The sequence below is a fragment of the Lutra lutra genome, chromosome 4 (genome assembly GCF_902655055.1).
Source record: "Lutra lutra chromosome 4, mLutLut1.2, whole genome shotgun sequence".
NCBI classification, from domain to species: domain Eukaryota; kingdom Metazoa; phylum Chordata; class Mammalia; order Carnivora; family Mustelidae; genus Lutra; species Lutra lutra.
The window spans coordinates 171051741-171194736 of NC_062281.1; the positions used below are offsets into that span (position 1 = coordinate 171051741).

The following is a 142996-nucleotide window of genomic DNA, read 5'->3' on the forward strand; positions in this document are numbered from 1 at the left end:
TGTTTCCCTAAAAAAAAAAATCATCTAACGAAAAAGAACATAGTAATGCAGGAAATGAGGAACCAAAAAGCTAAGAGGCATGTAGAAAACAAATAGCACAATGACATAAGTAAGTCTCATTAGCAGTCATTACTTTAAATGTAAAGAGATGAAACTCCAATCAAAAGACAGAGCTTGGTAGAATGGATAAAAACACATGACTCAATGATATGGCATCTACAAGAGACTCAGTTGATATCCAAAGGCACAAACAGTTTGAAAGTGAAAGGATGGGAAATGGTTCCATGCATTGACATCCAAAATAGAGCAGGAGTGGCTATACTAATATCAGATAACATAGTATTTAAATAAAATAAGTTTGCAGGAGACACAGAAGGACATTATATGTTAGTAAATTGTTTAATGCAGTAGGAAGATATAATGATTACAGGCATAACTCATTTTAGTGCACTTTGCTTTTCTGCACTCGAGGATCCTGTGTTTCTACAGATTGAAGACTTGCAGTAACCCTGCATTGAGCAAGTCTATCAGTGATATTTGTTCCAAGCCCAGATGATAAATAGCATTTTTTTTAAGCAATAAAGTATTTTTTAAAAAGATTTATTTATTTATTTTAGAGAGAGAGTATGAACAGGAGGGCTAGAGGGTGAGGGAGAGAGCATCTCAAGCAAACTCTGCACTGAGCATGGAGCCCAATGTGGGGCTCGATCCTATGACCCTGAAATCATGACCTGAGTTGAAATCAAGAGTCTGACAGTTAACTGACTGAGCCACCAAGGCGCCCCTAAATATAACTTTAATATGCACTGGGAAACCAAAAAATTTGTTTGACTCACTTTGTTGTGATATTTGTTGTATTGTGGTGGTCTGGAACCTTAGCCACATTATCTCTGAGGTGTGCCTATAAAAACTTTTCACACATAGTGACAGACGATCAAAATATGTGAAGCAAAAAAGGATAGAATTGAAGGGAGAAATAGATCTACAATCATACTGGAGACTTCAATACTCCACTCTCAAGGAAATAGAAGGCTTAAATAACACAACACACCAACTGGATCCAACAGATGTATACAGAGCACTCTACCCACCAGAAGCATACAGATTCTTCTCAAGTTCATGTGCAACATTTTCCCGGACAGACCATATGTTAGGTCATACATTAAATCTCAATAGAGTTTAGGGGGCGCCTGCGTGGCTCAGCGGGTTAAAGCCTTTGCCTTTGGCTCAGGTCATGATCCCAGGGTCCTGGGATCGAGCCCCGCATCTGGCTCTCTGCTCAGCCGGGAGCCTGCTTCCTCCTCTCTCTCTCTCTGCCTGCCTCTCTGCCTACTTCTGGTCTCTGTCTGTCAAATAAATAAATAAATAAATAAAATCTTTAAAAAAAATCTCAATAGAGTTTAAAAGATAGATATCAACAAAGTATCTCTCTGACCACCATGAGATAAGGTGAACAAAAATTTTTTAAAAGAGTTTATTTATTTATTTGACAGACAAAGATCACAATCAGGCAGAGAGTGAGAGGGAAACAGGCTCCCTGCTGAGTGGAGAGTCGGATCGGGGCTTGATCCCAGGACCCCAGAATCATGACCTGAGCCAAAGGCAGAAGCTTTAATCCACCGAGCCATCCAGGCACCCCTGATAAGGTGAAAATTAAGAAAAAACTAAAACAAAAATCTCAGGATTGTTGAAATTAAATATATTTTTCAAATAATCAATGGCTCGAAGAAGAAATCACAAGGGAAATTAGAAAATACTGAGTTGAGTGAAAAAAATGCAATATGTTGAAACTTATGAGACAGCAAAAACAGTGCTAAGGGGAAAATTTATAGTTATAAATGCTTATTAAAAACAGGAAGGATCTCGGGATGCCTGAGTGTTTCAGTCAGTTAAGTGTCTGACTCTTGGTTTTGGTTCAGGTCATGGGTTGTGGGTTAGAGCCCTGCATCGGGCTTCTCGTTCAGCAGGGAGTCTGTTTGAAACCTACTCTCCCTCTGCCCCTCCCCCTGCTCATGCTCCCTCTCTCAACAATCTGTGTCTCTCTCTAAAAATAAATAAATAAATAAATAAATCTATCTATCTTTAAAAGAAAAGGCAGGAATGATCTTTCAAATCCACAACATAACTTTACAACTTAAGGAACTAGAAAAAGAAGAATGAACTAAACCCAAAGCAAGCAGAAGTAAGGGCACCATAAAGATTAAAGCAGCGATAAATGAAATAGAGAATAGAAAACAATAGAGAATATCAGTGAAACCAAGAGTTGTTTCTTTGAAAAGATTAACAAAAATGACAAATCTTTAGCTACATGGACTAAGAAAAAAAGAAAAATACTCAAATTACTAAAATCAGAAACAAAAGTGGGGGCATTCCTGCTGATTCTACAGAGATAAAAAAGGTTATTGAAGAGTACTATGGCCGGGGCACCTGGGTGGCTCAGTGAATTAAGCCTCTGCCTTCGGCTCAGGTCATGATCTCAGGGTCCTGGGATGGAGCCCTATATCGGGCTCTCTGCTCAGCAGGGAGCCTGCTTCCCCCTACTCTCTCTGCCTGCCTCTCTGCTTACTTGTGATTTCTCTTTCTGTCAAATAAATAAATGAAATCCTAAAAGAAAAAAGGGTACTATGAGCAAATGCATGTCAAAAAATTGGGTAGCCTAGATGAAATGGACAAATACCTAGAAACACAAAACCTACCAAGACTACATCATGAAGAAATAGAAAAATCTGGAATGTAACTATTACAGTAAGGAGATTGAATCAATAATCAAAAATCTCCCAATGAAGAAAGTCCTGGATGTGGTGGGTTCATTGAGGAATTCCACCAAAAATTACAGAATTAGTATTATTTCTGCTCAAACTCTTCCAAAAAATTTAAGACAGAACACTTCTTAACTCATTCTATGAGGCTAGAGTGACCCTGATATCAACTCAAAGACACTACAAGACAAGAAAATATCTCATATGCAAAAATTCTCAACAAAATACTAGCAAACAGTTTTCAGCACAGTATTAAAGGATTATACACCATGACCAAATGGAATTTATTCCTGAAATGCAAGGATTGTTCAACATATGAAAATTGTAATACTCAACATCAACACGATGAAGGGAAAATATCCACATAATCATCTCAATTGATGCATTTGACAAAATGCAACACCTTTTCATGATAAAAATACCCAACAAACTAGGAATAGAAGGGAACAACTTCAAGGTAATAAAAGCCATAATGAAAAAAACACAGCAAACATCATGCTCAATGATGGAATACTGAAAGTTTTCCTCTAAGACTAGGAACAAGGCAAGGATGCCTAATTTCACCAGTTCTCTTCAGTATAGTACTGGAAGTCTTAGAGCAATTAGGCAAGAAAAAGAAATAAAAAGGCAACCTAGAGAATGGGAGAAAATATTTGCAAATCATATGTCTGATAAGGGATTAATATTCAGAATATAAATAGAACTCCTAAAACTTAACTGCAAAAAACAAGCTGATTCAAAAGTTAGGAAAGGAGGGGGTGCCTGGTTTGCTCAGCTGGAAGAATGTGAGGCTCTTGATTTCGTTGTGGAGAGTTCAAGCCCCATGTTGGGTGTAGAGATTATTTAAATAAATAAGTGAAATTTAGGGGCGCCTGGGTGGCTCAGTGGGTTAAGCCTCTGCCTTCGGATCAGGTCATGATCTCAGGGTCCTGGGATCGAGCCCCACATCTGGCTCTCCGCTCAGCGGGGAACCTGCTTCCCCGTCTCTCTCTGCCTGCCTCTCTGCCTACTTGTGATCTCTGTCTGTCAAATAAATAAATAAAATCTTTAAAAAAAAATAAGTGAAATTAAAAAAAAAGAAAAAGAAACTTAGGAAAGGACTTGAATAGACATTTTTCCAAAGAACATATATGGATGGTTAGTAAGCACATGAAAAGATGCTCCACATCACTAATTCCTAGGGAAATGCAAATCAAAACTACAATGAGATACCACCCCACACCCGTTAGGATGGCTACTATCAAAAGACAATAATAGCAACAGAAAATAACAAGTATTGGCAAGGATGTGGTGAAATTGGAAGCTTTGTACACCATTGATGGGAATATGAAATGATACAGCTCCTGCAGAAGACAACGTGGAGGTTTCTCAAAAAATTAAAAAATAGAATGACCATATGATCCAGCAATTTCACTCTTGGATGTATAATCAGAAGAACTGAAAGCAGGGTCTTCAAAGGATAGTTGTACACTCATGTTCATGGCAGTGTTAGTCATAATAGCTAAAATATGGAGCGACCCATGTGTCCATCAACAGATGAAAGGATAAGCAAAATGTGGTCTATACATATATTATACATATGTAATCATGGACTATTATACAACCTTGAAAAGTAGGGAAATTTTTCAGTATGCTGCAACATGAGTAAAACTTGAGGATGTTATGCTAAGTGAAAGAAGCCAGTCACAAAAAGGCAAATACTGTGAGACTCTATTTAAATGAGGTACAAAGAATAGTCAAAATCCTAGAGACAGAAAGTGTAATGGTGGTTTCCAGGGACCATCCAGAAGGCAGAATAAGGACTTATTGTTTAATAGATATAGTGTTTCAGGGGCGCCTGGGTGGCTCAGTCGTTAAGTGTCTGCCTTCAGCTCAGGTCATGATCCCAGAGTCCCGGGATGGAGCCTGACATCGGGCTCCCCACTCAATGGGAAGCCTGCTTCTCCCTCACCCACTCCCCTTGCTTGTGTTTCCTCTCTCACTGTGTCTCTTTCTATCATATAAATAAATAAATAAATCATTAAAAAAATAGATATAGAGTTTCAGTTTTACAAGATGAAAAGAGTTCTAGGGATGTATAGTGGTGAAGGTTTCCCAGCAAAGTGAATATATTTAATATCTATGGTATGTACACTAAAAATGGTTAAGATGGCAAAGTTTATATTATGTGTATCTTATTATAAAAAAGGAAAAAAGTTTGTTGTTCAATGTGACTCTTGTTCCTGTACAATCTAGTTGAATGAAGTAATATTTACTTTTTGAAATTTTCTATGTAATTTCTTCTCTCACGATATTGCCCATTGTATTACTAATCTCATTTTGAACTCTGTATCAGAAGTGATTATTCATTTTGTCATTACTATTTTTTTTCCATCATACATGTTTGCCCATTCCATAATCAAATTTCAAAATCATCTCTACTATACCCAGAAAATATCTATTAATTTCTGGAAATAATAATAATTAATCGACATGTTAGTAACATATCAAAATATAATATTATTCTTTTAAGAATATCATGCCAACATTCTTTATCAACATTCATATTTGGTTTGTGCTATCAGTTGTTGCTCCTTTTTTCCTTTTTAAAAGATTTTATTTATTTATGTGACAGAGAGAGAGATCACAAGTAGGCAGAGAGGCAGGCAGAGAGAGAGGAGGAAGCAGGCTCCCCGCTGAGCAGAGATCCCCATGTGGGACTTGATCCCAGGACCCTGAGATCACGACCCGAGCGGAAGGCAGACGCCCAACTGACTGAGCCACCCAGGTGCCCCAGTTGCTCCTTCTTTAGTCTTTTTTCAGACATCTTATTAGATACAATTTCAACAGTTCTCAATCCAGAGTGACAGAGGTACCCATGTGTTTTTTAGTAAATTGTGTGTGTGTGTGTGTGTGTGTGTGGTGTGCAAAACTCTCCAAAACACAGAGACCAGAGATGGACTTATTTTCCTTCAATTTAAGGAGGATTCTATCTGAATCTGTGTTGTCTTTCCTAACATTTGGTCTGTCGCAAGAAATTTTAGGTGTCCCATATAGATAACAGTCCTCATTTCAAATATTTAGACCTATTGTCCCCATAAGTGGGAATAGCCAGCATTTACTGAGTGTTTCCTACAACTCAGGCACTGTTCCACACATTTTATATGTATTACTAGCAAGAACTCTATGAAAGTAGGTGTTGGTATTAACCCTATTTTAAGATGAGGAGACTAAGGATAGAGAGGCTAAACAAATTGCTTAAAACATTAAAGTATCTCAAGAATGTCAACACTCTGGCATTAAAATTTTCTCTCTTGAATCTAGGAGAAGCACAAAAACTCTTAGTATGGTTCCCAATTCTTATTTCAGAAAGTAAATCAAATCAATCTATCTCCAATATTTCCCTGGAGTTTTCCTACCATGGGTACACCTGAGTACTAGAGACAGTCTCCTGGGAGTCCCATGGGCATCTCCAACTCAATATGTTTAAAATCATATCAATAGTTTTCTCCTCCAGTCTTGATTTTCCTCCTGTGATTTTTATTTCAGGGAATGGCCCTGCTCAGTCATCTGAGTCATATCCTGGGGTGATCTCAGGCTCTTCCTTTCTTCTCCACGTCCTCCTTATTTAAACATATACTTTAGTGATGTTAATGCGCTGTTTCTTGATTAGGACTGGTTATAGGCATGTTTACTTTGTGACGTATTCATCAAGTGAACCACTTACAATTTCTGCATTGTATATAGGTATTACATATGTATGCACATTATCTATAACCCAGTTGCAATTCAATAGAATCATTTTATAAATTTAAAGATGTAATTTATTTAACATTTAATAAAGAAAAATTTACTTTTCTTTTTAGAGAGGGAGGAACAGAGGGAAAGGGACAGAGAGGATCCTAAGCAGGCTGCATGCCAAGGATGGAGCTAGACGCAGGTCTCGAATCCACAACCCTGAGATCATGACCTGAACTGAAACCAAGAGTCAGGCGCTTAACCGACTGAACCACCCAGGTGCCCCAAGAAAAATTTGCTTTTGAAAAATATCTTAAAAACTGCCCTAAAATGATATAAATGTCACCGAATGTCATGGTTGGGTATGAACTGGGGCTCAGGTGTTTCTGAGAAAGGTTGGGCAAATCCTAATCTCTTTGTAACCATTCACTTCTAGCTATTTACACAAGGCCTGAGGAGCCCTTTGGAGAGAAGCCCTGAATTCTTTTCAGAGATATACAAATATGGCCGATGGGAGACGTGACCCTAACAGAAGCCAGGTGATAGGGAAGGAGACTGGAAGCCACGGAGGGAAAACTCCCTATAAAAATGGAAAAGTTGTTGAGCACATACGTAAACCAACTCCAACAATAGGTCACAAGTACGGAGAGGAGTGCTGGTTCCAGGCAGAGCACAGTGGCTGAGATCGGAGATAATTCCAGACCAATGGCTCTAGTGGCAGGTGTGCATCCTGGGAAACATGAATTATGAGTTTGAATTGGAAGAGTTAGATCACTGATCTCTAAAACACCAGGGGGCTCCATCCACCTTGCTGTGGCTCCCCTGCTCTTCCCCTGAGCATTTCTCAGCAGAGTCTCTTTCTTACTTCCAAGGAGTGAAGACATGGACTTTCTGCCTTGAGTGGCAATGCAGTGTCTAAGTTTCATGAACTTCTGATTATAGCTGAATTCTAGCTTTGCCAGCATGTGGCACAGCCGAGTTCCTGCTCCACTGGTTCCCAGGGGTGATGGTGGAGATAGTATCCATAGGAAAGAGTTTCAGTAGAAGTATGACTGTTGTGGAGACATTAGGTCCTGAGGTTATGGAGTCCCTGCCTGGATGTCTGTGGCAGTAAGTGAAAGAAGGATAGGACTAACAGCACAAGCAATTTCACTGCAGGACCTCGCCAGCAGAGCATGACATAGAAAGAGCATTCTTTCTATTTCACAAGAGATAACTTTAATCTCAAGCAACAAGCCAAAGCAGCAGCATTTCAGCTCCACTCACAATGGCTCATGGCAATGATGGGAGCCAGTTGCCACTGTCGAGTGGCACTTCCAGGAATGACTGAGCCTTGAGTGTGCGGGTTTCTGGCTTGGCTCACCATGGGCTAAAGCTCCCACATTTTGTTTGCTTGCAGACATTCTGGGTTTTAATAAAGCTACCAGGATATAGTCATGAACGTTGATGGGTGACATTTGTATTCACCAACTGGCAAAAGCTGAGATTTCTGATTATCTTTGTGCATTACATATGTGTTTGCACGTGCATGTGTGTGTGTGCACGTGTGTGTATTAAATTTGGTCTATACCCACACTCTTGTTAGCGCGTTGTTTCTTAAAACAAATTTGATCATTTCAGTCTTGCTTACATAAAAACTCTTCACTGACTCCTTATTGCTTAGTAGTTCAGCTCCTCAGCGAGGGTCACTGGACCCTCCGTAATCTTGACTCTTGCTTGTATCATTAATCTTATCTCTTGTGTGTGTCCCTACGCAGTCTAATTAGCCTGAAACGTGGATTCCTACTTTCATTGAAGGTCTCTTATTTAAAGTTTTCTACAACTATATTGGAAGTTACATACTCTCTTTCTGTCCTTTTGTAGATTACTCTTGCAATTTTTAGGTATTTATTTATCCAGGTCTGAAGTTAATCTCCTTATCCTCCTTCTCCCAATTACAAGGACCTTCGACACTTGAACTCTACCTTTTCCTTTTCAGAGATATAGGTTACTGACGTATGTTGTTTTTTGTTTTTTTTTTTTAAATTTTATTTATTTATGTGACAGAGAGAGAGATCACAAGTAGGCAGAGAGGCAGGCGGAGAGAGAGACGGGGAAGCAGACTCCCCGCCAAGCAGAGAGCCTGATGAGGGGCTTGACCCCAGGACCCTGAGATCATGACCTGAGCCTAAGGCAGAGGCTTAACCCACTGAGCCACCCAGGCGCCCCCTGTCGTATGTCTTAATCCCATCTTTGAAAAACTCACCGGAGTTCGTTATTTTATAAAGTCATAGTTTCTTCATGTGTACCCACATATTTGCCATTTGCTTTGTTCTTTTTTTTTTAAGATTTTATTTATTTATTTGACAGACAGAGATCACAAGTAGGCAGAGAAGCAGACAGAGAGAGAGGAGGAAGCAGGCTCCCTGCTGAGCAGAGAGCTCGATGAGGGGCTCCATCCCAGGACACTGGGATCATGACCTGAGCTGAAGGCAGAGGCTTTAACCCACTGAGCCACCCAGGTGCCCCTGCGTTGTTCTTTATTACTTCTTGTATCCTAGACCTTCCATCTGAGATCACTTTTTACACATGGGATCATATTTTGTCTAAAGAACTTCCTTTATAATTTTATTTAGGGAGGGCGAGCTAATGGCAGTCTTTTGAATTCTTTCTTTTCTTTTTTGTCTCTTTATTTCACCACGATTCCTGAAAAGTCTTTTTAACTGTGCATAGATCTCTAGGCTGACTGCTCTGTTCCCTCGGCACATTGGACATACCATTCCACTGTCCTTGGGGTGTCTGTTGCCGCTTTGTGAAGTCAGTTGTCAGTTTATCTATTGTTTGTTTGAAGGCAAACTTTCTTTTCTTTGGCCGCTTTTAAATTCTTCTTTGTGTCCTTGATTTTGCAGTTTTCAAAAAAAGATTTTATTTATTTATTTGAAAGAGAGAATGAGACAATGAGTGGGGTGAGGGGGAGAGGGAAAGGGAGAAGCAGATTCCCCATTGAGCACGGAGTCTGACGCGGGACTCAATCCCAGGACCCTGAGATCATGACCTAAGCCCATAACTGACTGAATAACTATATTCAGGCTATAACTTGATTTTGCAGTTTTAACATGATGTCATAGATGTGGATTTATTTCTATTTATCCTATTTGAAATTTGTTGGGCATCTGTTGTTTATCTTCATCAATTCTGTAAAGTCATTGGCTGCTAGCTCTTCACATATTGCCTCTGTTCTATTGTATACCTCTTTTTGGGAGGCTTCTGACTTTATGTATGTTTGTCCATCTCACATTACCCTTCCTGTTTTGTGACCTCTCTCGGAGCTTTCTCTTTCTATAATCCCTTGCACATATATTCAACTCTTTCTGTTCACGGATTCTATTAGCACCTGCACCCAGTTGGCTGTAAAAACCCATTTATTGAGTTTCTAATTATAGTTATTATATTTTTCATTTCTAGAAGTTATACTTAGTTCCTTTTCTTATCTACTTGATCCTTCGTTAAAATTCCAGTTCTTTGCTCATATTTCAAAATTGTCTTTTATTTTTTAATGAGTCTGAAACACACAGAATTAGATGGATCTTAATTCTAGGTTCATGGTCACTCACTGTCATCATTGGACATAGGCCTCTTATTTTGTATATGAATGTATGTATGTATGTGTATATATTTATAAAAGAAGGTAATGAATGCTTGTAATTCCACCATGCAACCTAAAAACTAGAAGAGTTACCTATTTGCTTCTTCCCATCCTATAATTCTGCTTCCCCCTTCTGAAGTTTGTGATTATCATTCACTTTTTAAAAAATAGTTTTATCAAATATATTGTTCAGTTTGAATAGTTTCTGAATTTTGTGAAAAGAGTATTATGGCGGGTTGCCTGGGTGGCTCAGTCATTATGCGTCTGCTCAGGTCATGATCCCAGGGTCCTGGGATCCAGGCCCCCAGTGGGCTCCCTGCTCGGAGGGAAGCCTGCTTCTCCCTTTCCCACTCCCCCTGCTTGTGTTCCTTCTCTCGCTGTGTCTCTCTCAGTCAAATAAATAAATTAAATCTTTAAAAAAAAGAGTATTATGGCATATATAATCTTCTGGGACTTTAAAAAATATCTACATTATATAAACTAAGACTTCCATATTTTTGCGTACTCTATGTAATTTTCCATTGTGTGACTATTCCATGGTTATTTTATCCATTCTTCTCTTTGTGAGCATTTTGGTTGTTTCTATTTTTTTTTCTATTACCAACAATCATGCTATGAATATTCCTGTATCTACGTCTTGATAAACGAGCAGAAGTTTCCACCAGGCACATAACGAGGGGTGGAATGCTGGATTGTAGTAGTATGTGAGACAAATAGTTAGCCGGTACACATCAGTAGAGCTACTGGCTAGTATCCAGTCTGGTTGTCCAGGCATCTGCTCTGACTGGTCAGTATCCATGTGGTATTGGTTATGAATACTTAGAATATTATCCCTAAGGGTCTATGAAGGGCAAACGTCATGATCTAATGCCCACTTATTTTAAATGGTTATTCTAATTAATACTTCTACTAAAAATATATGATATCCTGTTGATCCACATGATCTCCAACATTTGGAATTGTCAGATATCTCAATTCTTGCCAACCGGATGGGTATGAATTGGTATCTCATTCCGGTCTTGATTTGCATTTTCTGTTTACTAGTAATTTCAAGCATCTCTTTGGCTCTATGCATTTCCTCTGAGAATTCCCTGCTCATATATCTTTCTCATGTATCTTACTCATATATCATGTACTTTTCTATTCGATTGTCTTTTTCTTATTGATTGGAAGGGGTTTATATGAAGACATTTAAAAATCCTTGGTGCCAATTCTTTGCCAGTTATTTATGTTATGAATATCTCTGCCCCCTTTGTATTTTTTCACCTTCTTTAAGATGATTTATGAAATAAAAAAGTAATCAAAAAATTAAAAAAAGATTATTTATGAATAGAAATTCTTCACTTTAATATAGTCAAATGTATCAATCTTTTCTAGATAGTGCTTTCTGTATGTCTTGCTTAAGAAAATCTTCCGGGGGTGCCTAGGTGGCTCAGTCAGCTGGGTGACTGACTCTTGATTACAGCACAGGCCATGATTTCCAGATCATGAGCCCAGCCTACACTGGGCTCCACACTGACTATGAAGCCTGCTTGGGATTCTCCCTCTCCTTCTCCCTCTGTTCCTCCCTGCTCCCCCCGCCCCAGCTTGTGCATACTTGTGAACATATGTGCACACTCTCTCTCTCTTTCTAAAAAAAAAAAAAATCTTCACAATCCAAGTTCAGAAAGATATTTACCTATATTTCTGTGAGTTGTTACATTGATTTTATGGGTCAACATGACTGGATCATGTGGTACTCAGGTATTTGGTTAAATATTACTTCTGGGTATGTCTGTGAAGGTGTTTCTGGATGAGATGAACATTTCAGTAAAGCAGATTGTCTTCCCCAATGTGAGTCGACCTCATCCAATACACTGAAGTCTGAACAGAATGAAAAGGCTGAATAAGAAAGAATGGTCTGGGGGCGCCTGGGTGGCTCAGTGGGTTAAGCCTCTGCCTTCAGCTCAGGTCGTGATCCCAGGGTCCTGGGATTGAGCCCCGCATCAGGCTCTCTGCTCCGCAGTGAGCCTGCCTCCACCTCTCTCTCTGCCTGCCTCTCTGCCTACCTGTGATCTCTGTCTGTCAAATAAATAAATAAAAACTTAAAAAAAAAAAGAAAGGTCTGTCTCTGCTTGTCTTCAAGCTAGGACGTGAGATTTTTGCCTTTGGACTTGGACTGCAGCTGGAACTTATGCCATCCACTCTCCTGGTTTTCAGACCTTTGGACTTGGACTAGAACTATACCATTAGTTCTCTTGGGTCTCCAATTTGCCTACAGTAGATCTTGGGACCGTTAGGTCTCCATAATTGCATGTGCCAATTACTTATAATAAATTTATATATATGTATATGCTTAATAAATATGTAAATTATATAATTATATATTCATAGATGGATATTTATATAACTCATAAACAAATTTATATTTGAATATTTAAAATATATTGAAATATATTTTGATATGTTGAATATATTTTTATATTATTTGAAAATCTTTTTGTTTTTAAGTAATCTCTACATCCAATGTGGGGCTTGAACTCACTACCCTGAGATCAAGAGTCTCATGCTCTACCAACTTAACCAGCTAGGTGTCCCATATATTTATATATCTTTAATAAATTTAGTAAATGCACTTTAAAATAAGAAAAAATATATATACATATAAAATATATATCTATATATCTACATATATCTATATATCTCCAATGGATTCTGTGTCTTTGGAGAACCCTGACTAATACAACTTCTATTAAGACATTTGAATTTGTTTGACATGTAAGTCTTTAATCTAACTGGAGTTGAATTTTGTGTATTAGGTAGAGTAGGGATCTAATTAATTACTTTTCTAAATAGATCATCAGGTCTTCTCCTTTTCCTACTTATCTGCTTTGCCACCTCTGTTATACATCTAAATGCTATCTAGAAATCTGTTTTGAACAGTCCGATCATTTTGTCTGTCTGAGCCAGCACCACATGGTCTTGATGTCATACCTTCTTAATAAGTCCTGGTATCTGATAGGGCAGATCACAGCTCTTTATTCTCTCCTTTAGCAGTGTTTAAAGTAATTAACTAGATCTCTTAGTACCCAGTTTGGAGCTTTTTTTTTTTTTTTTTTTTAAAGAGTATTTTCTTTCTTTCTTTTTTTTTTTTTAAAGATTTTATTTATTTATTTGACAGAGAGATCACAAGCAGGCAGAGAGGCAGGCAGAGAGAGAGGAGGAAGCAGGCTCCCTGCTGAGCAGAGAGCCCGATGCGGGGCTCGATCCCAGGACTCTGAGATCATGACCTGAGCCGAAGGCAGCGGCTTAACCCACTGAGCCACCCAGGCGCCCCCCCAGTTTGGAGCTTTTAATACATTTTAATATTAAAAGAACCCTGGATTCTTGGAAAAATGGTTATTTTTCATATCTGAATAGAAAATGTACAAAAGGAGTTGAAACACTTTCTAATAATAGAAAATGAGGAAATTACAAATATTTCTGGGATTGCAAATGACCCAGTAGCCAACTTGAACCTTGGTCAAAGATGGGGAAAATAAAGCATAAATATAATAACTTCAACAGATTAAAATACATCAAATGTGTTTAAATCCATCAGCATGTAATGACCTTAAAAAACCCTTTGGAATATGCTAATGAACCATTACTTTTATTTGGTTATCTTAACTTTGTATTGGGCTAAAAAAGACACAGTAAAATGCATCTTACATATATAGTTCTTAATATATACAATCTAAATGCATCATCTTAAGTGGATAGCTTGATAAAATTTACATTTATATGCATCTATGTAACTATCACTCAAAAGAAGGTAAAGAGTTATTCTTCTCAACTCCTAATATGTGTATGAATCAACTGATGATTTTCAAGTTCTGATTCAGTGGGACTACTGTGAGACCTTGGATCTTGCATTAAAAAAAAACATTTTATTTATTTATTTGAGGGAAAGAACACAAGAGAGAACAGAGAGCACAAGCAGGATCGGGGAGGCAGAGGGAGAGGAAGAAGCAGTCCCCTCCCTCCACATTGAGTGGGAAGCCCAATGCAGGGTTCGATTCCCGGACCCTGAGATCATGACCTGAGCTGAAGCAGATGCTCCACTGACGGAGTCACCCAGGTGCACACGAATCCTGCAATTTTAACAAGTGCCCAGGTGATGCCAATACTGCTGATCTGTGGACCACATGTGAGAAGTCAGGATATGAATTCTCCTAGTTGTAGTCTGTAGTAGTGGTAGTTTGTTTTTTGATGAATGATATTCATCTGTTAATAGAATTCATATTCTTACATTTATTGATTTATTTTCCACTGATGGTCATTTTTGTTTCCAGTCTTAGGACATTGTGAATTACACTGCCATGAACATTCTTGTACATGTATTTAGGTGGACATATACACTTATTTGGTTGGGAGTATATATCTAGGAGTAGAATTGCTGGGTCATAGGGTCTACATATATTTATCTTTAGTAGATGTTGTCAAACAGTTTTCCAAAATGGCTGTAACATTTCACTCTTCTCAGCAAGGTACCAGAATTCTTGTTGGTCCACATTGCACCAACAGTTGGTGTTGTTCTTGTTAAAGTATAGTCTTTCTGTTGAGTTTGTGGTGGTATCCAGTTGAGGTTTTTTTGGCTAGTGGGAGATCCTCTTTTAAAGTTCCCACTCAAGTTTTTTTTTCCCATTAAAATTTTTGGCTTTTTTGTTTTATATTGATTCATAGGGATTCTTCATATATTCTGGATTTGAGTTCTTAATTGAATACATGTATTGTAAATATCTTTTCCCAGTCTATGGTTTGTTTTATCACTATCTTTAAAGAACTTTTAATGAACATAAATTTAATTTTAACAAAATCTAATTTGTCAGTATTTTTTTCTTCAACCTTGGAAAGTTATGGTAAAATACACATAACATAAAAAGTACCATCTTCACCATTTTTTAAAAAAGATTTTATTTATTTATACAGACATCACAAGTAGGCAGAGAGGCAGAGAGAGAGAAGCGGGGGGGAAACAGGCTCCCCACTGAGCAGAGAGCCTGACGTGGCACTTGATCCCAGGACCCTGAGATCATGACCTGAGCCGAAAGCAGAGGCTTAACCCACTGAGCCACCCAGACACCTCCATCTTCACCATTTTTAAGTGTACAACCATTGGTGTTAAGTGCATTCATACTGTTGTGTAATCATCACTACCATCCATTTCCCGGACTCTTTTCCCCTTGTAAAACTGAAATTTCATACCCACTAAACAGCTACTTCCCACTCCCTTCTTCCCTCAGTTTCTGGTAATCACCATTCTACTTTCTGTCTCTATGATTTTGATTACTCTTAGTACCTCATGTAAGTGGAATCAGACACTTACATTTATGGAATAATACAGTGTTTGTCTTTCTATGACCAGCTTATTTCATTTAGCATAATGTTTTTCTTTGTCTCTTGTAAGGCTTTTTTTTTCTTTTAAAGATTTTATTTATTTGTTTGTGTGTGTGTGTGGGAGAGAGAGAGAGTGAGCGCAAGTAGGAGGAGCAGGAGACAGAGGCAGAAGCAGGCTCCCCACTGAGGAAGGAGCCCAATGTGGGACTCAATCCCAGGACCCTGGGATCATGAGCCAAAGGCAGACGCTCAACAAACTGAGCCACCCAGGATCCCCTCTTGTAATGTTTTTTGATTTAAAGTTCATTTTGTTTAATATTAGCATAGCCATTCCTGCTCTTATATTTACTGTATTCTCTTGTGTTTAGTTGTTTTTTGTAGTGAAATGCTTATATTCCTTTCTCACTTCCTATTGTGTATATTTTGGAGCTCTTTTCTTTGTGGTTACTATGGGGATTTCATTTAAAAATTAAAGTTATAGCACTCTAATTAGGATTTATACCAGCTTAACTTTAATGACACACAAAAAAGCTCTGTCACCACAATTTTGGTTGTTGACATCACAAAATTATATCTTGATATATGGTGTGTCCCCAAACAAGAACTAATAATTATTTTAAATGCATTAGTCTCCTAAATTATGTAGAAAACAAGACTTGAAGTTACAAACTAAAGTTACAGTAATACAAGCTTTTACACCAACATGTTTTTCTTGAAGTGTATTAGTCTCCAAAGTCATGTAGAAAACAAACAGAAAATGCAGTTACAAACCACTGTTGCAATAATACCAGCTTTTATGATTGCTCATGTTTTTACCTTTATTGAGATCTTTATTTCTCCACACAGCTTTGAGCTCCTATCTAGTGTCCTTTCATTTCAATCTGCAGGACTCCCTCAAGCATTTTTTTGTAGGGAAGGTCTAATGGTTAAAAACTTCCTCAGCTTTTGTTTATCTGGGAGTGTTTTAATTTCCTCCTCACTTTAATTTAATTTATTAAAAAACGTTTTTAAAAATTTATTTAGAGAGAGGGGGTGGAGGGACAGGGACAAGCAGGCTCTGTGCTGAGCATGGAGCCCACTACGGGGCTCAGTCTCATGACCCTGAGACCATGACCTGAACTGAAACCAAGAGTTGGACGTTTAATCAACTAAGTCACTCAGGCGCCCCTACCTCCTCACTTTTAAAAAACAGTTTTGCTAAGTGTAAGCCTTTTAACTGACAGTTTTTTAAAAAAGATTTTATTTATTTATTTGACAGACAGAGATCACAGGTAGGCAGAGAGGCAGGCAGAGAGAGGAGGAAGCAGGCTCCCTGCAGAGCAGAGAGCTGGATGCAGGATTCAATCCCAGGACCCTTGGATCATGACCCGAGCCAAAGGCAGAGGCTTTAACCCACTGAGCCACTCAGGCGCCCTGACAGTTTTTTTTTCTTTTAACACTTTTGATATATTGACCACTCTATTCTCGTTTCTGGAATTTCTGATAAGGAGTCTGCTTATGATCTTATTGAGGACCCCTTGGAATGTGACAGGTTACTTCTTTCTTGTGCCTTCAGAATTATTTCTTTTTGTCTTTTGGCAGTGTGAATATACTGTGTCTTAGTGTGGGTCTCTTTGAGTTCCTCTTAGATTCATTGAGCTTCTTGGATATTTATATTCATGCCTTTCACCAAATTTGGGAAGTTTTCAGCCAATATTTCTTCAAATATTCTCTCTGCTCTTTTCTCTTTTTTATCTCCTTCTATAACTCTCATAATATATATGTTGGTCCCTTTGATGGTATCCCACAGGTTCCTTAGACTCTGTTAAAATAGCTTTTCAGGTTTTCTCTTTATGATATTTCCATTTTGTTTGTACATCATTTTTTAAAAACTTTCTCCACATCTTTCTTTAGTTTTTTGAGCATCTTTAAAATAGTTGTTTTAAAGTCTTTGTCTAGTAGAGCTACCATTAGGACTTTTTCAGGGACAGTTTCTGTTGGTTTATTATTTTTCTTTGAATGAGTCATACTTTTCTGTTTCTTTGTATGCTTTGTGATATATTGTTGAAAACTTGACATTTGTATCTAATAATGTGGTAACTCTGGAAATCAGAGTTATCCCCTATCCCCAGGGTTTGCTCCTTCCTTCCTTCCTCTCCAGAGAGCATGCAAGTGGGGGCAGAGGGAGACAGAGAGAATCTTAAGCAGACTCCATGCTGAGCACAGAGCTCAATGGGGCTCAATCTCATAACCTCAATCTCAGGTCATGACCTGAGCCATAATCAAGAGTCAGACACCCAACCAACTGAGCCACCCAGCAGCACCCTCCCCCTTTTCTTTTTTCCTTTTTTTTTAAAATTTCTTTTCAGTGTAACAGTATTCATTGTTTTTTCCCCCTTTTCTTTAAACATAAATTGTTGTAAGCTGTTTCTGTGCAAAAGATCAACCTGAGGTGTAAACTTAAGGTCTTCTCAGCTGTGTCTCTTTCTGGACATGCACAGTGGTAGTCTAATTTCTCCTGTATATGTAGTTGCTTTTGAATAGCGTTAATATCTGGTTCCCAAAAAGGGAAAAGAGAAAAATGAAGGGCGAAAAAGGCTCTAGACACTTAAATCTCCTGGAAGTCACTTTAACCAGGGTGTAGGAGGATGTCTTGCAACAATGGGAAGAAACCCAACAACAATGGCCACCTCCTCTTTGTCTACATCCTGTTATTAGAAGTAACTTTCAGTGGTTGAACATAGATCCCTGATATTTGAAAAAAGGGTCCTTTTGGCACTTTGGCTTCTGCAAGATGCTCCAAGAACATATGTACAGCTGCCTGTCAGTTTTCTGGAGGTGGGGGATAGGCAAATGCTACTGTGCTAAAATTGCTGAATTTGACCAAAGTTAATAGCAATTCACTGTGAAAGTTTTTCATGGAAGCTGCAAACCTTTCAATAAACTCCAGAGTTCCAAAAATAGTTACATCAGAGAGATTCACCTATGCAATTGTTTCCTAGTTGAGGAGACAGGTTCTCTCTCTCTCTCTTTTTAAAGATTTTATTTATTTGAGAGAGAGAGATTGAGAGAAGGGGCAGACAGAGAAGCAGATTTCTCTGATGCAGGACTTGATCCCAGAACCCTGCGATCACGACCTGAGCTGAAGGCAGACGTTTAACCAACTGAGCCACCTAGGCACCTGAGGAAACAGATTCTTGGTGCTTTCTACTCCATCATCTTCCTAGAATCCTCTGTCAATATTTTATTATATGGTTATCATCTTTTTTATCCTGCTTAAGAAAGACTTTCCCACTCCAAGTTCATATAGATATTTGCTTATATTTTCACCCAGAAACTTTAATATTTTACCATTTGTATTTAGTTCTATAATCTATTTTGAATTGATTTTTTGTACTCAAGGTTTTTTTGGTTTTTTGTTTTTCATACTTTTTGAGGTCAAGGTTAATTTTTAACCAACTTTTGTTTTTCAAACTTAAAACTAAAGGAAACAAATCAACTGCTTTCTTGTTTTTCCTATATGAATATACATTAAGGTAATAAAATAATTGAAGAGAGAAGTTTCTCTTCACAGAAGTGTTGCAGCTAATAATTGAGGAGGGAATTAAATAATTAGTATACCACCATTTTGCAAACTTTAATTCATAGAAGAGAGACATCATAAAAGGAGAGATTTCCAGATATAGTACATCTACTGATGGAAATATACATTACCTATAAAGAATTGTTGCCCCTGAATTGAACTTGCATCTAATCAAACCTCTAGATCTACTTACTAAATTATAAAAAATATGGAGGATAGAGAAATGTGACAACTCTGCAAACAAAACCCACCAACTATAGGAAATTCTCAAGATAAACAATCTTCTTTCTGCAACAAATACATTTGCTGAAAAAAAAGAAGGAATCTGTAGATTAAAAAGAATTAAGTGACATCAATCAATTACAATGTATGAGAAAAATCAGAGATATTTGACTGCATATTTTACTAAATATTTGATTATATTTGATGAGTAAGGGATTATTGTTAAATTTTTAGGTATGATGATCATATTATATTTAACAAAAAAGGCTTGTATTTTAGAGATACATACTAAAATATTTGTTGAAAAGATACTATGTCTAGGACTTGCTTCAAAATAATACAAAGAGAGGGAAGAGTGGAAGATATAAATTAAACAAGATTGGTCAGGAATTTATTATAATTGAATTGGATAATTGAGTAGATAAAAGGGGGGTGTATTATATTATTCTTGCTTCTACATTTTTGGGGTGTGTGTGTGTATGTGTTTGAAATTTATCGTGATAAAAAGTTTAAAAAATTATGCCTCAGTCATTCTTGTTTGTTAACTTTTTCATATTGATTTTAGAACCAGCTTATCAAATTACATGGTTTTTTATTGAAATTGCATCAAATCGAGGGATCAATACAAAAAGAACTGACATCATTATAAAGTTATAATTTTTTAATTCATGAATGTGAATTATCTTTCCATTGATTAGGTTTTTTTAAATGACTTTCAGTAAACATTTATACTTTTATATATCTTAGATTTATTATTAAATATCTAACATCATGTAGATATTGTAAATGATGTGCTTTTGCAAATTACATGTTTTATTATTGTGCTAATGTAAAAACATGCAAGTGACTTTTTTATACTTATCTTCTATCCAGGCATCTTGCTAAATAGCGTTGAATCTAAAAATTTGTCTTTAGATTAAAAAAAAAAGATTTTATTTATTTATTTGACAGAGAGAGACACAGTGAGAGAGGGAACACAAGCAGGGGGAGTGTGAGGGAGAAGCAGGCTTCCCGCTGAAAAGGCAACCCAGTGTGGAGCTATCCCAGGACCCTGGCATCTCATGATGCTGAGCCAAAGGCAGATGCTTAACAACTGAGCCACCCAAGTGCCCTGTCTTTAGATTTTTTTGGTATTACCTAGGTAAACAGTTACGTCATCTGAGAATAATGTTAGTTTTATTTTCCCTCTTTAATCCTAGCATGCCTGTGCCTAACAAAGTGCCCTAAAATACATAAAGGAAATTTGATAGGGCTACAATAGATATGAAATAAACAAACCCACCCTCACACTGAGAGATTTCAATACATTGCCTTAGATCATTGATAAGTCAAGTAGATAAAAATCCACTATGTTGAAGACATGGACAATAAAATTGAATAGCAGAGACTTGACATAAACATAATTCTGCTTCTTATGATTAGTACAAAATATTCTCCAGAACTCTCTTATTATCTATTGTTGCACAAATTCAGTAGTGTTAAAAAAAAAAGCATTTAAAAAAATCTCAATGTCTGTGGGTCAGGAATTCAGAAGAAGATTGACTGGGTGGTTTTGGCTCAATATTTCTCATGAGATTCACAGAGATATTGTTAGTGACTGCAGTAATCTGATGGCTTAACTGAAGCAGGAGTATCTCCTTTCAAACTGATTCACCCAAATAATTAGTAAGCTGGTGTTAGTGGTTGGAAGAAGCCTCATTTCCTCATCATGTAAGTCTTTTCACAGGCTTACTGGAATATCTTCATGACATGACAGCTAGTTTCCCTTAGAGTGAGCAAATTCAGACAGCAAGGTGGAAGCTGCAAAGTGTTTTATGACTTAGCCTCAGAAGTCACATGCTATCATTTCTGCTATGTCCTATTGCTTGTACATATCAGCCTTATTATTCAATGTGGGAGGGGACTACCCAAGATATCTTGAGAGGGCCACCTTGAAAACTGATAACCATAAACACACGGATTTGATTTACAAACACTGATTATATATTAGCCACAGAGCAAGTTTCAACAAATTTCAAAGAATAAATATCGTACAGGCAAGGTTCTTTGATCACAATGCAATTAAATTAGAATTTAGTGACAAAAATATACACTAAATACTGCTATTTGTAAATGAAGAACACACTTTTTTTTTTTAAAGATTTTATTTATTTGTCAGAGAGAGAGAGGGAGAGAGAGCGAGCACAGGCAGACAGAATGGCAGGCAAAGGCAGAGGGAGAAGCAGCCTCCCTGATGAGCAAGGAGCCCGATGCAGGACTCGATCCCAGGATGCCGGGATCATGACCTGAGCCGAAGGCAGCTGCTCAACCAACTGAGCCACCCAGGCGTCCCAAAAAACACACTTTCAAGTAACTCATGTATCAAAGAAGAAATCATAATGGAAATTTTAAAATACTCAGAACTGAATGATAATAAAACATGTGAGATACAGTGAAAATAGTTCTTCAAGGATAACTTATAGCATTACATATTTACACTAAAAAAGAAGAAAAGCTGAAGATTAAGAAACTAAGTTTCTTGGTAAATTAAAGAATGAGTAAACCCAAAGGAAGTAGAAGTAAGTAGGTAAGAAAAATCAGAGCAGAAATCAAGAAATTAGAAAAGATTAGCAAAACTAACAAACTGAATCTTTACAGTGATTAAAATATGGATAAATCTCTGTCAAAGAGAATCACAAAAATACAGAATCACAAATAAATATTATAAGGTGGGCATAATTACAGGGGAAGCAGAGATTCAAATGATGAGAGAATTTTGTCAACAACTTTATGGGAATACATTTGAAAACCTAGACAAAATAGACATAGTATTAGAAAAAATAACTTATTAGAACTGACTCAAAAAGAAATAGAAAACCTGAAATAGTCCTTAAATAGTCCTGTTAAAGAAACAGAAACAATAGTAAAACAAAACAAAAAACTTCCATAAAGAAATCACTAGTTCCAGATGGTTTTGTAGATGTGTTTCACCAAACTTAGAAATATCAGATCATTCTAACCTTACATAAACTTTTTCAGAGAAAAGAAAAAAAGATAGTACTCTTCCAACTCATTCTATAAAGCTTAGCTACCAAATAACATAGATACCAAATCCTAATAACAAAAAATGAAAACATCAGACTTGTTTTATTCATTAACACAGATGCAACAATCCAAAACAAATATTACCTGATCAAATCCAATGATATATGTACAATAAATAACAAAATTCCTTGAGTAAGTTGAGTTTACTTCAGGAAACAAAATTTAAATATTGGGAAAATCTCTAAATGTTATTGATCACAACAGATTACAGGAGAAAAAAACATATGGTCATGTGAAAAGTTGCAGAAAAAGCCCTTGATAAAATTCAATGTCCATTTAATTAAAATTATATAAATTAGAACTAAAATTGAACTTTCTTTACTTGATCAAGAGATTTCTCCAAAAACTCTACAATAGATACCATCCTAAAGAAGAAATGTCAGAGCATTAAAATTAGAAACAAGGGCGCCTGGGTGGCTCAGTGGGTTAAAGCCTCTGCCTTCGGCTCGGGTCATGGTCCCAGGGTCCTGGGATTGAGCCCCACTTCGGGCTGTCTGCTCGGCAGGAAGTCTGCTCCCTCCTCTCTCTCTCTGCCTGCCTCTCTGCCTACTTGTGGTCTCTGTCAAATAAATAAATAAAATCTTTAAAAAAAAAAAGAGAGAGAGAGAGATGGTTGTTCTGATGGTCTCGTCAGGGAAAGCATGGCTCTCTTGCACCTTGTCTCTTGTCTCCAGCACACTATTCCAGGCTTATACCCATAGTGGAGGCAAGACTTCAAGAGAAAGACTAGAAGTTTGCAAGCTCTAAAGCTTAGGCTTAGAACTGGCACACCATGACATCCTCCCTATTCAACTGGCCAAAGCAAGTCACAAGTCAGATTCAAGGTGTGGAAAAATAGAGTCCATCTCTTGACGCAGGGAGTTCCAAGTCATATGGCAAAGGACATGGATTCAGGGAGAGGTGAACTGGTGTCATTTTTGTAACCAATGGATCACAGCTCCCAAGACCAAAGTTGGCTTCAGTGCTCTGCATACTTCTCTGATTCTGCCTTCACTTAGATTTTGGCTGGGGTGTTTTTTATTTTCTTGCCAGCTCACTGATGCATTTAAGAAGATTAAAACTTTTTTTTATCTACCATTTTTTAACACTTAACACTTTTCTGGTGGGAAGATCAGCTAAGCACCTAGTCCGCCATACTGCTTGAATGACAGGCAGTTTGATGAGTTCTTGTCTCTGCACCTGTGTGGTTCTCTCCCCTAATTCTCTCTCCCAACTTGGAAATCTCCAAGGCCTCCTTTATGCTTCTTTGCTTCTTTGACGGCCCCTCTTCACTGAGGCAGAGCTGACTGTTGCCTCTAGACTCCAAGTATTTTGTGCCCATCTCTATTAAGACATGGGATCCCTAACACAGCAATCATAATTTGTGAAGTTCAGGGCCCGTTGTTAAGAAATTATTAAGAATCTCAAGACAGTGACAGCACAGCATTAAACCAAGAGTGGGGCCTTTTTAAGTGTGGGCTTTTGTGTGACTACACAGCTCACACTCCTACGAAGCTGGTTCTGAAAGTAATTATTGGTTACATCTCCATCTCCTTATACATTACTGGATGGCTGTGAAAGAACACTGCCCAGGGTAAGCCTGTTTGATTAATCTTAATCAGTAAATGGTTGTTGAATTAACAAATGAGAACTAGACCATGTTCTCAATTCTAAAACACGTCAACCCTTGCTTGGGTAACAGTTTTAAGAGGAGAAATAGAAAACCGTATTAAATGTCCCTATCCATTGTAAGATGTGTTCCAATTTCAGAATAGTTAGCAAAACGTACATCTTGGAACTCAGAAAACATGTTGGTGCCTCTGGTGTCCTACCTGATGGCTGGTCTTACACTTCATGGAAAGCAAAATGGTTCTTTCAGTTCTAAAGCGGGTTCCTGGGACCAAGTTTCTACTTTATTTTCTGTCATAATGTGTTCTTGCCTGGTCCCTGGGCTGGAAATGGTCTGTAACCTTAGCTCATGATTGAAAATCCTTGCTGGAACCAGTCTTGTGGGCAGCAAGATAGGTAACCGTTCTGCCAGCCCCCCACACCGACTTCTAGATTTCCTTGGGAGAAGGGCTTCCCAAACTCCTTTATGTCATTTATGTCGTGGCATTTTTAAACATTTCTCTGGAGGAGGGGGATAGGGCTTAGCTCCCAGCTTTAACTCCTTTGAGTCTGTGACTTCTACTTTCCCTGCCTCAGTTTCCTCCTTTATACAAGGAAGAGATCCAGCAACCCCAAAGGGGTACAGGGAAAAGGGAGTTGTTGGGTGAATGTTGAATCATAACTACTTCAAAGGTTTGTTCCTGGAGAGGATGACAGTTGGTCTCCCAAGGCTCCCAAGCCCTCAATTCACCATCCCAAAGCTTTCAAGACCAGAAAAGGTGGAGGAAGAAAGAGGGCTTTAAGGATACACTCCTCTCCACCCCAACTTTCAGTGCCTGAGGCAATGTTCCCTCACACGCACCCTGGAATATCGGAATCCAAAACCAGCCCTTTCCCCTCCATTTTCAGCCCCTCCCCCTGCGGCTTCCCCAATGCGCCCCCCCCCTCACCATTACAGCATCGCTTTGGGCGCCAAGACGGATTCCAGCCAGGAACTGCTGCAGTCAGCTTTCCTCCGCCTCTCCTGGCTCCTGCAGCCTGTGTCCCGGCTCTGCAGCCTCGGGTTGTGCTTCGGACAGTCCCCTTTCCCTTGCCCACCAACCCCGCCCCCGCCATGGCACAACCCCTGGCTCAGGGCCTAGAGGTGGGCGGGCACAGTGGGTACGGGTGGGGGCCCCAGCAAAGCGGCAGGTATAGCGGGGTTCTCCCTCCACACTGGGAATGCCTGGGCTCTGCGGACTGTGGGTGGGGGACTCCTCCTGTCTGTGGCTCTGAGGCCCGGCACAGCGACCCACTCTGGCGGGGGCTGGGGCAGAGAAAGGGGGGTCCTTGAACCCAGGCCAGGAGCCGAAGTCGGGTAGCTGACCCGGAAAACCCGAAGAGTCTCCCAAGAGGATGTGTATGGGGCGCTGTGTGTGACATTCAGGGTGTGACTGTGCCTCGGTGGGCGCGAGCTAGTGCCTGTGAGGCTGTGCGACTGTCTCCCCAACCGCCCGCCGCTGGGCTTGGGTCCCTGTGCCCAGGTCCGGCTGTGCGTGGTCGTGACACCGTGCGCCTGTTCCTGGGTCCGGCGGACGCGGACCTGGTGGTCCCCGGGGAGGGGAGCTGGTTGGCACCCCGGAGCTGGGCCTCCCCAGCGCTATCGCTCTGCCCGGCGGGCGCTCCTAGGAGACCCCGGCGGCCGTCGGCCGGCTGCGACCTCGGCCCTACTGGGTCCGGTGCGGGGGCAGGGAGCTCGGTCCTCCTCCCTCTCCCGGGCTCCGGGCTCGGCAGCCCTGCGCGGGGGCGGGAGCGGGGGCGGAGCGCGCGGGCGGGATCCCCCCGCCTCCCCTTCCTGGTCCCCGGGAAATCCAGCCTCCGTGGCTTGGCCGCCTCCCGCTCCCGCGCCCGCTGCCGCTCGGCGCTCGCTCGGGGCTCCGCAGCCGGCGCGGCCCCTCCGCTGGGGGCTCCGCAGTGCCGGGCCCCGTCCCTGGCCGCCCGCCCGCCGCCGCAGCGCCCCCGGCCCGGGCCGCCGGCACCATGTAACCCGGCCGGAGCCCGAGCCGGGCCAGGTAAGCCGCGGGGAGGGGTGGGGACGGGGCCGCGCTCGCGGCGCCCTCTGCAGCGCCCCCCAGCCTCGGCCTGGATGAGGCCCCGGCGCCGCCCACGCCCCGGGCTCCCGCGGCCTCGGCTCCCGGCCCCGGGAGGGGGGGGGCTGGGCCTCCTCCGCCGCCCCCGCCCCCGCCCCGGCGGCCCGGGGCCTGACCCGGAGCACCCGCGGGGGGACCACGCGGAGCACCGACCGGCTCTCCGGGGTAGAGCCGCGGGGGCTGGCCAGCCCCGGCCCAGTTTTGGCCCGGGCTGGAGGCTCGGGTTTGGGAGGGAGTAGCCAGCCGGTTTGTGGGGGGAAGTGATGGTGCTGGGGAGATCCGGAGAGAAGTTTCCTTTGCAGGTGTGTGAGTGTGAGTGCGTGTCACTGTGCCTGTGATGAGTGTGTGAGTGTGTCACCGTGTGGGTCTCTGGGTGATTGTGTATGCCAGTGAGTGTATGCAGTGTGTGCGTGTGTCATTGTGGGTGAGTGTGTGCGTGTCAGTGGGTGTATGCAGTGTGAGTATGGAGTGTGTTACTGTGAATGTATCTGTAGACATGTGTGTGAATTAGTGTGTGTGTTGTCACCGTGTGTGCCTGTATATGTCTCTGAGTGTGTGTGTGTGTGTGTGTGTGTGTGTGAATAGGATGTGTGTGGGTCAGTGTGACTGTGAGTGGGTCCAGGTTATCTGTGGCCTCTGTGTGTGTGTGTTGGCTGTGTGAGAATGTATCTGAGCAGGGTCCACTCTGAATCACTGACACCTGGGCTTTGTCCCTCCTTCCCCCCAGGGGATTCCTGGTGGTGGTCTGGAGGCAAGGGACAGGGAGATCAGACTTTCTGAAGTCAGATCATCCCTCTTCCCCGGGGACTCCTCACCCCCAACTCAGGCAAGAGCTGCATTGATCTCCCCACCTTGATCCTCACCCTCACCTACCTCAGGGGTGGGGGGTACCCTCTGTGATGCTATTCCTGTGTGCTTCCTGCCTGCTGGGGCCCCTTGGTGGTAGTAGGGCCAGGGGTGAGCTGGAGTGTTTGTGCAGCTTCTTGGGGGCTAGGAACTTGTGTCATCCCAGTAATGTTCACCAAGGGCCCTTTAGTGCCAGTAGCTGAGGAGGCCAGGTGGAAGCTTCTGTCCTGTTGTTAGTCATCAGAGCAGGTGGCTGTCTCCCAGACTTCCAAGTCCTAAATTTCCAAGTTCTGGGTCATTTGTTCAGTCCCTGGGCTCCAGGTGGGCCTTGGCTAAAGCTCTTTGAAGTAATAATAGTAAGAAGACAATGCCCTTGTATCAGTCCATGGCTTTTGAAAAATACTCCACTCTCACCTCCTTCTTATCGCCCCAGTAGCCTCGGAAGCAAACAGGGTAAGGCATATGCAATTGCCAGTATTCAACTGTTTTTATTTTTTACCTACCAAAACAGCAATTTCATGTAGTTGAACTTAATATAACGCCAATTTACAGATGAGGATGTTGAGGGTCAAGAGGGAAATTGCATTTTTCATGATTTCACCCTGGCTCGTCAGTAAGACAGAAAGACTCCAACCCAGGTCTTTGGGTGATTCAGAGTTGGGCTGAGCCAAGGTTAAAGAGTGGTACTCCCTGGTATGTTCTCTCTGACCCTGGGGGCACTGATCTCCCACCTCCACCCAGCTTTTCCTGAGTGCTGGGGCTACTTCTGCACCCAGCTGCCAAGGCCTAAAAGGGAGAGAGGGGGAGAAGAGAGGAGGGAGGGAAGGGAGAGAGGCTTCGTGAGTTGGCAGTGAATCAGGGTCTAAAAAGGGAGCTGGGAGGGCTAGGGTGGCAGGTGTTTCTAAAAGGAACATGAACATAGGATGAACAGCGTCAGATAAAAACCCTGCAACCCCACCCCCACTGCCCCACTGATCTAGCAGGCAGTGCCCACTGCATTTTATGCCAGGGGGCTCATGTCCAAGGAGTGAGCTTGTATATAGAAGAGGAATCTTAGAATTGACTTGGCCTAATTCTTTAATTATAAAGTGAGGACACTGAAGCCCAGAGAAGGGAGGGGACTTGCCCAAGGTCACACAGCAAACTTGTGTGCTCCTGGCTAGTCTTAGCCCAGGAACTTTCCAACCCTCCATGTTACTTTCCATTCCTGGAACTCCCACCCCGCACCCCCGCCCCCATCCATGCCCATCAGAGCTGAGAAGAGGGGATTTGAGGAGAAGAATCAAAGACTCAATAAGCCTAAGGCTATAAATCCTTTAACCTGGGACCCTTTTTAAAGAGAGAGCTAGATGTTATTGGGGATGGGGATTCATAACCATACCCACCACTGACTAAGCCATGGGTTTGTCTTGATTTCTGCTGGTGAGGGGTTGGAGCTGCTAAAGGCCAGACTCCTAGCCTTTCTTCTGGGCAGTGCCTGCTTTCAGCTGCTGCCTGGCATCTCACATCATCTCTCTCCAGCTTTTGTTGGGGCTTGAGCTGGCTGAGCTCCATTTTCCTTCATCCCACCCAGTTTCTGATGCATTTTGCCTCTAGCTGGACTGACAATTCCTTATTTCATGGGATCCTGTTGGGTAGAGAAACTTCTGGAGCTTTTCTGGGTTTGGAAGGGTCTGTAATTGCCCTTAAACCCTTTCTAATTAAACTTCCAGGAGTCTAGGGTAAATGATGAGATAATTGTCCCCATTTTACAGATGGGAACACTGAAATTCAGAGAAGGGTCTTCTATCTGGTTTTTTCTCTTAATCCACTAAGATCAGTAGGAGAGGTTCTTGGAGTGAGGGGACGAAGGAGGCAAATGACAACAGAACCTTTTGTCTAGAGGGGCTTCTATAGGCTCTTTCTAGTGTATTATACATCTCCACAGTCAGGAAACCTTTCCAGAGTCTGATTTTATTCCCACTTGGTGGATTCAATGTGTTATCTCAGTGGGAGTTGGAAGAGCAGCTGTGTACCCTCCAGTATACAAGCATTATGTCTTGATTCCTTCTTTACCCACCTGCCCCCCCACCCCAGTCTGAAGACTGCTGGCTCAGCGGGCCTCCTGCTGTCTGGGGAGTCTGGGTTTGAGCTGGGGTGAGGCAGTGGCACCATCGTTATGGTAACGAGCTGCCAGCTCATTGTTGCTAATAACTTGTCAAGTCCCTGGGCTCAGATGCAGCATGCCCTCCCACCAGCCCTTCTCCCCATGTCACAGAAAGAAAAAGTGAGGCTGTGAGGGAGGGGCCGACAAATAAGGGTGTGTGGAGGGGGGAGTGGAAGGCCTTGTCCTTGGGTTACAGCTTGAGAGCTAGGGGTAGGTCCCTTGGGGGCTGATTTGCACATTTGATTACATAATTTTGTGTATGATTGCAGGGGCTGTTACGGTGAATACATCCAGAACATACTTGTATAGACTTGTACATACTAGCTGACATGTTCATGGGTTTTTACACAGCAACCCACATGTAAACATACTTCCAAGCACCAGAACATGCTTGTGCATGAATACTGCCTCTACCATCTGCACATAAGGCACCCAAGCAATCTGGGTTTGTGGGGGTGTCCAGGTATGTGGGTGGGGATCTGATCTTTTTCTGAGGCAGCTTCAAAGTGTCTTGTTAACAAAGGGACAGAATAGTACCAGGGTTCCTTCTTCCTTCCAGTCAAGAGCTCAGAATGGGAGTGGGCTGGGAATGATGTGAGGGGCTCAAGCATCTAGCTCCTGAAGGCCCCTGCCTCTATGTCCTTTGAGCTCAGGTATCCCCTGCTCCCCCTCCCGCCCCCCACTCTCTGTTCTTTCTCATCCTCTCCTCTTTCTATGTGTAAATATTAAAGAGCTGAGCCTGCAGGGCTAATGTAGACATGGGGAGAGAATGAAATTAAAAAGGATTCCCTTGCCCCCATCCCGACACCCCCACCCTCCAGTCCCCCGCTCCTGCCTCCTCCCCTTTCCCTTCTCCCCTCCCCTCAATCAGTGCTTCCACATGTCTCTCCTCCCCCCAGTCCAGATGGGAGCTGGCTCCTTCAGAAAGGGGGCTCAGATCAGGGTGTGGGGAGCTACCTTTCTCTGCCTCCCCCCACCACATCTGCCTACAGGGCTGGGAGCCCCCACGTGAGTATTTCTCTTACCTTTGGGGTGCTGGTTAAGAAGGAAAAGTGGTTTTTAGGACCAGCTGTGAGTGGCGTTGAGAGGCTCTGGGCTTAAAGGAGGTGGGTGGGGTCCTCTCTCTAGGCTCCCTCAGGGAAGCCTCGTGTCTGGGTTTCTTTTCTCTCTTTGGACACAGGGAAGGGAGCAACACCAGGTGCTCCGGTGGATGGGCGCGAATGTGGGACGGGCAGGGGAGAGGGGCTTCTGTTCTGAAGAACACCGGTGTGTGGTCGGGTAAATCTTTCTGGCATCCTGGGTTTCTGGCAGTGCTGTCAGGGCAGTGGCGCCAGGAGTGGCGCTGGGAGCTGTCCCGAGTGCTGAACGGGACACTGCAGGGATTTGCTCCTTCGGAACTGTCTTGGGTCTTGAATGGAGCTGCGTTGGGACCCGATGATGGAAATGTGATTAGGCAGTGCTGAGGGCTCACTAGAAAAAATTCTCCCAGATGACCCATTTTCCAAGGACGGAGTCCCTGGATGGAAAGATAGATTTTGGGATCCTCCTTCTGGCTTTAGGCCTCACAGTTAGTTATTAGTGGTATTTGAAAACAAACAAACAAAAAAACTCAAACAAAACTCTTTTCCTGTTTCAGTTCCCCCCTCTCCTTTCCCCAATCAGCTTTCTGTTAGTGTGGGGGTAGGAATGTGGCTGTAAGCTCTTTTCTCCTGGATAGTTTTTAGTGCAACAAGCTTAGGAGTATGGCCACCAGCTTTTCTCCTACTGGGTCCCACAAGTTCAGGCTCAAGGCAGTTCTGAATTAGGAGAGTTTAGGTTTTGCTATTTAGGCCTGGGGTAGATAGGGCTCAGGAGTTCAGGACAATTTGATTGACTTTGTGGCACCCCCTGCCCTCTGCCCAGCATACTTTGGAGTTGAGGACAAGGGACAGTGAAATATTCCGAAAGCCTGTCTCATTCTCTGCCCACCCAAGCCACAGCTCAGAGCAGCATTTGGGAGAGACTTTTGTTGGGGAGGATGATTTCCAAGCAAAGGATTCAAGGAGTGGGTGGGGTTGTTCAATGCCATGGAGCAGAGAAGGAGGAGGCTACTGGAGACAGGGCAATGGGAAAAGAGGAAGATCTGGGGAAGAACAAACCTTTCAAATTAGGGGATAGGGTCTAGGTTTCAATCTTCAGCTTCCTTGGAAATCTTTTCCCCACTAACCTAGCATCATCTTAATTTTGTGGATTCTAGTGCTTTGTCTTTGTAACTCTGAAGGGAATAGAGCAAGGAGATATTTCTCCCAGTCCCTTCCCTTGTCATCTCAGGGGGATGAGAGCCAAATGTCAGGATATGCAGATGAGACTGTGGGGAACAACAGGCAGGAAGGGTTGATGGCAGCTTCACCTCCCATCCCAAGAGCACAATCAAATATTCAAATGGGTTCCTTCTTGAGGGTAGAGCAGAGAGGGTTTCCAGATGATGCTGGGCAAAAATTGGGTGTGGCAGGGAGTTCAAGGAAAGGGGTAAGTGTCTGGGGACCCCAAACCAAGCCACTTCATTCTTTCCCAGATGTTTCCTTCTAGTTAATAAGGAGCCCATCACCCATCCTGTTTTTGATGTAACTCATGAAGAGATTCTTCTCTCCTCTAGCTGCTCGGGAGGAGCTGAGTTTTCCTATGCTGTGGGTGCTGGGAGGTGGTGGGTGTGGGTGTGGGTGCCTGTTTGGGGAGGGGAGGTGTTTGTGCTCCACTCAGCTCCCTTGGTTACATAACAGCTTTGATAAGACTTTACTTTGGAGCTGCTACTGCCTGAAGCAGTCACCCCTCCACCCCCACATGGAATACTGGATGTCCACCCCCCTCTCCCTGGCCCCTTGGAGAGTCCTGCTCTTCATGATCCAATGTTCCAGCAGCCACTTTCCTGCTGGGAGTTGTCTTCAGTTCCCTTCTCTGCTCCCTGCCCAGCTTCTGTCTTTTAAACCTTGCTTCTTTTGTTATCTTGAGCCAAGGTCATCACCTTTACATTTTTAAGCCTTATGGTCTGGTCTCTCTTTGACAGGGTCTTTGGGCTGGGATAGAAGGGGTACACTGGACCTCATAAAGTTGTCCTCTAGGGAAGAAGAGAGGCATCGCAGGAGGTTTTAGGGCCTAGAGATAATTTTCTGACTGTTCCCTCCTGTGCCCCTGTAACTGTTTTGGAGCTTGGGAGCAGTGGACTATACCCAGAGGTACTGGGAGGAAAAACTCTGGTCTTAATATTTTCTTTTGATTTCTCCTTGTTGGATTAAAGACTTGCAAATGTGTGTGGGGGGTGGGGGTTGCCTCTTGGGTGGAGAAGAAGTGCACTTATTCCAAAGTGCACCTGTTTCGTTGCTGCAGATGCCCCAGGTTGTCTGAGGAAATATTGGTTACTACAGGCGTGGGACAAGGGGATAACAGCCCATTTTTAGAATGACTTTTTTTTTTTCCTGAGAGTGGGTGGGAATGGGGTGTGTCCAGGAGTGGGGCATATCCTATTGATAGTAGGAACAACTTTCCAAATGGAGAAGTGGGAGCCTGGCAAGAAAAAGAGAAAGTGCAAACTTGCGATGCCGCTTGGAGAGAATATGGACTCCTGGCTTTGTGCGCAGGACAGAAACCAGGGGAGGGGCTGGATAGCTCTGCTATTCTGGTGCAGATGCATGTGTATTGCTGCCTGTGAGTGGGTCTGTGACTGTGCATATGTACACACATATGCATGAGTAAGCTGTGTGAATGTGTTCAGACATATTTATGATTTTGTGTAGAAGGTGGTCACATGTATACATATAACTTTATGTGTGCGTCCATGTATTTATGGGACTTTGGAGGCAATGGCTTAATTAAACCTGTGTGTGTGTGTGTGTGTGTGTGTGTGCATGCGTGTGTGTTGGGGTGCTCACCCAACAATGCATATATGTGAGTGTAAGTTTGCATGTGATCATGTCTGTGGGGACACATATGTGCACCCATGAATTAATAGCATGTGAATATATCTCCATAAGCTAGGTCACGTGAATTAATGTGGCAGAGAGAAAGAATGAGAGAGAGAGTGAGCGATTTGGGCTGAATATTGGAGCTGTCCAAAAGCTGTTTTCCCACACACTTGAATTTGATCCACTCTGATGCTTGTGGCTCTTCTCCAGAAAGCAGCCTCCTGAGGTGTCTCAAATTCTCATGTCACAGGGACCCAGCAGTTCCTCACTGCCATCCATGTGATGGGGATTTGCAGAGGAGAAACCCATCCAGGCCTTGGGGACAGTGCAGTGAGGGAACCCAACCCAAGGCTGATCAGATGCCATGGTACTGAGGAGTGTATGTAGGGAGAGGGCCTGGGAACTTAAATGTTAACATGATGACAAACACTTTAAGAATCAAGCAGAACAAGGGGGAGCTTCATGGGTGAAGGGAGCAGGGATATTAGAGAAGCCTAAATGTGCGTATGAGTCTCACACCTGGCAGGGCATGTGGTGATACATGTGTACAATGAATATTATTTGTCTAGGCTTTAATATGTTTATCTTGACATGAATGCACTTTCTAACATGTACACGCGTGAACGAATCCATAGGAATGTATATACCAACACAGGGCTTGTCTACAGGTCATGCAGGCTAACAAACATATACATATGAAGGGAGTGTGCCAAAATACGTAGGTATACGCTAATGCTGGCCTGATGGCAACTGGTGAGCGCACACCTGTGACCTCACTCACCCACTCACATGTTAACAACAGTCTGCAAATTGTCCCTTTTCTACCACCTGTGCCTCATCCAATGCCTCCATTCATTCAGCCAGTGTTTATTTTATGCCTGTGATCTGCTACATTGTGTGCTGGCCACTGGGGATGGTCCTCGACCTCAGGTAACTTATAATCTAGAGAAGGTATAAGACCTACAACCAAGTAAGGAGAGTGTTAAGGAAATTAGGAGGACATAAGTGTTCACCTGGGGGTGGTGGGGACCTATAGAGAGGTTGGTCAGTTCTGGAGCGGGGAAGCGAGGGGTTTGGTAAAGGATCCATGGGAAAGGAGGTCTTTGAGCCACAGCTTGAATTTGGAACAGGAGTCCCCCGGGTGGACAACTGCAGGAAAAGGTGTTTCAGTGACAGGAAATGGCCCAACTCCCACCGTTGTCGGCCCCTCCTCCACAGATTATCCCCTGCAAAAGCAGCCTGAGTACGATGAGGTCATGCCTTTCCAATGGCTTTTCATCTCAGAGGGAAATCCAGAATGTTTAGTGGGGCGTGAGGGACAGAAGTGCTGTGTGTGAAGTAGCCTCCGGTGACCTCCCCGATCTCAGGTACAGCCCCTGCAAGGGCTTCCTTTTGGTTCCAGAAAGATGGTAAGCACAGTCCCCCCTCAAGGCCATTGTACTCATTTTTGCCTCAGCTTGAATGTTCTTCCCCCAGGTAGCCATGTGATTTGCTCTCTCACTTTATTCGTCTTTGCTCAAAAGTCACTTTTTTTTTTTTTTTTGGAGAGGCCTCACCCACGGTCTTAGATATCCTCTTGTCTTTCTGTCCCCTCACCCCACTCCATTACTAAATATATTTGAGTCGAGCCCAAGGCTGATCAGATGCTGTGGTGCTCAGGGATGTATGTAGGGAATATAAGTCCTCTACAGTCTAATACACGTTCTGTACTAGAAAATGAACTTCTTCAGAATGGGGCTTTGTCCGTCGTGTTCACTGCTCTACTCCTGTGTCCAGAGGAGCGCATGGCTCCGCTCGTACTCAATACGTATTTGTTGAATCAACACTTTTTAGGTAGATGAGGCTAGCAGCCCACGAGGACAACAGGTGGGGTTGGACCAAGATGCGGGGCAGGGAGACCAGGGAGGAACCCTCTGATATAGCTTTGGTGAGAACTCAGGACGAGGGCCGCTTTCAAGTCAAATACTGGAGGTGGAGAAAAGGAGATGGAACGTGGGCACTCTTACGCACACGTGTGCACAAGTATGATTTTAGCCAGATCTGTTGTCTTAGCTGGAGGAGGCTAAGGAAGAAAGTAAAAATGTCTTTATGTGTGTGCAGTGTGTATGTCGGGAACACCCCAGGGCAAGCTGGACAGCCTCCAGCTAACCTTGGCTGACCACTCTCCCATCCTTTTGGATCTTGGCACCACCACCACCACACCTATGCCCACCCCTGCCAGCCAGGCGGCAGAGAGCTGCCATATAGGGGTCCCTCTGGTTCCATTTGGTCAGTGATACAGGGCTCCTGCCTTAGGGAACAACGTCCTGAACAGTGGGAGGGGTCTTAGGAAGACTTAGGTACACTGGGACAGAGGCATGCGGACCCCCAGAGGAGTGCTCAGAGCCCTTGAGCTCAGGCGTGGGCCAGACTTTCTGAGACCTGATGTGGAGGGAGGAAGGGCAGCCTGTTCAGACAGCATTTTCCCTCCTCTCTTCCTCTCCCTGCTCCATTAGGGGCCCTCACACCTGGTGGGGTGGGTGCCTTGGCCAAGTATGGGCTCAGGAGTGAGTGGCCCTCCCCAGGCTGTGATGTGAATTCAGGTGTGTGGGGGCACCCGCGGAAAAGGGAGACATTTCCAGAACACAGGCCCCGGGGTTTGGGGGTAAGGGAGGAATCTCTCTTAGAGTCTCAACTTTGGCCGTTATCCTCTCTCTCAAGAGACATGGGGACTCGCGCTCGCGTAGCACAGTGAGGGACTGAGGTTAGACCTCAGGCGGGGCCAATAGGCGGCTAGCGGGAAGGCACAGAGACTTGAGGCGCGGGGAAAGCTGGGAGGAGGGCCGGCTGAGAAAGGGAAGAAGTGGGAGTGGTGGGTCAGCCCCGCCCGGTGCGGCTCCCGGACCTGGGGTGGGGGCGGTGGGGGCCTTAAATCCTCTTTGAGGGTTCCTCCCCCAGACCTCCAGGCTTGCGCCGGCGTTGCCTCATTGCCCCAGAGGCCAGGGCTAGAGCTCCTCGCAGGTTTTAGGTGTCTGGGGGCCTTCTGCCGGTCTCCTCTCCATCTGGACCAGGGGCGGGGGCGCTGCCGCCGCTCCCCTCCCACCTGGGCTCGGAGCTTGGGGGTTGGGCCGGAGCTGCAGCCAGAGCCGCCCACCTGCCCGCGGTGTCATGGCAACAACTCTGCCCACGTGGACGAAGAGGAAAGGGAGAAGAGAGGAGAGAAGGTATCACAACAGACAGGAGGATGGGAGGAGGCTCCTCGGGGTCCTGCGTGCTGGAGCCCCCACCCTGCCAGTGGTCCGGTCCTAGCTGTTTTCACCCCAGGGCCCCCAGGGCAGGGTGGGGCTTGAGCTCCTGCCCTGGCCTCAGAGTGCGCATGTCCTTGGGAGTCCTGAGTAATGCTGATGACCTTGGCCTCCTGTGCTGGGGGCCTCCCCGGGCAGCGTCCTGGGGGAGATGGGGCTCTGGCATGTGCAGATCTCTCCTCTCCCCACCCTGCAAGTTGGGGATGGTGCCTGGGGCTGAGGGGATGAGAGCCCGACCTACTTCTCCATTTTCTCACTATTTTTCAAAAGGAAAATGACCCACTTTTCAGCCAATGGGACTGGGGCCTGCTCCCAGGCTGATTCCCTGAGCCCCCCTGCCCGGGCCTCTGCCCCATCCTCAGCCTATTAGCCACGTGCTGGACCCACTTCTGAAGGAAGCAGGTGCACCTGTGTGGAGGGGTCCTTCCCTGCCATATGCACCAGGGTGGGGAGGGGCCTGCTCTGAGTGAGGCAGGGGTGTGCCAGGGCTCTACTGAACCTATGTCAGCTCCACTTTGGGTGGACCCCATTGGCAGCCACAGTCCTGGGCAGTTTGAGAGTCCTGCCTGCCGTCTCCATACACTCTCAGGATGTATTTCCGGAGGGTCAGGAAGGCTCTGGGGAGGGCTAGAGGAGGGCCACTCTGTATTAGTGGATGACAGTATGCTCTTTTCTCAAGCGTGGACAGGAAAGGCCTGTGGCCCTTGAGAACCATGTCTGTCTGTCTCTCTGCCTGCCTGCTAGAGCTCCTCCGGGAGAACACTCCTAGAGGGTTCTGTCTATGCTTTTCTTCCTAAGCCCCTCCCCCTTTCTAGGATATTGGTCTGGGCCTCAGAACCCCCTCCCTCCCTCAACTATATTGGCCTGGGCTGGCTTGGGGGGTGATTAGGGATTTAATTATTTAGTTTCTCCAGCTCAATAGATTAATTCCATCCATCACAGGCAGGCTGAATCTTCTCCCCCTTTCATGGCTGCCTGGCCAAGCCCAGAGGGAGGGAGCATCATTCCTCACCTGGGCCTAGTACTGGATCTGGGAACGATGGATAACATTCTTGTTGGGGGAGGCTTTGGTGTATGACGTTGAGCAGATGTGGGTGCCTACGTGATGCGAAATGGGCATGTATATTTGTTGTATGGGGATAAACACTCGAATGAACAGGTATGCAAGGTTTGTATCTGGGCAGCTTCTGTGTGTACAAGCATCAACATCCATTGGATGAAAGTGCAGAACACGTGTGGGAACGTGTTCGTGTGTATCTTTGCATGTTACGTGGTGATGACTATACATATGACAAATGCCACGTGAGTTGTGTCGGATGATCTGCATGGCTTTGTAATCTGACATATGTTCAACTGTGAATAAGCGGCACATGCCGGTGTGCGAGGGAGGGACGGCAGGGATGGAGGTTTTCTGAGGCTGAGTGATGAGTCGGCACACCGGTGGTCCACTGGGGGGCCTCATCAAACCACGCTGGTCAGAGAGCCATGCTACTTTTGACCTGCCTGGGCTTGGTCTCTCCGTGGGTGAGAATGTTGGGCATGGTCTCAGACCGGATTCCCATCCCTCTTCCACTACCTTGGTGACCTTGGGCAATTTTCTTTGCATTTCTAAGCCTCAATGCCTCATCTGTAAAATGGAAGTAAAAATGGTAGCTCCTACAAAGGAGAGTTTGTGAGGGCAACACGAAGAAGTCCAACAAGAGTGCTTGACCCCATGCCTTTTTAGTTGTAGGCACTCAAAGAGCTGTACCTCGGACTCCAGAGTTGAAAGGCTCCAGGGGTTGTCTGTCTGAGATGTGGTCAGCGTTTGAGTTCATTCTATAGCATCCACCAAAGCAGCCCTCCCTCCAGCCTCTGCTTGCATGCCTCACTAGACAGGACATGCCCAGTTCTTCTGGAAGCCCACCACCCTGGAGCAGTTCTGCCTGCTGGGAGTTCTGGTTTATCCGCACACAGTCATTTCCCCCTGCCTTCTTCTGTTTCTCCTCTACTCCTGTGCCCCAGCTGAGGGTTACTCTTTCTTGATGGTGCAATCACAGATCCTGAACTTATTGAGCACCTACTGTATGCCAGCTCTTGCCCATGCCAAGACAGATCAGATGGATTTGGTTTTCAAGGAGCTCACAATCTGCAGACAGTGTTTTGCAGGTTAAAGTAGGTGTTGAAGTATGGACCTTAAGAGGAGATAGCAACTGCTGTGTCCTGGGATTGATGGCAGGGTGGAGGGGGTATTCACTCATAGGTAAGTTTTCTTGGAAGAACATCTCAGAGGGCAAATTGGGGAGGACAGGCCATCCATACAGAAGGCTCTCTTCTCTCCATGCTGTCTCCCCCTGTGGTCCTGGCTCCTGCTAAGCCCAGAAGTCCGGAGAGGAGAGCAGCGGCTAAGATAACCTGGAGGCTGGGACAGGATCAGGCAGAGCTGAGAGAAGTGGGAGGTGTTACCCCATGAACCTGGCAGCCTGCCAACCAACCAGCATTCATGGGGCCCTGCAGGGCCTAGCCCTGTGTGTGACCCCCCTGTAGGAGAGGCCCAGAGGAGGAGCCAGGCCCTGACATAGGCAGGCCTTGTCTAAGCTCACACAAATTGCCTACGGGATGGTGTGTTAACCCCAGAGGCAGACCTAAACTCTGGACTCCACCAGACAGTTGGGCCAGAGTGTAGGAAAGGCCATGGGCCTGCCTGAGAAGCTGCTGCCCAGGGGATCCTTGCCATGGCTTTGGGATCCTACCTGTTGTTCTCTGATGGCTCTGGCAGGAGGAAATCTGGAGGCCAGAGCAGCAGTGGCAGCCCAAATTTCATCAAACACATACAAATCACAGAAGGCTCTAGGGTGCCAAAGTCAGGAGAAGCCAACATATGGAAACCTATGTGTCCGTTGCCTTGGATAGATCAGCTTGTTTTCTTATTGCCACAATAAGGAGGTACATATCCCTGTACAGATGAGCCAACTGAGACTCAGATAAACAAGTTTTTCAGGGTCACGCAGGTAGGCTGCAATACAATAGTTGGAGACAGATGACTGTCTTTCCAATACCCAGCAATAGGGTCACTGGGCTTTCCCTTCCGGATCCCAGCCAGAGGAGACACCACCATCCCTGGCTGAAGGAATCAGTGGGGCCTGCAAATCAAGGGCCTCTAGTTGTCTCAGGTGCCACTACCTTGGGCCACCGGGGCTGCTGTGTTATCTTCAGCATGCTCGAGGTGCAGAGGGTCTTCAAAAGGAGCTCAGGCATGGGTGAAACATGAAACAAATGAGTGTTCAGAGCAACTTTTTTTTTTTTTAAAGATTTTATTTATTTATTTGTCAGAGTGAGCACAGGCAGACAGAGTGGCAGGCAGAGGCAGATGGAGAAGCAGGCTTCTGCTGAGCAAGGAGCCCGATGTGGGACTCGATCCCAGGACGCTGGGATCATGACCTGAGCCGAAGGCAGAGGCTTAACCTACTGAGCCACCCAGGCGTCCCATCAGAGCACCCATTTTTGATCCAAACCCAAGTCAGGCATGGCTATAGCCTCTGCCCAAGGCCATTTGAGAAATCCTCTTAGAGACCTTCCAGACCTCACACATTTTAGCGACCCTCCCCCCTCCATTGTTAATAGCACTGATGGACATTTTACGTACTATCTCAATCCTTGTGATGTCTTGATGAGAAGGGAACCCTTCTTGCTCCCATGTGGAACTTGAAGGACCTGAACTCAAGAGAGATGAAGGGCCTTTCCTTAAGCCCCATGTCTAGTAAGTTGTGGACCCAGGACAGGAACCCAAATAGTTAAACTTGAGACCTCTCTCACTCACTGCCCCTGACCAGGGTCCTATAGGAGTCTGGTCCTGGGAGTCCTGCTTTGCAGCTGTGGGCAGGGATGACTTCCCCAAGAAGACTTCTGGAGACCTTCAGGAGGGAGAACGTGGACATGACAAGAAAAGCTGGAGAATTGGTTCATTTGGCAGAAAGGGAAGAGCAGGCCAAAAGCAGTTGGCCATGGCTGCAATTAGGGAGCATGAGATGGTGTTGGGGGTCAGGCTGAATTGTGCCTCCTGGGGCCTTTGGCAGCCCTGGAGGAGGAGGAGGAAGCCTGAACTTTGCTTCTGGTATCTCTTGGCTATGTGGCCTCGGCTGGGAGAGATGCTGGGGCCCAGAGAGTCTGAATGAAGGGACCTACTTGGGGATGACTGGTAGACCCCAAACCCCGAGATTCCCTCCACAGAGTCTCATTCTTCTTTGTTGTGTGGGGAGAGTCATTTCTCCGACTCTTTCTTCCTCTTTCCCCCAAACGCCTTCCTTGAACTATGCAAAGGGGCACATCTAGAGAGACCCAGGTGCAGCTGGAAAACAAACGATCAGTATCTGTCCAGTCGAGAGGGGCTAGATAAGTAAGATGAGCAGGGCTGGGTTTGGAGGCTGGGTTTCTATTACCAAATCCTTCAGGGGCTTTCTAGAGCATTTAGAGGGAAAGGAGTAGAGGTCCATTCTGTGGGCTGTTGGGCTCACAGGAGACAAGTGGATGAGGGTGGCAAGTGAGACTTTCACTCCTGCAAATATAGACAAATTTAAAAAAATTATTTACTTGAGAGAGAGAGAGAGAGAGAGAGAGAGCGCATGCGCGTGCGCACAGGAGTGGGGGGAGGGTCAGAGGGAGAGAGAGAGTCCCAAGGAGACTCCCCTCTGGGTGTGAAGCCTGATGTGGGCCTTGATCCCCAGACCCGGAGATCAGGACCTGAGCCAAAATCAAGACCCGGCCACTTAACTGGCTAAGCCACCCTGGTGCCTTCAAAATAGATAATTTTTGAGCACTGATTAATGCCAGGCATTGTTTGAGACACGCAGAATCCTGTAGCACACGAGACAGACATAGGCCATGTCCTGGTGGGACTTATGTTGGACTATCAGCAGACATACTATAAACATGCAATAGATAAAGAAAATAATTTCAAAGAGGAGTAAGTGCTAGGAAGACAACGAAACAGGGTGATGTAGAGCATACCTGGGGGATGGGGTTCAGCTTCCGTTAGTGAGTGGTCAGGGAAGGCCTCTCTGAGCTGAGACCTGAAAGATGAGGCAGAGGAAGCCATGGGAATATCTGGGGCAGAGCGTTCCAGCAGAGGGAACATCAAGTGCAAAGCCCCCTGACGTGGGATTTTCAAAGAGATTGTAGGTAGTGCGGCTTATTCACAGACAGAGCACTGTCCAATGGGTCAGGAGATGGATTTAGACTTGGCTCTGTCTAAATGTCTCGAGTGTTTTGGAGCAGTAAGCCCATTTCCTGTAAAATTCCTACCTTAACCCCCCCAGGAAGAGTTGATGAAATAAAGTAATAAAAGGGAATGAAAAAGACCCCGAGCCTCCCTGCTTCTGTCCCTCCTGCCTTCTCCATCTTCTGGGGGCAGTAAGGGTAGAGGAGCTTCTTTCTGGGGTCTAAAGGCTGGGGTTGGGTACAAGACATACTGCATCTTCAGCAACAGGGCTGGTGGTGGGATTGAGAGAGGCCAGGGACAAGGGCACCAGCCCAGCTACAGGAGATCCGGCCAAAGGCAGCTGGGCCAAGCCAGGGCTGGAAGGGCTCAAGGGGGCTCAGGCAGAGCTGGATGCAGAAGGAGGCAGGCAGCCGGGGGAGGGGGGTGGGAGGAATGCCCGGCCATGTGAGGAGGATGGGCTACAGGTTCTCGGCTTTGTGTTAAGGCTCCCCAGCAGCTAGCCCTTTTATAGTGGACATAAAAGCCCCACCACATATGCTGCTGTCAGGATAGGGGGTGGTGGAGAACTGGACAGGGAAACTGAGGCAGAGTCCTGGCCATTCTGGTTGGCACAGGGAAAGGGGATGGGTAGCCAAAGCCTGAAACTTTGGGGTCCCTAGAGCACACATGGCTGATGGAGGAGGCCAGGCCTGCGGCAGCAGAATGATTTCTAGACTTCACTTGCTGCAAGTTCTGCTGTGCTGGAACTGGTATGGGAATGCTCTCACAGATTCCAGTGTGAGGGGACCGGATGGGGCTGATCCCCAGCAAGAGAGCCACTGCGCCCCTTTGCTGCCATCTGGACTATTGTGTCCAGCTTGTAGCTTGCCCGGACGCTTTGTGGGAAGGGCATAAATTGGTTAATATTCGATTTTTGGAATCTTTGTCTGCTTTGCCCAGGACATTGCCTTGTGTCAGCCTCTGAGACGTTGGCTGTTGCCATACACTCCTGGTTCCCTGGTGCGTAGGTGTGGACAGTCTTGACTAAGACTTGCCTTTTTCCCAGCAGAATACCTTTGGTCTTACATGGTTGTCCAAGAGAGATTAAGTGACCCACCCAAGGGTCACACTGTAAGCCAATGGAGAAGTAAAAAAATAAAAAATAAGAAAGCACAGATAACGAGAAGTCCTTTCATTAAGCATCCACCAGGTGCCCGGTATAGTACTAAGGGCTTTATGTGGTTTACCTGGTTAACCAGCACATTGTGGTTAATCACTTTCTGTTTTGTGTTTTTTTTTTTAATAAGTCTTTATTTATTTATTTGACAGACAGAGATCACAAGTATGCAGAGAGGCAGGCAGAGAGAGAGGGGGAAGCAGGCTCCCTGCTGAGCAGAGAGCCGGATTCGGGGCTTGATCCCAGGACCCTGAGATCATGACCTGAGCTGAAGGCAGAGGCTTTAACCCACTGAGCCGCCCAGGCGCCCACGTTAATTGCTTTCTGATAGCTCTAATATCACCACCATTTTACAGATGAAAAAATAGGCTAAGAGAGGAGAATCGCCTGCCCAGGTACACAGAGCTAGTAAGTGAGTGGAAAGGGACTTGAACCCAGACGGTCTGACCACAAAGGCAGCACCCATAACTGCTTTGATCCAGGCAGTTTGTGAGTTGCCAGAGTTTCAAGAAAAGAAAAGCACCTGAGTTGGCCGGACAGGGCCCTGGGGGAGAGAAGAGGAAAACACTCTGACTCTATCCTCTGCAGCCCTTTTCCTTCCTCCATGTTCCATTCTTTTTCTGGAAGGTAATTGCTTGGGGCAGTGACAGCCTCCTGGCGAATTACACAGCTGGTTTCCCAGTGAGATTTGTAACAACAACCCCGCCAGCCTGGCAGCCCCCAGCAAGTTCCGGTTTAAGAAACTAATTGCTGGATTGTGTAGTTGGTGCTAAATTGGGTAATTTCTTGGTGACGGCATGCGTGCCAGTTCTTCCATTCCCAGATAGATTCGAGCTGCATCAGAGAATTTGTCATACACGGCACCCTCCCAGACTCCTCCTTCCCAGCTAGCTTAGGCTGCTTCTCTGGGCCCAGAGGTTTACCATCTGGGCAGCTCTCTGTGTCCTGGTATGGTAGACAGATGCCTTGGTGCAGGAAAAAGGGGAAAATAGCACCAGCCCCTAGAGTTGTCATAGGGCTTTAGGGAGCTTCCTTTATTTTGTACTTATCTGACCTTGGACTCAGAACAGACTCAGCACTCCCTGCACAGGGGAGAAGGGGAAACCACACTCCGGTTAACTCTGGAAGGGTGTGGGTCTGGGCGAGGTTCTGTTTTTTGTTTTTTGTTTTTTTCCTTTTTTCTTCTTTTAACAGATTCACTGTCATTACTGTGTTTACTTCAGAATGGCGTTTAGTAAGGTTGGCTTCTCTGGGCTAGCAGCACAAGTCAGAGGAAAGCTAAAGCTTGGGGGCAGAGGAGACAGCACTGGGTTTGACTTTGGGCTTTGCCACCACCTCTAGGACCTGGGCCTCTCTCAGCCTCAGTTTCTTTTTCTGTAAAATGGAAGTTGGGGGGAGGTGATATTAAGTGTCTCTTGGAATAGTTGTGGGAGTTACATAAGATGCCGTAAGTGAAAGGCTTGAATTCACCCAACAAACGCCTGCCCTTGTGCCAAGCATTGTTCTAGGGGTTGGGGTGATGCGGTAAGATGGACGAAACCCCTGCACTTCCCCGGAGCTTCCATTCTAGTGGGAGAGGCGGACAATCTCCAAATCATGCCAAATGAAAATGGTAACAGTATAAGAGCTATACAGGGACCTTGTGCCTTGAGAGCAAACAGCAGGGAGATCTGACCTAGTCAGGGAGGCCAGAGAAAGCTGCCCCTGAGGAAGCAACAACGAGGCTGAGATCTGAAGGGTGTGTAGGAGTTAACAAGGCAGGGATGGGCCGGCAAAGCTTTCTGGGCGGGGGTGGGGGTGGGGGTGGGGGTGGGGGGTGGGGGGGTGGGGGGGGGTGGGTTGTGGGAACAGGTCCCTGATGGGAGGGATCATGGGACTGCAGAAAGACTGGCCTGGTTGGAGCAGAGGAAGCAAGGGGGAGCATGTGATGAGAGAGTTGTTGGAAACGTAGGAAGGGCCGGACCCTGCAGGCCTTGGTGGACAGGTTATGGCGTTTTATCTCAAGAACATCAATAAACCATTGATAAGTTTTAAACAGAGAAGTGACATGATCGGATTTCTGGGACCATTTGGATTGGAAGCAGAGTAGGAAAGGAAGCAGGGAGACTAGTTAGGAGCTTTTGCAGACGCTCGGGTAGGAGACGGTGTTCTGAGTTAATTGGATTAGTTAGCAGTGCTCTCTACTTACAAACACAGGAAATCTGGCCAGCAATGGTTTAAAGAGTTCATTCCTTACCACATTTAGGCCCAGAGGAAGGCAACTGCTTGTGTTGGTTCCAGGGCTCAGTGATTCCAGGACTAGCATTTCTGTGATTCTCTAGGCCTTTCTTCTCATGTTGGCAAGATAGCTGCCTTCGCTCCAGGCATCATGGTTGTATTCAAGCCTAGAAGAAAGGGGCGGAAGGATGGTATTAGCAGGCTCACCCCTTTATCATAAAGGCAACCTATTTCCCAGAAACCATCAGATTTTTATGTGTATGTGTGTGTGTGTGTGTGTGTGTGTGTGTGTGTACCATTAGCCAAAAGTGAATCGTGTGGCCTCCAGTTACTGGGGGTGTTGGGAAAGGGGAAAGAAGGTTGAAAATGAGTTTTAGCTAGTCATATAGTGGATAGAGCTAGTGGATATGGAAATAAGTGGGCAGATCTATTTTTAGGAAGCAAAATCCATAGGACTTGGTGATGGGTGGAATTCCGAGCCCATTCTTGCTTGTTTTGCCTCTCTATGGATTAGTAATAGGGAGGGAGCAGGAGAACGTGGCCGCAAAGCGTACCATATAGGAGGAAGACTATATAATTCAATCTACGTCAGTGAAATGTTTTCTTTAGAAAATCCATAACCTGGGTATCTCCTTCCCTCAGTAGTTTTTGTATTTGATTACAGTTTAGTATTTGGACATTGGGGGTTTTGGAAATCCAGAATAAAGTCTTCACATGAGAGATTATATTGTGTAATCTTTTAGAGTTTAAATTTTTTTTTTTAAAATTTATTTGACAGAGAGAGAGATCACAAGTAGACAGAAAGGCAGGCAGAGAGAAGGGAGAAGCAGGCCCCCTGCCGAGCAGAGAGCCCGATTCGGGGCTCGATCCCAGGATCCTGAGATCATGACCTGAGCTGAAGGCAGAGGCTTAACCCACTGAGCCACCCAGGCGCCCCTCTTTTAGAGTTTATAAAATGGCTTGATATACATTTTATTATTTGATATGAAGATCCTGGGAGAGAGATGAGCCGGCATCATTAAGTTACTTGTCTAGTGACACATGCCTTCTGGTGTCAGAACTTGCACTTTTTCCACCAGACAGTGCTGCCCTATAGGACATGGGTAAGGAAGGTGAGGATAACTCGTCTGGAGAGGAGCAATTACAGGGGCCTGTCTCCCCTGAGACTAGAGCCGGGAGAACATGGATTGATGCTAAGGAGACTGAAGTTTGATAAGATCTTGATGGCGGCTCAGAGGCTTGGCAGCGGCACCTGTGTGTGTGGGGGCGGGGACCATGGCAGGGGGAAGCCTGGGAATGTCGACCATTGGGAAGCTCCGAGTGAGACTCCAGGTCGATGTGACCACGAACAAAGCAAATGAGATGGTCTGGGCTTCTGCCAAAGTGGACTTTTGTGCTGTGAGTCTTGAACATGAGTTCTGCCTGGGGCAAGAGGAGGAGGACCATGATGTGGGTGAAGGACCAAGCTATCAAAATTTCTTTCCGGAGCAGGGAGATGCCTTCAAGAGCTTTTCCAGCAACTGCTTGTGAGGCCCTCTTGGTCTGAAGTTACCTCTGCTTCCCCAGAAAAGGCAAGTGGAGGAGAAGAACTGTTGTCTAGAGTCAGGCAGATGATGTCTCTGAGGTCACCTCTGGTTCCCTGCAGGCAAGGTAACCAACAGCTCCTTCAGTCCAGGCCACAGGGTGGGCCAGGGACAGGGTATGCCTCATCCTCTCCTCTATGGAAGATTTCCAGGACAGTCCACAATTCTCTTCATTGTCTCACATCCTTCAGGGTCAGGAAGTTCTTCCTGATGTCTGACTGTGTCTCTTCCACTACTATTAATCACGCTTGCAAAGCTAGCTCTTCTTCCTGACATCCTTGTGTCTAATAATGGCATCATTAGTCTTCCAGTCACGGCTGCTGCAAACTTCAGAGTCGTCTTCCTTCCTGACTCTCTCTCCCCCATTTCATCCCAGTATTTGCCAAACCCTAAGTGTCTGCTGGAACTCTCGCAGCCCACCCCTAAGAATTCCTTATTTGCCCACCTCTAATGCCTTTGTGCCTCCTGTTTCCTTCTCTGGGAATTCTCTCTCCCCCATCGCTTTATCTTTGGAATACACAGCCATCTTGTTCTCCATCCTGAACACATTCTTTCCTGGGAAGTCCTCCTCAATTTCCCTCTATTGGGTCTGGTCTTGTTTTCATCTGAACTAGTGTAATGTTTTGCTACCCTTTTCCAGTCCATTTATTCATCTACTTGGTGACGTTTATTAAGGACCTGCTCTAGACAAAGCCCTAAGTTAGGTGTTGGAGATTCGGAGATAATTAGGATATGGTTCCTACCCTGCAGAAGACCACATTCTTGCTGGGGAGACAGAAACTGAAACAGACAATTTCAGTGCAGTGTTATGGTTTCTTTCATGGGGGAGCCAAGGGTGTTATGAAAGCCCAATAGAGAGACATAACCCAGAATGAGAATACAGAAAGTCTTTGAGGGTAGGTGGGGCTTCATCCGAGGAAGGGTTAGCCAAGGGAAAGAGATGAGGGGAGTAGATGGAAGGAGATTCTAGGAGGAGGGTGCTGCTTGTGCAAAAATATAAGGACCTAAAATAACCCTGTCGTGTAGGATTGTTCCCTTGTTGGACTATAAGCCTCTCGATGACAGAGACCACACTTAGATCACCTCTATACACTTCTCACTCAGTCTTGCTTATGGTAGCTGCTCAACAAATTTTGTGGAATGGAATGGTATTTGAGGGCAATGAAAGAGAATTGCAGTGGCTCAGCACCACGGACAGATCACACAGACACCTGCTGTTGGAGGTAGTCCAACCTGTGAGCTCATTTGCATGTATTTGCATAATGAAGCCGACTTCATTTCCCTGGGGGTCCAAAGGCTCTGCATCATGGGGGATCCAATCAGTCCTGGTTTGGGGGGTTGGGAAGGGAAACTGTCAAGGCCAGAGACTGGTCCTCTGAGGACTCTAGGACAATCTCTTTCTTCCTTGGCTCACTGCCCTTTTCTTTTCCATCAGGCGCTGGTGATCCTGAGGCCTTCTGAAGTTAGGATTTTGTCTGGTGGTGGGGATCCTGACACTGAGGATGGGAAGCCCCGGATGGTGAGTGGTAGGAGTCTGGGAGATAGGGAGTAGATTGAGGTTCTCAAATCAGAATAACTTGGGGCATTCTGGAAGCAGCCTGACACAGTGGGTATGGAGAGGTGGTGGTGGGGAAGAAGGGAGGCCAGGTCTCAGAGGTGCTGCTGTCTGGAGTCTCTGAGGCTGTCATCCCCTCCTAGTCAGCAGATGGCCCAGGAGCCTGGTCTGGGATGAAGGAGGGCACCGTCTGCCAGCTCCTCAGTCCCTGTCCCTCCTGCTGACACCCCCCATGCTGTAGCTCCTGTCCTGGCAACTCTGCGGACCTGATTGGAGGCGGTTCTTGCTGAGAGTTGACCTCTCTGTCCTGTAGCCTTGGCAAGCCTGGGATGGCGGCCAGGGGCACTGGTTCCAAAGCTTTCTCTCCGTCACCTCCCTGTCCTGCCAGCCCACTGTTCCTGGGAGGAGGAACTCCTGAGTTCCAATCCCAGTGTACTGTTTAGATGCTGCTTTGGAAAGCCAATGTTCCTCCTCTTTGGGGTTTCTCCTCCCTTGGTGACCCCCCTACAGTGGAATGGGGGTGGCCGATGGGGGTAAAAGGCAGAAGGGGAACTTTCACTGGGGAACACTTGGAACCCTGAAGACGAAGAGGCAGTCATCTTAGGTTATTTCTTCCTGTCTCAGCCCTGGAGTTGGTGGGTGGGGGGTTGTGGGAGGGAGGAGAACGAGCCTGCAGCCAGATGGAAGGAACAGGGTGTGGAAGGAAGGGGAGGGGGTGGATACGTAGATGTGGGTCCAGTATTCTGTTTGGTTACTGCTGCTGGAGGCTGTGACCCTGGGGCCTGGCTCTTCACAGCAGTGGATATGGCTGGGATCGGGGCAGAGGTGTGACTCTGGATCAATTTGCCCAAAGCCAGCATGTTAAAAGCCAGTTCACCTAATGGCTGGTTTCTTTGGGGAGGAAAAAAAAATGTGTGTGTGTATGTGTGTATATATATATATCTGTATATGTGTATGTATATATGTATATATATATTATGTCTTTTTGGGTATCTTTTTATTTTTGGTAACCTAAGAATTTTTACAAACCCGTTTGGCTGAGGGCATTTTATCTTGTGAATAAGTACTTATCAAATTTGCAGCATTTGAGGAATGATGGCATTATTTTGTGTCCTTGTGAGTGTCTTTGTCTAGTATGACTGTTTTAAGGCATTTTAAGCTCATGTGGGGAAAGATAGTACAATTAATCACAATAAATTGGTATGCATTACCTAAAGGGATACCAGATATCTAAGAATGGAGTTTTAGGAGAAGTGACCTGTTCGGTCTGAATCTTTTTTCTCCTTATTTTCCCAGGAGGTTCCTGGGGCCTGGCCCCCAGCACTATGAAGAGCCCTTGCTGAGGCCATGAGGGGTTACCATGGCGACCGAGGTAGCCATCCCCGCCCAGCCCGCTTTGCCGACCAGCAGCATATGGACGTGGGCCCAGCTGCCAGGGCCCCGTACCTGCTGGGCTCCGGGGAGGCCTTCTCCACCGAGCCCCGCTTCTGTGCCCCGAGAGCTGGCCTGGGACACCTTTCTCCGGAAGGGCCCCTGAGCCTGAGTGAGGGGCCATCAGTAGGCCCCGAGGGAGGGCCTGGGGGGGCCGGGCTTGGGGGGGGTAGCAGCACCTTCCCCAGGATGTACCCTGGCCAGGGCCCCTTCGACACCTGTGAAGACTGTGTGGGCCACCCTCAGGGCAAGGGTGCCCCCCGCCTGCCTTCTACACTCCTGGACCAGTTTGAAAAGCAGTTGCCAGTTCAACAAGATGGCTTCCACACACTCCCATACCAGCGAGGTCCGGCAGGGGCCGGGCCCGGGCCAGGGCCAGCATCCAGCACTGCCCCGGAGGCCCGCAGCGAGAGCCCCAGCCGCATACGGCACCTGGTTCACTCTGTGCAGAAGCTCTTTGCCAAGTCCCACTCTTTGGAAGCCCCAGGGAAGCGGGACTATAACGGGCCCAAGGCTGAGGGAAGAGGTGGCTCTGGAGGAGACAGCTACCCTGGCCTGGGTTCTGGAGGCCCCCACACCTCCCACCACCACCATCACCACCACCACCACCACCACCACCAGTCCAGGCACGGCAAGAGGAGCAAGAGCAAGGACCGCAAGGGGGATGGGCGGCACCAGTCCAAGTCCGCTGGCTGGTGGAGCTCCGATGACAACTTGGACAGCGATAGTGGCTTCCTGGCGGGTGGGCGGCCCCCTGGGGAGCCTGGTGGTACCTTCTGCCTGGAGGCTCCAGACGGGTCCTACCGGGACTTGAGCTTCAAGGGGCGCTCAGGCGGGTCGGAAGGCCGCTGTCTTGCCTGCACTGGCATGTCCATGTCATTGGATGGACAATCGGTCAAGCGAAGTGCCTGGCATACCATGATGGTCAGCCAGGGCCGGGATGGATACCCAGGGGCCGGGCCAGGCAAGGGGCTCCTGGGTCCGGAGGCCAAGGCCAAAGCCAGGACTTATCATTATCTGCAGGTGAGGCTTTGGTGAGGGTGGGGCACAGTGTCCTCAACCTTCTGCAGTGCTGTCACCCAGGGAGTTATCAAAAGGGTTGGATGGGAGTCAGTTGTCCCTGTGGTGGAGGCCTGGAGGTGGGGAGGTTCTGCCCTGCCTCACTGTGTCTCCTGTTTTGGTAGCCCCTTTTGGGATCTCGCTTTCCCCATTTGTACAAGGGAGGGGCCCTTCTATTCTGACATTATGTGTCACTGCAAGGAAGACTTCCCTTCGACCTGCTGCTTGGACAAGCTGTGCTGGCCTCTGTCTCATGAGCTTGGAGGCAGAATGAGGTTGAGGGTAGGCAGTGGACAGGACAGCGTGGCACTCTCTGGCTGTAGCTTTCCTTGAGATTGGAGGTCAGCAGTTGGAAAGCAGTTCTCCTGCCCCTAGGCCTTCTCCAGACCTCTTTTCTGCTCTGATCTGGGTGGTCCAGATACTGTTTGACTATGAAGGTCAGTTATTTCCAGAATCTGCCTCTGCTGAGGTTTGTCATGCTGGGGTGCCTGAGGTAGGACGCCATGAGGCCATGGAAGAGCCCTGGGAGCCTGTCCTGTGGGTTTTCCTGGGCTGGGGACATACCGAAGTCTGAGCCCAAGATACAACACCAGGGCAGGGCTTCCAGGGAGTGGATGGAGCAGGTGATGGATGGCATGCTGTCCCCCTCCTTTCTCGCCACTTGTGCGGTGTCTGCAGATTGGGCGAGGAGCTCTGACTCCTTCTCCTTATGGTATCCTTATCCATCCCACGCTGTCCCCTCTCCACCTCCTTACTGAGGTGGGGTCAGGGCCCTTCTCACCATCAACCTTTCTTTTCTCTCCCTCTGGCCTCTCTCCTATTCCCCCTGGCTTGCCTTTTTTTTTTTTTTTTTAAGTTTTATTTATTTAAGCAATATCTGAACCCAACATAGGGCTCAAACTCATGAACCCGGCATCAAGAGTGGCATGCTCTTCTGCCTAGGCCAGCCAGGCACCCGGCTGGCTTGCTTTTTGAGGCCTCCCATAGGTTTAGGAGGAAAAGTCAATACAAGTTCTGGAAGTCCAGCAGACTTAAGAGTTGCCCCCCGAACCCCACATGCCACGTACTTAATCCACAGTCGTTCCCTCGGGGAGCATTTCCTGGGGGCTGAGGATGCAGAGATGACGACACAGAGGCTGCTTGTGAAGAGCTTACAGGGTTGGGGTGGGATAGACAAGGAGGCAGGTAGAACAGAGCGATGAGGCTGTGATAGGAGAGAGCCCTGAGCGCCATGGGAGCATAGAGAAGACACCGCACCCACAGCGGGTGGCGGCGGCTGGGGGCTGCTCGGAGCAGCTTGCGGGGGAGGAGGACGCCGGAGTTGAATCCCAGTGGAGCTGGAGTTGGTCGAGCACAGACGTGGATTAAGGGACTTCCAGAAAGAGACTACAGCTTGTTCAGAGGTACAGAGAATTGACCTTGCATGTACCTTTTGGGTGTCCCTGGCCTTGCTGGTAAGTTCTTCACACGTTAGAGCTCTCCTGGGTGGAGAACTTCCGAGAGAGCTCAAGGGAAAAAACAGGGCCACGTGGAAGCAGACAGTAGGGAAGTTGGGAGACTTCTAGGATTCAGGACTTCTGGATTGCCCCCCTCCCTGGGTAGAGAGGTTCTCTAAGCTGGGAATTGAAGGGTCCAGCAGAATGGGCCGAGCAGAGGACACGAACTGTCCTTCTCCCAGATCTGAGCCCTGGCCATCCCTGGAGCCTCCCTGCCACACCGGTGCTCCCTGCTGCTTCTCCAGCGCTGCCCTGACCTCTCTGGGGGCTTCCTTTTTAACATGCACCTCACAGTGTCCTGCAGAAGAGTGAGCAGCCGCAGTGGCTGTGGAGCGGGAGCCCTGCAGTGTGGCAGAGTGTGCCCTGGCTGTCCCATCTGCTGGCCTGCCTCTCTGCTCACCCGGGGCTCCTCTCTGGAGAGAGGCAGGGAAGGGAATGATCCCTCAGGGCATGGGGGTTCAAGGCATTTTAGGATTGCAAAGTAAGAGCCCTGGGTGGGGGAATGAATGGACTCAGGGGCCGTGCCCCAAAGCAGGGGAAGCTGGCCCCATCAGACTAGGTGTCTTTGTTGGATCCTTAACCTCTTTGTTTTGAGACCCTATTTCTCCCACTGGACCCCAGCTCTCCCTCAACCCTCTGCTGAACCCCTCCTTCTACCAGAGCCCTTGTTTCTTTATGGAGTCTTGTCTCCTCCCTCTGTTCCCATCTTCTAACTGAGTTCCAGCCTCCTCGCTGAGTCATGGCCCTCTCTGTGGGTTCCGTCCATCTTGGGATCCCATTCAATCCCTGGGTCACTGTTCTCATCCTGATTTCTGTCCCCTCACCTAGCCTCCCTGCCCCCCATAGTCACTGTCCCTCCCTGAACTCTATGCACTCCCTGGCTCTTGACCCGTCTTAAAGTCTCTATCCTCACCCCATTCAACCTGTCCCTTACAACAGGTGTTTGAAATCTTCCCTACCTGCCCCAGCCCTCTCCCCATGCCTCTGCTTGTACGTCATTCTTCCTAGTGTGGGCCAACCATCACAGCCTCCCTCGCCTTCCTGTCAGCCCACCTACAGACTCATCTAGATCCCCAGCCACCCCCTTCCCCTTCCTTCTTGGCTCAGAGAAAAAGCCAGGGCCACTCATCATCATCACATGCTGATTCCTCCAGCAGGACTTGAGCGCATCTCCTCAGGATCCCCTCTACCCCTGAACTGATCGTCCCCTACCTCCATCCCTCCCCGCATTTAAAGACCATCTTTGCCTTTGCTGGCTCTTTCTCTTATCCTGGAAATATGCCCAGGTCTCTCATCCTAAAAAATCCTTCCTTCCCTCCATAGCCCTGTCATCTCCTGTCTTCCCTTCATACCCAAGGTCTTCGAGCATAGATTCTTCATCTTCACTTCCTTTCATTCTCCCCTTGATGACAGTCTGACATCCACATCCCCTGCTCTCTAAAATGTTCTGGCAGTAGTCCCCAGTGGTCTTTTGAGGGCTCTCCCTGAAAGGCACCTTTCAATGCTTCTAATAATAATAATAATAGTTAACATTTACTGGGGACTTATGTGCTGGGCACACTATGTTGGCCCTTCCCACCGGCTCTGGGGCATTGGCATAATTGTCATTACCAGTTCACAGATGAGGAAACTGAGAGAGTAAATCATTTTTGCTGAAGTTCACCTAGGAAGTGATGGGGTGAAAATCTGAACATGGATCTAGCTCCTGAGCCCGAATTACTAACCTCTGAATGTACTGTGGCATTTGACATTATCAACTCCTTTTATTCTGGAACTGTCTCCTGTTTCCATGACATGGCATTCTCCTGACTTCCCTCCTACCCCTCTGCCCACTCCTTCTCAGGTGACTTCATAGGCTTTTTTTTCCTTTCTTTGCAGTCCCCTTTTTAAATGTCAGTGGATCCCTCCCCAGCGCTCTCTCTTTCCCCTGGGCTGTTTCATTCACCCCTGTGGATTCAGCTGCTGCCCATGACTCCCACGTGTCTGCCTCCAGCCCAGATCTCTCCCCTGCTGAACTCCAGAACCGAACACCCAACCACCTGCTCAGTATTTCACTGCCAAACTTAAGATGCTCAACCCTAACCTATCACCTCTCCCCCAAACCTGTTTCTCTGGGATTCTGTGGCTCAGTGAGCGACAGCACCATCCCCCGGGTCCTCAGCCAGCAGCCTCCCAGTCATCTGCGGCTCCTCCCCGCCCCCTCGCCCCCTCGCCCCCTACGTCTAATCAGACTCACTGATGCTCCTTAACACCTCATTTCCATCTTCTCGTCCCCCTCATTGTCATGGTCTTAATTTAGGCTCATCATCTCTTGCTTGGCTAACAGCATCAGCCTCCTAATTGGTCTCCCTCCTGCCATTCCATCCCTTGCCCTGCTCTGGGCCCTACACAGTGCATCCCCCCTCTGGACCATCAGAGCACTCTTTCTGAAACAAATCTGATGGCACTTGCCTGCTTAGAGCCCTCTGTGGCTCCTCAGAGAGGGAAGGGGGGGAGGGTTGGAGGATTTGGGATGTTGGCATGTTAAGAGGAGGAAGGAGGAAGAGGGGTGAAAGGTGGGGGCTCATGATACTTCGCTGCTGGGATGGGTCAACAGAGGTCACTTTGGCCTCTGATCTCCATCCTCTTGGCTCCTGGCATATCACCTTAATTAAGTAGTAAGCAGTCCATGAAAGATGATGAGGCATCTTCTGTAAGGGAGGGGACAGCCTGAAACCTTACCTCTGGCTCTGCTTCTGCCTGTCCCTGGACCAGCCCTGTCCAGCTAGCAGAGCGCCTCCTGCTGGCAGTGGAGACAGAGGGTCTTGGCTTCTAGATGTAGTAGGGACGCATCCGAGAGACAGAAGCCCCTGTCCCCGCAGGTGCCGCAAGATGACTGGGGGGGTTACCCCACTGGGGGCAAGGACGGGGAGATCCCCTGCCGCAGGATGAGGAGCGGCAGCTACATCAAGGCCATGGGGGATGAGGAGAGTGGAGACTCGGATGGCAGCCCCAAGACATCTCCCAAAGCAATGGCCCGGCGCTTCACCGCCCGCCGCTCCTCCAGCGTGGACCAGGCCCGGATCAAGTAAGGACAGGGAGGGCCAGGGCTTGGGCTGGGAAGCTGATCCTGGGGGTGGGGGGAGGTTCCCTCCTTAGGGTTCAAGTGGGGAGTCTCACCCTGCTCCACATAAAGAGGGGGTCCCTGGTGATCGCTCCAATCTGAGTGCCTCTTTGGGACAGTACCTTTACCCAAAAGACTCCTGGGAGGATCCCTGTCTTGGGGTTTCCGAGGGATGGAACCTGCTCAGGGGCCCCAGTGCTGTTATTCCCCTTTCTAACAGACCCCTGTTCTGAATATGGAATTTTGTTCTTTCCCAGCTGCTGTGTCCCACCCCGGATCCATCCCCGGAGCTCCATCCCTGGCTACAGCCGTTCCCTCACCACCGGACAGGTAGGGACCAACCAGCATGCCTGAAGGAAAGGGTGGGAAGTGGGGTTCACTCCCATACTCAGCCTATGCCTTAAAATCAGAGGTCCAGCCCCTGGACAGAGCACAGGTCTGGTTCTGGGGGAGCTGGGAAGCCTGCCTTGGGACTTCTGGAGCTGATTCAGACTGTGGGGGGGGTGTGTGTGTGTGTCTCAGTCACATCCTTCAAAACCACCAAGGATCCTCAAAGTGTTGAGTTTGTAGGGGTGACATCGAGTCTCTGGGGTTCCCCAGCCATGTCCTGGCGTGCACAGTCTCAGCTCGCCCAGTGCGAAGGACATGCCTGTGGCACAGACGAGGGATAGGCAGAGACGCAGTCCGAGAGATGCCCACACTTGAGCTATTTCCTCACCAGTCACCACCCCTGTGGGACCGTTAGTGAGACCCAGCAGAGCCTCCGGTTTTTTACCTTTAAAATGACAGTAGTAATGATGTATTTCTCAGGGCCTTTGCGAGAGTTCAGTGAGAACATGTATGCAAACACAAGATGCCTGGCCCTCAATTGGTACTTTATAAATGTGAGTTCCTTCCCTAAGTGTGGTCTTTCCCCTGAACTAATCCGAGGCATGCATGATTACATGCATGACATGGACTGGGATTCCAGCTCAGCTATTTACCAGCTGAGTGACCCGGGGCAAATTATTTGACTTTTTGGAGCCCCACTTTCTCTATTTAAAAATAGGCATCATAATAGCGTTCTTGGCACATAGCCAGCACTCAGGAAAGGTTAGCTATTTTTACTGTTTGCTGGGGAAAAAAAAAGCAATGCAAAAAAGCAATGCAGAAGTCTGTCCGGATTGGCTTCTCTTATTTGCTGCTGCGGTCTTTGTTACATTTCCTGAATCAGGGAATCTGACGGGCACAGCTGTCTTTTCACATCAGACTAGCCTGTTGGCTAAACCCAGTGGTTAATGCTCAGTTCTCGTTTTACTTGACCCATCAGCAACATCTAACACAGATGATGGCTCTCTCCTTCTTGAAACACCGTACACAGTTTGCTTTGAAGACTCCATACCTTTTAGGTTCTCCTAGATTCTCACTCTGGATGTTTATGCTTAGTCTTGCTATGGGTGTCTCTCCAACTCTCCAGGATCTGAACACTGGATTTTTCCAGGGCTTAATTCCTGGACTTCTCTGGACACCCCCTCCTTAGGTGAGCTCACTCGGGCTCATGGCTTTGGATATTATTGAGGGTCTGATGACTTCCAAATGTGTATCTCCAACCCCAGATCCTTCCGTAATTGCCAGGCGTGTGTGTCTAACTGTGTATTGAAATCTCAGTTGGATGTTTAATAGACATTTCAAACTTAAGATATCCACAGTGGAGCTGTTGGTACCCTTATCCCCTACTCCTTCCCCTGCAAAGTGTCCTCCTCCATCCACTGTCTTCTCTGCTTTAGATAATGGCAAATTTATTCTTCTAGGAGCTCAGATCCAAAAGCCTGAAGTCAGTCTTGACTCCTTTCTCTTTTTCACCTCTCCCCATCCAGTCCTTCAGCAAATCCTGTTGGTCCCACCTTCCAAGCATATCCAGGATCCAAGCACTTCTCACCACCTCCATTGTCATTACTCCAGTCTGTATCACCATGGCTTCTTTCCAAGCTATTGCCCTGCCCCCTAAGTGGTCTCCTGCATGTGCCCTAACTCCAATTCATTCTCTCTCAGCACAGCCCTGAGCGATCATTTCAAAATAGAATTGCATTCACTCAAAACCTTCGTCTTACACAGAGGACTTTGCTATGACTTATGAAGCCCTGTGTGACCTAACCCTTGCTCCCTGTTAGTCCCTCTCCTAACACTGTTCCCTCCCCTCGTCCACTCCAGCCATGCTAGTTACCCTCTGACATCACAGGTGTGCTCCAGCTTTTTGTCTCCTTCTGTTTGAGCTTTGTCTTTTATAAATAGTTTAAGGAATTTATCTTACATCTACTTTGACAATTGCTTGAGGGCTTAGTACATTTATATTTACTGTGATTACTGATATGCCTGGATGTGTTTTGTTGTTTTATTTTGTGCCCTATTTCTCCTGCTTTTTGGGTGATGCTTTTCTACTCCTTTGCTACCTTCTTTTGGATTAGTTTCTTCATTTTTCTTAACACCAAATCCCACACTGCTTTGTTTGGTAGTTCTATATTCTAGTTTCTAGTTACTCTTGTAATTTTCATGTGCACATCTGACTTAGCAAAGTCTAAATTTGACAATTTCTTCTATCCTTCTATCCTTAGGACACTTCTGTTTTGACCACCTCTTCCCTTCTTACCTGTACGTGTTGTCTGGTATCTTAGTTCCACCTTCTTTTTACCTCTCCAAGTTAGTCTTTATTCTTTTTGCTACATTTTATGCTCTTAGTACTTGATTACATAGACTCACATTTGTACCTCCCCCATATCTTCTCACAGTTTATTCCTTCCTTTGAAATATTCCTTAGTAATTTTTTCAGTCAGTGTCTGTTAGTGGCAAACTTTGTTTTTAACAAAAAAAAAAAAAAAAAAAAAAAAAAAAAGGAGTCTACCCTCATTATTTAACATAAATCAGCTCATTTTAGAATCTTAGGTCAACATTTATTTTCTCTCAGCGTTTTGAAGATATTCTTTTGTCGTCTGTCTTCTGTTGTTGCCTTTGAGAAGTCTGCAGTCAATCTAATTGTCTTTGCGGATAGCTTTCATTTCCTTCTGATTGCTGTTGAGATCTTGTGTTTGACTTTGGTGTTCTGCAGTTTCACTATGATATGTGTGTATGTTCCCTGAATCTGAAGATTAATGCTGTCCATCAAATCTGGAAAATTCTCTCATGGTTAGTGTTTTCTGGTACATCTTTTTTCTTCAGTTTACTTTCAACCTACTTGTGCTTTTTCAAAAAATCCAATCTAACAATTTTTGCTTTCTGAACGAGGCTTTCTTGTTCATTCACATTTGATGTGATTATTGATATGATTGGATTGTATCATGTCATTGTTTTTCCTCTGTTTGTTCTTTGCTGTCTATTTTTTTTTTAATTTTATTTTTTATAAACATATATTTTTATCCCCAGGGGTACAGGTCTGCGAATTCTTTGCTGTCTTTTGTATCAAATAAATGTTTTAGTGTACCATTTGAATTTCTTTATTATTAATTCCTTTTTACTATATTATTTGAGTTTCTGTAGGAATTAGAGTTGCTCTAGGAATTATAATATACCATTAGAGTTATACCATATATGTATATAGTATATATACTATATATATATATTATATACACCATTATATATATGCATATGTACACATATATATAATGGTGTATATAATATACCATTAGAGTTGCTCTAGGAATTATAATATGTATCATAACTGATTAAATCTAATTAATTCTGATAAAATATAGACACACTGCTCCAATGTATCTCTTTTTTTTCCTCTCCCCATTTGTGCTGTTATTGTCATGTACCTTTCCTGTGTATATGTTCTAAATCTAACAATTATTATAAAAAGTAATGATGATGTTATAATAATAATTTTGTAAAATTTTGTGCCTTTCAAAGAAGTTGAGAGAAAAAAAGGAGAAAAGTATATCTACAGAGTCTTTTATGTTTGTCATTTCTAGTCCCTTTCATCTCTTCCTGTGGATTTGAGTTACCATTAAGTATCCGTTCCTTTTAGCCTGAAGAACTTCCGTGAATAATTTTAAGAATTTGTCTGTATCAAATTCTTCAGTCTATATGTATTTGGAAACATCTTTAATTTTACTTCTTTTTTGAAGAACAGTTTTGCTGAATATAGAATTCCTGGTTGGCAGTTTTTTCTTTCAGCATTTTGAATATACCATTCCACTCCCTTGATGCTCATTGTTCTGATGAGAAGCCGGTTGTTAATCATATTACTGTCTTCTTGTTTGTGATGAATTGTTTTTCCCTTGCTGCTGTTAAGATTTTCTCTTTGTCTATGGCTTTCAGCATTTTGATTGTAATGTATCTGGCTATGGATCTCTTTGTATTTAACCTTGAGCTTCTTTAACCTGTAGGATAATGTTTTTTGTCACATTTGGAAAGTTTTGAGCTATTATTTCTTCAAGTATCTTTTTCTCCCCCTTTCTCTCTACTTCCTTTGGGATTTCCATCACATGTATACTGCCTTGCTTGTTATTGTCCCATAGGTCTCTGAGATTCTGTTTATTTGTATTCTTTTTATTCTCTCCATTCTTCACATTGGATAATTTATACTGATCAAGTTTACTGATCATTTCTAATGCTGAGCCCTTCCTAGTGAAAAAGAAGGGCACTTCAGTTATTGTACTTTTCAGCTCCAGAATTTCCATTTGGCTCTTAAAAAAACTATTTTTGTTGTGATTTTTTTTTAATCCATGTAGTCATTGCTGTGCTTTCTTTTAAGCCTTTAAACATTTCCCTTAGTTCTTTTAACATATTTGTAATAGCTGCTTTGCAGATTTTCTCTGATAAATCAAACATTTCAGGACATTCACATTTTCTTGTTTATTTGCATGTCTCCTGATTTTTTTGGTTGTATATTGAACATTTTAAGTAATATATTGCAGTGACTTTGGACTCATATTTTACCTTTTTAAAACTTTAAAAATTTACATTCTAGTTCATTAACATACAGTGCAATATTGGTTTCAGGAGTAGAATTCAGTGATTTATCACTTACATATAACAGCTAGGACTCATCACAACAATTGCTCTCCTTAATTCCCAACACTCCTCTAGGCCCATCCTCCACCCACCTCCCTCCATTAACCCTCAGTTTGTTCTCTACTGTTAAGAGTCTCTTATTTTTTTTCTCTCTTCATCTTTCTCCTTCCCCCCACTCTTATGTTCATCTGTTTTGTTTCTTAAATTCCACATATGAGTGAAGTCATATTGTATTTGTCTTTCTCTGGTTGAATTATTTCACTTAGCATAATACACTATAGCTCCATCCACATAGTTGAAAATGGCAAGATTTCATTCTTTTTGATGGCTGAGTAATATTCCAAAGTTTATGTGTGTGTGTGTGTGTGTGTGTGTGTGTACATACACACACACACCATGTCTTCTTTACTGATTTTTGTCAGTCAGTGGACATTTGGGCTCTCTCCATAGTTTGGCTATTGTTGACAATGCTGCTGTAAACATTAGGGTGCACGTACACCTTCAGATCTGTATTTTTTTTTTTTTATCCTTTGGGTAAATCCCTAGTAATGCACTTGCTGGATTGTAGGGTAGTTCTATTTTTAACTTTTTGAGGAGCCTCCAAATATTCTCGAGTGGCTGCACCAGTTTGCATTCCCACCAACAGTGCAAGAGGGTTCCTCTTTCTCCACATCCTTGCCAACACCTTTTGTTTCTTGTGTTGTTAATTTTAGCCATTCTGACTGGTGTGAGGTGGTATCTCAGCATGGTTTTGATTTGTATTTCCCTGAAGATGAGTGATGTTGAGCATCTTTTCATGTGTCTATTAGCCATCTGGATGTCTTTTTTGGAAAAGTGTCTCTTCATTTCTTCTGCCCATTTCTTAACTGGATTATTTGTTTCTTGGGCGTTGAGTTGGTAAGTTTTTATAGATTTTGGATACTAATCCTTGAGTATATTTGTCATTTGCAAATATCTCCTCCTATTCTGTAGGATACCTTTTAGTTTTGTTGATTGTTTCCTTTGCTGTGCAGAAACTTTTTATCTTGAAGAAGTCCCAGTAGTTTATTTTTGCTTTTGTTTCCCTTGCCTCTGGCAACATGGTCTAGTAAGAAGTTGCTATTATGGCTGGGCGCCTGGGTGGCTCAGATGGTTAAGTGTCTTCCTTCTGCTCAGGTCATAATCCCAGGGTCCTGGGATTGAGCCCTGAGTCAGGCTCCCCGCTCAGCAGAGAGCCTGCTTCTCCTTTTGCTTGTTTCTCCCCCTTCTTGAGCTCACGCTCTCTCACTGTCAAATCAATCAATCAATCAATCAATCAATCTTAAAAAAAAAAAGTTGCTGTGGCCAAGGTCAAAGAGGTTGATGCCTGTGTTCTCCTCTAGGATTTTGACCGTTCCCTGTCTCATGTTTCAGTCTTTCATCCATTTTGAATTTATTTTTGTGTATGGTGTAAGAAAGTGGTCTGGTTTCATTCTTCTGCATGGGGCTGTCCAGTTTTCCCAGCACCATTCGTTGGAGAGATTGCCTTTTTTCCATTGGATATCACTTTCTGCTTTGTCGAAGATCAGTTGGCCATAGAGTTGTGGGTTCTTACTTTACCTCTTGAAGATTGCTATTGCTTTGTTTATGTGTTTGTTGATCCCTGGACTAAAGCTGTGAAATCGGTCTTCCTTGCTAAATGTGGCCTCTGATAGATTCACCAATTTTTTTTTCTTTCTTTTTATTTTTAAGCCTGGTTTCCTAGGGGGTTTGCCCTTGTGTCTGCATAGCTTAGTGTTCAGCCAGAGCTTGTGCCCCAAAACCTTGAGCCAGAGAGTCTTCTCTCTGCTTATGGTTCTATGTGTGGACTAGGGAGTACAAACTTCAGACTGTTTTTCAGCCTACCCTGGATTTTACTTTTTTGCCAGGCTCACTCTTGTCACTGCTACACATGGACACAAGCTCCACTGGCCAGAGAGGTGTGGGCAGCTCGAGGCCTCTCTGTCTCTATTGTGCATGCCCTCATCTCTGCTCAACCCAGCATATGTGGAACGCTCATCAAACCTTCTCTGGTTATCTCATGTCCTGGAACTCCTCTGTTATATCCCTGCCTAGTCTGCCAGTCCATTGCTTACCCCAAACTGTGCTGCAATCTCAGCTTTGCCTTGCTGTATTCCTGTTCCCCCCCTAGCTTCCCCTCTGTCCCCCCCACCCCCTGTGTAGTTCTTCATACCAAACAACAATGTTCCAAATTCAGTGAGCCCCTTTTGGCAGTGGCAGTGAAGCAGCTGGTTTTCACAGCCTGTCTCACCCTGGCTGAACTATTGTAAGGGATGGAACTGGGAACTTGAGTAATGGGAGCAGCCTCAGGCAAGGACGCCACGGACTCCCGCTGTTCCGTCACTTTCAGGTCTATGCTTCTTTGTTGTACACCTTTGGTTGATTTTCAGAATGATGAAGTGGTTGTCTTTGACAGTTTTGTCAGCTTTATAGCTGTCTTGCCTTGTCACTCTGTCATGCGTGAAGTCAGAAGTCTGGAAAGTTCTCCATCAGTCTAATTAACTCTTCAGGTATTGCCGCTCCTACTTTCTATCTAGCCTCTCACCTGGAGCTCCTATTAGTTGTATGTGGGACCTTCTTAGTCTTTCCTCCAAGCATCTTAACCTCTTGTTCATAATTTCCATCTCTTTGCCTCTCTGTGCCACCTTCTGGGTGAGTTCCTCAGATGTATCATCTGATTTACCAATTTTCTCTTCAGTTGTGTGTCATCTACTATTTAACTCAGTAACTGTGCTTTTAATTTGACTTTGTTTCAGTTCTAGAAATCTGGTTTGGTGCCTTTTAAATCTTTCTAGGCTTCTTTTCAAAACTTTTATTCTCTCCTTATGTTTTCAGTTTTATCTTTTAAGTTTTAGAAGTTTTTTTTTTTTTAAGATTTTATTTATTTATTTGACAGAGAGAGATCACAAGCAGGTAGAGAGGCAGACAGAGAGAGAGGAGGAAGCAGGCTCCCCGCTGAGCAGAGAGCCCGATGCAGGGCTCGATCCCAGGACCCTGAGATCATGACCTGAGCCGAAGGCAGCGGCTCAACCCACTGAGCCACCTAGGCGCCCCTAAGTTTTAGAAGTTTTAAACATAGTTTATTTTATTTTTAAAAAGCATTTTATTTATTTATTCAGGAGAGACAGAGAGAGAGGGAGGCAGAGAGAGAGGGAGAAGCAGGCTCCCCATGGAACAGGGAGCCTGATGCAGGACTCGATCCCAGGACGCTGGGATCATGACCAGAGCCAAAGGCAGAGGCTTAAGCAACCAACTGAGCCACCCAGGTGCCCTAGAAATTTTAAACATAGTTTAAAAGCTAATCTGTTTTAGCTAAGGAAACACTAGCTGCAGTAACAGATAAAGCTTGCATTCTCAATGACTTCACTTAATAAAGCTTAGTTTTTGTTTCTATCTCAGTTTGCGTTAGTTGTCTATTGCTACACAATCTATTACTCTCAAACGTAGTGTCTTAACGCAACAAATACTTATTATCTCAGCATTTCTGTGGGTCAGGAATCTGAGTGCAGCTTAGGTGGGTGCCTTCTGGGTCAGGTGACTCACATTGCTTCAGTCAAGGTGTTGGCTAGGGCTGTAGTCATCTCAAGGCTTGATTGGAGGAGTATCTCCTAACTCACTCACTCACATGGCTGTTGGCAGGCCTCGGATGCTCACTGGCTATTGGCCAGGGTCATCAGTTTTTTGACATGTGGGACTCACCATAGGGCTACTCATAACATAGTAGCTTGCTTCTCCCAGAGCAGACTCTGAGAGAAAGAGAGTGTCCAAGATGGAAGCCATAGTCTTTTTGTAATATAGTCTCAGAAGTGACATTCCATGTTCTATTCGTTATAGTAAGTCTAGTTCATAGTCAAGATGAGGGCCTACACGAGGGTGTTAATGCCAGAAAGTGGAGATCTTTAGGGGCTGTGTCAGACCTAGTATACCACATGGTCTGGTGTGAACTCATTTTCAGTGGAACTTTATCTGTGAGAATCTTGAACGGTCTGGGTTAGGAGTGGGTTCCTCAGAAAATATTTTTGCAGTTGTTTCTGCTAGACTATTCTTGGTTTGGGACTATTTCATGTTCATTTTTAATTTACAGGGAGGTGTCTGGGTCATGTAGGCCCACAGGCCCACAGAGTCCTGTGTCTGTGTGAAGACCAGCTTGTGGGTACAAAAATCTTAGGAGATTAGCCTACTTTTCCCTCCCTCCAATGCTTAGACTACAGACTGGCTTGTTGTCATCAGCCTGTGCTGATAATTGATTTTTTTTTTTTTTAGTCTACCATTCATGAAAGATTTTCCCTTTCCTACGTTTATGGAAGTTCTCATTCCTAATGCTGTGTTTCATGTGGACCCAATGCCTTCTTCCTACACCCAAGTGGGTGTTAATACCTAAGCCCTTTGGTCCCTCAGACCAGCAAACAGTGCCCCCACCTCCCACCACCACTGGACTGTTTGCAGTACTGACTCACACAGTTAATATTCTGATTTTCTAGTCTCCTCTTTGCTTTTGTCCCCTGGGGACATATCTTTCTTTCTTGTAAGCTCAGCTATGCATATAAAACATTTCTTATATTTTATCCAGTATTTCACAGTGTTTTGAAATGGGAGTGTTTTCCAAGGTTAGCTAAATTATGGCATGGGTAAAGTGTACAGGATGCTGTCCAGCCCCCAGAGGACCTCACTGACTCTAGCACAGGCAGTTTTCAATTAGACCCAAGCCAAGTATTTTCCTCTATATATCCAACATTCTTGGAAATACTTACTGATCCCAAGTCTGGTTTGGACAGAGGCTAATGTTCCCGTTTCCTAAGAGGATACTTTGACTTTGACTCTACTGAAAGTGGGTCTGAGGGTAGCAGGTTGGAAGGCAGTGCAGGGATAACAGGAGAATTCACAGCACAATGTTACAGTTTTATAATCATAATACAGTAAAGATCAACACAGGTGCAATATTCCTCTGGGAGTCTATACAAGTCTGTGTTTCCCTGGGGTCCTGGTCCCTTGTGGGAACTTCAGAATCTTGTCTTCACCAGTAGAGGTGGAAAGGATGTGGCCCCAGGGAGTTTCTCATCCCCCCTCTGTCTGCTTTGGATGGAGTTGGCCATAGGAATAGCATATGGTTGGGATTTCAAGAGCTTCAGAAATGCTGGGAAGGAGAGGCCTCTAAAAGGTATTGTCAGTGTGATTTAAGAACCTCTTACTACTACTAATAGTCTATTATGTTTATTGAGCATCTGCTATATCCCAGATATTATGCCTAACACTTCACACACAGAAGAGGCTTGGAGGTTCAGATACAAGCTGCAGAATGAGATTCCTTCCATCTGTGGGATCCAATATTGAGACCAGAATATTCTCTACTGGGTTTAGATCAATTATCATGTGCCCCAGAAGCAATCCTCTGAGCTGGATTTGTTCTGGTTGGGGAATATCTTGAGCATGACCTAGAAATAGCAGGAGTTAGATCAGCTTCTGAGCTTCAGGAAATACCCAGGCACTGCTGGTTCTTTGTACCCCAGGGGTCCAGAGATAGGAAACTGAGAGGTGGACTTGCAGAGGGTCACGATGAAAGCCATGGCTGCCCCAGGACTGTGGCTTGTGCCACACATAGTGCAACTTCACTTCTACAGGATCTCGAATGGATTTTTCCATGACCTGTGATTTCTCTACACTTGTAATGAAGTTCCTTTAGAATGGGGGGGCTGCAGAATGAAGTCCATACACTCCTTTTTGATATCTGGGCCCACACTGGAACCACTGAATCTGAATTTCCAGCAAATTGTGTCCCTGAGCTTCAAGGTAGCCAAAGTGAAGAGAGGTATATAGTTAGAGAGCCCAGGGTTCAGGTCCTTGGGATGGAACTTGAGTTAACATAGGTTTAAAAGGTCCCCAGGATATTCTGATTCAGCCTGGTAAAAGAGCCAGGGAACCTGGCATTTGACTTGGGTTAATCACTTACAAGTTGGGCATCGTTGTCAACTCATCTGCCCCGTCTGAGCCTTAGTTTGCCCCTTGGTAGAACTGGATGGAAATTTCTACTCAGTGGGGAGTAGAACTTAGTGATATCATGTTATGCTTTGGAGGTGGAGTTATGGAAACATTGAGCTGCATTTTATATGTGGATCAAACCACTACGTTATCTGTTAATTTCACACAAATACGATGTTACGAATCCTTCCTGGGAGATGTCACAAGATGCAGCCAGGTGACATTTGCTATCACATTTACCGTGTGGATACTGCTGAGGACCTTGTCGGAGACTTCATCCAATGCCCTCCGCATAATCACTTGGTGGGGGGAGGGGATTTCTCTCGGCCTCCGTAACAGGAATGGTTGTGGCTGTGATGAGTGGTGGCCTATTTCCAGGTAGACCCTGAGACCTTCACATGCCACTGACCAAGGGCTGGGTGTGTACCAGTACCTGTACCAAGTGCCCATGTTTTTCCTTGAGTCCCTTAGATAGCGCCCCCCATGAAGATGGTACCATTATCATTCCCATTGGGTAGGTGACTCAACTGAGCCCCAAAGCTTTAAGTAGTTTTCCCAGGCCACACTACTGGGTGGTAGTAGAACCAACTTTTGAGTCTAGGTGGGTCTCTCTCCATAGGCTCTGCAGACAACCTGCGGGCTATACTCCTTGATGCTTTTGAAGCTCAGGGTCAAGTGTGCCCACATCCTGTGCTCTGGAGGTAGGGCTTCTCCCTGGGACCACCCACCTTTACTTTTCCTTTGTGCCACTTTTCTCGTATAATAGGAAAAGAAGCTGCAATCTCCGTAGTACATTTAGTCTTAGTGCAGTGCTGTGGGACATGGTTCCAGGAACAGAGTTTTTGTTTTGCATTTTCCTTAGTTGCTTTAATTTTTTTTACACACCATGGATTCTGTACCACAAAATATCAAGACGAAAACAAGAACCTCAGTCAGCAATGGCTGAACTTGCCTTAGAGGATGAGTGTTGGGAAGGAACCAGCAGGTCAAATCAGAACCCTAGTCAGTGGGCAGAAGGTGGGAGAAGGCTTGGAACACTTGAAGGTTAATAATTTTTGCTCCATCACTTACCCACTGATTTCTGCGCAGCCCCATGGTATGTGTTTCCATAGGTTGCTGTCAAGCAATTTTGTAATGGAATAGATCATAAATAATAAAATAAAAGGTGACTTTCCCTGCACTTCCCCACCTCCAGATTGGGCTGGAGGGGGACATCCCTGGTCCTCTCCCTCATGGTAAGGTGAGAGAAATGTGAGGGGCTGGACTTGATGAAGAGGAGGACTGGCTGGTCCCAGGAGTATAGGAGAGGCACAGATGGGATGGAAGGAGGAGTATTTAAAGGAGACTAGACGCTAAGATGAGCCCCAAGGCAGGCCTGGACGGCAGCACAGGGCGGTGGTGCCTCCTTCTTTCTTTGCACGGAGTGAGGGTTTCTTTTCGTTCAAAGGCAGAGAAGTCACACTGAGACCATACATTACTAAAGGCAAAGCGTCTCACAGATACTTGCTTCCATCCCAGCACCCCAATAACTCTTCTCCCGACCCCTGCCCCCAGCTCAGCGACGAGCTGAACCAGCAGCTGGAGGCCGTGTGCGGGTCCGTGTTTGGGGAGCTGGAGTCCCAGGCAGTGGATGCCCTGGACCTGCCCGGCTGTTTCCGCATGCGGAGCCACAGCTACCTCCGGGCCATCCAGGCCGGCTGCTCTCAAGACGACGACTGCCTGCCCCTCCTTGCTGCCCCTGCCTCTGTCTCAGGGAGGCCCGGCTCCTGTGAGTGTGCCCTCTCTGCCCCTGGCCCGGCCCTAACTTGGAGATCGCGCCCGGCGTGCTGGTGCGGGCCCAGGCTACAGCTGTGCTGCGTGACCTTGGGCAGCCGGCTTGCCTCTCTGGGCCGGGTGCTGGGGAGAGCGAGCCTCGGCACGTGGAGTCCGCGTGCCTGCTGGGTCCTCCAGCGCCGTGGGTGTGTGTGTGGGGGTCGGTCGGTGGGTGGGTGGGCCACAGACACCAGCCGGCCGCGTTTCTCACCCGCTGCGTTTCTGCGTTCCTGGCCACAGCCTTCAACTTCAGAAAGGCCCCGTCCCCCATCCCGCCGGGGAGCCAGGCCCCGCCCCGCATCTCCATCACCGCCCAGAGCAGCACCGACTCCGCCCACGAGAGCTTCACGGCGGCCGAGGGCCCCGCCCGGCGCTGCAGCTCCGCGGACGGGCTGGACGGCCCGGCCATGGGCGCGCGCACCCTGGAGTTGGCGCCGGTGCCACCTCGGGCCAGCCCCAAGCCCCCTACACTCATCATCAAGACCATTCCCGGCAGGGAGGAGCTGCGGAGCCTGGCGCGGCAGCGGAAGTGGCGGCCGTCCATAGGGGTGCAGGTATGGAAGCAGGAGGTGGCTAAGCAAGGTCAGGCCCTGGCCTGTTGGGGACGCTCTGAAGGGGTTGGGGCGGTTTCTCTGAGCTGCACGTAGCCCCCGTGTCTGGCCATCGACAGGACTGTTAAAACCAGTGCCAGCCCCACCCCCTTGTCTCTTGTCCTGGAGACATCACCTCTACTGGGGTTGCGGAGTGGTGGCCAGTTTGACGCCTCTCACCTCCTGGGTCACTTTTCTTGTTCGGGCAGACAGTCTTGGCAGAAGCTGCCCCCTGGCTTGGGGCTTAGCTTCAGCTCACCCCGCTCACCCAGGGAGGGCTTGTGTCCCAGGTCTAGCCCTGGCCACTGACTCTCGCTATCCTGCCGCCAGGTGGAGACGATCTCAGACTCAGACACTGAGAACAGGAGTCGAAGGGAATTCCACTCCATCGGAGTCCAGGTGGAAGAGGACAAGAGGTAGGTCTGGGTGGGGCCATCTTAGGCTTCCTGGGGGAGAAGAGGAGAGAGGACCGCATAAGGCCCTCCTTGGTCCAGCCTGCCTGCACGCCCTCTCATTCTTGAGGGGAGACCAAGCCCTTCTGATGGCGATCAGCCGCACAATATCCTCAGAGCTGTCACCCGGGCAGTCATCAGACCTAAAGTGAGTTGTCCTTGTATGCATGCCTGTCCTGGCTTCTCCGAGGTGACAGGAGTGGTTGGAGGAAGGGGGAAATAGGGAGAGGTAACAGGTAGGTGCTGAGCAGGCCTGCAACAACTGTCGTTTATGGGGGATAATAGGATTTTTCCAGTCCCTCGTTGCTTCCTGTGGTGTACAAGTATGTGAGCTCACAAAGAAACAAATATACATGAAGATTGCCTCTCAGGGGCCCCTGGCAAATGTCACACTCCTCCTCACTGGGCTCCCAAAAGCATTTAACCAGTCAGGGGTACCTATTGTATGCCTGAGTCTGTGGTGTGCCTGAGATGGTAGAATTACTAGCAGCCACTCTTCTGGCATTACATGGCCTCCAGAAATATGGTTTCCTTAATTTCCAGCTGAAAATCAGCATTTTCAGCTCTGGAAGGGTTACTGGGAGGAGGCCCTTGGTCTTTGGCTTCCTGTGGGAAGACACTTGGCCTAATGGCCATGTGGCATTGCCACTGTGGCCCATCTGTCCTCAGGTGGCAGGGTCCCCAGGCCAGTGGCTCTAAGTAGGGTGTCTGTAAGGGTTTCATGGTCATCTGGACATCTAGAAAACTAGAGCCCTAGCAGCAGCCCCTTGTAGCTCTGTTCCCAGTTGCCATCGTTGGGCCTTTTGCCTTCCATTCAAGTTCCTCTAGCTATTTCTGGGAATCCCTGGGAGTATGGATTGTGTGTGCCCCTGATCAAGTCTTTTTGGGGTTCCTGTGGGCTTCACCATTTTTCTCCATGCATACTCCAGCTCCTTGCAGTTCCATATGCTCCTGAGGCTGTGAATGCCTCCATCAAAGGTGAAAATAGTTGCCTTGTTGCCCGCATCATTCCTGAAGGCTAGTGGCCTCCAAACTCTTTTTTTTTTTTTTTAAAGACTTATTTACTGAGACACCTGGGTACTTCAACTGGTTAAGTTGAAACTCTCAGTTTCAGTTCAGATCGTGATCTCAGGTTCATGAGGTTGAGCCCTGTGCGGGGCTCTGTGCTCATCAGTGAGTCTGCCCGGCTCTCTCTCTCCCCTTCTGCCCCTCCCCCATCAAATAAATAAATATAAGTCTTTGAAGATCTTATTTACTTATTTAAGAGAGAGAGAGAGAATCTTCAAGCAGACTCCTTGCTGAGCCAGGAGCCCTATGCAGGACTTGAACACATGACCCATGAGATCACGTCCTGAGCTAAAACCAAGAGTCAGATGCTCAACCGACTGAGACACCCAGGCACCCCTCTTTCAAACTCTTAATATTCCACAAAGATCTCAGAAAATTAGCACTTCATGGCAAATGCAATTCACAAGTCCATGACCTGAGTTCTTGTGAGGTGGGGTAGGAGGCATGGAGGGATGTAACTCTGTGTTGAGAACTCTTCTCCCATCTCTGCTGCTGCCCCAGGAACCATCAACCAAACCCATTACCCCCACTCAGTCCCTTATAAGGTTTCTTGGTCCTTCATCCAGTTAGGCCCCTGGGGTTCCAGGGGTTCCTCTTAACAAGCCTGAATACTGGGAGGAGTGCAGTAGGCATTCTACTGAGATTCAGGCTAAATCAGCAAACTCTGTCATTTGTTCATTCATTCATTCATTCAGAAAAATACTTATTGAGCATCGGTTATATGGCTGTTCCTGTTAAAGGCTCAGGGAAACATCAAAGAATTGAATCTTGCTCTCATAGAAGTCATGGTCTAGAAGGGAATCGAGGCAATGAATAAAGGTTTCACAACTAAAAATATGATTATACATTATGGTATAATATGTCATGGGATATTATTACATGTTATGGTGAGACTATGAAAGAAGAAAGCTCAGAGAGAAGGGATCTTCTTGAGGGTGAGCGGGTGACATTTAAGCCGAGACTTGAGGATTGATGAGGAACACTTAAGTGGAGGTTGGGGGCGGAAGCATTGCCGAAAGAGGGAATAGCATATGTGAAGGCACTAGAGCAGGACAGAATTTGACACGCAGCAGGAACTGAAAGAAGGTTCTGGGGTGGTGTGAAATGGATGGGGCAGCGGTGAGGGAGTGGATCGGAGAAGAGGCAGGCGGCAGGTCGTGCAGAGCACCGGAGTGATAAAGAACTGGAATTTAATTATAACTGATGAGTAGCCATTAAAAGGTGAAAGGAGCATGACAGGATCTAATTTATGTTTACAAAAGATCACTAGCTGCTAAGTGGAGAATGAATTTGAGGGAAATAATAGTGAGTGTGGGGAGGCTAGTAAGCAGGAATGTTTCCTGATCCAGAAGAAAGGTGACAGTCTTTTGCATTATGGGGGCTCTCTCTTTCTATTGTATTTTATAATTGGGCACTACTAGGTATGGGAAGATCATAAAGCTTTATACAGCGATTTTGTATTTAACAACATTGCTGCTGTCTCTTAGTGGGACTCATAGTTTACCTGAAAATCATGATGGGTTTTAGTTAGTCATGTTTTCTGTAAATGAGGATATTTCTGTCTTTTATTTTTTAAATTTAAATTCAGTTAATTAACATATCCTGTATTAGTGGTTCAGAACTAGAGGTCAGTGATTCATCAGTCTTCTATAATAATACCCAGTGCTCATTACATCACGTGACCTCCTTAATGTCCATCACCTTATTACCACATCATCCCACCCCTCTTCCCTCCAGCAATCCTCAGTTTGTTTCCTATGTTTAAGAGTCTCTTACAGTTTCTCTCCCTCTCTGACTTAGTCTTCTTTTATTTTTTCAAATGAGGATATTTCTTTCTTTCTTTTGAGAGAGAGCATATGCATGAGTCGGGGGAAGGGCAGAGGGAGAGGGAGAGAGAGAATCTTAAGCAGGCTCTGAGCTGGTTGTGACAGGGGTCTTGATCTCATGACCCTGAGATCATGACCTGAGCCGAAATCAAGAGTGAGATGCTTAATTGCCTGAGCCACACAGGTGCCACTAGAATGATATTTCTTTTAATATCCTTTTCTTACAATTTCTTACAATTTCTTACAACGCATTGAATAGGACTTCTAGTTCACCGTTGAGTGGAACAGTCTTGTCCCATTCCTGACATTAGTGGATAACGTCTCAAATCCTACTCATAAGTAAAATGATGTTTGGTACAGATTTTGATGGATACTATTTATCACATTAAGGATACTATTTATCACGTTAAGTTCCTAGCAGGCTATTTCTTTTTAAACAGAAAACAAGAGTGGCATTTTATTGAATGTTTTTTCAGAATCTACTTGGATGATAATAGATTTTCTCCTTTCACCTGTAATGTGAATTTTGTTAATAGATTTTCCATGTTGATCTGTTATTTCATTCCTGGGATGAACCCTGCTTGATGCTGTTATCAGTTTGGATGAAGTTTGGCTGGAACAGGAGTTTGGCTGGAACAGGACCTCTTCAGTGCGTTTGTTTCTCACTTAGAAAAAGAAGAAGCATGGATGTTGAAGTGCAGTGTCAGGATCCAGGCTTTTTCCGTCCTGCTGCCCTTTTACTCTGTGTATCACCTCTGTCCTGGGAGCTGAAGTTCAGGCTCCAGCCATCCTGTCTGCATTCTGAGAGGTACCAAGGAGGAAGATTTCCTGAAAGTTACACCCCACATTCTCACCTACATGGCACTGGCTGAAACCTCATCTGGTGGTCCCATCTAGCTGCAAGGGAGTCTGTGGCATGGAGTCTTAGTTGGGAAGCAAGGCACAATGAGCAGAGCACATAGCTGAAAATCAGGGTCCTTATGGCTAAAGACCAAGAGAAGAATGGGCATATGGAATTCTAGCAGTTCTTGTCACAGTCTTGCTGTGTTATTTTTTATATATGTTACTGGATTTTTGAATAGCCGTTACTTTGAGATTTTTATAATCTGTGTTCATAAGTGATACTAGCTAACGATTTTGCTTTATTGTGGTTATTCGGTTCAGGTATTTAGAGGATGCTGGACTCCTGAAATGAATTTGGCAGCATTCTCTGTGTTTCTGTTCCTTGGAACAATTTGTGTAAATGAAGAATTATCTAGTTCTTAAAGGTTGAGTAAAGGTTGCCTGTAAAACTATCTAGGCCCGATGCCTTTTGGGAATAGGAGGAGCTTTTGGAATTACAGCTTCAGTTTCTTGTGTGGTTATTGACTTGCTCTTGTTTTCCTTTTCTTTTTGAGTCAATTTTGGTGATTTATATTTTTCTAAAAGATGGGCCATTTTACAAAAATTGAGTTTTCAAAAATTTTTGGCACAAACATTCTTTCAGTGTTATAGTGTTATAATTTTATATGTTTTTATTGTATCTGTAGCTCATGTCCCCTCTTTTCATTCCTAGTACCATATATGTATGTCTTACCTCTATTTCTTAATCAGTCTTGGCTGAGGTTTGTATATTTTATCATTTTAATTTATTCTTATTTATTTATGAAAAATTATTTTATTTTATTTTTTTAGAGAGAGAGAGAGAGAGAGAGTATGTGTGCAAGTGGGTGGGGGGTGGGCAGAGGGAGAGGGAGAAAGAGAATCTTAAGCAGGCTCTTTACCTAGCATGGAGCCTGTTGTGGGGCTCGATCTCACCACCCTGAGATCATGACCTGGGGATCATGACCCCAGCTGAAATCAAGAGTCTGGTGCTTAGTTGACTGAGCCACTGAGGCATCCCTTAATATATTTTTTAAAGTTATATTTTATCAGTCTTTAAAAACTCGCCTTTAGATTTGGTTAGTGTCTCTGTTGTTTCTCTCTCTTTTATCTTTTTCTTTTTCCTACTATCTTTGTCTTTTTTTTTTTTTAACAGCATCTTGAACACTATTTCTTATTTTACACCATGTGTTTTTAAGGCTATAAATTCCCTTTTAACTATACTGCTAAGCTGATAAGTTTTGAGATGCAGTATTTCCATTGTTCAGTTCTAAATAGCTTGTAGCTATTATCATAATTTCCTTTTACACCAAAGGAATTATTTTGAAGATTTTTTTTAAAGTTTCCAAATTTTGTTGGGAGGGAGGGTTTGGGAGCTCCCTTTCCACTACTGACTTCTAAATTTGCTGCAGAATACAATGCATTCTGTGTAATATTTTTATTACTTAGAATTTGTTGAGGCTTCTTCTGTTTTATATATATATATATCATATATATGATATCTATATCTATATCTATATCTTATATAGATGGTCAGACTTACGCATTATATTTTTCAAATGTTTGAATTTTTTTTTTTTTTTTGGATGTTTGATCTGCCAGTTCTGAGAGAGTTGTATCAAAAATGTCTCACCATGTGGTGCCTGGGTTGCTCAGTTCATTAAGTGTCTGACTCTTGATTTCAGCTCAGGTCATGATCTCAGGGTTGTGAAGACCCAGAACAGGCTCTGTGCTGGGCATTGTGGGGCCTGCTTAAGATTCTCTCTCTCCCTCTCTGCCCCCACCCCTTTCTCTTAAAAAAAAAAAAAAAATCTCCCTCTGATTGTGGATATGTCATTTCCCCTGGTAATTTTATTAATTTTTTCTTTAGTTTGAGGATACTATTCATAAGTATTCAGGTTTATGATTGTTATATCTTTGTGAGTTGGTTCTTTTATCATAAATAGGCTCCTTTTCATCCTTGCTATGGGTTTTTGCCTCCAAGTCTATTTTGCTTGATTTTACTAGTATGGCTGCTTTCTTTTGGTTAACTTGCCAAAATATCTTTTTCCATTTTTTGATTATCATCCTCCCCATATCCTTATATTGTAGATCTGTTGCTTGTAAGCCAAATGGAGCTAAAGTTCAGTAGACATATTTAATCTATTTATATATGTCTTCATTACTGATTTATTTGGACTTATTTTTATTATCTCTTTAAAAATTTTCTATTTGATATGCTCTTTCTTCCTTTTTCTTTTTCTTTTTTTTTTTTTTTCCCTTCAAGTAATCTCTATGCCCAACATGGGGCTTGAACTCACCATTCCAAGATCAAGAGTCACATGCTTCACCAACTGAGCCAGTCAAGTGCCCGGTCATGGGTTTTCTTTGCTTTCCTCCTCCCTTACTTTTCTGTCTTCTATTGAACTGATCAAAATTACTTTATTTCTCTTTGTCCTCCTCCTGGTTTGGAAGCTTACATTTTCTATCGTGATTTTCCTCAAAATTTTAGCAGATGTACTTAATTTAATGTTTTTCTAATAAAGTCTAAAATTAGTGAGTATATCTGTCCTTCGTAGGCAAACGCCAAGAACCTTGGAACACTTTAATTTCCTTCTTAACTTCCTCCTCCCATCTCCCATGTTGTATTTGTCTAGTATTTGGATTATACCTCTTTAAAAAAAAAAAACCTCTGCTAAATCAGTTGTTTTTATATCTTTTATGGTTTAATGGTTTAGATTTACAAACATATCTTAACAATTTATGTGTTCACTATTACTTGTCACTGCCCGCCCCTTCCTCATGGGTTCTGTGTTTTTTAAAGTACTGCTTGAGTGTGGGACCAGTTTTAGAGTTCCTGTCTCAGCTTGAGGTTTCTGCATGTCAGTGGTGGTACTCATTGGAACCCACACCCACACACAAAGCAGCCTTAATGTTCTTATTCTCAGCATCCTACTTCCTGGCCACATTCCTGGAGCGTGACCTGAGTTTTCCAGTCCACGTTGTGAGTGAAATTGACCCTTCTTGGCTGCTGGCTTTATGCACGGGGTCTCCTTCCAGCTTCCCAGGATGCATGGATTGATTTGGGGGCTCTCCTCTCATCCTCCCTGGGCACTACCATCTAGCTTCTAGCATATGTCTGGCCCAATATTCCTATGGCTCACTTGGCTTAGATTCCTGCTCACTTCTTAGGTTTTGATTTTCCTTTTTGTCTCTGGTACCTAAAGATATCTCTCTTCCTATATTCAAGCGTGGCCTTATAGCAGAAACACCTTTTGACTTCATTTTATCTGGCATTTCTGTGTGTTTGCGGGGGTGTGTGTGTGTGAGTGGGAGCTTCTTAAGTTAGCTCAGTCTACTGTACTGATCAGTTGTCCGGACCAGGCTGATAGCTGCAGATACAGAGAGAAACGGACCAATTTGAGAAGCATTTTGGAGCAAAGTCACGGAAGGGTGGAGACAGGCAAAGAGTGAGGTCTTCCTTGCTCCTGTGTAGGTATTTGTGAGGTCTTGGTGGGGTGAACTGGGGAGGGGATGTCTGAAGAACTGAATTGCCCGGCACAGGTGATCATACTGGGAAACCAAGGGGGTGACAGGTGGGTAGAGGAGAAATCTGGCATGTGTCTCTGGCCAGGCTCCCTTGCCTGTCTGCTGCAGGCATCCTAGTTATACACCTGCACTGTCCTTTCTGTCCCTTATGTCCCTGGCACTTTAAGTCTGACTTACCACACACCATGCCCCAAATGGTACATAAAAGCGAGCCATGACTACCAGCAGCCTCTCTAGGCAAATATCCAGGAGCCCCCACCTGCCGCCGCCCCATTTTCTTGGACTTTCTTATCCTGACTCCCGTCTCACTGGTCCCCGGATCTGTTGTCTGTCTCTGCACATGGGTTTTAGAAATTGCCGGAGAGGGGGCGCCTGGTGGCTCAGTTGTTAGGTGTCTGCCTTCGGTTAAGGTCGTGATCCCAGAGTTCTGGGATCGAGCCCCACATTGGGCTCTCTGTTTGGCGGGGAACATGCTTCTCCCTCTCCCACTCCCTCTGCTGTGTTCCCTCTCTTGCTGTGTCTCTCTCTGTCAAATAAATAAATAAAACCCTAAAAGGAAAAAAAAGAAATTGCTGGGGAGGAAAGATCTCTCCTTTTCTACCTTTCATTGTGTTCCCTGCCAACCTGTTGGGTGAAGAATTCAGATTTATTGCTCCTTATAACTGTCATTGGTGGGTTTTTCCAGTTGCCCCACCATCAGTGTAACTTGGTTTGGAAATACACAGGGGTGGGTGTTGGTGCTTTTTTACTTCCATCTCCGCTGCACTTCCACCAAAGATTCATTTGCCCACAGATATTTATTGGGTCCCTATTATTTGTCAAGTACTTTGCTGGGCTCTGTGGATACAAAGGTATGTGGAACCAGGGGTGCCTGGGTGGCTCAGTGGGTTAGCCTCTGCCTTCAGTTCAGGTCATGATCTCAGGGTCCTGGGATCGAGCCCCACATCGGGCTCTCTGCTCAGCGAGGAGCCTACTCCCTGGCCCCCTGTCTGCCTCTCTTCCTACTTACGATCTCTGTCTGTCAAGTAAATAAATAAAATCTTTAAAACAAAAAACAAAGAAACAAAAAACCCCAAAAAACAAAGGTACGTGAAACCAGACTGCCCTTGCCCTGTAAAGCATACTGCTGTATTAATCTGAGGAGCTCATAAATGGTGTAGAAGTATGTCTTGGGTGGTGCTACAAAGGAGAGGTTTGTGCACAGTGAGGGTGTATCATAGGGGACTTTGACCTATCAGAGGGGTTTGGTGGGACTTCCTGGAGGAAGTGACGTTTGGACAGAGATCTCAGTGAACAATTAATGCAGTCTAACAAGATGAACAAAAATTATCTAGGTGGAAGTGGGAGATAAGAGTGTTGTAGGTGGAAGGAATAGCATGTGCTAAGGCCCTGTGGTGGGAGGGAGCATACTTAAGGAACAGTTATCAGCACTGTCACATCCTACAGCATCTGTCTATGTAGACCCAGCATACTCTGGGCCAGAATAAAAGAATGCATCAAATATCCTTGCTAAACATTAGAAGACTGTTCCTGGGGCCCTTGAAGAACATAGAAACCATGTTGTTTTTGCCTCAAATGCTTAGCTATGGGGATTCCTTTGTATCTTTTACCTCTAGAGCCTTCCTATTAAGACCTTATCTTAAATTCCATATTTAGCAAAAACAAACAAAGTAAACAAACACCAGAATGCTCAGTTAAATTTGGGTATTAGATATGAATGTTGAAAAATTTTTATGTAAGTAGTTCCCAAATATTGCATGAAATATGCTAAAAAATTGTTATTTATCTGAAATTCAAATTTAAAAGGGAGTCCTCTATTTTATCTAGCAACCCTACTTATAACCAATTGAGCCCAAACAGGGCCAGCAGGAGAACTCTATGTAGGAAGGCCACCCCCTTCCCTTCACTCTTTCCTTAGCATCATGATAATTTCTGGCTTTGGGCTGAAAGAAAAGGGCCCCTTGAGGCCCGGGAAGGAAGCTTCCATCCTCATGAATATTTTTTAAAAATATTTTATTTATTTGTCAGAGAGAAAGAGAGAGAGAGACAGTGAGCTCACACAAGGGGGGGGGGCAGGAGGGTGGCAGGCAGAGGGAGAAGCAGGCTCCTTGCTGAGCAAGGATGCAAGTCCCTATGGGGCATCATGACCTGAGCTGCAGGTAGACGCTTGACTGACTGAGCCACCCAGGCGCCCCTTCATGAGTTTGTACTCCCAGATCAGTCATGCGAAAGCAATGCATTGTGGATTGACCACAAGCCCTGGGTGTGGATACTGCCTCCATTCCTCAGACTTCTACTGAAGGACAGTTCCTGACTCACTCACTCTTCCTAAATCCCCCACCCTGGCCCCATCTTGGCATCACTGTCACAGCCCCCAGACTGGGGTGATAGACTCAGGGCTTGATTGATTGATTACATGTTTAAACCCTTAGATGCTTTCTCACGTAGTGCTCAGCTAGTACAATGGCTGTGCCTTGCTGCAATGCTACTGCCCTACCCCCTCCCTGCCCAGTGCCTCCTCCCCACCCCCTGCCAGCTTGCTGCCAATACTCCTGGTAAAGCCTATTGACAACTCCTGGATGTAGAACATTCTCTGGACACTGCGTCTCTTGGGATAAACCAGTTTCTTCCCAGAGCCCTTTGTGTTATCCCTTAGAGAATCACAGATAGAAATGTCAACCAGAAATAACCAGATAAGAACTTCCAGAATCATCAGGAATGTGATCATTGTCACCCCCAAAGAGCTCGAGGCGGGGAGACCTCCTCAACCTTGTTAAAAAGCTCAGGAAGAAAATATTGTGACAGGCCTTGTTGTGAATTAGTGATGACTCACCACGGAGGCCGGTTTCTGTCCTGTGTTTACAGCTGTTGGGAAGACCACAGCAAATACTGCCAAATCCAGAACTAGACAGGGACATGAGCTCTGGACTTCACTACCCTGAAAATTCATCTGATATCGTTAGGATTAGGTTTGGCTGTGAGTTACAGAAAGCCCCAAAATAAACAGAAGTTTATTTCTTTGCTGCTTAGAAGTCCAGAGATTCATTTAGAGCTGGTAGGTGCTGTGCGGTGTCAGGACCCAGCCTCCTTCTATCTTGTTCCTTCTGCATCCTCAGCACTTGGCTTCCAACTCATATTCCCAGATGGCTGCTTGAGTCCAGCCATTGTGTCTGTGTTCTGGTCAGCAGGGAGGAGGAAGGAACAAAAAATGGCCCATTTTCCTTTTAAGAACGTTTCCTGGAAGTTGCACGTACCCTTCTGTTTATAACCTGTGAGCTAGAACTTAGCCATATGGCTATACCAGGGAAACTGGTAACAGAGTCATTACTCGAAGTGACCATGTGTCCAGCTTCAAACTGTGGGATCCTATTACTGAGGAAAAAAGGGAGAAGGGATATTGGGGGATGAGTAGTGGTCTCTACCATCCTTCCTTTCAGCCAGTCAGTCCCACCAACCAACTCACCAACCAATCCCCCCAACCCCCACTAACCAACCACTCAGCCAACATTTATGTGAGAAATGGCTCTATTTATAAGGGAGACAAATGCAAATTACTAACTATAATACAGTGTGCTTTGGAGTATAAAAGAGGTTTTATTCCGAAAGCTGTGTGAGAACAGATGGAAGTGATCAGCGGCAATCACAATAATTAATAACCACAGTGCCCTCGCTGGGTTCTTAGTGCTACATTCCCATCATTGTGTTTGTCCAGTTCCCTTTCTTTTCAGTGAGAGCTACGAACCTCCGGGCCTTTCCATATAATAGCTAACATTTACAATGGATAGGCCAGGTGCCGGTCTCAATTCTTTACAATATATTATCTCATGAGAATTTTGTGATCATTCTCATGGGTAGACAAGGAAACTGAGGCACAAGCCATAGAGCTGAGTTTTCACTCCAGGCAGTGCCTGTGCTTAACTACTTTGCGGGGCGACTTCCCACAAAGCTGCTCATTCTCATTTCTCCCCTGACCCTCCCCCACCCCCACATCTCCGGCAGACCACCTCCCCACTCACTTCACTGTAATGGTTGGGGTCATCCGGTGGGACCTCTCTCCACTTCTGGACCAACCCCCAACTTCCTTGCCTTCCTTCTCTCGCCTCTGCCTCTGCCACCAGTCCTGCCTGAGGTTGAGGCATTGTCTCCCCAGTTACAGCCACCCCCTTCCTCAGTCCTGGGGAGGCAATGGAGTGGACTGGAGTGGCGAAAGCACTGGCCTCCGTAGCCGGACTGGACTAAATTGGTAACTGTCGGATCATAAGAATCCACCTTTCCTCGTTAAGCCTCCGTTCTCCCATCTGTAAATAGGGATGATACTAACACTCTTACTGTGGGACCGCTTCTGAGTTTTGAGCATATTTTTATGCAAAATACTTAGTCTGACGCATACTAAGTGCTCAAAGGATGTTAGTTGTTCTTTATACTCCTTATGTTTGGTCCTTGGACGACCGCCTCTTTCTTCTCTATCTTTAATTGATTTTTCTTTACAGGCTGTGTTAGTTTCCTATTGCTGCTGTAATTACCACAGATTTGGCATCATCAAATAATACATTTTTGTTATCTTGCATTTCTAGGGGTCAGAAGTCTGAACTGTGTTTCACTGAGTTAAAATCAAGGTGTTGGCAGGACTGATGCCTTTTGGAGCTCTGGGAAAAATCCATTTTGCCACTTTTTCCTGTTTATAGAGGTTATCCACATTCCTTGGCTTGAAGCCCACTTCTTTCTTCAGAGCCCCAGTGGCAGGCTGAGTCCCCACACTACATCATTCCAACCTTGATCCTGTCATCCCATCTCCTCTGATTTGGACATACCTGTCTCCCTCTTTCACTCACAAGGACCTTGGTGATTAAATTGGACACACCTGGATAATCCAGACTCTTCTTGTCATCGAAAGATCCTCAACATAATCATATCTGCAGGGTCCATTTTGCTGTGGAAAGTAACCTACTCAGAGCTTCCAGGAACTAGGATGTGGACCTCTTCAGTCATTATTCTGCATACCCTGCAGTTTCTCTCCTCTCAAGATATGGGATGGGAGCACCATCCTAAATAAAACATCCCTCTCTTTCCCTCCCTCCCCCAGCTTTATTGAGATATAATTGAAAAAGAACCAAAATATCCCTCCCTTACAGGTACACTGTCTTTTCTTTTCTTCCTTTCTCAACCAAGCTCTTTGAAAGAATTGTCTTGCCTAGTTTTCTAGACCTCCTGCCAACCTCCTCCATCTGTGTCAGCCCTGTACCCCACCACACTGATTCTTGCCTTGGTCCCCAGTGGCTTCCATTTTGCTCAATCAATGGACACCATTTTCCATTGTTGATTACTTATTCCTTCTTCAGACTGTCTGTCTCTGTTCTGCTTTTAGGTGACTTTGCCCTGGTTTCCTTTCTCTTCCTCTCTGGCTTAAACGCCTGTGGGGCTATATTGTCTCCACCAACCCTTGAAATGTCCATGTTCCCCAGGGCTTTATATCTTTGTTACATTGCTCTTTTCTTGGGTGACCACATTCCACACTGCTGGTTTTATTATTTATTTTTATTTCTGATTTTTTAAAAGACTTTATTTTTGAAATAAATAACATGGGGCTCGAACCTATGGCCCTGAGATCAAGATTGCATGCTCCACTGACTGAGCCAGTCAGGTGCTTCTCACTGCTGGTTTTATTATTTTACTTTATTTTATTTTTCTTCCAAATTTTTATTTAAATTCAGGTTGGTTAACATATAGTGTAGAATTGGCTTCAGGAGTAGATTTTTTTTTTTTTTTTTAGATTTTTATATATTTGAGATAGAATCACGTGACTAGGAGGGGCAGCGGGAGATGGAGAAAGAATCTGAAATTGACTCTGCGCTGAGTGGGGATCCTGATGTGGGGTTCGATCCCACAGCCCTAAGATCATAACCTGAGCTGAAACCAAGAGACAGACGCTTAACTAAGCCACCCATGCACCCTCAGGAGTAGAATTTAGTGATGGATCTTTTACATACGACACCTAGTTCTCATTACCTCCAACCCTCTGTAATGCCCATCACCCATTTAGCTCATGTCCCCACCTGCCCCCCCCCCCCAGCGACCCTCAGTTTGTTCTCTCTAGTTAAGGGGCTCTTATGGTTTGCCTCATGCTGCTGGTTTTAAATACCACTTGACCAACTCCTATTGGGACCGTGCCGATCTCTGGCCCCCAGTTGAGAGTATTGGTGAAGACTGTGCTTCTAGGCATCCCATGAGCTCCTCAACTCTTTTGGTCTTCCTTGAGGTAGATATGGTGAGGAGATCTCACGGAAGTCGTTACTTGAGAACCATGAAGCCTGGGGTATTTATGCATGCTTCTGTTCCAGACCATGTGGCCTGTCCGTGTGGCCACATCCAGACTGGATGTGATCTTCTCAGGACCCCTGAGAGGCTGGGTGGAAGGCAACACATGCAGTGGGGCTGAGAGACAGATCCATGTTTTGTGAGAGAGACCAGGGAAGCAGACAGGGAAGGCAAGCCTTCGATGATGTCTTCACTGGGGCAAGCCCCACCTTTACGTATGTGGTTTGCAACTGCTGGAGCACTGAAGGAGCCAAAGGCAGACTGGAGCTCAGAGGCACGAAAACATTGGCGGTAGAGCCAACGTGCCTCAGAACAGTTCAGTTAGACACACGAGACTCTCTCCGGAGACAGAGAACAAATTAAGCAGAAAAGTTGGGGCTTGGGGCTGCTTCCACACCCAAGAAGGCTGCTGAGGGCGGTACAGTGCTGAGGGCGGTCATGGGCACAGTCAGGAGGCTCACAGAGGAAGATATGACTTGAGTCGGAAATGGCCAGGGAGGGAGGAGGAGGGAGGCCATTCTAGAAAAAGGAATAGCACGTGCAAAGGCATCAAGTCAGGGCCAATATAATCTACTTGGGGAACAAGAAGAATGTGGCGAGGGGGCGGGGAGGATGAGGTTGGAGAGGAGGACTGCTTCCGGACTAGATGTTAGCATTGGGTGAATGTCAGCGGAGGGAACTTGAACTTTTTCTTTTGGCAGCAGGGAGCTGGGGAAGAGTTTTGGGCAGGGGAATGTGCTGGGCAAAGGGCAGCTTTAGGAAGACTGCTCTGGATTGGTGAGGGAATGTTGGGCCCCTGATCTGAAAATATGTAAGGGATAATTTTTGAGAGAGGTAGTACTTTGGTGATTACTGGTCCATTTCTATCATTTTAGGTAGTATATATGTGTGCGTGTGTATTTATATATAATCATATCTCGTGTAATATATTTTACACACACACACTAGATGGAAGGTGAGCGACTTCCCAAAGGCGCACAGCAACAGAGCCAGCATTAGAACTCAGATCTCACTCCTCGTCCAGTGCTTTTCTTTTGTGCTGAGTGGAGACAGAAGTGTCTTGAAAGGAGGCTGATTCAATGGCAAGGCAGAGAGTGGAACAAATCCTGACCAGGGCAGGACAGGGTGGATGCCGGGGTGAACACCATGTGGGAGGCAGTGAGGATATGTTCTCGCTTTCTCTCTCTCTCTCTCTCTCTCTGGGTGGGGGTGGGGACAGAGGGATTGTTGGAGACTGCATATGAGTGCATCTCTCTTTCCTGGGTCCTGCAGCATCCTTCTGGGCCTGGTTTCTATGACAACAGGCTCCCAGCAGGCAGCCCGCCAGCTGGAGGGAAGCAGGCAGGCAAGGCAGGCAGGGAGAAGAGGCTGAAGTTGTGGGGGTTGGAGGACACTCCAGGGAAGCTAGAGGGGTCCCCCAAGACCGCCTCATTCCCTCTCTTTTCAGACCATAATGGGGTGGAGGTGGCTTAGGACGGATGGGTCTGTCTTTTATGGTCCTGAAATTTCCAGATGTCCAACTTTTGTTTACCTCTCCCCACCACCCCCACATCTCCTGACCCCCACTTCTTCAAGGATTGTCTGACCCCAGCTCTATGGCTTCAGGGACCATGGGCTTTCGCATAGGAAAGAGCTCTGAACTGGGGGAGGGGTGACAAAGAACAAGGCCAACTGACATTCTGCTTTGCAGAGGATTTGCATATTAACTCAAAGACGAGAGATTTCCAGGCCCGATGTCTTTCCTGCCAACAACTTAATTCACCTCCACTGGCTCTGGCTGTGTCTGGCCAGGCTCTGGGCTGGGCAGTGGGGCTCCCTAGAGGAGAAGTCCTTGCAGCTGCAGGCTCTTCCCACTCTCGGGCCTCTCCCAGGCAGTTCTTCCTGATGTTCTAGCAGCTGGTGTGGTGGGAAGTGCTTGGGCTGTGGAGTCAGCCGCCCTGGGTCTAAACCCTGGGTAGCTACTCTGTAGCAAGGTGACCACAGTCCTCTCCCGGCTCTAGTTTACCCATTTCTGAAAGGCTGAAGACAAACCCCTGCCGATGGTGCAAACTAGCAAAGAGTTACTATTTGTTAAAATGCTGAAATCCTTCTGTGGCCACTGGGAAAGAGCGGCCACCCTGGCCCTTCTCTCGGCCCTTGGCTCTGCCCCACGGTCCAGCTTCTGGAGGTCCTGCTCCGTCCCTCTGGGTGTGTCCATTCTGATTTGGGCCGTGGTGCCAGCATCTCTTCTGCCCCTGGAGTACAGATCGTTAGATATTTTGAATATCAGCCCCGTCCAGAGGCAGTGCAGCAGGAATTCTGTACCCCCCCGCAGGGACTCTGTATTTAAAGGTCAAGAATTAATGTCCATCCCACTGTAGGTTTCTTTTCTCATTCCTTTTCCTTTTGGCCTGGGGACGGGGTGGGGCGCGGGGCGAGGGGAGGTTGCCAGGGGTGGGGGGTGGGGATGTGACTGGGCAGGAGCAGCGATGACAACCACTTCTCTCACCAGGCGGGCAAGGTTCAAGCGCTCCAACAGTGTGACCGCGGGTGTGCAGGCAGACCTGGAACTGGAGGGCCTGGCCGGCCTGGCCACAGTGGCCACAGAAGACAAGGCCCTGCAGTTTGGACGCTCCTTCCAGAGGCACGCTTCTGAGCCCCAGCCCGGGCCCCGGGCCCCCACCTACTCAGTCTTCCGCACGGTCCACACGCAGGGCCAGTGGGCCTACCGCGAGGGCTACCCACTGCCGTATGAGCCGCCGGCCACTGATGGGTCGCCAGGCCCTGCCCCTGCCCCCACCCCCGGCCCTGGGTCCAGCCGCCGTGACTCCTGGATGGAGCGCGGCTCACGTAGCCTCCCTGACTCAGGCCGCACGTCCCCTTGCCCGCGGGACGGCGAGTGGTTCATCAAGATGCTGAGGGCGGAGGTGGAGAAGCTGGAGCACTGGTGCCAGCAGATGGAGCGGGAGGCGGAGGACTATGAGCTGCCCGAGGAGAGTGAGTGAGGGGCCCTGCATGCGCGAAGGGATCGTAGCTGGGGCTGGCGGTGAGCAGTGGAACGGGAGAGCCCTCCGCCTGGGCCTGAGTGTGTGTCCTCGTGGTTTGCTTCTTTGACCTGGATCTCAGTGGGTCCCCCTTGGCCTCAGGGCGTCTTGGAAGGAAGCGGGGAAACAGCTTCAGAGGCCAGGATGGGACTGGGCAAGTGACCAGGTGGAAGGGCACGGCAGGGCCAAGTCACCCAGCCCATGGAGGTCAAGGGAACTCTGTTCCCATCTCGTTGGTGTGGGAGTCCAGGACTGACCCAGGGAGTGGGACCACACTACAAGGTGGAGGGTGAGGCAGTGCACAAGGTCAGATCACTGTCTGAGGCCTAGGTGAAGGACATTCTGCCCCAAGACATGGCTCTGGACTGAGGGAGGCCACAGCCCTTCCCTGCAAGTCCATCTGAGGGGAGACACAGCCATACCTCAGAATCCCTAAGTTGATGGGATGGTGACTACGAAGATGAGAGTCACGCACATGAAATTTTCAGTAACTCTTGATGAGTCAAAGAGTCACCTACTGATGCATGACAAAGTTCTGCCAATGGGTGGTCATTGAGCTGGTGCCTGGGTAAGCCTGGAGGGCCAGGTGGGGACTGGTTTCCCTCTGTTCCATGACACAGGAGGAAAGGAGGACACGGGAAGATAAGTGCTTACGAAATGGAGGTGGTCTGAAGAAACGCTGGTGTCCAAGGATCCAGCCTTCTTGGTGCTGTGGGATAGGAGCCGCTTGCTAGGGACTTGGGGATGGGATGGGGAGGGGGTTGGAGGGGACAGACGAACAGAGAGTGCCAGATAAGGCAAGGTTGAGTCATTCAGGGCAGACTTCTCAGAGGCTGGGAAATGAGAGGCATCCATCCCTCCTCTGAATCTGCTTCTGCTCCCCAGTCCTGGAGAAGATCCGCAGTGCCGTGGGCAGCACACAGCTTCTCCTGTCCCAGAAGGTTCAGCAGTTCTTCCGGCTGTGTCAGCAAAGCATGGTGAGTGCCCATGGGCTGAAGCCCCCCGGGAGGGTATATTCCTGGAGGTAAGACCTGGTGTTTGCGCCCAAGACAGAGCAGCCTAGGTTCTTTCTTGTCTCCCTACCTTCCCCTCCCCCAGACCCCATTCTCCCAGGCTGAGCTTCCTGGTGGGGAAGATGGATGGGGCTTTTTCTGGTCCTGGCTGGGGTGCAGACCTTCCTGACCAGCTGTCTCTCCTCTGTCTCCCTCTATTGAAGGACCCCACTGCGTTCCCCGTGCCCACTTTCCAGGACCTGGCGGGTTTTTGGGACCTCCTGCAGCTCTCTATAGAGGATGTGACCCTCAAGTTCCTGGAGCTACAGCAACTCAAGGCCAACAGCTGGAAACTCCTGGAGCCCAAGGTAGGGGGAGAGTCCCTTCAAGCCAAGAGGCCAGACCCTGGAAAATGCCCTTCCCCACAGAGGGCCTGTGTGGGGAGAGGAAGGGAGCCGAGGGCATTCACAGGCAGCAAAGGCAGTCCTGGATCCGTGATGGTGACCGTCTGCTTCTAATAGGACCACACTCTTGGTCACGGCCATCTGCTCGGCCTTGTGCCCATCACTGCCTGAGCTGCCAGAACCCTGCGGTGGCTATAGCCACCTCCGACCAGCTGTAGTCTGAGGGAGCAGAACTAAAGCTCCCAGAAGAGGGGACTGCCTTAGTTTGGACCCAGGCACGGAGGGGATCTTGGGGGGCCCCTCAGCACTCACTGCACTAGACATTGTCTTTGATGAGGCCGAGATGCCTCGTAGCGAACCCCCATTGCCCTGCGTGAGTCGGGGCCGCTGCATTCCTCCCGACTGGAGGGAAATCGCCCACTTCCCACCCAAGTCCCTGGAGGAGCCCGGGAGGAGCAAGCGCTCGGATGCGAGTTGTCGCGAACGGCGCCACCAGGGGGCGCCCGGATTCGTAATTTTTAATGAAAAGTGGCTTTTGACCTTGTCCCAGGCACACCTGGGGCTTCGGGCCGCCCTCCCGCGTGGGAGCTGCGCGGTGTCAGTCCCCTGGGGCGGCGGGGGCGCGAGCGGGGGATGGGGGGGTCCCCGCCCGCAGACTGAGCCGCCGCCCCCCTCTCCCGGCAGGAGGAGAAGAAGGTCCCTCCGCCGATACCAAAGAAGCCCTCGCGGGGCCGGGGCGTGCCGGTGAAGGAGCGCTCCCTGGACTCGGTGGACCGGCAGCGGCAGGAAGCGCGCAAGCGGCTCCTGGCGGCCAAGCGCGCCGCCTCCTTCCGCCACAGCTCGGCCACCGAGAGTGCCGACAGCATCGAGATCTACATCCCCGAGGCCCAGACCAGGCTGTGACCGGCCCGGCCCGCCCGGCCCGGGCCCGGGCCCGCGGTTTTCTACCCGTACTGTACACCCAGCGTCGAGGTCACTGTGAACGCGGGCCGCCCCGTGCGCCCGCCCCGCCGGCACCGCACGCCCCGGCTCCTCCTGCCCGTCACACTCTCGTGGGTTTTTTACCTTCCTGACCCCACGCGAAGGCGCCCGGGCTGGGCTGGGGGCCGTGCCTCTCCGCCCTGCGCCCCCACCTGGACCCTCTTCTTTCCTGGTCCGACGCTTCGTCCCCACCTCCTCCCCACCGGCACCATCTCTGCCATTACCCCCACCCCCCCACGGGCCAGGCCGGGCCGGGTCCCCCATCTGGGCTCTGCGTCCCCTCTCCCCACCCCGCGGGGCTGGGCTTCGTGGGGATCAAGCTTCGTGGCTTTTTATGAAGAATCCCGAACCCCACCTAGGAGCCTGCCCCACCCTCCCAGGGGCTCACCCTCAGCCCTCAGCCCACCGGGCCCAGGGACCACAGTGGCTGGACCAACCCAGGACCAGGGCGTCTGGGCCTCTCCCCTTTCCCAGCTGCTGGGGAGGGGAGATGGGGCTTCCCCTCACCACACCTGTGGCTGTTCCCACATCCCCTTGAGTATCCCAGGAAAAATAAAACGGCAGAACTGCACTGGAGCCGGCTGCTCTCTCCAGAAGGAGCCACCTCTGCCCCGTGTGTGGAAGCCAGGAGTGTGTGTGGGGTGGGTAGGAGAACGGCGGGGGGTGGGGGTGGGGAGGCAGGGTGGGGGGATGGAGGGAAGGCAGGCCAGGAGCCACTCTCTCTGTTTGGGGAGAGCGTGGTAGCCTGGGCCAGCTGGGGCAAAGGGGATTCGGCCCCCTGGTGGCCGCAGAAGGACCTGAGCCCTCCTGGAGGGACCCAAGGGCCAAGGAGGGAAGGGTTTTCTCTCTACCACTCCTAGTTCAATCCATTTCTCTTTCTGCCCCCCCCCCCCCCCCCCCCCCCCCCACTGCTCCCAGGCTTCCTCCCGCAGCAGGCAGCCCAGAGCCCCGGCAGACCTTCCTGTGCTCCATAAACAGGGAGTGCTGTTATTCTTAGATGCTGATGGATACTGGTTTCCCTTCCCCTAAGGGTCTGGTGTTGCCTCTGCTCCACCCCACCTGATCAGCAGCAGAAACGCTGTTCGATTTAGTGTTATCACCTTTTTTGATAACTTCTCTGGGTGGGCACTTTGGTGGGGGTTCCAAGGGGAGAATGGAGCTTTCCTGGGAAGCTAAGTAACAACTCTGACCTAGTAGTGCTGGCTAATGTTTTGGGGATGTTTGCTCTGGGCCAGGTGGTGGGGTGGAGGGGGGAGGGCTTTACATGAATGTAGCTCATCCTTAGGACAGGTGAGAAAGCTGCTGGGGAGAGGTTCTGTGACCTGTCCAATGTCACAGGGAGGGCTAGGAGTGGTGGACCAGGTCTGTCTCACGCCAAACCGGGAGCTTTTAGTTCTACAGCTTTCCAAGCCCAGAAGGGTTTGATGGCAGCTCCCACCTGGTCTGGCAACCCCATCCAGCGCTTGGGGTTGATGTGTCACCCTCAGGCAGGAAGAAGAGCCACCCAAGGCTTTGACTGCCCTTCTGGGCCACACTGGACTAGGCCATTCTCATTCATTTATTTAGCAGGCGTTTATCAAGGACCACTGTTGGCATTGGCCAGCACCGGGAGATGGCCCTGAACAAGTGTAGTTTCTACACTTCTGGCGCTAACAGACAAGTAAACAAGCAGTTACAGAATAAGGGTGAGTGCTGGAAAGAGCTACTGGAGGAGGGCCAGCTCTGGGAAGAATGCTCCAAGATCAGACAACAGTTGTGCAAAGGCCAGGAGGAGAAAGAGCATCGGGAGCAGAGGCGTGACCATGCTGGGCTTTTGGGTCAACTTGAGACAGGTGGGCCTGGGTCCTCAGAGCCACGGGGAGCCATGCATGGAAGGGTTTTGATTAGGTTTTTATGGGCCAGTGTGGGAGGCCACCTGAAAAGCAAGAAATCGTACACACACACTTATATGAGACCACCAGAAGGGGGAGTGAACCCCATGTGATCCAAATTCCTGCAAGTGAGTCAGCTTGGAGCTGCTCTCTCACAGATTCCTGGGCCCTAACACTGGGAATAGACTCTCTGCCCTCAAGTGAGTTTTTAACAGGTGTGCAAGGTGGTTTTGATGGCAGCCAGGCTTGAGACTCTCAGGTTGGATGACCATCCCAGAGTTTCCACTGGAAATGCCCATTTGTCTATTTCCCCTGGACTTGCCAAGGGAGCCTTTAGCTAGGTCACTTCACCTCTCTGAGATTGAGTTTTCCCATCTCTAAAACTGGAACATGGGCAAGGTTTGCACTAGATGGTACTCGGAGTAATCCTTGAAGCTGATATTGTTGTTACCATCATTTACAGGTGAGAAAACTAAGGCTTCGAGAGTTTAAACAACTTACCCCAAATCACAAAGCCGAGAAGTGGCTGAGTCTGTGTTTAACCTTCTACACTCTACAGCTCTTTATGGGTCTATGTCTTTTCCCAGAATCTGGGCCCGGTTTCCCAGGACCATGAGGTATAAATGGGATGGGGACAGAGGAGCAACACAACCCTGAACAAGTATAGTTAACATCTTGATACAGACATGACATCTTAATCTCCCCAGGTGGGAGTCTCCCCTGGGGAGCCCAGCACCACAGACAAGTGAAGGATTAGGTCCAGTCCCTGTGCTTTCGATTGGTCCCAGCTGGCCAAAGCCAGGCACATAAACAGAATGGCATGTACAGATGGAGCTTCTCCCAGAGGAGCTGAGGAGACCAAAGGAGGAAACCTCTAGCAGCTGGTTGAGTCTAGGAAATCTTTCTGCAAGAGAGCCTTTTGAACTGGGTCTTGCAGGACGAGTTAGAGTTTTGCAGCCGAGGAAGAGAGGGAGGACATTCATTTCCGGCAAAGGGATCAGCTTGGGCAAATGCACAGTAGGGTATGTGTGTAGGATCATGGGAGGAGCAGAGACTGGAGGGAGGTGATAGGCTTGGATGGGGCGGAGAGGGTATAGAGTAGACGTGGCCAGAAGGGACCCATGGGAAGAGAGGGGGTTTTTAAACTGGAGATTTCATTTTTTAGAAAAGATTTTATTTACTTATTTGAGAGAAAGAGAGAGAGAGAGAAAGCATGCACAAGCAGGGGGAGTAGGAGAGGGAGGAGCAGGCTCCCCACGGAGCAGGGAGGCCAACACAGGGCTCAATCCCAGGACCCTGGGATTATGACCTGAGCTGAAGGTCAATGCTTAACCAACTGAACCACCCAGGCTCCCTGGAAATTTCATGGTTTTATGTGAGTTTTTGAAAGACCCCTTTGGCTAAGAATGGAAATGGACTGGAGGGAGCAATGGAAGATGGAAGGAGACCATTGAGGGAGTCGCTAAGGTCGTTCACGTAAGAGATGAATGATGAAGAGCTTGAGAGACATTCAGGAGAGAGAGGTGCTCTGAGCTGAGTTTGGGAAATAGTGCAAAGATGAGATTTTGAAAATGTTAGTTAGGGTTTTGGCTTAGTGAATAAGTAAAACCATAAATGAACATAGGACATTACAGAAGGATGAATCAATTTGGGGAATACTAAACATACCAGTGACCATTTATTGAACACTCAGGAGGCGCCAAGTACCACGCCAAGCTTTTTATACACATTAGGTCACTAGGACTCAGAACCACCCTTGGGGACAGGTACTCTCATTGCATTTGCTTAAACGAAGAGTGTCAACTGCCTTTCTGAGATTAGCAGGCAGCAGGGGCAGGATTTGAACCCACTTTTGATTCCTAGGTCTGTGCTCTCAAGCCCCACTCCATTCTGCCTGACCGAACTACTAGCCCTCACTTGAGATTCAGCTCAAGGGCGGGTTCCTCTGGTGAGCCCTCCCTGATTCTTCCTGGGTTTCTGCTCTGCGAGACCTATGCATGCTTCTGTTGACGTTTCTCACACTCCCTTGGCAGTTTGTAGAGCCCTCTACTTCCCCAGCAGTTGGTCCGAGAACTCCTGAAGGCAGGGGTGGTTCATTTTTGCATCCTCAGTGTCTAGCACGTGTCCATTGGCTGGCTGAATGTTAATTGTTCTGGGCAATTGTGTTCCCTTCTCTTTTCTACACATTCATTTAGGGAATAAGTTCTGCTAGTAATAGTTTCTTATATATTTCTCTGTGCTGTTTCTTTCTATCTCTGCTGCCAGAGCTTAGCACTGACCTCTTTGAGATCATAGAAGAAGGGCATCTAACGTGTGATGGAGTCTAGGAGGCTTCCTCTGGAGGTATCCCTTAAGCTTGGAAAAATGAGCCAGAGCTATTTTGGTAAAGAAAGGCTCTCCAGGTAGATGAAAACGCATAATAAATGAAGGCACAGAGGTGTGAAACAGTCTGCATGGGGGACTATGAGGGGTTTAGCCTGTGTTACTAAAGATAAAGAAATATGCTTGGCTGAGACTTGTGGAACAGAGGTGAGAAGGCAGGGCTAGTGAGGGCGTTATTTCTCTATACAGTTGACCCCTGAACAACGACAGTGCTAAGGGCACCCACCCCCCTAACGTTGGAAAATCCATGTATAACTTTGACACCCCCCAAACTTAACTACTAATAGCTTACTGTTGACCAGATTCCTTCCTGATAACATAAACAGTTGATTAACACATACTATGTATGTTATATGTATCATGTGCTGTATTCCTACAATAAAATAAACTGGAGAAAAGAAAATATTATTAAGAAAATCATAACAAAGAGAGAATATATTTCTAGTACCATTCTGCATTTATTGAAAAAAAAAAAATACAAAAACCCACGTGTAAGTGGATCCACACCGTTTTAAGCCCCTGTGGTTCAGAGGTCAACTGTACCTGATGAAATAGATGTCTGTACAGGGCATAGTGGGGACACAGGGGGAGTGAATACTTGTATCTGAGGGGTAAGGCAAGACTTAGGTTTCACTATATTTCAGTTCTTAGTATACTGACAACAGAACCATTTTATTTCCTGTGGCTATGTACCTGGCGCAGCACTTAACATGCATTATCTCATCAAACCCTCACAACATCCTGTGAAATAGGTGTTATTACCTTTATGCATAAGAGGGAAAGGAGGCTCTGGCGGATTAATAGTGTTCCCAAGGTCACGTGGCTAGAAAACTAGCCTACATGGAAGAGTTCTTAGAGTTCTAGACTATATCCTGCTAAGGAGATCTTCTTGGAATCAACGAACGTGTCTTTTATTTTTGTGTGTCCAGACCTAGGACTTAGAGACGACCAATAAACATCAGTTTAATAAATGAATGGACGACCTTCCACTTTTCTCCACGCGGAAAGCACGTGCTGACGTCATTGGGAAACCCTCCAAGCCACGAGGGGGCGCAGTCCCATCTCCGCGCAGCGGAGCCCGAGGCTGACGCTCAGCTCCCTCCGGTCCTTTGACTGGAGCTCAGCTAATCCGCGCGCTCGGAGAGAGCGGCGCCGGTGGGCGGGGTCCCGGGGCCAAGCCCCGCGGGCCGCTGGGAGGGTCGACGTCGGTGCTCGCCGCGAGCGAGCTAGCGAGAAGGCGGGCGGAGGGCGGGGGCAGGACCGTGGAGTGCGGGCTGCGGCGCAGGTGAGCACGAGGTCCCAGCGGGCAGTTCCCTCTACCCAAGCGGCCGCCGGGGCCGCCCGTTGTCAGGTGACGGCTCCCGGCAGTGAGTGACCTCTGAGTTAGGGAAGGGTGTCGGCTCAGGCCCTGGCTGGGCCTGACATCTTCCCAGGGCTCGGGGGCCGAGTCTGGGCGCCCAGCAGACCCCCGGCTGCCAGCGCTTCTCGGGCTCAGGCACGGGGGTGAGAACGGACGCTGCAGAGGCCACGAGGGTGGTGAGATACGGGCAGGGGACCGGGAACCCAGAGGAGGGAGAAGGCCAGATACTTGGGACTCGGATCTTAGTTGCGCTCCCATCCCTGGGCCGGGCTCGAGTGACGGTCAGGGCCAGTCCTTCCACCCTGTCAGGTCTCCTCTGCCCCTCGGACTGCGGCTTCTGGTCTCATTGGGCTTCAGGGGCTCCCGCACAAGGGCAGGTTTCCTAGCAACCCACTTGACCTTTACCGGACACTCAGGCTTCCTCTGTGCGGGGTTGGAAAGAAGACGTTCGAGAGTTTGCGGGACGCTTTTGCCGCCTTCATTTTGATACCCTGGGGATGACTTGTTAGGGAGTGTTCAGCTTCTTGCATCAGCAAAGTAGCCTGCTGTATTCCTGCCGCCTTGTGAGGGCGAGGGTTGGGCGTCTGCTGAGGTTTTACACTGGTGCGTTGTTAGAGCTGTCATTCATTCACTTAACAAACTTTTCTGGGAGCACTTTATGGTAGGCAGGGCAGGCAGGTAGGGGATGGATAGGTCACAGTGAGGGCTGTAGAGACATGGTCGTTGCCCTTTTGTAGTTTCAGTGTTTTGAGAAATGCAGACAGGTGGGGTAGGCCTCCAGCATAACGTCTGACAAGGAGAAAGTGGTTCTAACTGTTGAATATATGAATGCATTGACTTATTTGGGAATGATTAGAATGTGGGCGGGACATCAGAGAGAGCCCTTTGCTGCATGTGGGAGATGCTGTGAATTATGGACTCATGTTTGGTTTATTTTACAACAAATTGGGGATCTGAATGGAGGATTGCTGTTTAGGGTACATATTTACTTATGCATAGCTTGCATAAAAGGTAGAAAAGAAAATGAAGTATTAGGTTTGAGGTTCTTCAGGGGTGTTTCTTTTAACATCGTCTGAGTCCTATAATCTCACATATTTCTGAGTAATCTTAGAGTTTGCCAAAAGGGAGACTCTTCCATATAGTGACATGCCAAGTTGATGGAAAAAAATTGTAGGAAGCACTCCCCAAGTCCAGTATTTGGACAGAAACAGCACACCTATCTGCAGTGTGTTCTTGCCACTAGAAAGAGCACAAGTGTTGAAGTTTGGAGAGGCCTGGATTCAGAAGCAGTGGTTCTGTCACTTCTAGTGATCTTGGACAAGTTCACATAATGTCCCTGAGCCTTTGTGGCCTTAGACACAAACCTGGGCTAATAATTCCTACCTCATAGAGGTGTTGTTAAGATCAGGTGATGACCAGCGGGTGACTTGTACAGCATATAGGCCTGGTGCTGAGACAAAGGACTCAGGGGGGAACATTGGAGCTGCTACAAGCTTTACCCTGATAATGGTCCATGATAGTCTTGGGTCCGAAGAATGCTGGGATTTCTCCGAAGAGAATTGGAACCAAAGAAAGAGAGAGCATCATTCTGTTCTTGGTGAGATTTCAGTTGTACACTTTAGAGATAGCCAAGTTGGAGAAACACCTACATAGGTGCAAATGGAGGGAGTGATCTTTTGTTTGAGACTTTGGGGCAAGTTACTTAACCCTCTGATAATACCATCTACCTCATAGAGTGGACATGAGGGTAAAAGGAGATACTACATTTAAAATGCTTAGCCCAAGGACTGGCACATAGGTGCTCAGTAAATGGTAGCTATCATTATGATAATGTGAGTAATCTTTTTTTTTTTTAAGAGACTTTATTTATTAGTGAGCAAGAGAGAGCAAGTAGGGGGAGGAATAGAAGGAGAGGAACAAGCAGACTGTACTCTGAGCATGGAGCTGGGCTCGGGACTCGATCCGACAACCTTGAGATCATGACCTGAGCTGAAATCAAGAGTCAGAGGATTAACCAACTGAGCCACCCAGGTGGCCCGTGAATAATCTTTGATAACTGTTAATGGTAATAGTCTTGAGACTAAATGGCCATTAGAGTGAACCAGGTTGTGTGTTTCTGTATTTTTTTTTGGTGTTGTCTTCATTTCAGGGCGCTCCAGAGCCATTCCACTCTCCCCCGCACCCTGCCATGGCTTTTACAATGTGTGTGTGTGTGTGTGTGTGTGTGTGTGTGTGTGTTTTAAAACATAATAATTCAAGGTCTATCATGTTCAGAGTATGTATAATGTGTTGGTGATATATTTAGGAGTTTATTTTGCAAATATGAGGGTATGGGTTTGGTTGGAGGGAATGTATTTTGAAAGGGGTTTGGACAGCAGTTTTGCAAAGCGTAGGTATGTCTCATTTTTAAAAAGCTCAAGTTCAGAATAGGAAAAAATAATTATCTAAAATCCAGAATTGTTGAGTAATGGATTAGGGTTTTGGCCATTTAAATATGTTCCTTGCTCTTTGTGTGAGGTAAAGGAACTACTTCTCATTATCTGGGAGCTAGGAGAGTCACAGTGGGACTATACACAGTGGGAAAAATGTGGCTGGCTCTGTTCATGGAGAAATTGCTTAGAGCAGAGGAAGGCTCTTTTCCATTCCTGAAATGTCGGTAAAGTGTGGAGGGAGGGCCTGGGGCCAGTCACAGGCTTGAATCTTTGTTAGATAAGCTCAGAGGTTCTCTTGTGGGCAACACTGTCAAACACGGTTGCATAATGGTCAAAGAGTACAGTACATAAAATAGAGATTCTTGCCTTCTTCCTTAACAATCATGTCTTTCAGAATCTTCTAGATTGTTTGGGGGCCCTAACTGTTGCCCACGCAAGGTACCCTCTTGCATGACTGTGTGGTAGATGCTCAGTCAGTTGTACCAGAGTGCCTAGCGAAAGGAGAGCCCTGGTGGGTTGTCTGTATTCGGTGGGAAGGGGGATGCTGGTTTCTCCCTAATGCTGCCTTGTGCTCTTCTGCAGATGTCATGTGGCCTGTGCTTTGGACCGTGGTGCGTACCTATGCTCCCTATGTCACATTTCCTGTGGCCTTTGTGGTCGGGGCTGTGGGTTACCACCTGGAATGGTTCATCCGGGGAAAGGATCCCCAGCCTGTGGAGGAGGAGAAGAGCATCTCTGAGCGCCGGGAGGACCGCAAGCTGGATGAACTGCTAGGCAAGGACCATACCCAGGTGGTGAGCCTTAAGGACAAGCTGGAATTTGCCCCTAAAGCTGTCCTGAACAGAAACCGCCCGGAGAAGAATTAACGAAGGACACAGAGCCCTATGGGTCCTTGTGTGGGCCATGACTGGCCCTGCCACCATGTCCACCCTGCTCCAGAACCCACATGGGATTTGCTGTGTTGCTCATTCTTGCCCCTCCCGTACCACCCAGCCCCGCACACATTGGCCGCTCTTCTGTTGCTAGGCGGACACGCGAACAGCTGGGGGGCCAGGGAAGAGGAGGGCCCTTGAGGGTTCTGGCCTGAAGGCTGCATGTGTTGTATGGTGGCCGAAACTGCTCAGGCTTCTGTGCTTCTGGGCGCACTTTGGGGAGGAGTATCATGAAATGAATGATGGCTGGCTCTTTCTTTGGGGAGGTACTTTGGCCTCAAGTGGGAGTGGCTGGGGTTGGCATGCTGCCTTAGGAGGGATGCCTACATGCCTAGGTCCAGGGTACACTGGGAAGAATTCAAAAAGCTACCTGACTCCCTTCACTAGTTTGCCCTCTTCTTGTACTCATTCTTCCTGAAATCCTGTCCTGTCAGCTCAGGAATGAGACTCCCTGGGGAGAAAAGCCTTTTATTGTCCTTGGAAGCCCAGGCTGTTTGCCTTGGGACAGGTGAATTTGCTGGAAAACAGACATCCCCCCCATCACTGTATGGTACAAAACTTCATTAAAGTTGCACCTGACAACCATATTGATCTAATCCGATCTTCCAGATGGTGTTGAGTCTCCTTAGGAGTTACGCAAGTGCAGGCATCTTAGGGTTGGATAACATTGACCTTTAACCAAGGGCTTTGGGGTGCAGGCACTGAGTCCTGGAGGTACAGGTTTCCAGGAACCTTTTTGTCATGATGAGATGAGGTTTATAGGACCTTTAAAAATGTGAATTCAAGTGTAGACCAGGGAGCTTAACAGTTGCTATCAAAATTTTCAACTATACACAGACATACATTTTCTCCTGTAAAAGTAATATATATACATGAAAGAACATTTGGTAGAGATTGGAAAAATGGTTGTCCCTACTCCAGGGCTCCAGTACAACTAAAAAGGTAGCATTTTGTTACCTTTCACTAATTCTTGGCATAGTTCTTTAATTTTTTAAAAAAGATTTTTATTTATTTGATAGAGTGCAAGTGAGAGAGTGCACAAACAGGGGAGGGGTAGAGGAAGAGAGAAGCAGACTCCCTGCTGAGCAGGGAACTTGACTTGGGGCTCAATCCCAGGACCCTGGGTCCATGACCTGAGCCGAAGGGAGACGCTAAACTAATTGAGCCACCTGCATGCCCTGTTATTTTAAGATTCTTATCATTGCTGTCCCTTTAATTTTATATTTTTTTTACATAGTGTTTTATATTGTAATCATTTTTCTGTCTTATCACATGGTCTTCATAATCGTAGTTGTTTTTAATAGCTGCATAATTGCCCATGAAGTGGGAATAAAGCATAGTTTGTTTTTAATAATTTCCCAGTTGCTGGACACTTGGGTTGTTTTTGATTGTTCACTTGTGTAAGTAAGTATCACAATGACTGTCTTTTATAAGGCTTCTTCTGCATTTGGGGGTAAATGGCAGGACCAGTAAATGGCATTTTGGATGAAGTGGAATGAGCAGTTTCAAGGTTCTAAATGTCTTTCCTGCATGGATGCAGGGGTTTATACTAAATGCTGCTGCTTAAGAGGTTACTGGAGCTGTTGGAAGGGCAGTGAGAGCAGAGGGCAGGAAGAGGCACGAGGACCTATTGTCTCGTGAAGTCCACTGACATTTAACCTAAGTGAGGAGAAGGAAGTAAGGAGCGCATGATGAAGAACGCACAGTCTTTAAAAACAGGGGAGGGTGTCTCTCCTGCTTCTCTTATCTCAGGATCTGAGGCCTGATGGTGTTAACAGGCAGGCGAAGGTGGGAAGCCTGGACAGTAGAGATGCTAGCTGTGGAGTGGGAGGAGCTGGGAAGATGTGGAAGGTGGTAGCCAGAGAGGAGGAGAGAGTAAGTCGCTAGTGGCTCCTCCCCTGTCCCTGAGGCTAGTGGGCAGGCTGAAATGAGCTGCTGTTGCTTTTAGGGAATAAATCTGGTGGGGATTGGAGGGGGCGAGCGTCGCCCGCTGAGGTAAGGATGAGATTTCTGGTTCTGAAAGGATGTGCCCACCTCAGCTTGGTTAGTCACTGGCTGGTGGGCGGGCCTCAGTGACAGCCCAGTGCTGCCCCCCTGTGGCCTTTCTGAGCATGAAGAAGCCTGGCATTGCTTCCCTGGGCTTCAGGAGGAGTAACAATGACCTGCCCACAGGGGTCAGTCGGGTGACTTCAGTGAGCAGGCCAGGCCGGGGAACTAGATGGACACGCCTGCCTAAAGAGGGTGGTGGCCATACGGCCTTTTCCAATGTATGCTGTTTGCCCAATGATGCTAAAATTTTCAGTTTTTTTCCTAAAAGATGCTGGAAATTTAGATTTTTGTGCATTTTTTTGAAATTTGATTTTTAAGTGTTGGCATTTTATTTTGTTTCTTTTTAAATTCTAAGCATGCTCACATACATGGCATTAATTTGACCCAAGGGCTGCTGATTTTATGACCTCCCAAACTAGCCTGTCCTTCCAGTGAAGTCTGAGAGGTATCCAATTTTTTTTTCCCCCAATAATCTAACAACTTGTGGCAAATATTAGGGCCCAGGAGTGGTTTCTCTTGAAACACTTCTGGGTGTCATGCACATGTGTTGTTTAATATCTGTTTAAGCAGAACACTGGGGGACAGAAAACCTACAGAAATGGCAGCAGCAGAGTTTTCCCACAGCCTGAGACTCTTCTGGACTTGCAGATATTTCAGAGGAAGCCTGTCATGGCTGCTGTGCCTCCTCCCAGGGCCTGGCCACGGGAGCCCCATCTTTGGAAACCCAAGTTGTTCCCTTCCAGCCATCTCACTTTATGCCCCCTTTTAAGTAATTTCATTTCCTAGGGCTTGCCCTCACTGAATCTCTTCCTCTGGCAAGTCTATTAATATCCGCAGCTGGGTCTCTCTTTCCCACGGCCGCCTGGGACCTGTTGCGGCTGGGGGGGCGTGGACATGGTGCGTGACTTCTTGCCTCTGCTTGGGAGACTTTGGGTAGCAGGGTTTCTGAGGATGTGGGCAAAGGCAGGCTGAGCTTGCTGGGATGCCCCAGGGTACTGGTTTTCTTCCATGCTTGCTGATTCACCTTGGAACCATGTGTCCCATTGTTGGGCTGGCTCAACCGTCACAATTCACTGAAACACATTAGTGAGTAGAGGCGCTGGGTGCTTTTTGCTTGGTGCCCCCTCCCCCGATCTTGGGTGTTTTCCTGGCCCAGTGATGGTGGCGGCTTTAGAGGGGGTTATCCTGTCTGAGCTGGGTAGGATTCACTTCTCTCCCCCTCAGCCGCCCAGTGTCTGGTGCTTTTCCACTCTCTCTAGAGCCTTTCCTGTGCCTGTTGCTGTGTTAGCACAAGTCAGCTGGGCAGCCGCCAGGATAAGCCTGCCAGGGAGCCCTTTGACTCTTGTCGGCCTCCCAGGGTTCTAGGCTGCTGGGGCTGGTGGCCGGGTGAAACGCTCTGGCATGGGCCTCCCTGGAGCTGCCTGGGAGCTGGGCAGCAGAGATGGAACAGCTCCTGTCTTGCCTCCCTTTTCCTTTTCAGTGTTGGTGTGGCTGCCTGTGCACTGGCAGAGTGGCAAGCCAGGCTGTGCGGCAGAGGAAAACAGAGTGTGCTCTGCAGTCTGACAGACCAGAGTTACGAATGCTGCCTCAAGCACTAGCTGACCTGGGCTAGTCACTTAGCCTTTCTGAGCCTCACTGTCCTCATCTGTCAAATGGGCATATGAATACCTATTTTCTGCTGGGTCGTAGCAAGTCTAAGGTAACTTATGTGAGGTTTTTAGCAGAGTCCATGGCAACGAGTAGGTGTCAATGTTAGCTACTTTCATTTGACTGTAGGAAAAGCCTCCACTTCCTGCAGTAGTGGCGTGTATCCTTGTGATCCTGGTGAAGTGGGGATCCGGAGGCAGGAGCAGCCTTGGCTAGGAGACTGATGATGGGGACCCTCATGGGCCTGGCAGTGGAGGGGTATTTAGGAAAACTTTACAGAAAGGACCATGTTGCATAAGAACCCAGCTGGCCAGAACTGTGTCGCTTAGTAGGCATCCCACTGGTGCTGTCTGCGGGGTCAGAGACGGAAAGTGGGGAGCAGAATGCCCAGGAGTCATGGATCAGGAGCACAGGTAGAGGAAAGAGCCATGGATTTGGGGGCAAGGAAACTGGGTGACCTGGGACATGACCTTTCACTTCTGGCCTTGGCTTCTCTGCCTGCAAACTGGGGATGTGAGTGTGTTCCCTGCTGATGGTGTAAAAAGAGGGGGAAACCAGCTCCAAGAGTGTTTTAGAAATGTGCGAGTGCTAGGCTCTAGCCCAGTGATGCCTCACTGCGCATCGGGGTGGTAGCCAGGCTGGGTAATGAAATCAAAATAAATGCTCTTTACTTCCTTTTCTGTCCACAGTCTCTCCAAGTATCTGCTAAAAAGCAGTCTTTGGTATATCAGCTTTCAAGAAAAAAGAAGAGTATTTGAATGGCCATCCCATATTGTACGATAGGTCTGCAGACAGCTCCGTAATCTAGTGTGTGACTGGGAGAAGTTCCTTTGCTTCTCTGAGCGTCCTCTTTGGAGTGGGGTTAGTTCTGTCTCCCTCACGGAGCTGGGACGATCGAGGGGATGTTTGGAAAACACCCAGCATGGTGTTTGGTGCGGAGCCTATCCCCCCTGTCCTGTTTCTCGGGCTATCTGTGACTCCCCTGTCCCCTTGGGGGTTCCCTCAACAGCCTGTGGCTACCCTCCTTTGCCTGGCCCATCTCTCCTGTCCCTGCTTCAGGGCCTCATTATCTTGCCTCAATGTTCAGTCTCTCCCTGGAAACTTCCTGTTCCTGCTGGCATCTTCTTTCTCTAGTACATCTTTGATGAGATCGCTGCTTGAAGACCTCCATGGCTCCTTTCAGCCTCTTGCCCAGCCTCCCTCCCGCCATCCCCGGGACAGAAGCCAGCCTTTACCTCTTCCTTCCTGAATGCATTGTGCTTGTTCAAACCTGGGTGCCTCCATGTGCACCATACGTTGTGCCTCCTTGGTTCTTTGGTGAACCTACTGTTACGCTCTAAGATTTGTCAGGTGTAGGTCCGTACCCACTCTCTGAAGCAGGGGCTGCTCCTCCCTTCCTGCTTCTCCAGCCCTGGGGTCATGCTACTGTGGCATTTATGACAAGGCACTGTAACAGGTGTGTGTCTGTCCCCCCCGCCCCCGCCCAAGACTGCGAGTTCCTCCAGGGCAGGGGCCTCGTCTTAGTCACCTCTCTGCCCCTTGCAGAGGGCCTGGCACAGAGTCCTTTCAAATCAATGTGGAGTGAATGCAGAGGCCCTCGAGTTTGATTTGGGGTTGGAGCAGGTACTGGGGCTGGGCGTGGAGAAGAGCCCCTTTGGAAGACAGGGAGCAGGGCTGCCTACAGCCTTGAGCTCATGGCAGTAGTGTTCTGCTGAGTCTTCGCCTGCCCCACGGCTGGTAATAAGCTACACCCAAAGAGACCTCCGGCTTAAATTTCCCAGGGGAAGAGGGGCTTGGGCAGAGGGCAGGTTTTCCCCACTGGGTGGGACCTGGCCTGGTAGAGCCCATGATGAATTTGACCCTGATGACTCTGTAGTGGGGAACAATGTCCTCAGGAAAGCATTCAGGAAACCCTTCGTGTAGTAGTGATCAAAGCTCTCTGGCGGCTCAGCAGGGTGGATGGGACGCTCCAAGGAGCCAGCAGGGGGTCGGAGCCCAGGGAGTCACTTAATGCCCTTCCCAGGTGGGGCGCTCCCTCAGCCTCTGCAGAACTGTGGGCCAGTCTGGGAGGACACGGAAATCCTGGGGAGGCCTGGGAATGCCTGGGAGTCTGAGGGAGCCCCTGCTTCTGGAGTGTCCCCGCTTCATCTGCCTTTATCCCTTAAGCCTGGGGTGGGGTGGGGGCGGGCTGATCGGCAAGGCGCCCTTTAGCTTCCTCGTTTCACCTCATAGCTGATGCAAACCTTCCTGTGTTCACAGGAGGCCCTTTTCACTTGTTCCTCATCCCCAAGGACTTCAGTCAGAAGGGAGAAGAGCACTGGTTCTCCTCATGCTAACAAAGAGCATCGGAGGCTCCAAGCGGGAAATGGCTCACCCCAGATAACACCAGGAATTCTTGGCAGAGCTGGGCTTGTAGCCACCCTGTGCCCCCTCCCCTTCCCAGTTTATGTATTGTCATCACACCAGACTGAGGTCAGGTGACCTGCAGACCGTTTGACTTAATGGGGGAAGCACCCTTTGAGTGCCTGCTGGCCAGAGGGCACAGCTCGCGGGTGCAGCTCAGGCCCTTCCTCTGCGGGCAGCTCCGGGGATTTCGCTGGGATGGAGGCTGCCGCCTGCCTCGCCTGCCCCTCCCCATACATACGCACCCCAAAGATAAACCTTTAGGGGTAGTGCTGCCTCTTTGATGCTCTCCAGATTGTTTTCCCCACGTGCGGGAGGGTAGGAGGTCACAGTCTTTCCCACAGATGGAGCCCTGTGTGTTTATAGTTTGGTCAGTCTATGACAAGGTGGATTGTTTATCTGCTGTGGTCCCTAAACTCCTGTCCTTGGCTGGCTCTCATCCCCCTGACTGTGCTGGGGCCTCCGTGGGCTCAGAACCCAGCCCTCCCCTTCCCCTCCAAGAAACGCAGCTCTGCAGTTAGGCTGTTTGGGTTCAAAGCCCACTACTGCCCCCTATAGCTCTGAGGCCTCTGCCAAGCTGCTTGGCTCCTCGGGTTCAATCCCACGTGTCAGATGGGCTAATGCTCGACTTGGCTCAGAGGGGTTGTTGTGAAGACTAAGGGACAACTGCAAGGCATTTGGAACTGAGGCTCACTGATGGTCAGCACCCGGGGAAAGGTGGGTGGGATCATGACCTGAGCTGAAGGCAGAGGCTTTAACCCACTGAGCTACCCAGGCGCCCCCCTTGGTGCCTTTGTGTCCAAATCTATTCTTAGAAAGACAATAGTCAGGTTGGATTAGGACCCACTCTCATGGCCTCATCTAATTTAATCACCTCGTTAAAGGCCTTATCTCCGAATATAGTCACAGTATGAGGTGGGGGGGTCACGGCTTTAACATAGGAGTTTTGTAGGAACACAATTGAGCTTGTAACAGGAGAGTAGGGCAGGGGTGGGAAGAGGCTGCCTCGGCCACAGCAGAGAGCCTTGGGCCAGGGGTACCCAGCCCCTTGAGGTGGGGGCCCACTGGTCTCTGGCGCTGCCCTGGTCTTGGGGTGAAGCTGGTGCTGCCCCCCTCCACCACTCCTCTCCCTAAGGGGCCTAGGGTAGGAACTGTACGCCTGAGGCCGGAAGACTCTGCGAGCTGATTATCCCTGTGGTCTCTGGGGTGAAGGAACAGTCAGCGGGCCCCAGGCATGGGTCCTGTCCTTCCCCTGCCTTATCAGAGCCTGGACGCCCTTCCGCCTCCAGGCAGCCCCTCCAGGCCTGGCCATGGCCCCAGGCTCTCTCAGTGGGGGTTGGCTTTGTGGGGATAACTCAGCTGCCCTTGTTTTAGCTGAGCTCTGCAACTCACAGCAGTACCGTTTCAGGTTGGGAGTGGTAGAAAGGCACCAAGAATCCGAGTATCGTTTCTATTATTTTTCCAGAAGACATACCTGCCTGATTGGGTAGGTTCATGCTGATATTCTCATATAGACTTTTTCCTTTGAGCTCATGTATTTTTTTTGATAAAAGCAGAGCAGGGTGGGAAAATGACTCAGATGTTTGCTGGGATTCAGAGTTGGTCACAGATAATAGGCCAGCACCTTGCCTTGGTCTGGAGCCCACCTCCGTGTCACTTTTCATGCAGCCCCATTAGGTAGACTAGCAAATATTTTAGGGGTCTCTGATGGTACGCTGCCTTTCCCCAGCCATCGGTATGTCCCTCCAGGCTCTGTGGCCCTGGGGCTCAGGTGGGCAGAGCCGGCAGTGCGGACAGGGGTAACAGGATGCTTTAGGACAGGCTGTTAGCCACCTCCTGCCCAGCTAATTCCATGAGTCCCAGGATGGCGATGTTCCTGGCTTCTTGGAGAAGAGCAAGCCGATAGGCCCCCTGTTTCTCCTGCGGACCTCTTTGATCTCAGGCACCCAAGGCAGACAAATCCCAGCCAAGGAAAGGGAGACAAGCTTGCTTGTCTTGCTTGCTTGCTGGTTGGGCTGGGTGCTTCACCGCATCTCACTTAATCCTCCCAAGCGGCCTGCAGGGGTTGTCTGCATGGAAGGACGTTGGAATCTGAGACTCAGAGGCCAAGCTACCCTCTAAGTCACAGCTGGAGAACGTGGTGGCACTTAAGCCCAGGTCTGCTGACTTCCGAGTTCTTTTCTACCCCAGGGAGGCTTGGCTGTCCCTGTTGATTTCACTGTGCGCTTGGCCTTTTTTCCTCAGAGACAGGAGGGGGCAGGGTGGAGGGGGGAAAATTGGTGCGAGCTTTATCCCCTCCTTTTCATCCCCAGAGACCTCTTTGTTCTCCCTATTCCTGGACACTGTGGGCCTGGGACTCCTCAGCAGCTGAGCTGTAGCTCTCAGGTCTCCAGCGGCCAGGCGGGAATAAATGGGTTCTCACCCCTTGACCCCTTGTCCTGCCTCCCCACTGCAGCCCTCACCACCCAGGCAACCACAACGGCCTGAGGCTGATTCAGTGCCTCCTTTATCGACAGTGGAAAACAATACTCAGGGGCAGGCTCCTGGCAGGGTGGGTACAGCCCCCTGCCCTCCCTAGAGTTGCTTCACCAGTGCCAGGAAGCTGGGGAAGGACTTTCAGTGTTGGGGATATGGGGTGCAAGTCCTAAGAGGGTGTGTGAGGGAAGGGGATAAATGGTACCCTCCCGGTTGCCCGAGACCTCAACCTATCTCCCAGTGCCAAGCAAGGCTAGGGTGGTACGGCTCCTCCTCTCAGCTGGGTGACCTGGGGCCAGTGGTTTAACTTCTCTGTGCCCTTGTCTTGAGCATGAGGATCTACCATTAATGTCACCAGGTAATAGAGGGAAAAGCTCTTTACTTGCTGCCCGACTCCACAGAAGTTGTTCAGTTGCATTGGCTCCTAGTTGCCCCAGTCTTGCTCTCCCTAATGACTGCTCTGTGGGGAGCCAAGGTGCATGGGGAGGCACACCCTGGGAAAGGCTTTTCTCGAGTCTAACTGGAGCCTGGAGAGAGAAGAGGCCTCCCTACTCTCTTGCTCCTCTGGGCTTTTTGAGAGACAGAGGATGCCAAAGTCATCGTGACCATCCACTCTGGGAAGAGAAGGTCGAAAGGATGACTGAAGGAACATTTGTAAGCCTGTCGAAGGTTATCGTTCAGAGTAGAGCTGTGTTCGGTGTGCACCAGAGGAATTTGAGGAGACATGGGAAAGCCTTTCCCAGCAGAGTCCTGAAATCCTAGAATTGGGGGTGGGGGCCGTTATTGAAGAATGCCACGCAATCTTTAAAAATAGGTCATTTTGTTCTGCCTGGGCTTGGGTGGGGTTTGGCCGGGAGGTGGAGGAACTGGTCAGAGACCAGCAGGGAATTGACCCTTGCATCAGAAATGAGGTGAGATGGGTACCCTTCTTGGTGGGGCGGGGGTGGGGGGTGGAGAGTTGAATCCTGCCCGGGCCGGGGGGGGGGGGGGTGGCGGGGGGGGTGCAGGCAGGGAAGTCCTGCCAATGCCTCTGCGCTCAGCCCTGCCGAGCTGTATTTTCGGAGACAGCACAGGAAGTGGGCCTTCACAATGTCAGGATACAGGAAGCTATCGGACTATTGAAGGCCACTTCCTGTGAGCTGGTCATTCACATACATTTGTCACCGGCTATCAGGACTTGTGGGCCCTGCCATTGTCTGGAGGGGCCACAAAAGCCGGGGGGCCGCCAGCGAAGGCTCTTGGACACAGAATGCACTATTGTGCTGAACTGGCAGCACCCCACGGGGTGGGGAGGAAAGCGGTGGGTAAGAAGGGGACGCCTGCCTCTCATTGTCACTGACTGCACAATGGGGTTGGGGGCTGGGGTCTGCCCCTGTTCATGGGAGCCTGAACTTTGGAGAAGGGATGCTTGCAGCAGGAGCCGGGCTTCGGGCCCAGTGCCGGGCAGAGTGGGAGAGAAGTTGAAGCCCTTTATTAGCTGGGGTACATTTTCTAGATCTCTGCCAAGAGCCAGTGGGATCTAAAACAGTCTGGGAGTCAGGCAGACCTAGATTTTGAAGTCAGACTCTGCCACTGTCACCTGTGTGACTTTGGGCAGGTCGCCTCGCCGGTCTGAGCCTCAGGCCTGCTCCTATAAACCAAGAATTGTCGTCACTACCTCGTACGGGTGATCAGATAGTCTGCTGAGGTTCTTAGCTTGGTGCCTGGCACGAAATGAGATGTCTAAGAAATGTTAGTTCCTTCTCCACCCTCATCTCCTTCCCTTCCAGCTCACTTCTGACCCCGCCGTCTGGCCCAGCCGTGAGTGAGCGAATCAGCATGTGCAGGGGGAGGTGGAGAGGGATTTTAATATCAGCCCAGACAAAGCAGAGCTCTACCTTCCCCTATGCCAAGAATATCAAATCCACTGTTAATTATCTGCACTAATGGACGACACAGAAGCAGATCATTTTTCTTTGGCCATGTGCCTTTGGCCTCATGTGTGAATCTGGGTGTGCCTGAGTTCTACAAATTCACTTCAGGTCATAGCATGAAGTTGTAACAGGGCAGCTGGAGCAGGAAGAGGCAGGTTAGAGAACTGTGGGCAGCCCATGGCCTTGCCCTGCTCCACTCTGACCCATCAGGCCAGGAAGGGGCACTTTGTTCCTCAGCTATGTATTGAAGTGGAAAACTAGAGATTTTTGAGGTCAGACACTTAGAGTTCAAACCTTGCCTCTGGCCTTAACTGTGTGACCCAAGGCAGGCTACTAGACCTGTCTGAATCTCGGTGTTTTCATTCCTAAGGTGGGGACGATCGTATTTACTTTGCAGAGTTTCTGTGAGGACAAAATAAGGTAATGCCTACTATGGCTTTCTTTTCTTTCCTTTTCCCTCTTGTCCCTGTCACTTCAGCCCCACCCTGAACAGAGAGCCATTTGCTCCTGGCACATGGACACGGTGAAATGTTTGGATCTCAGAAGGTTCTGCTCCACCGTGAGCAAGAGCCAAGACTGTGCTACTGCATATGGTGACCGCTAGCCATGGGTGACAATGACAAGTACAAAGTAATGCATTAAAACTAAACATTTAGTTCCTCACTAGCCTCATGTGGCTGGTAGCACTGTAGTGGACCTCACTGTGGAATGTTCTATTGGACAGCACTGAGTGGGAGGGTGCGCTATACCACAGAATCTGAGAAGCGAGAGAAATAAGTGGGGGAGAGCGGCTTGGAGACAAACATTGGCTCCCTGCTACTAGGATGCTGTAATGCCAGGGACCTCTGAGGCTGGGCCAGGAAAGCTGCCCACGTAGGCCCTGGGCTCCAGAGTTGGGTTATCCCCAACCCTTATGGACAATTTGCCCCGTGCGCCGTAGCTGCCATGCAGATGTGAGTTTTGGCTGCTTAGGCCCAGGGGAGCCACAACGGCCCTAAGACTCTTTATCCCAAAGCTGCTGCTCTGGACCCTCTTGCCACCCTTGGTGTAGAAAGCAGGGCCATTCACTTGGCCTGTGAGGACACAGCTTTCTCTCAGGCATCGTCTGCGTGTGACTCAGTCTCTTCTTACTTTGCGCTTAGCTGCAGGGGCCGATCCCACCATACAGCCTGGACTGGGCAGGCTGCAGGGCTCTGGAATCAGCTTCATTGCCAACAGCCTGATGTGTGTGAGTCCTGGGCACTCCTGGGCTTTGGCTGTCTGACTCCAACTCCACTTATATGCCCTGCTTTGCTTCCTGACGCCTTGACTGGGCTCATTCGTGTCTCCTTACCTTTCTGCCTCTCTCTTCCAAGAGGCTGGGCTGATTTACGTGCTCATAAGCAGTGGACCGGGGTCCTGTTCAGAACACAGCCATCTCCTAAAACTCCAGTTCTGGAGTCTGTCTGCTTTGAGCATCAAACTGGCCTAAAGATATCAGCATTGAGCTGGATCTTGCCTTGATGTAGCTTGGCCTCCCTGCTCAGGTCCTGGCTTCCTGTCCTTTCCCTTCTGCCTGCACCAACAGCAGAGTCCCAGCAGGCCTGACACCTGAGGCCCACGGTGTTGGCCCTGTGGCCTTGCCTACCTGAGTGGGTACAGTCACAACAATTAGAAATCAGAGGAGCCTGGCAGGTGCTAAGGTCAGGAGTGGGTCTGGTGGGAGGCCAAGTTGGGAGAGGGTTCTCTAGCTCAGAGTCTATCTGGCTCCCATTGCATATTTCATGGTGGGGGGCCTGAGGGAGAGGAAAGAAAACCGACTGACACTAGGCCACAAGAGAGGTCTGAGTGGGGGCCAGGCAGCTATCTTTGCTCCTGTCGACCCCCTTTCCCCATCCGGGCCTGGGGTCCCTCCTGCCCCAGCACAGAAGGAGTTGTTTTCCTGTCCCCCATCTGACTTCACCTCTTTCTCCGTCTGTTCTCATGAAGCGGTAGAGCGGTGGTCCGCAGGCTTCAGGTTTCTGAAGACACAGAACTGCCTCTAGCATCCATTCCTGCCTTGGCCTTGTTTGGCCACCGGCTGAGCAGTGGGGGTCTCTGGGGAGGCGTCTCAGGCCAGAAGGAACAATGTGCCGCCCGTGGAGGAGAAGCCCCAGGGACAGCCTGGCTGGAGCCCTCTCCCACTTTCCTTCTTCCTGGTGCTGCTACTTGGTCCTGCCTCTCCTGGGCTAGATGGGAAAGGGCACGTGGGGGCTGGACAGCACTGTAGACAAGTGACCCAAGTCCAAAGTAAGGCTTTTCAGGCCAAAAGAAGACCTTCTGAGTTTGTAGAGCAGCTTCAGTGGGAGCCACAAAGGTCACCAGTACTTTCTCTGTGCCTCTACTGCTCTGTGTCTCTCTCTGTGGTGGCTCCAACCTCTCTGCACACCTGCTTCTTCCATGTTGAGGAACACGGCTGCCAAGGGCTCCCAAGGCTGATATTGGGCAGGTTCTATCATAGGACCCACCGTGATCCTTGGTTTCCAAACCCCAAAATCCAGAGAGGAGGCCTGCTGGCCCCAGGTACCCATCCCTGGAAAGGGCAAGTGTTAAGTGAGAATGTGGCTTCTGCAGGCCCACGGAATGGTGCCAAAGTTCCCAGGGGAGAGGGGGCAGGCAGTTTCTTAGGTGGCACAATGAGAGGGCAGTGTGATGGCGCATGTAGGGCAGGGCAGAGGTCTGCAAGGTGGCCCCAGGCCTCTCTGCTGTGGTGATGGCTCAGCACAGGTGTACTGGCCTTGGGAAGGGAAGTACAGTGGGATGACTAAGAGGATTTCTGGGACCTTGGCATTGAAGTGGGCATCAGGGGTGCCCAGGTGGACTAGCTCCCTGAAAAGATCATGGCTGTGGAGCTGGAGACCCAGGTGTGGCGCTGGCTCTGCCAGCTCTGCAAGGGACTTGCCTCTTTGAGCTCGATGGACATCCCTAAAAGTTCATGAGAGGTGGCTTTGCCTGGCTTCACCAACCTGTGGCTACAAATGAAATTGCGTTGACATTAAGGCCCCATGCTTTCTGCCTCAGAGCTCCCTGTTGTGAGGACCCCGGGCTTGTCCCTGCTCCCAGAGTTCCCAGGACACACCTCATGTGTTCACAGTCAGCTATTGCACGAGGGGCCCTGGTCTGCAAGCCACAGAAGGGCTACGGGAACCCTGATCCTGAACTCAGGGCTGCCCCAGTGCCCTCAAGCCTCTGACAGGGGACCAGGTGGCCTCATGTTTCCCTCAGTCCTGGCTGAACCGGAGCCATGGGAATTGTGTGAAGAAGCAGGGAGAAGGGTCCCCTCACCAAATCCAAATCGAGACAGTGTGGTTTGTGAGCCTTCTGTCACATAATCTGCCAGGAGAGGCAGGCAGTTCCCTGGCTCGCAACTCCCCCGACCTTCCTCTTGTGGAGGGACACGAGGAGGAGAGGCCGTGGTCCTTTCTACCTGCCTCTGAATCCTTACTTAGCCTCCTCTGGAAATCCCTTCTTCGCTAGAACAGGAATTCCCTCTTAGAAGGGTTGGTGTGTTCATTACGGGAGGTGCATGATGGGTGCCCAGCAAACGGGCGTTCCCTTTCCTGAAGCCAGGTGTTCATTAGTCTCCTTTTGGGAGGCAGGGATGATGGCACCTCTTCTCTGCCTGGGGAGCAGGTCCTCTAGGGCCAGGAAGCAGCCTGGCCCGGCCACACGAAGCCAGCATAGGTCCAGCCTAGCAGCTTTTTTGTGTTTTTTTTTTTTTTTTAATTTTATTTTTTATAAACATATATTTTTATCCCCAGGGGCACAGGTCTGCAAATCGCCATTTTTTGTGGGTTTTTAGGATGAGCTCCACAGGTCCCAGTGTGGTGCCATCAAAGGTCCTGGCTGGTTGTGAGGTGTGCCAGAGTTTGAGCCGAAGGGTCATGGAAGGTGGCTGAGAACTCGGGCCCAAGAGAGTGAGAAACTACCTTGTTTTCCTGGTGACCTCTGCAGTGTGCAGAACTGCCCAGCTGGAAACCCCAACTCTGCCTCCCTCCCAGGCAGGAATCCCAGCTGTAGTCGCACAGCCAACAGCTGCTCAGGCTCCACGTGAATGCTTCGGGAAGTGAGGTGTGCTCCATTCAGAGACATCTCCCCATGCTGGAGTGATAAGGATCTAGCAGGGGTAGAGGGCAATGAAACTGCAGAAAGAGAATGGAGAGCTGGTTTCAAGAGAATCTCAGAAACAGCCCTGGGAAGGTGGGTCCGGCACCTGCTGAGGCGGGCGGGAGAAGGGTCTAGGCTGAAGTCACTGGGCGATGTTTGGGTCTCCCCTAGAGGAAGCCCAGAGGTACTCTTGGTTCTGGGAGCTAGACCTTACTGTCCCCCGACCTCTCCCCCTGTTCCCTGGAAAAGGCCCAGGTTCTAGATGGATCACTCCTTCCCCAGCCAAAGTTGAGAGCAGGTCATTGACCCTTGAAGGGAGCACACAGAGGTGGTGCCCTTGGGGAGCAGATGGGACAGAGTCAGCTGGAAGCTGCTTCTCGAACACTGAAGCTGTTGGCTTCCCAGAGGGGATGGCTGTGTCCTCAAGAAGGCTCTCAGAGCTGCCTTCCGCTCTGGGAACGTAAGACGGAGGTGTCCACCAGGACCTGCTGTCTGTCCATCCAGCCTTCACTTTCCATGAAGAGACCTAGAACCCAGGATTGGCCACATGCACACATGCAAGTGCCTCACCCACACCCTGGGCACCCTTGTGCTCGTGCACAGGCACAGGCACCCCACTTCCTTCCCATCTTCAGCCACTCTTGTCCTGGACAGTTGATGCAAGCCCAGGACTTCTTGTCCCCTCCTCCTCTGCCCTCACTGCCCCCCTCACAGCCAGCCCCACCCCTGAGAAAGTACAACTCAGGGGTCCCCAGGGCTGCACAGGAAATGCTTTACACACCATGGGTCAGACAGGCTATTTTCTGTCCCAGAACCAGAGGGAGGCTGGGCTGGGAGCAGCCAGTCACGACACAGTCCGCTCTTCTTGGCCTCTTTCTCCGTGGCTTTTTCTTTGCCTCTACAGTTTGCAGTGTTTCTCTGTCTCTCCTGTCTCTCTTCTGTCTCTGTATTTCTCTTTTGGTCCCACTGTCTTTGGCTTCCTTTCACTTGGCGATTGCCTACATACCCTTCAAAACTCAGCTCAGTGCTACCTCTTCGAAAGCTTTCCCTGAGCCCTCCTGTCCCATCTGGGCTCCCCTCCCCTTTGCTCCCAGAGCTCTGAGCAGGGTGCTCTCAGAGCACTGCACTGTGTGGATGAATGGGTCTCTGCCTCTGGGCCAGATGTTGAAACATGTGAGCCTAGGCTGCTCTGGAGTGAGCCCTCTTGTCGAGGGATATATCCTTGCATAACAATAGACGGCTGCTCATCTGCCTTCTGAGGAGGGTGGGTTGGGGCAATTGTAGGACTTGCACTTAGCTGGGTGAGCTGTGCAAGTTTGAGGCCAGAGTGGAATTGCTTGAGATGAGAGAGTTCACAGGATAAGGGGCTGGGGCAAGAGGAGGACGTATTAGTGTCCTGTTGCTACTGAAACAAATTTTGCAAATTTAGTGGCCTAAGACAACACACATTTATTTTTACAGCTCTGGAGGTCAGAAGTGTGCAACAGGCCTCATTGGTCCAACGTCGTTTCTCTCTGGAGTCTCTAGAGGAGAATCTGTTTCCTTTCTGCCTCCAGCTTCCAGAGGCCACACCTGCTGTCTATTTTCTCCATCTTTACAGCTATTTCCAGTCCTCATATCAGATCACTCTGATATCCACTTATGCCTTCCTCTTCCACTTTTTATGATCCCTGTGATAATCTAGGAAAATCTCCCCACCTTGATGTCAGCTAACTGATGACCTTACTTCCGCCTGTGACTTTAATCCACCCTTCACCTACAGGTTCTGGAGATCAGCATGTGGACGTTGGGATAGGGGTGGACATCATTCAGCCTACCAACTTGGTCTACTAGTGTGGTGGGAAGGAGCCTGGAAATAAGCATGTCTGATGGGTTTGGGGGAGGATCTTGCTGTGGGATGTGCGTTTCCTCTGTACTTCTTACAAAATCTCCAGCACTTGGACACTATGTGTATTTTCCTTGGGGTAGGTGTGAAGATACACAGACTCTTGCTTCAAGTGTTGGCCTGAGGAAAAACCCCAGGTTTCCCACAACAGAAAGAGCCGAAATCTGGGTTACACATTTGTTTACTCAACCTGTGTGTGCTGGGGTAGGCGTCCAGGTTCATGGCCCTCAAGCCATTCACAGTCTCCTGGGGGCGACAGGTGTACAAATAAGTAAGCTCATTCTAGGATAGGCAGGTCTGTGGCACGACTGTGAGGATCTACACAGATGGGGCACAGAAGAGGCCTTCCACATAGTCTGGAGAGAGAAGAGACCAGGAAGACCTCCTCCAAATTTTGAAGGATGAATAGGAAGGAATTCGTCCTGTGAAGGTGGGAAAGCATATTCCAGGCAGCCTGGACTGTCAGAGCGAGGACATGGAGGTGAGGATACAAGCCAGCATGAGGCTGTGTGTGTGTGTGTGTGTGTGTGTGAGTAACCATGAGCACAGTAGTGGCACTCAGGGAATATTTCTGGAAGGAGTACTTCAGCATTCATGCTGTCCAGTCTGTGTTTCTAGGCAGGTCATGGCCCTGCCAAACATCACTAGATAGGAGACACCTCCTTTTGTGGAAGTCCCCCCAGAGTTGCCACGACTTACCTGAGAAGTTTTTTGGCATCTCTCATTAGGAAAAAGGGGAAAGTTTATTTCATATCTGATCTCCGGTAGAAGAATAACTCTTCACATCTGAAGAAGAATGCTTCATACTTTACTGAATCATTTGTAATGTCTCAACTGATCTTTTTTTATTTCCCCCCAGCTAAAGAAACCGAGGCTCAGAGAATTGGCTAACTTTTCCCAAGGTCTCATGGCCAATGTCCCACAGCTGGGCTCCAGCACACCTGCTTCTCAGACAGACCCTGACTGCCTGCTAATTGCTGGGTCCCCTCCTGTCTGGTGCTGGGACAGCTGGGAGCTGGGCCTGGGTTGTGAGTGCTGCCCAGGGCTCTTCTCCAAAGGGTTTTCCTGAAGGTGGAAGTGGGTCCTGCAGCCCTAGAGGGTGTGCATTGTTTAGCTGCACCTGGAGGGTGAGCTCATGTCTGCAGACAGAGCAGAGAAGGCAGCACCAAGCAAGGGAGGGCCTGAGCAGTTCCCTCGGCCCTGGTCCCTGCCTTTACCTTTGCCTCCTCTTCCTGGGCGTGGGTCCTTTCCCTGAGTCCTAAGCTGACAGTCAGGAGGCCAGGAACCCAGTAAGGCCAGGAAAGTCCCTCAGTTTCCCTGTCTAAAAATGAGGGTTGAGTTAGATTGGGGTTTCCCTGTCTACTGAACACCAGTCCTACAGAATATTCTCTAAGAAAAGGGTTGCATGGTCAGATGGGGGAAAAGCTGGTGAGCTCTTCTGCTCCGGGACTTTTGCAGTGCCCAATGACATGTTAGAGACTCTGAGAAGTCCTGAAATGAAGAAACCCAAAGTAGCCAGGGTCTCTCACTTGGCCTTTCTCATACTCCTGTCCTCAGTGTCCCACTGAACACACAAATGCTGGCACAGATGGTCTCTAAGGTCCATTTTCACCTCTGCTTCCAAAATGTAAGCTCCTTGAGGCAAAGGATACTTGCCATATATTTTTGACTGTCTCACACCCCAAGCTCCCTCTTCATTGTGAGGGAATCACAAATGAATCTTGGAGGGAGGCAAAGCTCCGTCTCTCACTATAGAGGCCTCCCTTTGCAAGATATGTCCTCCTCTCCCTTCCTGGCAGCTTGGGTGGGGATGAATGATCTAGGCTCGGGACTGAATCCTGAGAGAAAGGCCCAAAGATAAGGGACATCAGTGGGTTCATTTAGAGAGGCTGAGCCTGCAGGCAGGAGGGAAGGGCACTTGCGGCAGGATTCTGCATGGATCTTCTGCCTATAGTGTCACCTCAGCTGGAGCTCCTGCTGTTGAGCTCCCCTGGGTTCTCTGAGCCTCAGTTTTCAGTCTTTCTATTACTACTATATATTCCCCCAATAATTTTTCCTACATACATTAGCCAGAGTTGTTACCTCTGCTGACAACCAGGAATCTTGACTGAGCACACAGTAGGTGCTCAGTAAATATTGGTCAAATGAATCTGTACAACCCACTTCCGACCCACGACTGAGCCCACTTTCCTATTTCCAGCAATCCAATCCAATTTGGTCTAGTACCACAACTCCTGAGTACAGACCCTGTGTGAGATGATGCAGCAGGGGAATTCAGACATGGGTCAGGCTCCATCTCTGTCTCCCAGGACCCCTAAGTCTGCAGAGGGAGACCGACCTGTGCCAACACAGAGGGCCTGATAGAGTCTGCAGGAAAACAGAGTCTCGCTAGCTAAGGAGACCTCCCGGACTGGTGCACCTGGCGTGGGTGGTGAGGAATGGATAGGTCAGGATGTGAGAGAGAACATTCCAGACGGAGGAAACAGCACAAGCCAAGGGAGACGGGCAAGCCTGGAGCATGCAGGCCTGGTCTGAGTACAGCAACAGGCAGGACTCTGGAGTCGATGCTAAAGAGATTGGCTTTTATTCTGTTAGTTGTGGGAGCTGCTGAAGTGTTGAGCAGGGGATGCACATGATGACAACCTGGGAGGCAGCTTGGCGCCCCAGGAAGAGCCTGGGTTTGGGGACCGAGAGCCGGATGTTGCCACTTGGGAACTATATGGCTCGGGCAGGTCACTTCCTGAGCCTGTTTCCTCATTTGTAAAAAGGCACGTGATAAAACTCAGTAGAATCATTGCAAGGATTTGAGACATATATGGTTTAAAGTACTTAGTGTATAGTAGGCACCCAATAAAAGATCATAGTATCATCACTGGATTGCTTTGCAGGACATAGGAGCCCCTTTCCTAGATGGACTCCCCGAGCACGGGGTTGTGCCTTTTATCTTGTCATCCTTAGCACAGCTGCTGGCACAGAGTAGATGTGAGGTAGCATTGTTTGATGAAGATGGATGGACGGAGCATGGTAGCTGGTGTGGAGGAAGGGATGGTGGGGTGAGACTCCCTGTCCCAGCACTGGAGGGAGCTGTGTGTCTCGTGACTCTGCCACGCTTTCACTGCAGGGGCTGAGGAAGAGCAAGACTTCAGAGACCCAAGAGGGTCTTGGCCTGTGCAAAACAGAGAAAAGAGAAACTTTTGATTTTGGACATGCTGACTTGGAAGCACCAGATGGGTCCAGGAAGGAGAGATTGGACTACTTTTGTATGGATCTAGGAGTTCGGCCTAAGGGTTAAGTACATGGAGAGAGATTTTAACTCAAAATATGATTAGATTTTTGGGAATAAACTGTCTTTAAAGGTGATTGGAATCCCCTTGATGGAGGTGTATGATCCGAAGCTGGCCAGCCTTTTGTTGGTTGAAAGGCCAGACCATAATCTAATACCTGGTTGTGTCATGTATCAGCGAGCTTTTTCTGTGCAGTAAAACCTCAGTGGTGTACGACAATAAGGATGCATGGCTCACAGGTCTGGAGTACATTGGGGTGGGCTAGGTAGCTTTGCTAATCTTGGATGGGCTCAGTCTTGGGGTTGCTGCTTCGGCTGGGGTGACTGCCGTGGTTTGGTTCCATTCCACATGTCTCTCATCCACCTGGGCTAGCGCAGGCATGCTGTCTTGGCTGTGGTAGCAATGCAAGAGAGCAGAGACAAACATGCAATCCTCTGTGGGCCCAGGCTCAAAGCTGGCACACAGTTCTCTTGCATTGTGTTGGTTAAAGCAGGCCACGAGGCCACCCCAGATTTAAGGGGTGGGGAAACAGACTCTATCTCTTTAGTGAGAAAAGCTACAAAGTCATATACAAGGTGGTGGGGCCAGGGAGGGGTAAAGCTTTAGAGTCATGAATGCAATGCAAAATGGGTGGGGATTAGCCCATTGTTTTAAAGTCTGAGTTCCCTGTAAACCTACATTTTGAACATTTTCCTCAGGGATCTTGTAAGGCTTGGGGGAGGGTGAATGGGTTGGAAGTTTTTCTCTCACTTGTTATAAATGCCTCTTAACTTCGTATTAATAATGTATTATTAACTTGGCATTAGTGATGATCAACACTATTGAGTACTCTACGCATCTCCCTAATTAATCCCCATAGGAATATTTGAGACAGGCATTATTACTTTCCCATTTTGTTGGGGAAAAGACACTGAACTTCCCCGAGGTCCAGCAATCAGCATGTCTGATCCCAGAGTCCTGGCTCTCAAATGGGGAGCAGGCAGGAGAGCCCAGCAGGGCTGGTGGACAAAGGATGGGGTGGCAGAAGAGCTTGAGATCCAATCTGGGGTGAAGGGCATGTGTGCTGCGAGGAGGCTCAGAGTGTGAGATCCTGGAAACAGAGTCATACTGAGTGTTGAGGCTACCCTATGTGAGTCTGGGCCTCTGTGGCCAAGGTGTGGGCTTACGAAAACTCATCTACTTATTCCTTCATCTGCTAGGTACTGAGTGCCTCTCTTGTTCCAGGCACTGCTCTTGGTAGTGGGGACATAGCAGGGACGAAGGTGGACCAGGGGCCTGCCTTTTTGAAATTTACTCTCCAGTGGAGGGAGACACCAAACCTATAAGCAAATCCATAATAAAACTTCGGATGGTGATAAATGCTAAGGGTCAGGTCTCCATTCAGGGGATTTCCCAGAGGGTTCAAGGTTGTGCTGATGACACAGCCCACAGGTGAGAAGTCACCTTCCAGTGCTCCCTCTAGGTCTGTATTGTGTGACCATTGGGAGATCATGGCCCAGAAGTAGACTGGTTGGAAGCCAAGCATTTTTTGGATTGAATTCTCAGGCCAGGGCCCTAGGTGCTCTGGGGGGCAGGAAGCAGGTGCAGCGTTGGACAGAAGCAGAGCAAAAATAGCACTGAGCACAGTCAGGGAAGATTAGTGAGGATTGTGACATCAGAGGTAGGGGTAGGGCCCTGCATTATGTGTCAGAAGATGGGGTTCAGACCCCATACCTTAGTGAACAGCCTGTGGAACACTTCTTCTTTTTTTTTTTTTTAATTTTTTTATTTTTTTCAGCATAACAGTATTCATTATTTTTGCACCACACCCAGTGCTCCATGCAATCCGTGCCCTCTACAATACCCACCACCTGGTGCCCCCAACCTCCCACCCCCCACCCCTTCAAAATTCTCAGATCGTTTTTCAGAGTCCATAGTCTCTCATGGTTCACCTCCCCTTCCAATTTCCCTCAACTCCCTTCTCCTCTCCATCTCCCCTTGTCCTCCATGCTATTTGTTATGCTTGTGGAACACCTCTTGAATAGGGGGTCTGGTCTAAGAAGCTTGGGGTCCCAGGGATCAGTTCTGATGCCAGCTCAGAACGCGGTTGCTTAGAGTCATGTGTGGAGGATGGGTTTTGAGGTAGCATCCCCCTTCTATGGAAAGAGCCCTGACAGAATCAAAATGTCTGTTGTGGATACAGAATGGGAGAGGAGGGGTGTATAGCACAGGGAATGGGGTGGGGGTGGGAGCCGTCCACCCGGGTTGGGGCTGTTTTGTCACTAATATTCTTGAGAATGGCCAGTGCTTGGTGATAATAAAAAGCAGGCTGAGTTTTAATCAGTTTCATTATTTTTTAAAATTTGCTGCAGACAATGCACCCCTTTACTGCCCACACCTGGGATAGACCTCGCCCACCCACACGCCATCTTGGCATCCGTCTGCACACATGCAAATGGCAGGACAAAAGCAGAGCAGAGCAGCCCTTTCTGGCACCTGTTACAAGCCCCCAGTGACTGGTGCAGACTGCCTCTTTTCCAAAGACGCGGAATCAGAAGATAACCCCTTTGGGGCGCCTGGGTGGCTCAGTTGGTTAGGTGTCTGACTCTTGATTTCACTGCAGGTCTTGATCTCAGGCTTGTGACCTCAAGCCCTGCACTGGGCTTCACACTGGGTGTGGAGCCTACTTAAAAAACAAAACAAAACAAAACAAAATAAGCATAGCTTGCTGTGTTGAAGTTGGACAAATCACTTGAATTTTCGAGCTTTTCCTTATCTGTGCAGCGAAGTTCCCAGTGTGGTGCCATTTGTATACCAGCATTGGGCACTTTTCACTAGTGACTAGGCCACCAGGGGTGGTTTGTACAAGAGCTCTTGGGCTTCATGAGAGAAATGGTGAAGAGAATTTGGGGATTGATTATATGGCTCCTGGACAGTAATTTTTTCCCCCTTTTAAAAAAATTTAAATTCAATTAATTAACATATAATGTATTATTGGCTTCAGAAGTACAGTCTGTGTTTCATCAGTTTTATATGATACCCAGTGCTCATTACATCACATGCCTTCCTTAATGTCCATCATCCAGTTAACCCATCCCCTCTCCCGCCCTCCCCTCAGCAACCGTCAGTTTGTTTGTTTCCTATGGTTAAGAGTCTCCTATGGTTTGTCTCCCTCTCTGATTATGTCTAATTTTATTTTTTCCTCTCTTCCCCTATGCTCCTCTGTTTAGTTTCTTAAATTCCACATATGAATGAAATCATATGATAATTATCTTGCTCTGATTGACTTATTTCGCTTAGCATAATACCCTCTAGTTGCATCCATGTCGTTGCAAATGGAGGGATTTAATTCTTTCTGATATCTGAGTAATAGTCCATTGTATGTGTATATATACACGGTATCTTCCTTATCCGTTCATCAGTCAATGGACATCTGGGCTCTTTCCATAGTTTGGCTATTGCAGACATTGCTGCTATAAACATTTGGGTGCATGTGCCCCTTTGGATCATTACATTTATATCTTTGGAGTAAATACCTAGTAGTGCAATTGCTGGGTCATACGGTAGCTCTATTTTTAACTTCTTGAGGAATCGCCATACTGTTTTCCAGAGTGGCTGCACCAGTTTGCATTCCCACCAATAATGTTGAGAGGGGTCCCCTTTTTCCTCATCCTCACCAACATGTGTTGTTTCCTGACTTGTTAATTTTAGCCATTCTGACTGCTGTAAGGTGGGATCTTATTGTGGTTTTGATTTGTATTTCCCTGATGCCGAGTGATGTTGAGCATTTTTTCATGTTGGCCATTTTTGGGGAAATGTCGGTTCATGTCTTCTGCCCATTTCTTGATTGGATTATTTGTTCTTTGGGTATCGAGTTTGATAAGTTCTTTATAGGTTTTGGATATTAGCCCTTTATCTGATAAGACATTTGCAAAAATCTTCTCCCATTATGTGGTTGTCTTTTGGTTTTGTTGGCTGTTTACTTTGTTGTGCAAAAGCTTTTTATCTAGATGAAGTCTAATAGCTCATTTTTACCTTTGTTTCCCTTATCTTTGGAGACATGTCCAGTCAGAAGTTGCTGTGGCCTGAACAGTAATATTAAGACCTTCTCCTCAGGGGTGCCTCGGTGCCTCAGTCAGTTAAGTGTACAACTCTTGATCTCGGTTAAGGTCTTGATCTCAGGGTTGTGAGTTTAAGCCCGACGTTGGGCTCCAGGCTGGGCATGGAGCCTACTTTAAAAAAAAAAAAAAAAAAGGCCTTCCCCCCGCAAAGGAGGAAATAAATCTTGCCCCTGCTTTTTTGGAGGGAAAGGTCATGGATGGGGATGGAAGACAGAGGTGGAAGAGGGGAGGAATCCAAGGACATAGCTTTCTCTGGACGGGGTCAGAATGGTTGAGGAAGGCAAGACTTGTTATCTCTGCATGGAGTTCAGACTCTGTGGGGTAGACTTCAGGGGCTGTGGCCCTTAGTGAGAGGTCATTAAATTACTTGGAGTTGGAGACGGACTCAGGGCATCTGGGTCCTGGTATGCAGAGGGTGTGGGCATAGTGTGATCTGGTGGAGGGGGACATTTTGTCTACAAAATGTCTACAAAATATCTACAAAATGAAAGTGATGTTCTCTGTTTACTAACAGTGGCAGAGTCTGTTGGGGCCCCACTCATGTCTCCTGGGCCCTGACCGTGCACATGCTGTCAACTTGTACACCTCCTCCTGAGGGCTTTCTCTGGCTACAGGAGCATTCTGAGCCCCTCAGAGCACAGTCTCAGGGGACCAAGGTATCAGGAGCAGCCCACAGCCAAAGATGGGTGGCTGTGGTGGGTAATTACGTCAGCTCCCTTGCATCTCCGGGGGACAGTTCTGTGTCCCAGGGTCCCCAGTGTGATTGAATCCCATTTGCCCACAGCTGTCTTGGCCCCTGATACATCTTATGGGAGTTTCCTGGGATCGATTCCTGAATAAACTACTCTATACTCAAACCCTTTACTTCAGGGTCTGCTTTGGGGGGATCCTAAACTGAGACATGAACCTCACAGGTCTGTTGTGAGCTCCTGGATAAAAAATGTGGGGTAGCTATGGCAGGTTGATAAAAGCCTCACAGCAGTCCCAGTAAATGAATACAGGAGCCTGGAAGTACTTTGTGAACCAGAGACCCCTACAAATATGAAGGGCCGTGGGGCTCACTAGGGCATGAGAAAAAAAAGGTGGGCTCTGGGGTCTGGCACATGTGGGTTTATATCCCAACTCTTCACCGTGAGCTGTGTGGCTCTAGACAAGTCACTTGGCCTTTCTGAACCTCAGTTGTCATTTGAGAAAGGTAATGGGGAGCAATCCTTCTTATATCCTCTATAGCATTGACAATGGTGATGCTGGGAAGGGAGCTGTCACAGAGACTAGCTGAGAAGCAGGTGCCAGTGGATGTGAGCCTTTGGGCTCTCCAAGTTAAGCACGCTGTGCTGCTGAGGTCAGCAAGGGTGCTTGTGGCCTGGCAGCCCTTGTCTTCTCTTTCTAGGGAAGGCAGGCTTAGAGTTGGGTGCTTTGTCCCTCACTGTTCCCACCCTGACTCTGAACCTGACATTCTGGCCCGAATGACCTCTAGAGTGGGCCTGGCCCTGCCCCTGCCTCTGTGGCCCCAGCTAGCAGCCTGGCAGCCAGGCCTGTCCACGCTTATCTGCTCCTGTGTTTGCTCAGGATGGGCACGGGCCTCCTCCTCCCCTTCAGAAAACAAGAAAACATGTTTTGCCAGTGGCGGGGTGGAGTGGGGTGGCTTCTCTGGCTCCAGGCCCGCCCCCCAGCAAGGCCGCCAGCGGGCAGCAGCCTGTTGTTATTGGAGGGATAGCTGGCTCTCCAGCCGCCTGTTTCCTCCAGCTGTCCAAGCATGGCTGGCTGGGGAGGAAGCCCCCGGTCTGCAGGGCCCTCTCTGAACCCCCTGTCACAACAAGGGAACAATGGCCTGGATGGGCTGGTGGGTGGGTGGAAGGGCAGCCTTCTCTGTTCCCTGCTCCCATCAGCGAAAGGGGCAGGTTGTTGGGAGGTCTGCTCCCAGCTCACCTTCCCCACCCCATCTTGTTTTCCACCTTGTTGGGCATACTGTCTCCCATCACAGGGCCAAGGAAAACAGCAACCTCAGGAAATGTCTACAGCGTGTTGCTGGGGTTCTGCAGCTCTGGGAGGTATCAGAACTGGGGGAGGGAACCAGAGAAGGATAGGCATTGTACAGGCTCCATTATGCCTGGGACAGTAGCTAAGGAGTCGCAGTCTGTTTCCCCAGAGCACCTTGAGGACTCTGTCTCCCTGCGTCTCACGTCTTCAGGCCCAGCATGTGGTCAGGCACAGAACAGATAGCAGAAGTCATTTGTTGACTGAATCAGTGAAAGATTGAGCTGATGAATAATTCCATTTCTAGCTCTGCTACCTGCTGGCTTTTAGCAGGTTACTTGACCTCTCTGAACCTTACTTATCTCATTTGTAGAATAAGTACTTCATAGAATTGTTGTAAAAATGTTAGATCCAGCCCTGATAAGGCCAGGGAGATTGGATAGAAAGATTGCATTGAATTTACCTGATCTAGAGGGTTGGACTCACATTTTTAAAGTGAAAGAGATATCAGATTTGAATTGTTAGCATGGCTGTGTCCAGATAGCACAAGTGCTGAGATTAGAAGTGTCTGCACAGAAGCTGGTATATTTGCCATCAGAACAGGGCAAAAAATTGCTAGTGAGAAAGATTTCTTGGAGCCTGTTAATAAGAATTAAGTCTTATGTCAAATTCAATACTACTCCCTGTTATAGGACTTACAACTGAGCTCTGAAGACTTCCATGAAAACACTTCTTTAATCAGAATCAATAACCTTATTATAGACTTGTTAATAACCATTACCCAGAAAAAAATTAAAATTAAAAATTAAAGGGTTTCAAAATTGTATGCTTTATTCAGCTGTCTTTTCTCTGTTTAGGCAGAAAAACTTATTACAATGTATGTTGACTGTTTTTTTTTATTCACTACCATTGAAGAGTCCCATATGAAAAGTGCTTAGACCATATATGTTCTAGGCATATGTTGACTGGGTGATGATTATATCCTCCTATTTGTCTAGTGAGGTGGATCTAGTGCATCTTGATTCAAAGCATGCAAGATCTTTCCTACCTAATTTACCTGTAGCAGAGCTGGGGTTCAAGTCCAAGTTTTTCAGCTCTATTGGCTATGTTCCTCACCTTCTTGCTCTTCTGTCCCTTGTCAAAATAGCCCATCAAGGCATCTAGGCATAGGACCACATGTGTTTCAATGTTTTGTTTTATTTTGTTTTCCTGCCACATCAACTAATAAAGTTTTGGTCACCCTTTTTTTAAAGTGGAAGAGCATCTGAAATATTGGGTTTTGCTTTGCTATTTGAGTTGATTTCACATCCATCAAGAAGAATTAGTGATTTTAATCACTAGTGATATAGTAAAGCAGAAACAAAAATACATACATATAATAATCAAATTTTAAAATTCTGAATTGGTTTCATATAGAGAAGTACTTATTTTCATCTTATAAATTAGTGGTTTAAAATTTTGATGAAGGGCCTGCTTTCTAAAAATAAAGTTGTTTTAGGACCCTAAAAAATAAAGATAATGTGCTAAGTTCTCTGTAGAAGTCATCTCATTTGATCCTTGCAACAACCCTGATTGGTTGGTACTAATGGAGATGACTTTACTCTTTCCAGCTCAGGAAATTAACAACCATTGATTTGCTTCCTCACGCTGAAGTTTTGCCTTTTCTAGAATTTCAGATAAATGGAATCATATAGTGTATCATCTTTTATGTTTTCTTTTTCTTTCAGTTAGTGTGTTTCTGAGATTCATCATGTTGTTGGTATAATCTTTTTTTTTTTTTAATTTTAGCTATTCTGGGTTGGGTTTTGTAATGGCATTTCATTATGATTTTAACTTGTATTTCCTTTATTTCCAAAATGTTATTGAACATCTTTTCATGTATTTGTTATTGCTTTTGATGAAGTCCCATTGATCACTTTTTTCTTCTATGATTTGTGCTTTTTATGTTCTACAGAATGTTTGCCTAACCTACAAATTTCTCTTCTTTTTACTTGTAGATATTTTATACTATTAGTTCTCCTGTTTAGGTTTTTGATGATCTTTCAGTTAACTTTTGCGTATGGTGTGAGGCTTTTTTCCCTTCCCTATCCAATTGTCCCATCATGGTTTGATGAAAAAACTATCCTTTCCCCACTTATTTACCTTGGCATCTTTGCAAAAACTCAATGGACCGTGTATGGATGGATCTATTTCTGGATTTTCTATTCTGTTTATGGATCTATATGTTTATCCTTATACCAATACCACACTTGTTGATTATAATAGTTTTATAGTGAGGCTTGAAAACAAGTAGTGTATGTCTTCCAATCTAGTTCTTTTTCTAGGTTTATTGCATTGTTATGTAAGTTTAGGATCATTTTTTCAATTTCTACCCAAAAAGCCTGCTGGAATTTTTATTGTGATTGTATTTAATCTATATCATATTTAACTTATGTTGTATTTAATTTAGAAATCAATTTCAGGAGAATTGACATCTTAAAAGCAATGAGTCTTGTTATTCATGAACTTGATATATCTCTCACTTATTTAGATCTTCTTTAATTTCTCTCCGCAGTGTGTTGTAGTTTTCAGGGTACAGTTCTTTTACGTTTTGTTAAATTGATCCCTAGGTTCCCATAGTTTTGATGTTGTTGCTAATGGCACTTTAAGAAATCCCAATTCCATTTATTTTTTGTGGTATATAACATGAAGTTAAATTTTGTGTATTGAACTGATAGGTTGAGATCTTAATAAACTCATTTATTAGCTCTAGTATCTCTTTTTAAAGATTCCTCAGGATTTTCTAAATAATCATGTCATTGGAAAATAAAGACAGTTTGACTTTTTTCTTTACAAAGCTGCCTTTTATTATTTTTTTTCTTGCCTCATTGTGTTGGTCAGTATAATGTTGATGGAAGTGGTGAAATCAGACATCTTTGTCTACTTCACCATTAAGTATGATGTTAGCTATAGTTTTTTGTAGACACTCTATCAGATTGAGGAAATTCTCTTCTATTCCTAGATTACTGAAAGTTTTAAATCATGAATACACGTTGAATTTTACTAAACTTTTTCCCCCCTCATCTATTGAAATGATCATGTGGTTTTGATTTTCTAATGTTATATCAAACTTGCATTTCTGGAATAAAGCTCACCCATAAAGTGACTTCTCTCTTTTATGTATATCCCTAAACTTTTCTTAGGGACTTTTGTTGTCTATATTCATGAAGGGTATTGGCCTGTAATTCATTTCTTCCTCCCTCCCTTCCTTCCTTCTTTCCTTCCTTTTCTCCTTCCTTCCTTCCTTCCTTCCCCCCTCCTTCGCTCGCTCCCTTCCCTTTTTCCCCCTTGGAATCTCTTTATCTGTTGCTTTTATCAGAGTAATGCTTGCTGCACAAAGTGAGCTGGAATATATTCCCTCTTTTTCTATTTTCTGGAAGAGTTTTGTAGAATTGTTAATATCTTTTCCTTATATGTTTGGTAGAATTCACCAATGATGTCATTTGGGTCTGGAGGTTTTTTATTTTGTTTTTCCAGGAAGGTTTGAAACTATAAATTCTATTTCTTTAATAGCTATAAGGCTGTTCTTGATATTTGTTTCTTCTCCTTCTCCCCCACTTCTTCTTTCCCCTTCTCCTCCTCCTCCTCCTCCTTCTCCTTCCTCTTCCTCTCCTTCTCCTCTTCTCCCCTCCTCCTTTTTCTTCACCTTTATTTAATGAATTATTTCTTGTTTATTAAAATAAAAAAAATTCAAGACCCAACAAAATAGCTAAATGATAAGTTTAAATGATATGTTATTTAGTGAATTGAATTTTTATGTTCTTGTTAGGTGGGGAGTTCTATAAATGTCAATTGGGACAAATTGGTTGATAGTATTTTAAAAAGAATTTATTTATTTATTTATTTGAGAGGGAGAGAGAGCACACGAACAGGGGGAGGGGCAGAGGGAGAGGGAAAAGCAGCCCCCCCCAGTGGGGAGCCCAATGCAGGGCTTCACCCCAAGACCCCAAGATCATGACCTGAGCTGAAGTCACGCTTAACAGACTGAGACACCAAGGCTGATAATATTGTTGATAATATTGTTAAAAGCTTTTATATCCTTAATGCATTTGTTGGTCTATTTTTCTATCAGATTTGCTGAAAGAAGGGGATTGAAATCTTTAGCTATAAGTACAGATTTATCTATTTCTTCCTTCAGGTCTATCAGTTTCGCTTCATGTATTTTGAGACTTTTACTAGGTACATGCATACCCATTTAGGATTGATATATCTTCTTGAATTGGTACCTCTACATTCTGCAATGCCCTCTTATCCCTGGTTATATTCCTTGTTCTGAAGTCTATCTTGTTTGATATGAGTATAGCTACTCAACTATCTATTAGTATTTGTACAGTATATTTTTTCCATCCTTTTTATTTATAAAAAAATATTTTTTTACAGCAGTTTTAAGTTCACAGCAAAATTAAGCAGAAAGTACAGAGAGTTCCCATATACCTCCTGTTTCCTGCCCCTGCCCCCAAACCTTTCCCATTATCAACATCTTTCACCAGAGTGGTACATTTATTATAATTGATGAAACTACACTGATACATCATTATCATTCAAAGTCTATAGTTTATGTTAGAGTTCACTCTTGGTGTTGTATATTCTATGGGTTTTGACAATTGTATAAGGACATGTAGTATCATAAAGAATAGTTTCATTGTCCTAAAATCATCTGTTTGTTATTCCTCTTTGCTATTCAGGGTTATTCATTCCCTCTCTCCCCCTCTAATTCCTGGAAACCACTGCTGTTTTTACTATCATCATAGATTTACCTCTTCCAGAATGTCATAGCTGAAATCATACAGTATGTAGTTTTTTCAGATTGACTTGTTTTACTAAGTAATATGCATTTAAGTTTTCTCTATCTTTTCATGGCTTAATAACTTGTTTCTTTTTAGTGCTGAATGATATTCTGTTATTTGGATGTACCACAGTTTATTTATCTATTTACCTACTGAAGGACATCATAGTTGTCTCCAAGTTTTGGCAATTATGAGTAAAGCTATAACCATCTACATACAGGTTTTTGTGTAGATATGAATTTCCAATATGGATAGATACCAAGGAGAACAATTGCAGGATCATATAGTAAGAGTATGTTTAGTTTATAAGAAACCACCAAACTGTCTTCCAAAGTGACTGTACTATTTTGCATTTCCAACAGCAATGAATGAGAGTCCTTGTTGCTCCACTTTCTCATCAACATTTGGTGGTTAGTGTTCTGGACTTTGGAGATTCCAATAGATGTGTAGTGGTATCTCATTTCCCTAATTTCCCTAAGACATCTGATGTGGCATATCTTTTCATATGCTTATTTGTCATCTGTATAGCTTCTTTGGTGAGATGTCTAGTAAGGTCTTTGGCCAATTTTTAAATTAGCTTGTTGATTTCTTATCACTGAGTTTTAAGAGTTCTTTGTATATTTTGGATAACAGTTCTTTATTAAATGTCTTTTGCAAATAATTTTTCTCAGTCTGAGGCTTATCTTTTCATTTTCTTGACAGTGTCTTTCACAGAGGAGAACTTGTTAATTTTTAATAAAATCTAGCTTTTCAATTGCTTCTTTTATGGATTGTGCCTTTGGTGTTTATTTAAAAAGTCATTGCCAAACCTAATGTCATCTAGAGTTTCTCCTATGTTATCTTCTAGGAGTTTTATAGTTTTGCATCTTTATATTTAGATCTATGATCCATTTTGAGCCAATTCTAATGAAGAGCTTAAGATCTGTGTCTTGATTCTTTTTTTTTTTTTTTTTTGCTTGTGGATATCCAATTCATTCATTATTTTTTGATAAGACTGTCCTTTCTCCATTATATTGCCTTTGCTCCCTTTTCAAAAATTAACCATATTTATATGGATTTATTTCTGCATTCCCTATTCTGTTTCACTGATCTACTTTTCTCTTCTTTTATCAAAATTGCCTTGTCTTGATTCCTACAGCTTTATAATAAGTCTTGAAGTTGGGTAGTGTCAATCTTCCAACTTTGTTCTTCTTTTTCAGTATTATGTTGGCTCTTCTGGGTATTTTGCCTCTACCTATAAACTTTGTGGTTATAGCCACAAAAAAACTTGTTAGGAGTTTGATTTGGGTTGCATTTAATCTATAAATCAAGTTGGGAAGAACTGACACAGTGATACCATTGAGTCTTCCTGTCCATGAAGATGGAATATCTCTGCATTTATTTAATTCTTTGATTTCTTTCATCTGAGTTTTGTAGTTTTCCTCACATAAATCTTGTACATATTTTGTTAGACTCATACCTAAGTATATAATTGGGAGGGTGCTAATGTAAGTGGTATTGTGTTTTTAATTTTAAATTTGAATTGTTCATTGATGGTATATAGGAAAGTGATTAATTATTGTATATTAAACTTGTATCCTGGCAACTTTGTTACATTGCTTATTAGTTCTAGGAATTTCTTTGGTTGATTCTTTTGGATTTCTGACATAGAAAATCATGTCATCTGTGAACAGAGATAATTTTATTATTTTCCTATCAATATCAATATCAACTAATCCAAATCCACTTTCTAATGATATTATACCCCTTCATGGGCAGTGTGAGTAGTTTACAATAGTGAAATAATCCTAGTTCTTTCTTACTGCCCATTTCACATATATAAACACACACACACACACGAATAGATATTTTGCTATTATTGTTTCTTTTCTAGTATTTTATTTATTTGAGAGAGAGAGAGAGAATGAGAGCATTAGAAGGGAGAGATCAGAGGGAGAAGCAGACTTCCCACCGAGCAGGGAGCCTGATGTGGGACTTGATCCCAGGACTCCAGGATCATGACCTGAGCTGATGGCAGTTGCTTAACCAACTGAGCCACCCAGGTGTCCCCATTATTGTTTTGTTTTTAAGATTTTATTTATTTCTTTGACAGATCACAAGTAGGCAGAGAGGCAGGCAGAGAAAGAGGGGGGGAAGCAGGCTCCCTGCTGAGCAGAGAACCCTGATGCAGGACTTGATCCCAGGACCCTGGGATCATGACCTGAGCCGAAGGCAGAGGCTTTAACTCACTGAGCCACCCAGGTGCCCCACTATTATTGTTTTTGAACAAACCCGTTAGATCAAATAAAAATAGGAAAACAACAGTTTTTATTTTTATTTTCACTTATTCCTTTTCTGATTTTTTTTCTCTATGAGTTTCTGATCTATATCATTTCCTTCTCACTAAAGAACTTCTTTCAACATTTCCTTCACGGCAGGTATACTGCCAAACAATTTCCTTAATTTTTGTTTGTCCATGAAAGTCTTTATTTCTCCTTTATTTTTGCTTGGTGATTTTTTCCTCTCAACTCTTTATATATTTCACCCCACTCTCTTCTTTCAGAGAAGAAATTGGGTATAATTCTTGGCTTTGTTTCTCTATAGGTAAGGTTTTTTTTTTACTCTAACTTCTTTCAGGATTTTTCTTTATTTTTTGATTTCCTGCAATTTGAATATGATATGTCTAGGTTATATATTTCATATGTCTAGGTCATATAATATTCAAATTGCGGGAAACCAAAAAATGAATGTTAGTGGTTTTTAAAAAAATTTTTTTTTTGAGAGGAGTATTTATCTTGCTTGGTGTTCTCTGAGACTTCTCAATCTGTGGCTTGTGTCTGACATTAATTTGGGGGAAATTCTGAGTCATTATTTCTTTACATATTTCTTCTGTTCCTTTCTTTCTTCTTCTGGCATTCCCATTATGTGTATGTTGTATCTTTTGTAGTTGTTCCACAGTTATTGGATATTCTGTTCTGTTTTTTTTTTTCCCCCAGTCTCATCATTTTGTTTTTAGTTTTGGAAGTTTCTATTGATATATCTTCAAGCTCAGAGATTCTTCCCTCTGCTGTGTCCAGTCTACTAAAGGACCCATTGAGGGCATTTTTCATTTCTGTTACAGTGTTTTGGATCTCTACTATTTCTTTTTAATTCTTTCTTTATGTCTTTATGAGAGACTTTATGTCTCTCTGCTTACACTACCCACCTATTCTTGAGTCCTGCTTTATCTATTGGAGTTCTTAGAATATTATTCATCATTGTTTTAAATTCCAGGCTGACAAATCCTATCAGGTCCATGTCTGGTTCTGACCTTTGCTCTGTTTCCTCAAACTGTGTTTTTGCTTTTCAGTATGCCTTGTGATTTTTCTCCTGATAGCTGGTCATGATGTACTGGGTAAAAGGAACTGCTATGAGTAGGACTTTAGTAATGTGGCGGTAAGGTCTGGATACAGACCTTATAGAACACTATAGAAGTGTTCTATAGTCTTTTTTTTTTTAAGATTTTATTTATTTATTTGACAGAGAGAAATCACAAGTAGGCAGAGAGAGAGGAGGAAGCAGGCTCCCCGCTGAGCAGAAAGCCCAATGTGGGGCTCGAACCCAGGACCTGGGATCATGACCTGAGCCGAAGGCAGCGGCTTAACCCACTGAGCCACCCAGGCGCCCCGAAGTGTTCTATAGTCTTAAGATTAGTTTCAGTCTCTTGATGAGCCTGTGCTTCTAGACTGTGAAGTTCACAAATGCTTCTCAGCTATGTCTACATCTCCCCTTCTCCCCATTAGGTGGGACAAGTTGGCTAGAGTGGTTTAGGGTTGAGTATTTTTCTTCCCCCAGGTCAGTTAGGCTCCCATGAAATACCAACAGATTAGGTTCTGGTTCAGTAGTTTCTCTGAGGGCAGAATTGTTCAGAAGAACAGAACTCTCTGATATATTTCACAACAGTTAATTTCCCCTCCCATTGCAGGAAGTATGAGGGGATTTTTCTCTGATATTCATGGTGAGAACCTAGTTGAGCCTTTGAAGGTAAAACTCACAGAAGTTTGGGGACCTCTGTACCCTATGACTGGGTCCCACTGGAATTTTAGATTCAGACTTGTCCATACTGAGTTTCTAGGAATTTGTCAGTTATTGTTTAGGTTTTCCTACCCTGGCACTGGCTCTGTCAGAGGTTTCAGTGGGTGGGTCTTATCTGTTGTGATTTTCTATATTCACCTCTAGGTCTTTCTTTTTTGGGGGTATCAGTTTGCCTTGTGACCCCAATTCTCTTACAGATCCAAGGAAAGTTATTAGTTTTTCAGTTTGTTCAGCTTTTTACTTGTTTGGATGGAATGGTGACTTCCCAATTCCTAACATGCTGGACTGGAAACTGGAAGTCTCACTTTCATTTTCAAAATCTATTTTCCCTGAGTTTAGAGTTCTAGATTAATAGTACTTTTTGTTGTTGTTGTTGTTTTGTTTTTATTATTACTTATCATTCTTTATTAGGAAACATTTCAAACCTTCAGGAATATACAGGATAGTAGAGTGCCTGGGAATCCATTCCCATTATTTAACGATTGCTAATACTTATGTACTGTAGATGTTTAAAAAAATATAACAATTTGTTGATTCAGTTGAAATGGACCTGCATACGTTTCCCAAACCAATTCCCTTATCTTTCGCTCTCTTTTTTCCCATCATGATAAGTCTACTTCTTAATGGGTTAAATAAGTGATGGGGACTAAGGAGTAAACTTTTTTTTTTAAACTTTAGAAATATTGTCCCATTTTTCTTGGTTTGCTTAGTCTTTGATGAGAAATTTTCTCTCATTTTTTGTTCTTTTATATGGAATGCTTTAAAAAAATTGTGGTTGCTATTAAGATAATCTCTGCATCTCTGATTTTCAACTATTTGATTATGATGTACCTTGGTGTGATTATATTTATTCTTTTTGTGTTTCATTGTGCTTTTTCATTGAGATGTTTATGGCTTTCATCAACTTCAATTTTTTTGGTCATATTTTTCTTTAACTATTTTTTCTGTCTTCTCTTTTTATTCTTTTCTTTCTTTTTTTTTTTTTAAAGATTTTATTTATTTATTTGACAGAGAGATCACAAGTAGTCAGAGCAGCAGGCAGAGAGAGAGGAGGAAGCAGGCTTCCTGCCAAGCAGAGAGCCTGATGAGGGACTCGATTCCAGGACCCTGAGATCATGACCTGAGCGGAAGGCAGAGGTTTAACCCACTGAGCCACAAGGCGCCTCTCTTTCTTTCTTTCTTTCTTTTTGAAGATTTTATTTATTTATTTGATAGACAGAAATCACAAGTAGGCAGAGAGGCAGGCAGAGAGAGAGTGAGGGAGCAGGCTCCCTGCTGAGCAGAGACCCTGATGTGGGGCTTGATGTGGGGCTCAATCCCAGCACCCTGGGATCATGATCTGAGCTGAAGGCAAAAGCTTAACCCACTGAACCACCCAGGTGCCCTCTTTTTTCTCATTTCTAGTATTTTCCCACTTCTTTCTTAGACAACTTTATATTGTCCCATAGGTGGTGGGATTCTGCTCAATCTTTTTTTCAGTGTTTCTTTTGCACTTCATTTTGAGTAGTTTCTCTTGATATGTCTCCAGTTTTACTCATAATTTTTACTACAATGTCTAATCTAATATAAATCTCAGTGTATTAAAAATTTCAGATATTGCATTTTTTCTATATGTTTTTGATTTTAATCTATATAAGTTTTATTTTGATCTTTGAAAAATATTTCCATCATTGTCTTCAGTATGTTCATGTCTTCCTTTATATCCTGAGTATATGTGTGTGTGTGTGTGTGTGTGTGTGTATAAACATATATACACACACACATATATATACCTTTTACTTTTTTGATAATTCCTTCATCTCTATAATTATTGGGTCTGTTTCTATTTATTAAAATTTCTCCTGGTTATTGGCTATATTTTAATGATTCTTTGCCTGCCTAGTAATTCTTATTGAATTATATTCCTTTAAACAAAGTTCAAATTGCTCTAGCATACAACTAACTTACTTGGGATTAGTTAGATCATTATGAAGCTTACTTTTAAGTTTTGTTAGGATGGGTCCAGAGGATCCTTTAATATGTAGCTACTATGCAATGCTCTCGCTGGGACTTTTTTCATTGCCTCATGATTTCTGCGGTCTCTCCAATCTGGCAGGTGGAAACGTGAACTGTTCCTAGACCTGTGGAGTTCCAGGATTTGTGCAGTTTAGACTTTTCCAGTGATTCTTGACTTGTCTTCATAGAGTGTCACCATGGACTCAAAGGACCCTTCTGAAGATCTCTGAGTTCTTTCTCTGTGAGGCTCCATCTTCTGTGTTACTCTGCCCTACATGTCTTGGTGTCCCTTAACTCTGATCTCTTTCTCTTCAATTCAGCAAGACTGCTGGTTTCTGTCTGATCTGCTTCTCTGCTCTGGAGGCTGAAAATTGTTTCCATACAATGAAATAGGACAATCATAGTGCCCACCTTGTTACTTTCCTTCTCTCAGAGATGATAGTCCTTTACTGCCTATTGCTCAAAGTCCAAAGGAGTTGATTCATATATTTTATCTGGATTTTCTAGTTGTTTATAATGGGAGGGTTTTTTTCATAGCAGTTGATTCTTTGTGAGTAGAAGCGCAATTCTCTATTAGTTTTAAATTTCAATAACTTCTAAAAATTATTCTGTAAGTTTGATTTGGTTCTTTCAAATGTGTGGACCTTAATTTCTTTTCTTTTCTTTTTTCTTTTTTTTTTTTTTGTCAGAGAGAGAGATCACAAGTAGGCAGAGAGGCAGGCAGAGAGAGAGGGAGGGAGAAGCAGACTCCCCACTGAGCAGGGAGCCCAATGCGGGGCTCGATCCCAGGACCCTGAGATCATGACCTGAGCTGAAGGCAGAGGCTCAACCCACTGAGCTACCCAGGTGCCCCTGGACCTTAATTTCTTAACAATATCTTTTTTGCTCACTTTTTATTTCTTTTCGTTTTTTTCTTAGTCATTTTAAACACATTTATTTCTATAACTTACCTATTTACATAACAGTATCATGTAAATTATCACCCCCAAACTTAGTGTCCTTCTTATGCATCTGTTGATTGGCTGGGACAGCTTTGCAGAGCGAGGCTAGGCTCAACAGGGAGCCTCTGCTTAACACTGTGGTGGCTGGCATGGCTCCATTTCTCACTGCAGAACTGTGGTCAGCTGGGGCAGCTCTGCTTCTGGAGTGTTTATTCAGGGCTCTGGCCGAAAGGGCAACAGCCACCAAGGGGAGGATCTTCTCATGATGATTGAAGAGGCACAAAAGAACAAACAGAAATACATGAGGCTTCCTGAGGTTTAGTCTGAGAACTGACCCATGGTTACTTCCTCCACAAGCCGTTGGTCAAAACAAGGCATCTACTTAAGTTCTAAGTTAAAGGGTGTAAAAGTACACTCTGCCTTTGATGAGGCCATTGCAAGGGTGTAGATGCAAGGAGGGATAAAGTACTGGGGCCACTCATTCAATCTATCACAATTCAATCTATTGACCCTATCCAATGGCCCAATGATTTGAAGTTTCTGGGAGGTCAAATCCTTTGTATGTTGTTTTGCTTACTCTAATTCATAGTGTATTATTTTCTTGTGTGTTTTGTAATTTTGGATTGTGTGTTCATATATAGTGGTGCTTTTTCTGTGGGATTTCCCTGTGGCTTTGCTTGAGGAAACATCCCTCAACAGTGACTTTCTTTCAGTTTCTTCCAGGTACCTAAGGCTCATATTGGCTAAAGATTACTCATTATGTTCATTTCTGAGCTTGGGATGTCTGGCTGTCACAAAGAGCAGAAATTGAATTCCATAAATGTGTGAGAACAGGTTTATGGTTACTAAATCTCAAGGGAGACAATCCTCCCCACCCCCACACCACTACTAGCACCAGGGCTGAGAGAGAGATTGAGAGAGACACTACTGGCTTTATCAGGAGTCTCAGTTCCAACTCTGCCACAAGTGGGCCCAATGCCTTGTCTCCTATTCTTGTTCCCATATCATTATTAAAGTGTAGGCTGGCACTCTGACCTCTGACTTCCTGGCCTCCAGAACTGTGAGAAATAAACAATTATTATTTAAGCCACCTAATGTATTGTATTTTTGTTATAGCACCCCAAACTGACTAAGACACCATCATACCACTGGGCTCATCTTTACCTGTCCTGTTAGGCAGCACTTCCACGAGGGAGCTAGGCAGAAACATTTGATTGACTGAACTTAAGTCATGGTCACTGGTTGCAAGGTTCCAGGGAAAAGATGTTTTCTCACTTCAGCTTTCATGATGGGAGGTAGATCAGTTTTCTCCTAGGACTCCCTCTCCACTGGGAATGGGTTGGATGCCTCTTCAGAGGCGGCTGAACTTCTCTTATCTGCCTGAGTCTCTGCCCCACCCATTTCCCTCTACCTTTGCCCCATGCTCCAGGAATGTAGCTTCCTTTCCTCTCCTCTCCTCTCCTCTCCTCTCCTCTCCTCTCCTCTCCTGTCCTCTCCTCTCCTGTCCTCTCCTTTCCTTTTGTGACACTTACCTGCCTTCATGCAATATCTTGGAGTTCTCTCCTCTTAAATTGGTTGTAAATCTCTTTATCTCTACTTCTTCATATATTGCAGAAAAACTCATGGACTTTATTCTTTTGAAAGTGTTCCTCCTGTGCCTTGTCAGAATCTCTGAGTTCAGTTCAATTAAATTCTATAAACCTTAATGAACCCATTTTTTCTAGTTTAGAGAATGGATACTTTTTGTGGGAATTTCCTGATTGTGGGTTTTGTAGATGCGTAGTCCAGGCCCTCAGGGATCTTATGGTCTAGTGGAAGAGACTTAGAAACTCAGATTACTAAAATCCTTTGTCTGGGTTTCTCTTCTTAAAGTCTTTCAGGAGTTGAAAAGCCTGGTCTGCTTTTACTTCTTGAGGCTCTTGCTTATTAGATAGTAAATAATGATATATTAATATTATGGTATGCTTCAAAGATGTGAATTTTGAATGCTTTTCAGAGACATGCTAAAGCACATTGTATGTATAATCTCACTTGGAAATAGTATCCTCCAGTTCTATGCAGGAACTGACTTCTGTAAGGCTGAGAATGATTTTTTCCTATAGCTAAAGTTTGGGCTGGGAAGCTGTAGTCCTAATGTAATGCCTGGGCATCTAGTCTTGAGAAGCTTTTTGGGTCCTGTGCTGAATTTGACTTTCCACGTGTGTCCCTCATTCCCCTTGTAAGAATCCACTATGCCCCAACCCTTGACTTTCTGTTTCTGCTCTTAGAGATCCTCTGGGCCACAGCCATGCTAATTGAGACTCTCCAAACCCAGGACATAGCCTAGGTAATCTGGTATCCCACACGCTCATGTCTTCTGTGTACTTTGCTGTTTTGTGCTGCCTTCCCTCCTATGCAGTAGGGTGGAGCAAGGGGTATGGTCTTTTAGAAATAGTATTTTGCACTTAACAAAGACCCTAAACATACAGACCCAGGAATAAATGTAGACTCCACCAGGGAAAGCCACTTAATTGTATTAAACTCTCAGACTTACCAGATGAGGGATAAATCCGATTTATCAAAGCTAAGAGTGGCTAATGCTCTGGATGAAAGTCCAGATTTAAGAGGATGGTTCTTGTTAGTTAGCATAATGGGCTGAAGTAGACATGATGGCATTTTGTTGTTGTAGTTGTCAGATGTGTCACTTTTATTGCCCAAATTCCCAACTGCATAAGCTCATGCTTAGTAATAGCTTAGTGGCAGCCCACCAAACTAGTCTAACTCTGATACAAAATCTCTCCACACGGCACACAAAGAAGCCAAGGAACAATTTATTTAGGGCTTTTGGTTGAAGTGTAAGTAAAGTGAGAATCAATGGCGTGATTACTTAAGGTTGCCCAAACACCTAATTCAAATAGCCTTTTCTCTTTTCTTTTTTTGTGGGAAAATATAAAATACTAAGATTTGTGAAGAAGGAAATCTGAGTAGGCAAATATTTGCTGTAGACAGTAAGAACAATTTAAAGAATGACATAAAAAAGGCATTGAAAGAAGAGTTACTTATTCTTCTCAAACCATTCCAAAAAACAGAAGAGGAAAAACAACTTCCAAGTTCCTTCTATGAGGCCAGGATCACCTTAATACCAAGACCAGATAGAGACACCACAAAAAATATAACTACAAGGCCAGTATCTCTGATGAACATAGATGCAAAAATCCTTAACAAAATATTAGCAATATGAATCCCACAATACAGTGAAAAATAATCATTCATCATTATCAAGTGGGATTTATTCCTGGGCTTCAAGGATGGTTCAATATTTGCAAATCATTTAATGTGATATATCACATCAATAAGAGAAAGAATAAAAACCATATGGTCATTTCAATAGATGCAGAAAAAGCATTTGACAAAGTATAATATCTATTCATGATAAAAATCCTCAACAAAGTAGGTTTAGAGGGAAAACACCTCAACATAATAAAGGCTATATATGAAAAACCCACAGTGAACATCATATTCAATGGGGAAAAACCGAGGATCTTTCCCCTAAAGACAGCGACAAGACATGGATGCCCACTCTCAGCACTTTCATTCAACATAGTACTGGAAATCCTAGACATAGCAATCAGACAAAAAAAAAAAGAAATAAAAGTCATCTAAACTGATAAAGAAGAAGTAAAACTTCCACTATTTGCAGATGACATGACTATATATAGAAAACCTGGGGGCACATGGGTGGCTCAGTCTTCGGCTGATCTGTGATCTCAGAGTCTTGGGATTGAACCCCACATCAGGCTCCTTGCTCAGTAGGGAGCCTGCTTCTCCCTCTCAGTGATGCTCCCCCTGCTTGTTCTCACTCTCTCTTTGTCAAATAAATACATAAGAAAAATATCTTAAAAAAAAAGAAGCCTGAAAGACCACCAAAAATCTATTAGAACTGATAAATAAATTCAGTCACAGATAGAAAACCAATGTTCAGAAATGTGTTGCATTTCTATACATTAATAATGAAGCTGTAGAAAGAGAAATTAAGAAAACACTCCCATTTATGATTACAACAATAATAATAATATACCAAAGAAGTAAAAGACCTGTATTTTGAAAACTATAAAACATTGATGAGAGAAATAATTGAAGATAACACAAAGAAATGGAAAAAAATTCCATGCTCATGGATTGGAAGAACAAGTATTTTCAAAATGTCTATTCTACCTAAAGCAATCTACAGATTTCATGCACTCTCTATCAAAATAACAGTAGTGTTTTTCACAGAACCTCAACTAACAATCCTAAAATTTGTATGGAACAACAGAAGACCCCAAATAGCCAAAGTAATCTTGGAAAAAAAAAAAGCAAAGCTGGAGGTATCACAATTCCAGACTTCAAGTTATATTGCAAAGTAATATAATCAAAACAGTATGATCCTGGCACAAAAATAGACACATAAATTAATGGAACAGAATAGAAAACCTAGAAATAAACCCACAATTACATGATCAATTAATCTTTGACAAAGCAAGGAAGAATATCCAATGGGAAAAAGACAGTCTCTTCAACAAATGGTATTGGGAAAGCTGACAGCTACATGCAAATGAATGAAATGGGGCTATTTTCTTACACAAAAATAAACTCAAAATAGGTTAAAGACCTAAATGTGAGACCTGAAACCATAAAAATCCTAGAAGAGTGCATAGGCAGTAATTTCTCTGACGTTGGCTGTAGCAACATTTTTCTAGATTTGTTTCCTGAGCAAGACAAATAAAAACAGAAATAAACAATTGGGACTGCATAAAAATGAAAAACTTCTGCATAGTGAGAAAGAAACAACAACATTAAAAGGCAACTTACTGAATAGGAGAAGAGATTTGCAAATAATGTATCTGATAAGGGTTTGTATCCAAAATATATAAAGAATTTATACAACTCAACACCAAAAAAGCTAATGATCCAATTAAAAATGGGCAGAAGACATGAATGGACATTTCTCCAACCACAACATACAGATGGCCAACAGATACATGAAAAGCTGCTCAACATCACTCATCATCACCGAAATGCAGATCAAAATTACAATGAGATGCTGCCTCACACCTGTCAAGATGGCTAAAATCAAAGTCAAAAGATGTAAGTGTTGGGGAGGATGTGGAGAAAAAGGAACCCTCATGTCCTATGGGTGGGAATGCAAACTGGTGCAGCCCCTGTGGAAAAGAGTATGGCGGTTCCTCAAAAAGTTAAAAATAGAACTACCCTATGATCAAGTAATTTCACTATGGGTATTTATCCAAAAGTACAAAAACATTAACTCAAAGGGATATATGCACTTCTATGTTTATTGCAGCATTATTTACAATAGCCAAATTACGGAGACAGCCCAAGTGTCCATTGACAGATGAATGGATGGAGAAGAAGTGGTATAAATATACAATGGAATATTATTTAACCATAAAAGGAATGAAATTTTGCTATTTGCAATTACATAGATGGATCTAGAGGGTATAATGCTAAGCAAAATAAGACAGTCAAAGACAAATACCATATGATTTCACTGACATGTGGAATTTAAGAAAACAGATGAGCAAAAGAAAAAGAGAGAGAGAGAGGGAAAGACAAATCAAGAAACAGACTGTACTGTAGAGAACAAACAGATGGTTACCAAAGGGGAGGGGATGGGGGATGGGTGAAATAGGGGATGGAGATTAAGGAGTGTATTTATCTTGATGAGTACTGGGTGATGAATGGAAGAGTTGAATCACTATATTGTACACATTTTGTTAACTGTACTGGAATTAAAACAATAAGTGAAGGTAGAAAAAGAAAAGCATCAGGTCCAACTGGCTTTATTTATTTATTCCCCCCCCAGAACAGAATCTGAATTTTCTTTTTTAAAGAAAAAAATTTTTTATTATGTTATGCCAACTGGTTTTAAAGCAAGTTTGTTCAAACCTTCAAGGAATCATGCTATTGAAATAATTACAGAGTGTATAGGCCACCTAAATCAGTCATTGACCTGGGTATGGAATTCCAGGTTGAAAATCACTTTCCTCAGAATTTTGAAGGCATCCATCGTCCTATAGCTTCCAGTATTGTTGCAAAGTGTGATGCTATTTTAGGGCGCCTGGGTGGCTCAGTGGGTTAAGCCTCTGCCTTCTGCTCAGGTCATGATCTCAGGGTCCTGGGATCGAGCCCCGCATTGGGCTCTCTGCTCAGCAGGGAGCCTGCTTCCCCCTCTTTCTCTGCTGCCTCTCTGCCTACTTGTGATCTCTCTCTCTGTCAAATAAATAAATAAATAAATAATCTTAAAAAAAAGAAGTGTGATGCTATTTTGATTCTTGAGACCACATATAGAACTCTGTACTCTCTCTGTAGATTTGTAGGCTCATCTCTTTGTCTCCGGTGTTCTGAAAATTTTCAGTAGTGTGGACCTATATATAGTCCATTGGACTGGGCGGTCAGTGATTTGTTTCAGACTCTTTCATATAAGATGCTTTCCTCGAACGCTTGGCATCGTTGGTTATGTGCTCATATTAAGGAAGGGTCACCACAATAACCTGGGATGCCCAGAGTGAATGGGTGGGGCTTTCTGACTGGTCTTCGTCACAAGGCCACGGAGAGGACTGTTTCCTTTGGCAACGCTTACTGGCCACATCTCTATGTCTTTTCTTATGGGTCTGTCAGATTCCACTGAGCAGATCTTCCAAACACCTGCCTAGAGAATATATACATGGCTTTCAGGATTCTGAAGAGAAGTAAAAAAATCAAAGGAGAAGGTATTCTACCAGATTTTAGAATGTGTTACAAAGCTACACTAATGCAAAGAGTGTTAGTATCATATAAATTAATAAATCAATAGAATGGCATTTTAGGTAGTCCAGAAATGGATTGTTTTATGTATAAAAATGTAGTGTATGGCCAAGTGGATATCATAAATTTGTGTGGGAAGGATCATTCAGTAAGTGCTGTTGGAATCATTAGTTAGTGGGGGAGAAAAGCTATTACCTCACCTTGTATGCTAAAGTTAGTTTATTTGTTTATTATTTTATTCAACAATTATTTATTTGTCTCCTATTATGTTCAGGACAGGTCAAACATTAGAAGCTGAAAAATAATTCTAGAGGGGGGAAATGTATAAACATGAAATCATTATACAGAAAGAAATTGATAAATTTGACTGCATAGAGATTAGAAAGGAAAAAATAACACACTAAGGAAATTTTTTATAATATGCCTGCTAAAGAGTTGATATCCTCTTTCTATAAAGAGCTTAAACAAATTGATTAGAAAACACCAAAACCCAAGAGAAGAATGGACAAAGAAAATCCATGGAAGAAACATAAGTGCTAAAGAAGTAGTTTTAAAATGTCTAGCTTCACCAGTAATTAGGACTTATGTATTAAAAAGTGATATATTTTTTTCTGATTAACAAATAACTGAGGAATTAAACAATTTTAATAATGTAAGTGCGGGTGCCTTGAAATGGGCACATTTGTACAACACTATTGAATATATAAATCATTTTTTTTTCTGGAGAGGAATTTGCAGGTCATATAGAAAAAAGTCTTGAACAACGAATAATGTATCAAGCCTCCGCCTTTTAGAGTCTGGAGAGGGTTATTCCCTCTGCCTGGGGTGCTCTCCCTGTCTCTTCCCTGAGCTTCCCTCCTCACCTTTCAGGTGCTGAGGCTCACTTCCTCATAGCAGCCTTCCACCGCCTGCAGTCTAGATCAGATTCTCTCTCTCTCTTTTTTTTAAGATTTATTTTTGTTTATTTTTTATAAACATATAATGTATTTTTATCCCCAGGGGTACAGGTCTGTGAATCGCCAGGTTTACACACTTCACAGCACTCACCATAGCACATACCCTCCCCAATGTCCATAACCCCATCCTCCTCTCCCAACCCCCCTCCCCCCCAGCAACCCTCAGTTTGTTTTGTGAGATTAAGAGTCACTTATGGTTTGTCTCCCTCCCAATCCCATCTTCTTTCATTTATTCTTCTCCTACCCCCTTAACCCCCCATGTTGCATCTCCACTTCCTCATATCAGGGAGATCATATGATAGTTGTCTTTCTCCGAATGACTTATTTCGCTAAGCATGATACCCTCTAGTTCCATCCACGTTGTCGCAAATGGCAAGATTTCATTTCTTTTGATGGCTGCATAGTATTCCACTGTGTATATATACCACATCTTCTTTATCCATTCGTCTGTTGATGGACATCTAGGTTCTTTCCATAGTTTGGCTATTGTAGACATTGTTGCTATAAACATTCGGGTGCACATGCCCCTTCGGATCACTACGTTTGTATCTTTAGGGTAAATACCCAGTAGTGCAATTGCTGGGTCATAAGGTAGTTCTATTTTCAACATTTTGAGGAACCTCCATGCTGTTTTCCAGAGTGGTTGCACCAGCTTGCATTCCCACCAACAGTGTAGGAGGGTTCCCCTTACTCTGAATCCTCGCCAGCAGATCAGATT

At 46.2% G+C, this 142996-nt stretch overlaps 2 protein-coding genes across 11 annotated transcripts; both read left to right on the plus strand.

Annotated features, from left to right (window-relative positions):
• The first annotated feature begins 25040 nt into the window (after nt 1–25040).
• On the plus strand, nt 25041–87948 carry DLGAP3 (DLG associated protein 3). 6 transcript variants are annotated; one of them, XM_047727947.1, is made up of 13 exons: nt 29937–30043; nt 46319–46477; nt 47846–47929; nt 49262–50419; nt 54813–55018; nt 55312–55384; nt 67592–67805; nt 68090–68403; nt 68770–68855; nt 84981–85465; nt 86398–86489; nt 86729–86872; nt 87593–87948. In XM_047727947.1, the coding sequence occupies exons 4-13, from the start codon at nt 49313–49315 to the stop codon at nt 87809–87811; spliced, it is 2940 nt and encodes a 979-aa protein (XP_047583903.1). In that variant the 5' UTR covers nt 29937–30043; nt 46319–46477; nt 47846–47929; nt 49262–49312; the 3' UTR covers nt 87812–87948. The 6 variants fall into 6 exon arrangements, with proteins under 6 accessions (XP_047583908.1, XP_047583907.1, XP_047583906.1 ...); XM_047727952.1 differs by lacking the exons at nt 29937–30043; nt 46319–46477 and adding an exon at nt 25041–25058; XM_047727951.1 differs by lacking the exons at nt 29937–30043; nt 46319–46477 and adding an exon at nt 25084–25105.
• A 5322-nt stretch (nt 87949–93270) lies between these two features.
• Nucleotides 93271–97451, plus strand: SMIM12 (small integral membrane protein 12). 5 transcript variants are annotated; one of them, XM_047728032.1, is made up of 2 exons: nt 93271–93427; nt 96517–97451. In XM_047728032.1, exon 2 carries the CDS (start codon nt 96522–96524, stop codon nt 96798–96800), a length of 279 nt encoding a protein of 92 aa, XP_047583988.1. In that variant the 5' UTR covers nt 93271–93427; nt 96517–96521; the 3' UTR covers nt 96801–97451. The 5 variants fall into 5 exon arrangements, with proteins under 5 accessions (XP_047583988.1, XP_047583991.1, XP_047583990.1 ...); XM_047728035.1 differs by lacking the exon at nt 93271–93427 and adding an exon at nt 93472–93493; XM_047728034.1 differs by lacking the exon at nt 93271–93427 and adding an exon at nt 93500–93645.
• The last annotated feature ends 45545 nt before the right edge of the window (nt 97452–142996 follow it).

Coding starts and splice junctions, on each gene's coding strand:
- DLGAP3 (XM_047727952.1), top strand. CDS start 49,313: ATGAGGGGTTACCATGGCGACCGAGGTAGCCATCCCCGCCCAGCCCGC. Junction 50,420..54,812: donor GGACTTATCATTATCTGCAG/GTGAGGCTTTGG, acceptor CTGTCCCCGCAG/GTGCCGCAAGATGACTGGGG. Junction 68,856..84,980: donor CAGGTGGAAGAGGACAAGAG/GTAGGTCTGGGT, acceptor TTCTCTCACCAG/GCGGGCAAGGTTCAAGCGCT.
- SMIM12 (XM_047728032.1), top strand. CDS start 96,522: ATGTGGCCTGTGCTTTGGACCGTGGTGCGTACCTATGCTCCCTATGTC.